Genomic DNA, 107,959 nt, shown 5'->3' with positions numbered 1-107,959 from the left:
CGCCCTCTTCTTAGAGTTTAAAAACTCTGTGGGATTTGACACTGGTTTAGGGAGATTTGCATGTGTAATTCTGAATCCAATTAATTATAAGGCTAGGACCAAACCTTTTAATGTTTATGGGATGCTTGCATCCATCTAAGCATTTTCAGTGCTTTGATTTTTATAAGCTACATTAACAGATTAAACATACTAAAATTCTACTTAAAAATTTTGGGGACTTTGGGTTGTTTTTTGGTATTGAGATTTTTTTGTGTGTGTGAATACTAAAATTTAAGCTGCGTTTGGTGAATTACCAGAATGGATGAGAGACCTGTATATTGAGTCCCTTGCTTTTGGGGTTTGACAAGGATAGGCAATTTCAGGTAGGGCGAGGGAAGGGGAAGTTTGGCTGAGATAGCTTTTCAATATATTTGGTTTATGTCTATAAAAACATGGAAAGTATGACCTTGGGAGCCTGGTAGGAGGAACATAGCATTTGAATTATTAATACTGTTTATATTAATGTCCCAGAGCCATTGATTAATATGTTGTTAGGGTAGCGATGAGGATAAATGATACTTGACTAAAAAGTCCAGCTACTCTTTATTGCTAAAAATGAAAAGATAGGGACATTTGCCTCCCTATGTGGAGGCAGCTGAGGCATTGGTAGGTTCAGGTGCAGTCACTATGAACAACAACAGTATACAGCTGGCAAAGATGCACTGCGGTGTGTGTGTGTGTGTGTGTGTGTGTGTGTGTATATATACTGATAATAAGGGGCTTTATATCTTGTATTTCGAAAGCTTCAAATTTTGTTTAGAAGGAAGACCTTGCGCCAGGTATGGTGGTGCATATCTATAATCCAGCACGTAGGAGGAAAGGACAGAAAACTTGTGAGTTCAAAACCGAACTTCATTAAAAACAAATAAGATGCCTTCGTGGATCTTACTTTGGGGTAACTATTGCCTACAAGATTAGACCTTCATTCACACCTGACCACTGCCCCTTGGAGATCCACACATTAGATTTCTCCACCTGAATGTTGGCTAGGCAGCTCACCACGTTCAGAACAGAAACCCTGACACCTCTCAAACCCGAGGTCTCCCTGGCTTTTAGGCCTGTATCTAAATATATCCTTGACTCCTCTTTACCCACCCTTCACTGCCGTTCAGCTACCAAGCCCTACCTTGTCCTACTGTAGCCCCAGAATCTGCTGCTTTCCACGCCTGGTCTGAGTCACCATGTAATAACCTGCTCCCCGTCTCGTGTCCAGCCACTTTGCAGTTTGTCTTCACACAGAATACTGAAACACGTGATTCAAAGCAGACCACTGCCTCCAGGTGTGGCTCAGTAGTGCATCACTTACCTAGCAGTGTGGATGATCCTGGGTTCAATCCTCAGCAAAGCCAAAAACTAAACAAAAACCTTATGTTTTATAAGTATAAAAACTATGGGAATGATAATTAAAAACTTCCAATGTCAAAGACAGGTATGGATAATTCTTTTGTAAATATAATACCAACACCCCCAAACAGATTTTTCTCAACCTTGTAAAAAGAATTTTTGTGACTAATTCAAAAACATGTGAATTTATTATTACAATTATGGTGCCAATAACCCACATTAGACTGAAAAGCTTCTCAAAATGTTAAATACTTATTTTCTAAAATGAACAGATTGTGACTAGCATGAAAATAAATAAGCACAAATATGTAATCACTTACATTTTGAAAATATCTACATGTTTTAGAGACTGCAGAGAAAATAGTTTTCTATAAAACTTTCTGAAGTGTAATATAACATCAAATTTTATTAAATACAACTTGTGCTGAAAAAAAAAGTCCAGCTACATGATAAGTTGACCTTCATGCCTTGATGGTCATGCTGAGTCACAGCATCCCAAAAATTAAAAAATACCAACTGCCCAAGGCCACAGTTATGTTAGGCATGGGCTGATTAGACCCGTGCCATCGAGATGTCTTATTTAAGGGGAACGTATGGACGATAAAACATTAATATGGCTCTGAGGTAAGAATCAGATGCCTGGTAAAGTTTCACATTAGTCACCCCCAAGTTAAAATGGGCCCGGAGCGAGAAGAGGGGCATAGGTGGGCGGGTTGTTGGTTTCACGGAGGATGGTAGATTAATAGACAAAATGGAGAGGGGGATAGTCGTATGGACAAGAAGAGTTTATGACAGAATGGTGTATGTAAGATAACGCAGATATGTCTTTAGAGCATTAATATAACAGTTGAGTGTAATATTCATGGTATGATAAATTTAATGTTGATGAAGAATTTAACGTCCTATATAATTAATAGTTAGTACATGCTTAAATGCTTGGAGAATATAATTTAACAGGACAGACAGAGTTATGTAGAGAGAACCTGTCTAAAAAAAATCTATTAAAAATTAGCTGCTTGGAGTTGGAGAGATGGCTCAGAGGCTAAGAGCACTGGCTGTTCTTCCAAAGGTTTGGAGTGCATTTCCCAGCAACCACATGGTGGCTCACAACCATCAGTAATGAGATCTGGAGCCCTCTTCTGGCCTGCAGGCAGGACACTGTATACATAATAAATAAACCTTTTTTTTTTTTTTAAAGGAAGCTTTCACTATTAAAAAAAAAATTACTTGCTTGGTTGAGTGTGGTGATGCCTGCAACTTAAGAGACTACCATGGGAAGATCACATTTGAGGTTAGCCTGGGCTAAAGACTCTGTTTCAAAATTCAGTTTTAGAGGCTGGAGAGATGGCTCAGGGGTTAAGAGCACTGGCTACTCTTGCAGTGGGCTGGAGTCCTGTCTCAGTGCCTACACCAAGCAGCTCAGAGCTTCCTGTAACTTCAGCTTCACAGGCACCCATACACATATGACCTTCTCTCTCTTCTCTCTCTCTCTCTCTCACACACACACACACATGCACACACATACATATAAACTTTTAAAAAGTTTAACTTCGTTTTTAAAAATTACCTAGATGGACATTGTGCTGCCTGATTTTAAGTTAACCTGACACAATTTATTGTCATCCAAGAGGAGGGGACCTCAGTTGAGAAAATGCCTCCGTCAGATTGAGCATTTTCCTAATTAGTGATTGATGTGAGCTGGTCTGGTGGTACCATGCTAGGTTCTATAACAAAGCAGGTTGAACAAGACCATGAGGAGCAAGTAATCAGCACTCCTCCATGGTCTTCGTGTCAGTTCCTGCATCCAGGTTCCTGTTTGAGTTCTTGCATTGGATTGTGAGTCGGGATATGTAAGCTGAACAAACCTTTCCTCCCCAGTGGTTCTGGTGGTAGTGTTTCATTACAGCGATAGAAACCCTATGGTGGCTGTGCTCAGCCTTCACTGCACACGCAAATCTGGGGCCAGCCTTGACCCCAGCTTCCAGGTGATGGTGATGTCGCCCTGCTGCTCTGCAGATGCATCTTAGGTAACAGAGGCCTAGAAGGCATCTAGTATTGAGACAAAATAAACTTTTTATAAAATTGTTACTGGCCCAATTGTTACCCTTTTGCCAATGATTCCTTTAGTTCTTCAATTTCATTTTTTTTTTTCGTTTGTTTGTTTGAGACAGGTTTCTCTGTGTAGCCCTGGCTGTCTTGGAACATGTTGTGTAGACCCAGAGCTGGTCTTAAACTCACAGAGATCTGCCTGTCTTTGCCCCCTAAATGCTGCTGGGATTAAAGGCGTGTGCCACCACCGTCCAGCTTCGATTCCATATTCTTTATAGGATATTTTTCTTTTGCATTCTCAATCTTTTGCCTAAGTCAGTTAAGAAAGAATTCATATCCCCAGCAACTGCTTCTCCTGCCTTTGATCCGTTCATTTCCCCAGCACAAGTGATGTCTTCTAACAAAGCCTACACGGGTTTGCTAAAGTCCCCTCCAACTTGCTGTTTATACTGTGTTGATGTTTCAGCCTTCATTTTCCCACTGACAAAAATTGTGTAAGTTTATCATAAGCAACGATTTAATCATGCACACACTGAATGCCCAATTATTTTAAAGTATTTTATTGGGTTTCCTATAATGCATTTTGATCATAATTCAGTACTCAGAGTCTCCGTAACTCCTTGGATCACCGCGTGAAACGCTTTCCACTCCACGCTAGAATGCTGACTGGCTTGGTCTTGTCATGCAGGCGTCTCTCCTGTCCTATCTAGGCGGTTCACTCCAGCCTTCCCGGTCCTTGGCTCTTAAGTATCTTTCTGCTCCCACTTCCTTGATGGTCTCTGAGACTGGAGTGGGGATGTGATTACAGATGTGCCATTTGTGTGACTGAGCACTCCCCTGATATTCTCTGCACTCTGACCGCGTGGGGACCCACAAATGTGGGCCCATTCCACCCTGACCAAAGGTCAGTGAATTCAGGCCGATTCCTGTTCCTTCAAGGGTGCGACAGGTTTGACCCAGGGAGTGGTTGCCTACAGGATCCTTGGTCTAAGGTATGGTTGCTGCCTGTCCTGCCTAAACAACAGAATGTTTAACTCAGGATATAGTTTGCTTGGTGTTTCAGGTATTGAGGCAGATAATTGCTCTGTTTGTTCTTTGTATCGTGTTGTATCATGGGTCTTTTGCCTCACCCACCCTACCCTTTTGGATTGGGGTCTATAAGCATATGGAAAATAGATGCGGGCCAACAGTATTCACTGGGTTGCCCTCCCAGTGGTCTCCCGCTTCTCTGTTCCTCACGCCCCTACCCTGGAACGCGCAAACCCGTCGAGGCTGGACCCCGACTTAACCAGCTGTGACTTTCTGTGTTAACCACTGTCTACTGCACAAAGAAACTTCTCTGATGAGGGCTGAGAGCTACACTCATCTATGGGTAGAGATACAAATTTAGACGGTAGCTTGATGCTATGTGCACTTAGCAAAACAATAGGAGTAGGTTCTCTCTCTGGGGCCTGTGAGCTTGCCAGCCATGGGTTTACAGCTAGGTTTCTGTCTGCTTGTTTTCACAGTATGGAAGAAGATGCTGTGTAGGCTGTTAGGGGAACAGCCTGATTCAGCTGTGAACACATTTTTTTTTTTTTTTTTTATGGTGAGAACAACTGAAATACTCAGAACAAAAGAAGGAAAGAACAACTTTAGAACCTGAACAAGGGCTTACACTCCTAGGATGAGAAATTCAATAATTTGGATGAAAAACTCAACCAAGACATAGATGTTCAGAGGAAACAGAAATCTAGAAATGACAAACTCTAGTCATTTAAAAACTCAATGGAAAGTGATGTGCACCTCTGGCCTCTGCCTCTCAAGCTCTGGAATTGAAGGTGTGCACCATACACCAGACATATTATATTTTTAAAAAAACAAACTCAAAGCTGGCTGGCAGAGTAAACATATATTTGTAAGCCCAATACTCAAGTGAGGTAAAAGGATCTCATTTGAGACCTGCCTGGGCTACATAACAAGATCATCTCACTGCATCCCAAAATAAGAGAAAGAAAAACACCTCAGAGTGGATTAAAGACTCAAATCTATAACCAGAAACTGTGTGGACCAGTGGTTTCCAACCTTCCTAATGCTGCAACTCTTTAATACAGATCCTCATGTTGTGGTGACCCCAACTGTAAAATTATTCCATTGCTACTTCATAACTATAATTTGCTACTATATAAATAAATATCTGATATACAGGATATCTAATCCCCAAAGAGGTTATGATCCATTGGTTGAGAAACACTGCTGAGAGGCTAGAGAGAGAGATGGCTCAGCAGTTGAGAGCACTGGCTGCTCTACCAAGGGATCGGGTTCAATTCCCAGCACCCACATGGCAGCTCATAACTGTAACTCCAGTTCCTGGGAATCTGGCATCATCACACAGATATACATGCAGGCAAAACCCCAATGTACATAAAAAATAAATCAATCTTAAAAAAAATAAGAAAAAAAGAGAAACACTGCTGTATTAGTATTGAAAGAAAACAGGGTCCCTTGTGACTCAGCTGGGCAAGGATGAAAAAAAAATCTCAGAATCAAGATGAAGAAAACACTTATGGCCAATAGAAATACTTTTATTTATAAAATAGCTACTTAAATATAAACATCTCTAAATATAAACACTTCATAAGAGGCCCCGACCAGTGGAGCGGAAGCTGTGGCTGGGGTGTCCACAGACACATCCTGATTCACCAGGATTTTAAGGCCAAATGTGTAGCTGGAGGAGCAGCGGCTGCAAGGCTGGTCCAAGGAGGGCTCAGCTGGAGTCTGAGAGCCCGCTGAGACGAGCCTCAGGCCATTTCTTCACAGGAGGTTTAGGAGGTTTAGTGAACACCTTCCAGCCTTGGGCGTGAGGTCTCATTAGGCACTTTAGCATCTGTTTGGCTTTGAATATTGTGTCTGAAGTATGGCAGTTGAAGAGAAAGAAAAACCTCTGTTTCCAAGTCTGAGACAAGCTGCTTCTGTGGCCACTGATTCTACCTACTTCAAATAAGCCACGACTGTTGTAAGCATGTGTGGACACCACTAGATGGCAGCAGAGTGCTCGGGCGGAAGACAAAGGCATCCAGGCTTCTTCCAGGCTAAACCGGTTGGAGATCATTACAGAGGGAATACTTTCCAGGGCCAGCTGGAGTGCTGACCTCAGGGTAGTCTAGGAAAGTCTGTCAGTTTTTGCGTACAGGGAGAAAGGTTAGGTGACAGCACACACAGACTATATAAGGTCGATGAGTATCAGGGGGAGGCAGATGACTGTCTGACAAGGCAAGAGAACCCTCCAGATACAAGGTCAAAAGGAAAGGAGGACTGTAAACGCCTAACCGAGCAGTGGGAAAGAATAGGTTAGCATTTCATGAACTAGGAATCGGGAGCACGTCAGAGAGAGAAGGGGTGTCAGGTACTGGGGGTGTCTCAGTCACTTTGATGCACCAGGTTTAATATGATCTTGACAAAACCTTTACCATGCACAGAGGCATGATGGCGGGGGTTCTCCCAGCATGCTCCTCTTCCTCTCAGTTGACTGCTCAGTCAACCACAGATGCTGCAGCAACCGATGCACAAGCTTCCTGCATCCAATACTGCTATTGGAAACTTCTCATTTCCCAAAGCCAATGCCAGCACTTGGCTGCTGCTTGTGGTCAGGGAATCTGACAAGCATTGGGGTCCACCTCAAATTCTAGCGGGCATCACGGTGCACAACCCAATCAAGAGCAAAGCTTAGCTTGCACTCCAGGTATGGATAGGCAGTGTGGTGGGGCCTGCGCTCAGGAGCCGGTGCCTGGGGCCCACCAGATGCTTTCAGCAGACTGAAAGTGGCAGCAAGGGAGGGCGGGGCAACCTGGGCTCAGGTATACTCAGTTTTCCGGATATAATTGGAAGGGACATATCCCTTCTTCCCGTTAACTTCAGCCAACCACCACTCCGTATTGCCTGTGACATCTTTAAACTCAAGGATCTTGAGTCTCTGATTGGCCGACACACTCAGTTCATTTGGGTTTCGTGCCTTGAAGGTGTAGACGGCAAAATAGACCTATGTGAAGGAAAGAGAGGGGGTTAGGAACCTGCCTGCAGCAACGCTGTGAGGGCCTGGAAGTGGAATGTACTGCGTACTGTGTCTACTGGTCACCCATGGGCCTGGAAGTGGAATTCCTTTCTTCTCTCTCTCTCTCTCTCTCTCTCTCTCTCTCTCTCTCTCTCTAATTTCTTTGTTTTTTCAAGACAGGGTTTCTCTGTGTCCCTTGGCTGTCCTGCTCTGTAGATCAGGTTGGCCTTGAACTCAGAGATCTGCCTGCTTCTGCCTCCCGAGCTGGTATTAAAGATGTGTGCCTCCACTGCTGGGCTGAAGGTGAATTTCTAATCTGATTTACAGTTTAAATAGCTGCATATGATTGGAGTAATCCATAATGGACAGGGCGGAGGCAAGGGGCATGCCACCAACTATAGGCCAGACTAGGCTACCTGGTGAGATTCCGTCTCACAACCAAAAACCTCCCAAAAAATGCAGACCGTTTTACTGTTTCAGAACAGCCTTAAAGAACAGCAGGAACCTTGGTCAATATGGAAGATGGTGAGCTGCGAGGGGACCGTCTACCCCAATCCTATATTCCACTAGAAAGTCTCCATGAGGCTAAGAGCTCAGAGCACAGGCTTAGCCTGCCCCAAACCCTGGGTGGGCTCCATTCCCAGAACAGGAAAGAAAAAAACCCAAGCCAAACGAAAGTAATAACTCATGATTAATCTCAAAGCAAGAAAGGTCAATCTGTAGACTGTTGGGGAAGATTATTGTAAGGTGTGTGCTTTGTTTATGCTGCATTTGTTTAACTCTGAAGCTGTGATTCTTTGTCTGTCTAAAACCCTGATGGTCTAATAAAGAGCTGGCAGGGCAAGGGTAGGCGAGGCTGGCAGGCAGAGAGTGTGAACAGAAGGAGAAACGAGGAAAAGAGAAGGAGAGGATGACATCAGGGGCCAGCCAGCGAGAAGAGTAAGACACACAGAAGAAAAGGAAAAAGCCCAGAGGCAAAAGGTAGTCGAGATAATTTAAGAAAAGCTAGCTAGAAATAAGCCAAGCTAAGGCTGGGTGTTCATAAATAAGAAAAAGTCTCTGTGTATGATTTATGTGGGAGCTGAGTGATAATCCCCCCAAAAGTCAAAAGAGTCAAATATCTAACAACAGTAGGTGATGTCAAGAGGACAGAGAGCACAGCGTGGGGGAGGGGAGAACTCAGTGATGGGAGAAGCCCTGAGGCCCCAGGGGCCATAGTTTCAGGACAGCCCAGGCTCAGGAGTTTGATGAGGCTAGACCTGAGTTCCCTGTCAATAAGTCAGAAGATGCTGTCCACTCGGGTCCAGAACTGGGAAACCTGCCCTAGGCTGTCAGCAGAAAGAATCGTCAGGCAGAAGCGAGCAGGTATCACACTCATCTGGGAACATGAAAGCCGAACTGGAGGCAAGAACTGGCTTTTGGAATCTAGACTCCAGCCGTGGCAACACAACACAGACCACATCTAAGACTAACCAGGAAACCCACTGCTGTGTGAGCCTTGGTAACACAGGCAGGTGCAGCCTCGACTCTGTGGGGGACCAAAATGTGTGAGAGAAAGGGGGCGCCTGGCTCACAGGCGGGGGCAGGCCATACAAAAACAGGAAAAGCAGAAACAGCTCTGACTTTCATTTCTAAATTCTGGGAATAAAGATAGAGCTGGGGGACAAAAGCCTGAGTGGGTTAAATAGCAGCCCCCATGCACTGGATGAATGCATAGGTTTGAAGAGTAAAAACAGATTTTATCTTGGCATCCAGTGTCAAAGCAGAAGGGCCCCGGGATGGCCTGGAAGTGTCTGTGGAAGTGGGTGCTCTGTGGAGAGGGGGCTGCTCCCTAGGGCAGTGGGGTTCTGTGACATGTAGGACAGGATAGGGTTACAGCCCCTGCCTGGCCCTCTCCTGTACTCGCTCCACATCTGCCCCTTCTGGGGAGAGACACAGGGGCCGGGTGTGCGTACCTGGTTGCCTTCGGTCTCACTGCTTCCGAGCCCTCTGCTCCTGTCTTCTGGAGTCGGATAGGTTCTTGCGCTCCTGTCTTCTGGAGTTGGGTGGGCTCTTGTGTTCCTATCTTCTAGAGTTGGATAGGCTCTTGCGGTCCTGTCTTCTGGAGTCTGATAGGCTCTTGTGCTCCTGTCTTCTGGAGTCTGATAGGCTCTTGCACTTCCTTTTACCAAGTCATTACCTTGTTCATTTCGCCCTGGTACAGAATAACCAACCACCTCTGGATGCCTGGAACTTCGCTGGCAGCCCCTCAGGGTTGAAACAGGTTGGCTTATGTCTCTGGCACCATCTGCAGAGTCCCCTGACCTAAGCTGGCAGGCAGAGTCTGGGTCTGATAAGCACCTGGAAGGCCCAGTTTCTGCATTCAAGGACAGACTGAGAGTTCCTTGGTCACATTCCTTCAGTGAAGAGGTGTCCTGGGGCTGCTTCGGGGAAAGCCCTGAGGTGAAGGACACAGTCATGTTGGGGTTGAAGGTCAAGGCACTGTTGCTGTTCTGCCGCTGGACCCTGGGCGAGGAGCTGCTCTGCTCCGACTCTGTGGACGAGTGGCTGCCCACGGAGGCGTCTGAATGGCTGCGCCGAGGATTGTAGGGCTTCAGGAAGGAGCTGTACACAAAACCTTTGGTGACTGCAGAAGGAAAGAACAGCAGTTAAAGCTGGAGCAAGTGTGTGTGTGTGTGTGTATGCGTGTGTGCGTGCACATGTGTGTATAATTTTAAAGCTAAGTCAATGGGGTTGGAGTGATGGCTGGGCAGTTAAGAATACCAGTTGCTGGGGCTGGAGAGATGGCTCAGTGGTTAAGAGCATTGCCTGCTTATCCAAAGGTCCTGAGTTCAATTCCTGGCAACCACATGGTGGCTCACAACCATCTATAATGAGGTCTGGTGCCCTCTTCTAGCCTGCAGACATACACACAGACAGAATATTGTATACATAATAAATAAATATTTTTTTAAAAAAAGAATACCAGTTGCTCTTCCAGGGGACCTGGGTTCGATTCCCAGCATCTACAAGGCACTGACAACTATTTATAAAGTACAATTCCAAGAGGTTCAATACTACCTTCAGGCACAAATGTGGTGCATAGACATACATGCAGCCAAATCACCATACTCATAAAAAAAAGTTAGATCAAGGAAGGCAAAAACCAAATGCTTAGTGATGTAGTGGCTTGCAACAGCCAAAGCCAGAAAATGTCCCATACTTGTGGCTGCCTTCCAGGTCATTATTATAGCCGCACAACATGAAAATGACAAGGATGTTTGTGGGCAATTAATAGGCTGGTGAAAAACACAAAACAAAAGAAATCATGTTTGTTTAAAAATAACTAATGAGGGGCTGAAGAGATGGCTCAGAGGTTAAGAGCATTGCCTGCTCTTCCAAAGGTCCTGAGTTCAATTCCCAGCAACCACATGGTGGCTCACAACCATCTGTAATAAGGTCTGATGCCCTCTTCTGGCCTGCAAGCATACATGTAGACAGAATATTGTATACATAATAAATAAATAAAATAACTAATGAAACACCAAAATTTAACGGCTCTTACTTGTGACCTCAGCACTCAGGAGACTGAAACAGAAAGATTACTCCAAGTTCAAGGATAACCTTGCTACAAGGTGAAACCTTGTTGCAAAATAATAGGCCAAAAAAGGAAACAAAAGTATCAACTTTTGGCACTAGGCACAAAAGACAATGTGACAGGATGCCCAGACCACACAAGAGAAGACTCAGGTAAGCTTAAATTCAAATACACCATGTCAAAAACAGATCTCAAGGTTGTCCTTGTGCTGAGTCCCTTAGGAAGGTCATCTGTGCCCACCCTCTCCATATACCAGAGCCATCTTAGGGTCATAGAAAGCCGTGGACTTCCATGAGTACTATAACACAGTGTCCAGTGTGTGCACTTCAACAAAATGTCTATGATGATGATAGAAGGCTCTCGGCCACACATTTCAAACACAAAGATGTTTCTCATAAGAAAGAACTTCGAGGAGCACAGACCCTGGGCATGCAACTCCATGCCCAAAGAATGTCTCCCTTACGGTTTTCTTTTTTTATTAAATGCTGGTATTTTAATCTTATCACAATTTTTCTTTGTTTCTGTCCCTGGACTCTGCTCAGGAAGGAATCCCAGGTTTCCAGAGCTGAGGGACAATCCTGGCTGGGTCCCCCACGTGGCAGGATGTCTTTGGATGTAGTATGAGGTATGTCTTCTGGCTTTTCCCATAGATTCTGGAGTCTGAACTCTAAACCACTGACCTGGAGAGCTCTTCATCAACTTCAAGATGCTTTTAAAGAAACCCCTAAAGAGCTAAAATTGGCCTATACCCCAACCCCAAACTCTACTTAGAATACTTAGGCCAGGAGCTTTGGAACTCATAAAATTTTTGGTTTGAGGAATGTCAAATATTTATCTATTTCCCCGCCCTCCACAGCAGACAGACAGGGTTCCTGCTGGAAAGTAGTGATGACTGCAAGCCCTGCCCTGCGGCTCCGTGCAGGTCTGACAAGCAGGTTCTGAAGGAGCCCCGTTGGTCTAAACATGGGGGTTGTGGATTTGGGAATTGTGGGAAAAGGGATTATACTAAAGTCTATAATCTTCCTCCAAAAAAAGAAAGCTGTGAAGTGTTTGATTTCAAGTCCCTCTCTAAACAGCCACGAAGTAACACTGTTACAGGGACAGCTAACAGAACCACAGGTTTTTAATTCATACACAGTTTATAGACTCAGAGGGCAGCTGCCTTGGTGACTTAGAAAAAAAAAACATAGCAACAGTTTCAGGATAAATAAATAACAGAATCTTCTCAGAAAGTTGTCAAAACAAATGCAATCCGAAGCATGTGGCTTCACTATCAACCTGGGTGCCCCACACTCTCTAGAAACCAGGACAATTCTATGATCACTCCCCCTTAACCAAAGGCTCGCATGTCTGTTTCCTCATTTCTATCACATTTGCCCAGAGCCTGGAGTCCTCACCTCCATTGTCGATGAGCCAGCGGTTCTGACTGCCCATGGGGTCTTTCTTTTTGATCACACCCACCAGGTCGCCTTCCAAAAGGGAGACATCCAAGTCCTGAGCAGCATTGAAGTTCCGTTCCACCTGGAAGAGCTTTTCAGGGGGGTACCTTGCCAGCAGGGCGGCCCGCAGCTCTTCTGACTGCAGCATGTAGCTCGGCTGAGGAACAAGACCAGTAAGAACCACGCTACCGCACTAGCACAGAACCAGTAAGAACCCCGCTGTCCCCCTAGCATAGGACCATAAGAACCTGATTGTCCCCCTAGCACAGGATGGTAAAAACCCTGCCACCACCTTAGCCTCATATTTAATCTCAGTCTACCATCTCAGGAGCGAGGCACAACCCTCAGCCACTTAACTACCTACAAAAGACACTTTTATAAACAAGTCAGGATGCATTAGGTAAAAATTGTGGTCCTTTAGGCAAATTTTGATGTCTTTGAAGGCATGAAGCAAGCTAACACCCTTATTTTATGCAAAAATAGAAAATAAACAAAAATTTGATTAAAATGCTAAAGGATCCAATATTGGGGCTAGGGAGGGTGCAGCCCAACTGCAGAGCACATTCTGAGTACGTGTAAGGCTTTGGTACAATGGTTACTATCAAAATAAAATGAAATTTAAAATCCAAACCTCCAGTGTATCACTAGGTCTTCTATCACATTGCTAGATAAACCTAAATAATCAGTATTAAATTAAAGTAATCAATTCTCATAGAACCCTAGCACCCATGTTGGAGGGCTCATAACCATCTGTAACTGCAGCTCCAGAGAATCCCACACCCTCTTCTGGACTCTATAGGCACCTATATACATATACATATATACATAATTTAAAATAAAAATCTTAAAAAAAAGCTAAAGGTAATAATAAATCTAATTCTCCCCTGTAAAGTTACTGCCTGTGGGAGTCTATGGAACAAATGTCTACGGAAGGAAGATCATTGGTTGGTCCTTCTGGCTAGGCACCCACATGATCTGGAATATCTTACCCCCAGATTTAAAATAGGAAAGAACTATGTTAAAAACAAAAAAACCACAATGCCACTCCAGATGAAAAAGTCATTAATAGTTTGGTTGTGCTAACTTTCCTAATACATGGTCAAAAATAGGCCTGAATAAATCTCTAACTCATTTCCCTTAATGAACTCATCCATGTAGCAATGCTTTACTAAGATCTAAGAAAAAATTATTCCAGAAGGCAGCTTGAAATTCACATCAGGATTCCAGGTGGTCCCAATCGGGTACCAGAACCACATCAGTGATGCTCGGGAAACAGAGCCTGGGATGGAACAGGCCCAGTAGCCTCTTATTCTCCATTTATTATGAAGAGTCAAAACTCACACTAAGCTGTTCATATGCAGAAGCACAAGGTCTTCGATATTAATATCTATCTGCACAGTGCTTATGCGCTGGGCAACTCCACACGCTAACTTAGTTAAGTCTGGTGATCGCCCTGTGATGCAGGGCTGGTGATTATCAACTACCATCTGGGTTAGAGATGATGAAGCTAAGTGACATGCTCATGAGCCCGGTGTGTCCATCAGTACTGGGCACCACACTGGGTGTCTACTCACCATGCCAAGAAGGGACTTCCGGGACGACTGGCGGTCTGTGGTTTTCCTCTCAAAGGGCTTCCTGGGAGCAGGGAGGGGCTCGGGGAAGAAGGTGAAGACCTGAAGCTGCTGTAGGGCCCGGCTGTGCTCCTCGTGGAAGATGGCAATCAAGTTGCCTTCTCGGTCAGTGGCTCTCAGTGACTGTAGACCATCGGGAATCAAGACAAGAAAGGAGAGAACACAGATGAAAGGTCCCTGGGCCTGACAAAGTCCTCAGAGCCAACTACACACATTACAGTCAGCTGTAGTTGACTGAATTAGGCACCAAAATGGCAGTCGATGCAAGAGACAAGAGCTCTGTCACTGCCTGCAAACTAACCCTTCTAGAAATGGCTCAAGATGGAAAGAGATGTTTGAACAACCTCAGGCTTCAAGACACCAAGAATGAACCAACAGTCCCTGATGGCAAGACCAAATGACCCTACCAAGAATTCTAGAAAGCACCAATTGTGTTTCAGAGATAACGCGGCCCTAGCAGAGGGAAGGACGTACCGACAGCAGAGGGAAGGACGTACCGACAGCGGAGGGAAGGACGTACCGACAGCGGAGGGAAGGACGTACCGACAGCGGAGGGAAGGACGTACCGACAGCGGAGGGAAGGACGTACCGACAGCGGAGGGAAGGACGTACCGACAGCGGAGGGAAGGACTTACCGACAGCGGAGGGAAGGACGTACCGACAGCGGAGGGAAGGACGTACCGACAGCGGAGGGAAGGACGTACCGACAGCGGAGGGAAGGACGTACCGACAGCGGAGGGAAGGACGTACCGATAGCAGAGGCTGCAGCTGCTCCAGCGCCTGCTGCACGAAGTCGCAGTGGGCTTCAGCGTAGCCGTGGATGCAGTTGGTAAAGAGGCTCTGGGCGTACTGCTGGAATTTGGGCAGCTCGTCCAGCAGCTGGGCGTTCAGGGCTTCGTAGTTGTTGCGGGCTGACTGCAGCTCCTCCAGAGTCTTCTTGTCCTTGAGCTTCTCTGCGCGCTCAGTGCAGTTGTAGAAGTCCAGAAGCTTGTCGAAGCGCTTCTGCACCAGCTTGTGGGGCCCTGTGAACATGCTCAGCAGCTGGTTTAAGGGGTTGATGACAAGCCGCTCAGTCCTCTCCTTCTGTGGGGACAAGAAAGGCAGGTCGCTAGTCAGGACCTCATTTTTGTCTCCAAAGCACTTTAAGGTTGATTTGGTCATGCCTTATCCCTCTCTTTGCTCTAAAGTGACCCCTGTGTAGACCCATAGCCACGCCCTACCGTGCTTCACCCAGTAATTCGTGCAATACGCCTTTGCCTTCACCCCCTCTAGCGTCTTTGCTCATGAATACTAAAGTACACTTCAGTATGACGTGTGACTAGTCAGTCTGTGTGGTCACCTATGCCACACACTTGTCTACACAGCTTGATTTTAGCTGCAGATAATCCTTAAGTCTGGGATGTGTCCTCTTGCTCAGTTTCCAATCATTACTGTGTGGCAATGTCCAATTTTACTTTTCAGAGGATTTTCCTCTTATTCCTCTAGAAAGACAGACATTGAGAGTAGCTGTTAAACACATAAAAATATACGTAAGCACTCGTAGTGCATTATCCGCATGTGTGCAGGAACACGTGTGTGCAGACACCAGAGGGCACCCTTGCTATCCTGCTTCAGGGGCCATTTATCTTCCTTTTGAGAAAGGACCTCTTGCCATCTGAAATACACCAAGTAAGCGTGGACGGTTGGATAGTGAGTCACCTGTCTGTCCCTGTAATCAGTACTGAGATCACAAAAGTGTGCCGGGCGGTGCACACCTTTAATGTTGGCACTTGGGAGGCAGAGACAGGCGGATCTCTGAGTTTGAGGCCAACCTGGTGTACAAGAGCTAATTCCAGAACAGGCTCCAAAGCTACAGAGAAACCCTGTCTCGAAAAACCAAAACCAACCAACCAAACAAAAACCAAAACAAGAGATTGGGTCCTCATGCTCTCTGGAGCTGAGCCGTCCTAGCCCTAGTGGCACAACTATTAGAAGAATTTCCTGAGGGAGGCCCTGGAAGTTTCCCAGTGTGCCCGCCCACCCGCTTTAGCCTTTCTCCTGGCAGAAGGCTCTAACAAAGCCATACAATCTACTGGCAACGGCCCCCACTTCTCTTTGGAAGTTCTTAAGCAATCTGCCCCTGTAGCACTTTCTCTATGGAGTCATTTACTGATGATATTTTAACTGGAAAAGGAATATTGAGGAATAAACTTTTTTGAGATCGGCATACTCAGCGAATCCGCCAGACTACATTTCCTAGCTTTCCTCCCTAGTTTGTCCTCTGAAATAAAGAACGTAAGTTATGGGAAAACCCCAGAAAACTCCCAGGCCCTGCTGTCCCCACGCTGGTCACGTTCTATCCCAAACTCTGCCGCGACACACTAAAGCTTGGGACTCAGGCCTCTGGAAGGGGCTTTGGTGTGAGCTGCCTTCGGAGAGGGCTCTGGAAACGGCTGGACAGGCACTCACAAAGCGTGTGAAGAGCTGGTCACTGATGCAGCGGTGCGCCTTCTCGAACTGCTCCAGGTCATGGTGTCCCCTCTCCATACACAGATCCCAGATGCTCATGGCTGCCACCACCTTCACACACGCAGATTCCTAGAGCCCATGAGGAAGACAGAGTGAAATAGACCTGAGCAGTAGCTTGTCGTGACAATTCTACCTGCAAAGTCCCCTCTCTTGCAATGTTTTCACGTTGAAATACACATGCCTTTATAAAGGATGGATGGGGAGCAGAGAAGAGAACTATGGTACAGAAAAACTGGTGGATTTATCAGCTTAGCATCTTTCTGTACCTCAGTCAGAGAAAGGTCTTGTTGTTGTTGTTGTTGTTTGGTTAAAGTTAAAAAATAAAAACAAAAGAGCAGGGCAGTGATGACGCACACTCTTGATCCTAGGACTTGGGAGGCAGATGGATCTCTGAGCTCAAGGCCAGCCTAGTGTACAGTGAGAGTTTCAGGTAACCAAGGCTACACAGAGAAACCCTGTCTTGAACAAAACAAAATCAAACAAAAAGAATAATAATAATAAAAAAAACCTGTGTGTGTATGCGCATGTGGACACCTGTGGAGTTCAGAAGAGGACATCACACCCCCAGCAGAGGAGTCACAGACTGTGAGCTGCCCATCTGAGGTGGGTGCTGCCTGTCTGAGGTGGGTGCTGGGAAGCAAACCTAAGTTCTTCAGAATGGACCTGAAAGAGTTTTTCTCTTTTAGACATGGGAGGCTTCGTGAATGTGTGTGTCATCCTTGAGCAGGAGTCACGCTAACCTTTCCTGTAATGTCCCGATTTAAGTTTATGTGCTGACAAACCAATCACCCAAGAGTTTAATTCACCATAAACAAATGAGCTCAGAACTGGATGATTCCTGGAGGATTAATGAGCACTTGCCTCCCTGCTCAAGTCTCGGCTCACACTGCCCCTTTCTGAGGACAGCTACTTCAGCCTCCGTCTTGACAACCTGTTCTGCTTCCCCCACTGACTCTGGCTCCCCTGATGGCTTCCACCCTCCCCTGAACACTTCCTAGACAGAAAAGTATCTTCTGTCAGATGGTATGACTCCCTAAGCCTTGGTATCTCCTTGTCCACACCACTGAGATGTGAGAAGGGAGAGATGTTGTGTTTCGGGCTCAAGTGAAGAAGTGAGAGGCTCCTGACCCATCACGACTGTCTGAGTCCTGAGCTAAGTTGTCTGCTTGGCACATGATTGATGGTTTAAGTTTAGGGAACACCTACTGTATTGATATTAATGCAGATGAAATCCAAATACAGAAAACCTCCATGAGTGTATTTCAAAAGTTAACAAAACCCCTTAGTAAAAACCGCCTGTGTCTCACACCTTAACAGTTCATAACATTTTTAGGGATTTCACTCCTAAAATCATACACATATGGGGAGTCTCATATTTAAAAAAAAAAGCCTATACTTTGTCAGCAGGATAAACTGAGGAGTCTCCTCAATTCTTCTTAGTGGAGGAATAATGTCAAAGGTGATTGCTTTCTTACTTAAAGAAATAACTGGTCGTGGGGTGCAGTGGTGTAAATCTGTGGACTGCATGAGAGTTTTACCTCAAGGAAGGAAGGAACAAAACTATCGTAAAGTTCTATGGGCGAAGAACCCAGCGAGCCCCTTGCCCGTGCTGCTGTTGTCCCTCTGGTCCGTGTAACTGCTGTTGGAAGGACCTGTCAGCAGTGACGGAGCGGCCCATGCGCTGTCTCCTAACCTGCACTGCTGGTCAGAGCCAGACCAGACCAGCAGTCGGATGGTGTGAGTGTCACATAGGATCTACCTTAATACCTATGTCATTTTTTAAAATTTATTTTTATTTTATGTGCATTGGTATTTTGCCTGCATGTGTGAGCGTGTCAGATCTTGTAGTTACAGAGACTTGTGAGCTGCCATTGGGTGCTAGGAATTGAACCTGGGTCCTCTGGAAGAGCAGTCAGTGCTCTTAACCACTGAGCCACCTCTCCGGATCCACCTTTGTCATTTTTTACTGAAAAAAAAAAAATCGAGAGTCTTGTGGTGTAGCCCATCTGACATCAAGCCCACAGCAATCCCCCTGTCTCAGCCTCCTCAGTGCTGGGAAAACACCACCACACTCACCTTACCCTTTTTTAATTTTTTTTTCAAAGCAAAAAAATCCCTTTGAAAGAAACAATACTCACTTATGACAAGGAAGTAGCAGGCACCCTACAGTGCCTACACATGGCATCCTAATAAATCAAGAGAATTCAGAGAGAACAGCAAAGACGGGGCCCACCTGGCCAGCTGGTGCCATTTAGCTCCTCCTATTCCCCTAGGCTGCTTCTGGTTCTGACAGCTAGACTTTAAAATTCAAAAGTTATGATGGATGATCATCGTGGCTCACACCTAAATCCCAATACCCAAAAGATAAAAGAAGGTCAAGGCCAGGGTTGGAGAGATGATCCCGTGGCTCAGAGCACTCTTCCAGAGGACTGAGTACAGTTCCTAGCACCTGTGTGGGGCAGCTCATGGCTGCTTGGAACACCAACTCCAGAGGATCTGGCATCCTTAGCAGACACCTACATGTATGTGTGCACACATCTCCACACAATTGACAAGACTTAAGGAATATTTAAGGTCGTCTTACAATACATAGACCCAGCAAGTCTGAAACCAGCCTGGGCTACATAAAACACTGTCTCAAACTCAGAAGCGCACCTCCATAGCTCTCCCGCCTTCATTCCTCCCACCTTTAATCACCTATCCCAGCTCCAAACTAGAGTAAGCATTCCCTAGGGACCTACCAGCCAAGCCTGCCCCAGAAGCAAGTAGGCCAGAGAAGTAGGTAGGTGAGCTCCAGATCTCCTCCAAATCCAATCCCCCTCCCCACCCTGTTCTGAAGCAGACCACCTGCTGTGGTCAACACCCCCTCCCTTCCCAGGGGATTAAGTAGATTCAGGTGAACACTCTACTTTTCCTTCCCTCTTGCGGATCTCCACGGATCTCCACTACCCCCTCCTCCTAGTCCATCTCCACTCCTAAGTATCAGCTCTCAACACCTAGGAACACACTGTAGCCAGAACCCCGGGGGCCACACCTACTAGTAGGATCCTAGAAACATTTCCTACCAGACAACACACAATCTCCTAAGAACCAGAGAGGGCAACAGGAACCAAGAAACAAAACACCCACCAACAAAGACAAGATGAGATAATAGCACCTAGAATTATGATCATCCCAAATCCAGGTGCCTAGATGCCAGTGTAAAAACAGCCAGGAAAATATATGCGCACTGGAGCCCAGCAGCCTTACTGCAGGAGGCCCCAACACATGGAACATAGCTGGAGCACAAGACACAGATCTTAAAATAGTTTTTTATGAATACCACAGAGATTCCTAAAGAGGAAATGAATAAAGCCCTTAAGGAAATCTATGGAAGACAGGCATGGTGGCGGATGCCTTTAATCCCAGCACTCGGGAGGCAGAGGCAGTCGGATCTCTTGAGTTTGAGGCCAGCCTGGTTTAAAAAGCAAGTTCTGGGACAGCCAAGGGCTGTTACCCAGAGAAACCCTGTCTCAGAAAAAAAGGAAAGAAGGAAAAACAAATCTCTGAAAACACAAGCAAACAGTGCAAGGACATAAAGAAAACAGTCAATCTCTAAACATGGAAATAGAATCAAGTAAGAAAACCCAAACTGAGGAAAATCTGCAAATGAAGGATTTAGGAACACGAGCAGGAACCTTGGAGGCAATTCTCACCAGCAAAGTACACGAGATGGAAGGGAGGCTCTCAGGCACTGAAGACAAGATAGAAGAAATGGATACCTCAGTCCAAAAAAATGTTAAATCTAAGACTTCGTGCACAAAACATCCAGGAAATCAGGGACATTATGAAAAGATCAATCTAAGAATAACAGGAATAGGGGAAGGAGAAGAAACCTGGGTCAAAGACACAGAGAATATTTTCAATTGACTCATAAAAGAAAATTTCACTAATCTAAAGAAGGAGGTGCCTATCAAGGTACAAGAAGCTTACAGAACACCAAATAGACTGACTGGACTAGAAAAGAACAAACCCTCAGCACATAGTAATCAAAACACTAGTATACAGAGCAAAGATAGAACATTAAAGCTTCAAGAGAAAAAGATCAAGTAATCTATAAAGGCAGACCTATTAGAATAACACCAGGGGGCTGGAGAGATGGCTCAGAGGTTAAGAGCACTGGCCCATCTTCCAGAGATCCTGAGTTCAATTCCCAGTAATCACACAGTGGCTCACAACCATCTATAACAAGATCTGGTGCCCTCTTCGGGCAGAACACTATATACATAAAAAATAAATAAATCTCTTTTTAAAAATTTAGAATAACACCAGATCTCTCCTTACCGCCCACCTCTTGGTTTTTCGAGACAGGATTTCTCTGTGTAGCTGTCCTTGAACTCAGAGATCCACCTGCCTCTGCCTCCTGAGTGCTGGGATTAAAGGCTTGGGCTGCACCACCAAGGAACACCTGACTTCTCAATGGAGATTCTAAAAGCCAGAAGGGGCTGGACAAAGGTACAAATTCTAAGAAACCACAGATCCAAGGTCACACTTCTACATGCAGTAAAACTTTCAGTCACAATAGATGGAGAAAGAAAGACATTCCAAAATAAAACCAAATATAAGCAGTAAATATCTACAAATAGAATCCTACAGAAAGTGCTAGAAGGAAAACGTCAACCTGAAGAGCTTAACCTCACCCAAGAAAAATCAGGGAATAAATAATACCAGGCCAGCAAATCAAAATGGGGGGAAAACCACACCATAAGAACAAAATAACAGAAGTCAACAGACACTGCTCATCGATAACTCAACATCCATGGTCTCAACTCCCCAACAAAAAGTAACAAATTAATAGAATGGATTCGAAAAGAGGATCTACCCTTCCACTGCAGCCAAGAAATACACCTCAACATCGAGATAGACATCACCTCAGGATAAAGGAATGGAAAAAGATTCCAAGCAAATGGACCTAAGAAGCAAGCTGGTGTAGCCATTTTAATATCTGACAAACTAGACCTCAAACCAAAACTAATCAGAAGAAATAGGGAAGGATACTAGATACTCAAAGGAAAAATCCATCAAGAGGACATTGAAATTCTTAACAGCTATGCCCTAAACACAAGGATACCCACATTAAGAAAAGAAACATAACCACAGCTTAAACCACGTATTGATCCTCACACACTGATAGTGGGAGCTTCAATACTCCACCAATGGACAGGTCATCCAGACAAAAACAGAAATATTGGAACCAATTGATGTCATAAACCAAATGGACTTAACAGATATTTACAGAACATTTCAACCAAACAAAAATATACCTTCTTCTCAGCAGCTCATGGAACTTTCTCAAACTGACCCATAATCAGGCATAGAGCAAATCTCAACACTACAAGAAAATTGAAAAAGAAAAGAAAACCCTGCATCCTATCTGATCATCAATTAAAGCTGGATTTCAACAACTACAGAAACAACAGAAAGCTTATGGACTCTTTGAAACTGAACAACTCATTACTGAGTGAAAAATGAAAACATACCCAAACTTGTGGGACACAATGAAAGAGGAGCTAAGAGGCAGATTCACAGCACTGTCTACATAAAGAAACTGGAGAATTCTCATGTTAGTAACTTAATAGCACATTGGAAAGATACAGAAAAAAAAGAATAAGAAATCATGCCCCAAAAGAGTAGACAGCAAGAAACCACCAAACTCAAGGCTGAAATCAATAAAATAGAAACAAACAAACGAAAAAAAAGTACAAAGAATAAACAAAACCAACAAAGAGCTGGTTCTTTGAAAAAGAAATCAGTAAGATTGACGAACCTATATCCAAACTAACTAAAAGGCAGAAAAATCCAAATTAACAAAAGTAGAAATAAAAAGGGAGACATAACAGACACCAAGGAAACCCAAAGAATCATAAGAATAGATTTTAAAAGCCTGTACAGTACCAAACTGGAAAATCTAAAAGAAATGTGTAATTTTCTTGATACATACTACTTACCAAAGTAAGTATCAAGGTCAGATAAACAATTTAAACAGATCTATAAGCCCCAGTGAAATAGAAGCAGCCATTAAAAGTTTCTCAACTTCTGTTGTGTAGGTAGAATTCCACCACATAGAACTGGATAAATAGTACAGATATGGTGCTCAACTATGATGTTTTGTATTTTTGTTTACACCATGAGAAATTACTCATACCCTTTTGAACATCATCAGAGGCTGTAGAAAGTCACTTTGACTGTGTCTCCATGACCTCAGCACAAGCAGCAGGAAGAAGGCCAGTTACATGGCATCTTGACTTTCTTATGATGCCTTCTGAACATCAGATTACACGGAGGAGGTAAAACTACTCAATCGTGAAGTGTGGTCCAGTGCAAGTCTCCATACATAGTTCCACCTTGTGAACGCTGAGACCTTTTTGTGCTATTGTGTATGTTACTCTCAGTGCTCTTACCAATGTGTTTTGTAAATATTTAATATGTCTTTCTATTCAGCTTAATTCCAACAATTTTGTACTTTAATAAATGTTTTAAACATTTTTTTAAAAGTTTCTCAACCAAACAACAACAACAACAACACAAACAAACAAACAAACAAAAAGGAAAATAAAAAAACAAAAACGCCCAGGGTCAGATGGATTTAGTGCAGAATTCTACTAGATTTTTAAAGAAGAGACAATGCCAAGATTTCTCAAATTATTCCACAAAATAGAAACAGAAGGAACACAGTCCAGTTCATTTTATGAGGCGATCAGCAGATGGAAAGATCTCCATGCTCATGGACCAGCAGGATTAATATAGTAAAAATGGCCATCCTGGGGCTGGAGAGACAGCTCAGCAGTTAAGAGCACTGGCTGCTCTTCAGAGGACGCAGGCTTAATTCCTAGCATCCACATGGCAGCTCACCATTGCCTGAAACTCCAGGCTCCAGGAGATCAGACACCTTCACACAGACATGCATACAGATAAAATAGCAATGAACGTAAAAGAAAAAAAAATCATTTAAAAAATAGCCATCTTACCATTCTACAGATTCAATGCAATCCCCATCAAAATTCCAACACAATTCTTCACAGATCTTAAAGTGACAATTATCAGATAAAACTGTCATGAATAATCAAAGAACTACTGGAGGTGTCACCATTCCAGATATCAAGTACTACAGAGCTATAGCAATAAACACAGCACAGTATTAGCACAAAAACAGACACACTGATCAATGGAATCCAAGTGAAGAGCCAGACATAAACTCACACACCCAGGGACACCTGATTTTTGATAAAACCAGAAACACACACTGGATAAAAGATAGCACTTTCAACAAATGGTGCTGGCTAATTAGACGTCAGCATGAAGAAGAATGCAAATAGATCCATGTCTATCTATCACCTTGCACAAAACTCAAGTCCAAGTGGATCAAAAATTTCAACGTATGACTAAACACAGTGAACCTGATAGAAGAGAAAGTGGGGAACAGCCTTGGCAGAGGAAAAGACTTTCTGAACTGAACACCATTAGCACAGACACTAAGATCAACAATTAATAAATGGGACCTCATGAAACTGAGAAGCTTCTGTACAGCAAAGGACACAATCATTTACAAAGTGGTTGAGTACCGGATAGGGAAAATTTTTCACCAGCTCCACATTTGGTAGAGAGCTTATATCCAAAACATATAAAGAATGCAAAAAAAACTGGACATCAAGAAAACAAATGATCCAATTTAAAAATGGGCTGCAGATCTAAACAGAATTCTCAAAAGAGGAACTCAAATGGCCAAGAGACATGTAAAGAAATGTTCGACATTCTTAGTTATCAGGGGAATGCAATTCAAAGCTACTTTGAGATTCCACCTTACACTAGTCAGAATGCTAAGATCAATAACACAAGTGACAGCTCACACTGGTGAAGATGTGAAGCAAGGGGATCATTCCTCCATTGGAGTGCAAACTCACACAGCCACTATGGAAATCAGTGTGGCTCCACTACTCTTGGGTGTATACCCAAAGGATGCTTCATTTTACAATAGAGACATATGCACAACCATGTTCATTGCCTCTCCAGTCATAAGTCAGAAACTGGAAATAACCTAGATGTCCACCAATGGATGAATGGATTAAAAAAAACTTGGTACATTTACCCAATGGAATATTACTCTTCTGTTAACAAATGAAATCATGGCATTCACAGGTAAATAAATGGAACTAGAAAAAAAAGCATCCTGAGTGAGGTAACCCAGACCCAGAAAGACAAATGTTGTAGGCATTTGCTAATATGTGGATGTTAGGTGTTAAGATAGATTAGTAAACTACAACAGTAGAACCACAGAGGTTAGGTGTAGAGTGAGGGACTGGGGGTAGGGACAGAACTTCCCAGTAAGGGGAAATAGAATAGACAGCTATAGATAGACTGTGATGGCATGGGGAGGGGGCAAAGGGATGGACTGGAACAGGAAGATCAAACAAGGAGAAAGGGACAGCTAAAATTAAGGGCCATTTGAGGCCATTTCACATAGAAATCTAATATAGTAGAAGCTTCCTATATATGTACATATAATGAAGGCAACCTGAATAACGGCCAAATAATGGAGCCCCTGACTAGATATCCCTCACTACCAAATGAAGCTTGAGTAGTGGGTATGGGTTACAGCTAACCAAGTTCTTGGCCAAAGGGGTTGGCCAACGACTCAGGCTGTTGCAAAGGCTCCCCACAAACTGATGGTAAGACCTTACAGACGAAGACAACATCTACACAAATCACTGGCCATGGAAGAGTGGTCATTTCAGTACAGATCGCTTTCACTAACCAGGGCTCTGTGAACAGGCCAGAGGAGGAGAGCGACCCTGACTGGGGCCATGCTGACACTTACCCGGATATGCTGGAGGTAGAGGGACAGGTCTCGGATAAAAGATTTAATCAATCTCTCCTGCATCCGGAAGTTCTTTTCTGTCTCTTCAAATACTTCATCTTTTAGCTGTCCAAAAGAAGTGCTTTTAGAAAACCTGGACTTTCTTTCAATAGACCTTATTGAAAAAATATCTTAGAAACATCTTTCACCAAAACATAAATATACTTGCTGTTTCCTTTCATAAGGAACTGAGTTTGGACCTGCCTCTAAGACTCTGGATTCTGATCACATGTGGACCTCCATACTTACAAACTGAGTTCCCTGCTGTGTCCTGGCCGGGCTGCTGTCCTCTCATTCCTGGGACCACGTCTGTCTACCAGGCCCTTCTCTGTGTGTTCTCCACTCTGGCAGCCCCTCCCCTGCCCCCTCTCAGGTGAAGGCTCAGGTGAAACTTCCACAGATCTCCTGTGTACGACGGTGTTCAGAAACAAAGCGCGAGACGCAGAGAGTAAGTCTCTGCTCCCGTGTCCTCTCCACTCCCGTCACCATCGGGATGTGGTGCACAGGATGAAGTCTGGAGACTGCAACTGCCAAGCTGTGGTTCAAATTGCTCAATCTCCTCCTTTCACGTTTCCCTCTTCATAACGTAAGGTATTCATCTAGATGATCTTTTAAATCCCTTCTAGCACAGTGGATCAGGTTCTCTAAATAGATTATAGACGTCTCAGAGGTCGGAAGACCACAACAGCTATTATATGTGGGCCAGCTGGCCTCCTCATTTGCCTCTGTGCACATTATAGGCAGCTTGGTATGTGAAGGGCCCTATCTCCATTAATAGGCAAAATCAAGGAGACACTAAGAAGGTTCGGTGCCAAGCCATGCCAGCAGCTGTTCCCAGGCCCTGCAGTGCTGTCAGGCATGCTGCACGCACGGAGCTCACCTGAGGAGCGAACCCCGTGAGATGCTTCAGGTGGCTGCTGACCCGGTTGGACTTCTTGATGATGGAGTGGATGTTCAGCTTGGAGATCTTCTCCATGAGGCTGTCCTCATCACCCTTGCGGTACTTAAGCACTAGGATGCAAGCCAAGGCCACTGGTCAAAAGAAGGTCCCATCCCCCGCCCGCCTTCCCCGTCCACCTGAACTCAGTGAGACTTTATCAGCCCAGAAACGCAGAGGTTTTTCTAAAAATGAGCATAAAATGAAATTAACCCAAACAGAAACGAGTGCTTGTCTTCGATAACTTCTAACTGAACAGACAAAATATTGGTCCAAAGAACCAGTCTAGACAGAGGTGTGACTCTCCATGCAGAGAGAGACTGGCAGCCAGGGAAGGGGCCTGAGATAGGAGGAAAGGCAGCAGAGGTATAAGGCCAGGATGCTTGTGAGTTTAAGACTCAGGGCTGTCACTAATCAGGGCTCAGTTTTATAAAAGCCATTTTACCTCTTCGAGCTTAATATTTTTGAGCCACCTAAGATTAATAATATATGATAGCCATGTATACAAATGAGTTATTTATATACAATGATATCACACAGGAAAGCTACTGTGTCGAACAGAAAAGTCTGGAGAGTACAGTTGACGGGAATGGTGGAAGAGGAGCAGAAAGGACACCCTGTACCAGGAGACTGAACCTAAAGGAAGGGCTCCAGTAGCAGAGGCTCCCAAAGCCACAGCAGACAAGGACGGTTTTCATGAAGATTGCTCTGACGCAAGCACAGCACACAGAGAGCAGGCAGAAGGCAGAGAGTTCAACACGACCGACCTCTGAACCCTGACTCGGGGCAATCACCATGCTGCGCCTGTGGAGTATTAGGTGTGAGCTATGACAGAATAAAAGAGTTCTGCTCACTCCACGGGGGAATGGGTAGGCATACAGCTAGCTGGCAGCACAGGGCTGGGCGGAGAGATGAGGGCCCATGTCAGAAAGCAAGCCACTGGGCACAGGCGGCAATAAAAGGGTCTGCGAATTTAGTAGGGATCAGTAAAACTCTAATTAGATGAATCAAAAAATAACCTAAGCAGGTATTGACAAGGCCTGCTTTCAAGGATGTGATGGGACTGTGTGACAAAGAACCCTTCATCACCACTGGCTAGTCCAGTGCTTCTCAACCTTCCTGATGCTGCAACCCTTTAATACAGTTCCTCATGTTGTGGTGACCCCAACCATAAAATTATGTCACTGCTACTTCATAACTGCTAATGTTATGAATCATAATGGAAATACCTGATATGGGGGGGGGGTCACGACCCACAGGTTGAGAATCACTGGTCTAGCCCCACTAAATCCCATCACTTACTTCTTAATCATCCTTCCTTGTTCCCGACTGTCCACACTGGTGGCTCATCATCATCCCATTGTCCTCAGGCCACTGCTGCCCCGAATTCCAGCACTGTGTGTCCCTCCCGGCCCCCTCACACCTGGACCCTGCCTTGCCGAGCCCTTGGGAAGTAATTCTTTAGAGAAAAGCCTTGTCGGAGGGAGGGCCTGGCAGCCAGGCAACCTTCTTTACCGAGCCACGCCTTTCTCACCTAGATCCTTCCGACGCTTGTACTCATTAATGTTAACGTTGATTTCCTTGACGGCAAGCACTGCGCTGGTTAAAGGGACCTTATCCGGGTGGGACTCTGGGGTGGAATTCAGCAGCTCCATTAGCAGCAGTGGGTAACGCATTATTCTCTGTACGGGCTTGATGAGGAAGGAGCCCAGGTTGATATAATTGGTGCAGCCCCTGTAAAAGCAAGCGGAAAAGGACTCCAGTCAACTGTCAGTGCTAAGGTGTTTTTGGATATCATCTGCTATCCCTAAAGACAGTTTGGCCTCTGACTCTGCGTTCTGTTCTCATTTATTCAGTAAATACTGTCCTGTACCACAGAGGGATAGCACTATTATAGGTGCTGAACAGCAAAGATAGCCTTGCTGTCGGGGAAGAAAAGTAAGCAAATTAATAAATAAAGTGGTATTGGTGGGAAGTGCTGTGAAAATGTCTGGCACGCATGTCTAGATTTCTGTCTATAAGGAAATGAAAGCAGCCTTCTGAGGACCTGATGAATCCACTGAATAAACAGTGTGTGCACGAAGCACCAATGGAGGGACTTACCATTCGTTGTACAGGCTCCTATAGGGCGGAAGCAGGAGGGGAAAAAGAGAGAGCATTAGAGACGGATGGCATTGACCTTCTCACTATTCCCACAAGTCTACTCAGCAGACAAAAGCCACACAGGTGGAAGGAAACCATGGATGCCAAGGGTGGGTATCCCAGCTTAGACAGCGAGTCATCTCCCTGGCTGTTTTGAGACTACAAACACCGACTCAGTTTGAGACACATACAGTTCCTCCCTCCCTTCAGACAGGCCCCACTGCGTGGCCTGGGCTGGCCTGAAAGTCACTGTGTAGACTAAGTTGGACTTGAACTCACTCCAATCGTGACTCAGTCTCCTAGTGCTAAAACTAGAGGCTTGCTAGCCAAGCCATACAATCGGGAAGTCACTTAAGATTCCCATGACACAAGAGAAAGGAGCCAGATACGGCACAGGACACGTGATAATATGTCACTTATGTGTTAAGTAAGGTTGGCAGTAGATATCATGACCATGGGTCATCTAAAAGACAGGTGTGAGAGCAGCGGCAAAGGCAGGACTGTAGAATCTCCTACTTAAGATCTGCCAAGGAGTCCTGAAGATGCTTCTGGATCTTCTCATCCTTCTCGTAGACTTCCAGCAGTGAAATGGCTTCATCGTGGTTCTGGCAGTACACTCTGTACGTTCCCTCAAGTTCATCCCGGTGACCAAGGAACACGGGCCCTTTGAAGCATACACAAACATACACCAATGTCAGGACTGCTCTTAGTAGTCCAAAGCATATTGACAAACATGATGGTCATTCAAGTTCACCTGCTATGAGAAACAATAAGATAATCCATCAAGTTGATAAATACTCCTGTAATCACTTAAATTAGAAATCATTTAAGCCACGATTGAGAGAACTATGTCACCCATGTATTTATTTTTCAGAACATGTATTTACACATCTGCCTTGATACAGCTTCCAGGCCTCTTCATGAAGACAGATAATGGCGTCTGCAAACACTCTCCAATGGTCACATGACCAGGTCATATGACCCTCTTGCTCTATACTCTTCAGGAACATCTGCGCAAGGATGAAAAGAATCCCTCCACAGCAGTGTTTTTCAACTTTGTGCACAACATAAAAACATAAGGGTACAAATGCAATTGACTCTACTACTTTAAATATCTGTGATTAAATAAAACCTCAATCTATAATATATGTGTTTTTCTTACCCTTTGGTTTTAAAATTTATTTATTGATTGATTGATTGATTGCTTTTTTGAGACAGGGTTTCTCTGTGTAGCCCCGGCTGTTCTGGAACTACCTCTGTAAACCAGGCTGGCCTCGAACTCACAGAGATTCATCTGCCTCTGCCTCTCAAGTACTGGGATTAAAAGATATGTGTCACCACTGGCCAGCTTAATTTTTTTTTTTAATTCGTAAGTGTTTAGCTGCATGTATGTATATGCACCATGTGTGTGCCTGGTGCCCATGGATGCCAGAAGAGGGACTCAGATCCCCTGAAACTGGAGTTATAGACAGTTGTGAGTCATCATGTGGATGCTGGGAATCAAACCCAGGTCCTCTGTGCACAGAAGGAAGTGCTCGCTACCCAAGCCATCACTCCAGCCCCTCACGTGTGCTTCGTACAGATAACAGGATGAGCAACGAGCTTGGCCATCTCCACACGTGCACTCTATGGCAAAGGTAAGCAACTAAAACCAGCATTTCTGTCTGCTGAGTGGGACTGAAACTCAAGGCAAATGAAGCAGTCTAAGGAGAAATGAACAGACGCGCCAGTTAGTGACACATTAACAGGGTGCTGTCTCCCTACAGTCACACTGCCAGTGAATGTCACAGTTCAGTGCCATCGAAAGTAAACAAAGACACAAGGTTTCTTTTCTATCCAAATTCATAGGCTCTATGCAATCTATCCACAGACCAGGGGTTTGCAGCCAGTGAGGCAGAGCACTGACCCTGAAGTCGAGTTCCACGCAATGATATTTTATTTTATTTATGTGTGTGGGCATATTCTGGTGTTCACAGAGGACAGAAGAGGGCATCAGATCCCCTGGAGCTGGAGTCCATGCAGCTGTAAATCACCTGGCAGCAGCCCGAGGAGCTGAACAGGAGTGATCCGAACTCTGATGCCATCTCTCCTGCCCACGGGTTTTTTTTTGGAGCAGCCGCCTCAACTCTCTGAATTATTAAACAAATTCTTCCTCATTCCTTCATTCCTTCCCTGTGTTAATGGCTTCACGACGCTTTAATTTACCTCTCTTAGCTTCAAAGACCCTTCGCTCATCAGATGCTCAATCTCTTTCCACTTACTTCCTACCGAAGTCACTGGCTTCAGGTTGACCTGAATGCTGGCCTTGAGGTTGCCTATCACTGGGGCTCCTGTCCAGTCTCTCTTTCATGCTCCTACTCCCTCCCACGTCACTGCTGCCTTCCACTACCCCTCTGCCTTAAGACTGAACCTCCTGCCTGCTTCTGAGCCTTTCTGTCTCCAAGGCCATTCTACTTTCCCATAAATGCCTTCAGCACATCAAGTCTATCACCTAACGTCTGATTTACAGTAAGAATGAAAGGAAGGACTGAAAATAAACACAGACAATACCGTGTGAAGGTGGGGCTGTGGCTATAGTAATTCCTCACATACTCTAAGAGACAGTGTTAGACTAATTATAGCTCAGAGGTCCACTCAAACACTGTGTGGGGCCAACACCTGTCGCTTCAGAGTGTGATATCCTGACCTGGAAAGTTCTAGGAGACAAAACAACCTTAACTCTGAAGCAATTCTCACAAACCTTAGAACAAAGCTCCCCCTTGCAAGAACTCCTTAAATGCCCCAGTTCATGAAAAGACACCTCACTGTTTCCACCTGATGCAGTCAGGGAGGGGAGAAGACTCCATACTCTGAGAAGCTACTTGTATGGGGACCCTCTTGATCACATGGTCACCTGAGCCCTGATTGTGTCTGCCCATGTCACCCCATGCTCCCACTATCTGTCTCAAGCCCCAAACACCAGCTGGGACCTAAAACATCTTTTTTAATGAAATATTCCTTTATACCTGGCAAAGATGCATCACTGTGATTGGCTTACTAAAGAGCTGAATGGCCAATAGCTGCACAAGAAGAGCTTAGTCAGGACTTTTGGGGACAGAGAGGACTTGGGAGGGAAGAGAGCAGGGTCACCAGTGTGACACAGAAAAAGCAAGACACGCAGAAGGAGAGGTAAAAGCTACAAGCCACTATATCTATTAATCTATAGATTAATAGGAATAGATTAATTTAAGTTATAAGAGCTAGTTAGAAACAAGCCTAAGGTAAGGCCAAGCTTTCGTAATTAATAAGAAGTCTCCGTGTTGTTATTTGAGAGCTGACTGGCAGGCAGAGAAAGACTCTTTACAATCTTTGGCATAAATGGGAGCAGAGGGGGAAGTCACTCTGATGAAGTGAGGACCACCCGAGGGCCCAAACATACCACATAATGAAACGAAGTGGAAGAAAAATGTAATCCTCCTAAGATGTCAGCTAAATGTCTCATCTTTTGCCTAATTCAAATAAATCACCTGCAGGTACTTCAAATTCATGTCAAGATCTTACAGACAGCAGCCTTCACGCCTGATTACTGAATCCAGGCTGGGCACCATACTCTCACATGAGTGCCTTCTCGTCCCCTAACAGCAAGGTCCCGGGCTTGCTAACTGCTCGACAACAGGAGTAGTGCTAGCTAAGCTAGTGTTCTGCACGACAGAGCTTAGCCATGTGAGCCTGAAAGACAAAGACCCGAGTTTGGACTATGAGCCACGTGACCATGGGCAAACTTCTTCCCGCTGTCTGTTTCCCATGTGTAAAACAAGGTCAGACCACCTAGGCTCACAGGGGAAACCTCTGAGATCCAGCCCGGCTGCATGTGCACTGGTTTCACCTGAGGAAGGCAGGCCCTGCCTCTGCTTTGATGTCAGCCTTAGGACGTCAGGGAACTGCAGAAGGAGGATCCCACTCTCTCTAGTCGTCAGTCTAGGCACAGGCATGGCAACCGCCACCAGACAACGACAAAGAGAAACCAAACCAGGAGGTTTCTGGAAAAGGTCTGCAAACTTCAAATGACACTCTTACTTGTTTGAAACGGGGTCTCGCTGTGTAGGTCTGGCAGGCCTGGAACTCACTAAGCAGACCAGGCTGGCCCAAAACCTGCTTCAATTCTCCTGTCTCTGCTTCCAAGCACTGGACTGCAGGGATGCCCCCCTGCCCAGCTAAAATGACACTCTTAAGATGGCACAGGGGCATGTTGTTAGATGGTGTTGAGCTTAACTGGACAGCTGCAACTGTGAAGGGCTTCTTTAGGTTTCTACCAAAACAGCGATATTATAGCATAGCCCCTCTCACGACATCCCAACAGAGTATGGCATAAGGGATGGAGGGGCCCTTCTGAGGTCCTCCTGTCCCAGGTTTTCTCCCACCCTTGGCTCCCTCTGATGACTCTGGACTAATCCATTATGAGGAAAGTCCGCAGAGAGGCTTCCGTGACAAGGCATGGAGCCTGAGACCCAGAAGACACCTGGCCAGGCCAACAGTCCAGCTCCAACCCCTAAGCCACAGCTGTCCTAGCCCCTGAGAGCCCTACTCACAGCACCTAGAGACGCATGTTTACTGACTAAAGCATGTTTACTGATTGCTAAGTGTTCACTTACCTGGGGCAAGAGGTAATGGATAAGTCCCCTTGGTTATACAAATCAGGTGAATGTTTTCTGAATTTTTTCTTTTTCTTTTTTTCTTTTTTCTTTTTTTGTTTCAAGACGGGGTTTCTCTGTGTAACTTTGGAGCCTGTCCTGGCACTCAGTCCGTAGACCAGGCTGGCCTCGAACTCACAGAGATCTGCCTGTTGCCTGTCTCTGCCTCCCAAGTGCTGGAATTAAAGGTGTGCGCCACCACAGCCTGGCTTGAATATTTTTCACAATTATCCACAAAAAGATTTAAAAATTTGAGACAGGGCTTCCTGTAGCCCAGGCTGGCCTCCAAGCTGTTATGTAGCTGAGGATGACCTTGAACTTCTGATCTTCCTGTGACTACCACCTGGGCTTACAGGTGTGAACGACATCCTAGCAGCAAATACACTATAGTCACCACTGGGACACTTAACTCAGAACTGAAATAAAAGCTTCTAAAAACAAATAAATAAATATAAAGTAGCTGTTACCAGAGCATATTCTGATACTTTCCATTTGTTTTATTGAAAAATAAATACTGAATGTGCTCCACTAAGTTGACCTCATGACCCTCCAGCCTGAAAACCATCCTATCTATGACACCCAAAACTACTGCTAATACAATAACCACATCAAAGCAGACTAAAGTAAGAGAGAAAGCAGGGCCTCCACAAACCCTGCACCATGTAAAATGTCATTCCCTAGTGTGTCACCTGGACAAAGGACCCCCTCTCCCCACACCCATGACAGAAACGGCTGCACAAGCTCATACCTACAGCATCGCTGATTTCCAAGGCCGCCAACAATTGCTTTGAGACTTTAATCACTGTCTCCATATTTCCAAAAAGTCCCTCGAAATCAATGTTGGGTACCTGAGCAAGAGAAAGAAAGCGTCAAGATGCAGGAGATGAAAGGAATGAAACCTCATTCACACCAGGCTTGTTACTCCGTGGTCCTCTGGTCCTCCTCTTCACCCACTCCCGCTGGGTTGTCTCTGCTGTCATCCTTTGTCCCTAGGGTGTAGTCCATTCCCCCCCCCGGGGGGTCACATGTTAAAGGCAGGAGGTGGATCTTTCAGCAGGAAAGGACTACCTGGAGGAAGTCAGGTCATTGAGGAGAGAGCTGAGGCCCCGCCCCTTCTCACTCTGCTTCCTGGGGGCCAGAAGGGAGCAATTTGGTTCTATTGCATAATTTCTGCATAATGACTTGCTGCTTCGCCACAGGCTCAGAAGCGACAGTGCCAAGCAACCACAAGCTAAACCCTGAAACTGTGTGCCCCAGTAAGTCTGTCCTTTAGGCTGAATCTTTATTCCTTCGCCACTGAGCCACTCAGTCTGCAACCTTGGCACTGCAGTAGATGACACAGCCTCGCTCCAATCCCAGCATTTCAGGCCTAAGGGTCACGCCGTCACGTGGCCTCCCATCTCCCACCTGTGCCTGCTGCAGGGGCACCATGACCCGCTCAATGCACATCTCCAGATCCCGGATGTAGTCTTTTTCTGTCTGTACGAGTTCAGCCACCACCTTGGCTCTCTTCTCCAGCATCCTCTGCTCCGGCTTTTCAGGGGACACAGACCCGGAGGGGGCCGCCAGGGATGAAGACTGAGAAGAGAGGAGCGTCATGTCTGGAAGGGAAAGGAGGACCCATTAGTAGCTTTATAAAAAGAGGACCCTCCAGCACTGGGAACCAGGAAGCAGCATTCCTGGAGAGTCAGCTCTCTCAGGACTGGGGACCACCAGGAGGAGATCGGATCAAACATTCAGTGTAAACACGGATGGGGCGCTCAGCAAGCCATCTCTGCAGGGACTCCTCCCAAAGCAGGATCCTTTGCTTTCTTCCCCAAAGAAGCTCAGTCACTCTCAGAGGACAATTCACTATCTCCTGGCTCTTAATGAAGTTGAAAGGACTGCCAGCCTTATTCAGAACTAATTTTATTTAATCAAATATAAAACCCGTTCATAACGTCTGTAGCAAAAATACCAAGCCGGGAAATGAGGACATCAAATACTGCCCACTAAGAATATTAATTTGGGGGTGGGTGGTGAGATGGCTCAGCTGGTAAACTCACTCGCTGCCACCTGGAGGACCTGAGTTCATTCCCTGGGACCCACATAGTACAAGGGAGAGACCTGACTCCCTCAGGTTGTCCTCAGACCTCTACATGCTTGCTGCTATGGTACATGTATGCACACACAAAGCAGATTAATAGGTGTGATAAAATGTTTTAAACATTATGAAAAATTAGAGGCAAAAAGCTAATAAAAAAGAATATTATGAGGAACACATAGCAATGCCAACTGGACAGAGACTGGAATCCCCTCCCTGAGGAGAGAGGAACTGACTGGGGGTTTCCATCAGCATACTGTTAGGTGTGGAAACGATCCCTAGCCAATTTGTCATCAAGACTCACGGTGGTGGTTATTTCACACTCGTCCTAAAAACAGGTATAAAATGCTATAGGCATTAAGTTCCTTAATCAAATTTCATTTTTAAAAATCCTGCCAGGTGTGTTGACACTGCAGAGACAATGGCTGCGGATCTCTGGGAGTTTAAAGCCTGCCTGTCTAGTCTGCAAGTTCCAGTCCACACAGGGCTATCCACAGGGAGATCTTTTCTGATGTAGAGAAATAATCCTCGTCGTTACCCCTTCAATCCCTGTTATTTGGACGCATGGGATGAGGCTCGTGAAAAAATGAGGAAGCATTTGTTCATTTAAACAAATTGAAATAAAATAAACAACTGGAGAAAGGTAACGGTGAGGTAATCTCCTGCCACATTTCCTTTAAAGTCCAGGACTTACTTAAAACCTACAAATTCGCTAAGTAAATACAGTATAAAGTCGGAGCAGAATTCAAAGCAACAAAATTAGTATTCACACTACAGTTTTTTCAGCAGATTGGATTCTTCAAAACTCTCTTCTGCTGCCCCTAATCCTAAAGCCTTAGGAATGTCAGTGTTTACAGACGGGGGCAGGAGGCGTCTTGCTTGCAAAGCAGGGAGGTCCTGAACGAGGGGGAGGGGGCCAGGCGATGCTAACAAAGGAAGGGAGCCAGGGAAGGGCAGCCCGCCCAACCAGGCACTTCAGTATCAAAATTAGTCAGCACACCAACACACTATAATCCATTGAATCAAGCAAGAACTGAAAGCCCACAGCCCTGATGCATATGAGGGGGAAGAGGAGAAAGCTCTCCCTTGACAAATGTCAAATTTTAAGAACCAGAAAGATGACAGAGACAGACAGACAGACAGACAGAAAGAAAGAGACCAGAAAGAAGTCAAGAAAGAAAGAAAGCATTTTTTTTCAGATGAGGGTAGTACAGGCCTCTAACCCCAGCTTCTACATAGAGAATTCCAATCCAGCAGGGCTACAGAGTGAGACCCTGTTTCAAAAACAAACAAACAAACAAACAAAAAACAAAACAAAAAAAAGCAAACCAGTAGATAATGCTGGCCATGACAGTGAGGTTGAGATGATCAGGGCATTTGCACCGTTTTAAATTAACTATTAAATATTACATGTTAATTACAAAAATGAAAATTAAAGAAATGACTACACAGTGGAGAAAGCACAACCTGGCCTTCAAAGTCAAGGTCACCAGGAAGGAGCAAACAAATGTCACATGCTTCTAAATATGCCTGGAAACACCATACACCCTTTTTTGTAGTATTCTAGTCACAAATGTTGGTTTTGAAATGAGTCTTGGGGAAACAACAAACAAAATTGAAGCTTTATAGTCTTCAAAATGTCATTGTCATGGAAAAAAGTTGGAGAACAGTTCTCAAACATAACTGACTGGGCCATTCTGTGCTGGCTCCAAACACACTGTCAGGGCATCTGCCGGGGCTGGAGAGCAGCTTCAGATTACAGACATGACCCCGCCAATGTAAAATTCCCTGCAGTTTAGTCACATAAGAAACACCCATACTCACTAGGCTGGTAGTTCACCTGTGCCAGGCCCCGAGTTTTCTCCCATGCACAACAAAGCACACAGAAGCCAACTAGGGGGAATACACATACAGACCACTGAGAGGGAGAGAAAAGCAGGGGGAAGGAGGGAAGGAAAGAAAGACAGACAGACATGGTATCTTGGCAATTTCCTATAAATTGAACGTTATCCAAAATACAGTTTTAAACAACAGTTTCTTGAACTTTCTTTTAGGCACAACGAGTGGCAACATTTCAAGCATGATAGTGCTAACGTATCATACGGAAATCAGTTATACCATATAGAAACCTTTTTAATGGAATTATTTGTTTTAAGTTCCCCCTACAGCCACACTTGGTGGTACTTGTCTAGAATGCCACTTTGGAGACAGAAGGATCCTGAGTTTAAGGCCATCCATAGCTAAATTAGACTAAGTCACATGAGACCCTATTTTTTTTTTTTTAAAAAAAAAGCAACAACAAAAGCCAGTGATTTCAACTTGATTGGTTTTTGGTTTTTGTTTTGTTTTACTTTTTGAGACAAAGTTTCTTTGTGTAGCCCTGGCTGTCCTGGAACTAGCTCTATAGACCAGAGATCAGCCTGCCTCTGCCTCCCAATGCTGGGATTAGGGACATGCACCACTACCACCACCACCACCTGACTTCAAAGTGATTGGTCTTATTCTCAAATATTTTAGCTCTTGCTTGTGGCAAACTGACAAGAGAAACTCATTAATACAGGACTATAAAGCTCCAAAAAAAAAAAAAGGAAACATTTACTAATTCCAACCACATGCGAGCAAATTTACAAATTGTACCCCGAACTCACTTACTCTGCCAAAGCTATAAAGTATGCCACAGCTCTTATTCCTACTTAACAGATTAAACCTGAAGATTTAGGAGGCTGACCAGCTTGTCAAAGGTTCTATGGCAAACAGCAGCTCTGGAGGAACAGCCTCAAAAGATTAAGTTCAAATCCTGAGCATTGAGTCTGGTGCTGCTGGACTCTCGAGTGGAGAAGGCCAGGCTGCTTCTTGTCTTTCAAACGTTTCCGGGAGATGGCCTTCTAGGAATCAAAGATCTATTCGTGGCAATGCCTGGACAGACAAAGCCCCAGGCAAGCTCTTACTCAACCAGATTGCCAAGAGATTAGGATTTTATTTATATTAAAAGTGAGAAAAATGTATCCTGACTTTTTTTTTTCAAGCTTCAATAATGGTTATGACACATTTTTCTTCAAATTTCCAGGATACATTTTATTTTGTTTTGTTTGGTAGACAGACTCTTGGCTAATCCAAACAAAACAAGAACAAAAAACCCCAAACCTGTTACTTAATAAGATAAAAGAAAGGCCCTCTGTGGGGTACTGTTTGCAAGTCTGCAGTTTCATGGGTACCACTCCTGAGAATCTCATTCAGCAAATCTAAAGGGAACCCAGGAATCTCCATTTTAACAACTTTTCGGGTGTTTCTGAACGTTCCATTGACTGCTCTCTAGACAAAAATGTCTGGTCTGAAATCAGTCCAAATGTACTGATTCCTTTAACCCACATATCTGCAAAAATAATAAAAAGGTTTGATATATCGTTTTGTGGGGTTGGAAGTGTTACCTGGTGGGTAGAGCTCAGGCCTAGGGCGCTGGGGGTTCAGAAGTTGATTCTCAATACCACAAAACAAACAAAAATTCTAGTACTTGGAAAACTGCAGTGAGCTGCAGCGGTGACAGGCTTTGGAGCTTACCCTGGGAGCCAGCCCTACAAAAGTTCACCTCTGGGCAAATTCCTCATCTGTAAAATGAGAAGAACACCTGTTTTGCTGAGTCCTTGGGGGAATTAAACACGATAACTCAACAAAAGGTAGTCTTTTTCCCACGGTGGGTGAAACACTGCCCTCAGCAGCAGACAAGAGTGGGGTCCATAAGTTGGAAAAAACGCGCTGTGCATTGGTTCAAAAAACCCTACTTTCCTAAAAGAACAAATCTGGAGACGAGCAGTCGCACCTAGGAAACCGAGGCATCAGCTTACCAACAAGTAACCAGTGCGGACCAGAGGCCCTTTCTTCTTCCAGGTGTGAAGGACCTGGGACTTACTGCACGAATTTAGCGATTTAAAGCAAAACAAAACAAAGTATTTGTAGGGTTCGGAACCGTTGTCGCTTCGCTTTCTGTCGCCCTCCGGCCCCCACTACCAAACCAAGGTCAGTTCTCGGCAGGTCAGCGAGTTACCCAGATCATTTCCACCAGTGGGTGGACCCATAGCTTCGTTGGATGCAAAGCCAGGCCCGGTTTCCTCGGAAGAGGTCGGCTGCGTGCCGGAGGGAAGCCCAGCGCCTCCGCCCCAGTCCCACGCCATGGTCTTTGCGCCGGCGGTTCCCACCATACCTGCAGCCCTGAGGACCCGCGCGCCGGTGTGCAAGAATCAGCCCAGGAACCGACCCTTCCCAGCGCCCAGAAAGCGCCTCGGCCCTCCCTCGGCCCGCCAAGTAGGGTCGGCCCATCCCCCGGCTTCACGAATTTCCCTCTGAATCACCCAAAGCATGCAGGCACCGCCGGGGCTGGTGGTAAAGGATGGAGCCGGACTCCTTCCCTGCTGGACCAAGCACCAGCGCCTGCGTGCAACCCTTTCCTTGCCGGTTGCTTTTGCTCTTAGTCCTAAACCCCTTGAAATCCCACCTTTGGACACTATTAGCTCTTGTCTTTTTAGCCACGTGCTAAACTTTGTCTGGGGAGGCTGTCCCTTTCCTGGAGTGAAGTGGGCAACATTGTCTGCCAGGGCAATGCCCTCTTTTTGCTCTGGTCTTCCCAAGGAGACCAAGCCCTACTGTAGGTTCTACCCTCAGAAGACAGAGATCTCTCTCACATGTGCAGGTTGGGGTAGTCAGCATCCAGAACTAGGAATGATTGGCACCTGGATTCCCTACACAGATTGCAAGCATTTACACTTCAAAGGAATCTAGGGAGAAGGAAACTTCAATGCGTCATTCTGTAACAAATGAAGAGAAAGAAATAGGGGGATAAACGAAAGGAAAACTTGCAAACATTCATTTCTAAATACACACTATGTATAAAACGTGGGCGTACAGAGAACATTCTGGAAGGGGAACACACTAATTTCATCATTGAGTTAGTCTTAGGGAAGCTAAGATTAATAGAGATTGGAATCCAATCAGTACTTTGAAATTCTGTTGAGTGTTGAGAATGGAGCCCAGGGCCTTGCACACTGGCTAAGCACTCCACCACCGAGTTACACTCTGTACAGGTAAAACTGTAAGCAGTCTGAGAGACCCTAGCTTTGGTGTGGTCCTTCCCACAGCTGAAAACACTCCACTTCTGTTGCTTCCCTGCACCATCAGAAGGTGGGCACACCTTTGAGTTTTTTAATTTATTTAAACAAATATTTATAGGGCACTTAGGCTATGCGGCAAACACTGCTTCAGGCGTCTGCCTCTTTCTAATACCCCCCCCCCATCACCCCAGTTCACTAATGGCAGCGGTAGAGAAACAGCTTACAGGAGATGTGGGTGAGCTGGCTGTCTTGGTTCTACTCCTAATGCTTTTACTGCCAATTGGGACCTAGATGCCACTTTTGGATTTTGGTAGCCATCTGGCGGCTAAAGATGAAGGAGGACAGTTTGAAAGGACAGTTCTATACATCTTTGCAGCCCCGGGTCAGCCATCATAACTGCACAGTGATGCACTTGGTACAAAGGCTGTATTCAAACAACTATTAAACCTACTAAGTAGAAAGCAAATTATAAAGGTATCAGATAAAACCTGGCTCTGACCACACACCATGAGTGCTCAGTGGCATTCCAGAGGGCAGGGCTGAAAGACCAACAAAGACATGGACAGTAGGTAAAACTTCTGAATTTTCTACAGCTCTTACTTATAAAAGACTTTTTGTGTATTTATAGAAATATGTGTAATTGAGCCCAGGACGTCAAACTCTACCTCTGAACTAACCAATCTAATAAAAAGATCTTCTAACTCAAAGGCTCACTTTTAGAAATTTATTCTGTAAATAATTGGGCAAGTGCATAGACATGTGTAGGCAGAGACTTAAACAGGTAGAGAGCACTTGCTGCTCTTGCACAGCTGTGACCCAGGCTCCTTTCCCAGCGCTCACAGGGTACCTGACAACCTTCTGTACCTCCAGTTCCAGAGGGCTCTGATGCCCTCTTCTGGTCTCTGTGGGCACTGCATGCATGTGATGCAGAGACATTCTTTTTTTTTTTTTTAACTAAAAAATAAAGTTTAAAAATAAACTTAGAAATCATCTAAACAGAAACAACCAAATGTTCCTTCAAAGCAGGTTTTGTAAATAAATAATGACATGTCCATAAAAAATAACTATTATAGCCATTAAGATTTATGTAAGGGACTGGAGAGATGGCTCAGAGGTTAAGGGCACTGACTGCTCTTCCAGAGATCTTGAGTTCAACTCCTAGCAACAACATGGTGGCTCACAACCATCTAAACAGGATCTGATGACCTCTTCTGGCAGGCAGGTATATATGTAGAGCACTCATATACATAAAATATAAATAAAAATTTTAAAAAAGATTTATGTGAACCTGTAAATCCCAACACTCTGTAGGCAGAGGGTGGAGAATCAGAAGTTCATGGTCATCCTCAGCTACACAGTAAATTTGAAGCTAGCCTTGGATACATGAGGCTTTATTTCAAAAGAAAAGAGGGTGGGGATATAGGGTGTAGGTACCTATGTACTAACCTGCAATGATATTAATGTGTGCTGTTGCTGAAAACAATCAATATACAAAGAGTTTATGAAAGAACTGTGGCTTTGTTTAAAAGGGAAAGTTTTTGTTTTTTGTTGTTGTTATCGATTCTTATTTATCTGTGTCTCTGTTGGTCTGCAGGTACACGAAGTGCATGCAAGCATACAGAGACCAGAAAAGGGTGTCAGAACCTTGAAAACAGGGTTACACATGGCTGTAAACCACACAGTGTGGAAATCAGGAACAAGACAAGGTTGTCCACTCTCTCCATACCTATTCACTATAGTTCTTGAGGTCCTAGCTAGAGCAATAAGACACAAAAGGAGATCAAGGAGATACAAATTGAAAAAGAAGTCAAACTCTCACTGTTTGCTGATAACATGATAGTTTACATAAGCGATCCCAAAAATTCAAACAAGGAACTTCTGCAACTCATAAACACTTTCAGTAATGTAGGAGGATACAAAATTAACTCAAAAAAAAAATCAGTAGCCCTCCTGTACACGGATGATAAAAAGGCTGGGGAAGAAATCAGAGAATCAACACCCTTCACAATAGCCACAAATAGCATAAAATATCTCGGAGTAACTCTAACCAAACACGTGGAAGACTTGTATGACAAGAACTTTAAATCTTTGAAGAAAGAAATTAAAGAAGACACCAGAAAGTGGAAAGATCTCCCATGCTCTTGGGTAGGTAGAATTAACATAGTAAAAATGGCAATCTTACCAAAAGCAATCTACAGATTCAACTCAATGCCCATCAAAATTCCAGCAAAATTCTTCAAAGACCTCAAAAGAATGGCATTCATCTTCATATGGAAAAGCAAAATACCCAGAATAGCCAAAACAATCCTGTACAATAAAAGAACTTCTGAAGGCATCACAATCCCTGACTTCGAACTCTACTACAAAGCTACAGTACTGAAAACAGCCTGGTATTGGCATAAAAACAGACAGGAGGACCAATGGAACCAAATAGAAGATCCAGATATCAATCCACACATTTTCGAACACTTGATTTTTGACAAAGAAGCAAAAAATATCAAATGATAAAAAGAAAGCATATTTAACAAGTGGTGCTGGCATAACTGTATATCAACATGTAGAAGAACGAAAATAGAACCATATCTATCACCATGCACAAAATTCAAGACCAAATGGATCAAAGACCTCAACATAAAGCCAGTCACACTGAACCTTATAGAAGAGAAAGTGGGAAATACACTTGAATGCATTGGCACTGGAGACCACATCCTAAATATAACCCCAGCAGCACAGACACTGAGAGAAACAATAAATGGGACCTCCTGAAACTGAAAAGCTTCTGTAAAGCAAAGGACATCGTCAACAAGACAAAACGACAGCCTACAGAATGGGAAAAGATCTTCACCAACCCCGCATCAGACAGAGGGCTGATCTCTAAAATATACAAAGAACTCAAGAAATTAGTCACCAAAAGAACACATAATCCAATTTAAAAAATGGAGAACAGACCTAAACAGAGAACTCTCAACAGAGGACTCTAAAATGGCTGAAAGACACTTAAGAAAATGTTCAACATCCTTAGTCATCAGGGAAATGCAAATCAAAACAACTCTGAGATTCCATCTTACACCTGTAAGAATGGCCAAGATCAGAAACACTGATGGCAACTTATGCTGGAGAGGTTGTGGGGGAAAGGGAACACTTCTGTATTGCTGGTGGGAATGCAAGCTGATACAAACCCTTTGGATGTCAGTGTGGTGATTTCTCAGAAAATTAGTAAACAACCTTCCTCAAGACCCAGTAATACCACTTTTAGGTATATATCCAAAGGATGATCAATCGTGCCACAAGGACATGTGCTCAACTATGTTCATAGCAGCTTTGTTTGTCATAGCCAGAACCTGGAAACAACTTAAATGCCGCTCAACCAAAGAATGGATAAGGAAAATGTGGTACATTTATTTACACAATGGAGTACTACACAGCAGAAAAAAATAATGACATCTTGAAATTTGCAGGAAAATGGATGGAGCTAGAAAACATTATTTTGAGTGAGGTAACCCAGACACAGAAAGACAATTATCACAAGTGCTCACTCATAGATGGTTTTTAAACATAAAGCAAAAAAATCAGCCTACAAACCACAATCCCAGAGAACTTAGACAACAATGAGGACACTAAGAGAGATTTTCATAGATTTAATCTACATGGGAAGTAGAAAGTAGAAAAAGACAAGATCTCCTGAGTAAATTGGGAGCATGGGGACCTGGGGGAGGGCTAAAGGGGGAGCAGAAAGGCAGGGAGGGAAGCAGAGAAAGATGTAGAGTTCAATAAAAATCAATTTAAAAAAAGATAATACAGATTAGTTCCAGCCTCCAAAAAAAAAAAAAAAAGAAAAGAAAACCCTACACAATGTGGCTGCTGGGAACCAAATCGGAGTTGTTTGTGCTCTTAACCATTGAGCCATCAACCAGTTCCTAGGAAAAGGAACCTTAAATGTACATATTTGGAAAATGTTGAAGGTGTAGAAGTTGCTGACTTTTTGATGTATGTGTAATATTAATATCTTACACACACAAGCATACAGTAAAGTGGGAAAAGGGTATTTGCTGTCCCACAAGAGTATTCATCTTTTAATGACTTTGTAAGTCTATCTCAAACTCTTCCCTTAAGAGCCTGAGGTCTCTTTCCTGACCTAATAATCTCTTCAAACTGATGACAAAGCAGGCAATAAAACACTGCTGAAATGACACCTTGTAAGAGTGAAAGACAGCAGGGAAGCCATGGCAGCCACCAAGGTGGCTTCCTTAACTTCTGTCTAGACGCAGTTATAGATGTAGTGAGTCTGCTTAAGCCCCCAGAAGAAGCGGTCGGTCAGTCTCCGAATCCGCTCAGCCTCGCCCCCGCCGGGAGGAATCATAAATCCTGGTTTTCCCTATTCCCATGCCACTGCCCCCCCCACTCCGCCCACCCACCCAGCCCCCATTCTTTCCCTCTAGCACCCACTTCACTTCTGTTTGGAGGCAGTGTGTCCTTTCTTATTGAAACTCTCAAGCTGGGCTCATTGCTTTCTTCAGGGACTATGGGAAACATTTTAGATTGCTGAACTTCAGTGCTGAATCCATTTCATCTCAGGACCCTAAATCCCAACAGCCTCAGGATAAACTTTCCCCATGACCTTTACTCAGGAATTGCCTGCTTTGGCCTTTATCTGGGAGGAATTCCTGCTGGGCCAGATTCTTAGAACTAGTTAGAAGCCACTCCCCTCTCCCCACTTTGTTCTCCAGGCCCCTTCTCCAGGTTCCAAACCAGAATCCAACACCCAATCCTTAAGTCTGCAATTCATTACACCAAAGAATGCAAGGGGCCACTGAGACCCCATTTCTGAATCTGCACCAGATAAACACAAATCCTGGCAAAGGGCTTCACTGGCGGCTTCAGACCGAGTTGCTGCTTTTTAGTCTTGAGGTAGAAGTGAAATAATAAGGCAAAGATAGACAATTAATTTGCAATATATTATTACTGCTTAATAAGAGGATTTTGAAGGGGTGGAGAGATGGCTCCATCAAGAGGAAGGGCACACATTGCTCTTCAGAGAACTCAAATTCAGTTCTCAGTACTCATTTCTGGTGGGTCACAGCTCCTTAAGACCCTAGTTCCAAGGGATCAGGCACACTCTTTTGACCGAATATGCTCAGAAGCACAAACCCACACACATATGCATATAAAAGTCCAGCAGTGATGGTACACTCCTTTAATCCCAGCACTTGGCAGGCAGATCTCAGTGGTTCAAGGTCAGCTTGGTCTACAGAGTGAGTTCCAGGAGACAGCTAGGGCTACATAGAGAAACTTTGTTTTGAAACACACACACACACACACACACACACACACACACACACACAGAGAGAGAGAGAGAGAGAGAGAGAGAGAGAGAGAGAGAGGGGTAATTTTTTAAAAGAGAATTTTGTGTCAGTCAATAAAATTTTTCTTTCCTTAATTTTGCTTTTGTTTGTTCTTTGTTTTGTTTGACCAAATCTCATGTAGCCTAGGCTGGTCTTGAATTTACTAAAGTGCTGAGACTGGCTTTGAACCCCTTATCCCCTTGCTGTCACCTCCCAAGTGCTGGGATTACAGGCCTGTGGTGCTATGCCCAGCTAAACAAAACCTCTCATGAAAAGTCTTGCTAGGCGCCCACACTGGCCTGGAACTCGTGGCATTCTTCCTGCTCCAGGCTCAGAAGACTGAGATTACCGGCATGCGCCACTGTCTTCAAGCTTCGCTGGGGTCATGCCTGGTTACTGGCTATTTTCTGTACTACTTGGTGAGCCCATACTTCCTTCAGTTTATACTAAGTGACTTACTTTCTATTCTTCCCACTTGCTCTCATAAGTACATAGCTTGTGAAATAGTCTATCCCATGGTAGGGCTATCCAGGTGAGGGAGCTGAGAGCCGCTAGCATGTCACGTCTGCAAGCAGGAAACAGAGAAGATGGATGTATTTTATACTATAGCATGGTCTTGAGACGATGGGAGCAAGGGATGGAAAGTTATGGCTCAGAAGTGATGTGTGTAAGCCAGCTCAGGGCTCAGAGAGTAAACGCATCTGTGACACAAGCCTGAAACCTGAGTTTGGTCCCCAGGTGCCATAAAGAGATGGCAAGAGAGAACCAAAAAGCTGTTCTCTGACCTCCACATGTCACCCCAACAATAAATTAAAAATTTATAAAGATTATTAACCTTTAGGAAGGAGTGATATATTTGAGTGTTGAGTTGACAAGGGGTGGGGCTGTGATGGTTATTAGGGTTAATCATTAGTTTGACGGCATATACTGTGTTGGGAGACTAGGCCTCTGGGCATCTTAATTATAGTCATTTCTGTGGGGAGACCCATCTTAACTGTGGGCGGACCATTCCCTGAGCTGGGAATTCTACAGTAGGGCATGGAGAAAGTGAGCTGAGCGCTAGAACGCATGCATCGCCCTCCTCTTCTGAACAAGGACACAATGCAATGCCATGCGACCGTCTACTTCTAATGCTCCAGATGCCTTGATTTCCCTGTGCCGACAGCTCTGTACCTTGAACTGTGACCTAAAATAACTTCCCTTCCTGAATTGGTTTTCTCAGCTTATTTTATTCCAGGAACAGGAAAAGAAGCTCAACACTCCCTGTAACAAACACCATGCCGCAGCTGTTCTGTGCCCTCTCTGCCTACTGCCAAAGATGGGTCTCTCCAGCCACATCCTTTCTGGCCCCTCTGTTGTGTGCACGGTTTCTGCCCCTCTGTTTGAAGCCCACTCTGACTTCCCAGTGCTTCCCTCTCTTCTAAGTTTGCTTGTGCAGAAAGGATCCAGGTCTTCTGGCTTCCACTCTGGTAGCGTATCAAAAGTGCTGGTCTGGGCAGTAAGACCACAATCCCCTCCTGGTCTAGGCGTGTCTGACTGCCTTGGACGTTTGTCAGTTTTTCTGTGTGCTCTCCTCACTCAAAAACTAAGTAGTTTGAATTTAAGCACTTTTCAAACTTTTCAAAAATGTTGTCCACATTTTATTCAGTATGTGTATATATACATTTATTAAATGTCCTTATATATGTATGTATGTATATTCACAAATGCGTAAAATATCATAAAACATGATTTTTGATGATACTAGATTTTTCTTTTTTCTTTATTTTGTTTTTTCAAGACAGGGTTTCTCTGACTATACTGGAACTCACTCTGTAGACCAGGCTGGCCTCAAACTCAGAAATTCACCTGCCTCTGCCTCCTGAGTATTGGGATTAAAGTCATGTACCACCATTGCCTGGCTGATACACTTTAAAAATTTACCATTAAATTAACTTTTATTTTAACCAGATGTAGTAGTTCACAGCTGTAACCACACATTCGGGGTTGAGGGGAGGAGGCTAAGGCAGGAAGTGTGCTTGGAGTTTAATGTGAGTCTGGACCATACATTGAATTCTAGGGCCAACCCAGCTTGAGAGTCTGAGAGAGTCAGTCTCAAAACAACAATAAAGAAAGATTGAAAGCAGGGCTGGAAAGTTGGCTTAGTGGTTAAGGGCTCTTGTTTCTGCAGAGAAGCCAGGCTTGACTCCTGGCACCCACGTGGAGGCTTATCACTTCCTCACACACCAGACATGAATTTGGTGCACAGGTGCACATGAAGGCAAAGAACACTCATACACACAAAATAATAAAAGCAAATCTAAAAAAAGTTTAAGCCGAGTGTAATGGTGTAAACCTTTAATCTCTCAGGAGGCAGAGACAGGTGGATCTCTGTGAGCTTGAGGCCAGCCTGGTCTACAGAGTGAGTTCCAGGACAATTAGAACTGTTATACAAAGAAACCCAAAACCAAAGCAAAGAAAAAGAACTGCTCATCTCCAGATCCTAAAACCCACTTTGTTTCGGCACAAGCAACAGGGAATTCCTGCCATAACCACTTACATTCTTAGCAAGTGTAGAACCTTAACGACAACTGGTGGCTTCTGTCATGCTCATCTGGTGGCTTCTATCATGCTCAACTTCCTACTGATAACTAATTAACAACTGCAGACATGGTATTAAAATGATAATTATATGTAGGCATTACAAAACAATCAAAAGCAGCAGAAACTGAAGAGGACATGACTCAAAACAAGACAATGCAATTAGGCCACATCTGTATTTACCCATTTTCCCCAAGGCAATTTCTAGCCTCTTGGCAGTAAGGAAATAAAGTAGAAGAAGAGAGTCAACAAGTAGACAGCAAGTAGTCAGCCTGGACTGAGAAGGCAGAGTTCAAGTTGCAGGCCAGGAAAGGGTTAGGTATAAGGGAGGAAGTCCTGCAGGGGAGCCACCGAGAAGAGCACATCTTTGGAGAAATCCTCTCAGGTCCTTCAACAGACTACACATTTCAGATGCCAATGAAGCCACAAGCAAACAGCAAGTGGAGGTGAAGAAGCTTGAGACAGTCAGCAACTGAGGGGGCTGGAAAACACCTAAATCAGAGCCCACTGAGGAGGCTCGCTCACTCACTCGGCACCTCCAGGTCACAGAAACCTGACACTTCAGGAGGGAAGGGCCTCCAGGTCTGTGGACCACACCCTAGGGCCAAGGTCCAAAACTATTAACAGACTTATCCCAACCGCCCCAAGACAGAGTACTTGGGAAGGATCTGGTGAGGTCAGTGAAAGGAGGGAGGAAAGAAAGCTGGGGAAAGGCTTGGCTTCTGGCTTGGGGAGAGGCTGTCTGCAGCCACAGGTTACTGTTTCTTGGATGGATGGGTGGATGGATGGATGGATGGATGGATGAATGAATGTAACAGGGGAAAGGGAGAAAAAGAAGGGATGTTTCCCCATTAAAGTTGAAGTATTAACAAATGTCCAAAAGGAACAGTAACTATAAATCTGTGCTGCAGAGAACCTTGGAGTTGACAGTTTGGTGGGTCAATTTGTAAAGAAATTTCAGGTAGAGAAAACACACACACACACACACACAAATGGTAGGTACAAGCACTTACTTATATATTTATTCCAAACACATGAGTAATATCTTTTTAAAAACTTTTTTAAATGCGTGTGTGTGCTTTTCTTGCGTGTATATGTGTGGACCCTGTGCGTGCCTGGTGTCCACAAAAGCCAGAAGTGGGTGTCGGATCTCTGGAGATAGAGTTACAGAAGGCTGTGAGCCACCATATGAGTGCTGGGAACTAAACCTGAGCCCTCTGCAGGGACAACAAAGAGCCCTAACTAAGCACTGAGCCAGCCCCATGGCTAAAACCTTGACTTAGTCAATAGGGAATCTAAAGCTCAGAGAGGTTAAATAATTTGCCTAAAATGACACAGTTGGTAGATACTGGAGCTGAGATTTGAACCCAAGGCACACCCACTCGAACACTTGCTTTCTTCCACAGTGCTTGCTGTTGCTAGGTAACTCGCAGTAAAGGTCATGACTGGTACACAGAGACAGCTACCAGTACAGCAGGAAGCTTAAAGATTTCTGGTGGGAATGAGATTTTACGACTGTCAGAGGGGGCATAAGGAGCATAAGAACGAATGCCCACAGCTCCCTGAGGACCCCATGGTCTAGAGCAAATACAGAGAGTTGTGAAAACGCAAATGATAAGGTGGACCGGAGCTGGTTTCAGAGAGATCACAGGGCACATTACAACACACCAAACAGAATAAATACCTTGATGACAGTTAGGAGGCTTCCAACAATAAGGAACCACAGGTAGGAAGCAAAGTTCACCCAGGAAGAGATGTGGGGGAGGGAAGAGGAGCCATATCCAAACCCACACAAAGATCACAGTCAGACTTCTCTGAGCCCAAAGGAATTGTAGTGTCACCCGATCCCAATCATTTCAGAGAGAAAAATGAATCCCCAGGAAGACAAAAGGAAAGATTAGTTGCTAAATTCCTCAGTCTCCCAGCCGAAGCCAGGGTTGATCTCGTTTTCATCTCCGTGAGTGCAGGTACATGGAGCCAGCTTTGTCCAAACAGTGGCTTGGAAATTTTGAGTTATGGGATAAAACGTTGACATGTTACAATGGGGGTTTATCTCTTTGGTCTTTGATGGCTACAAACCTAAGCAGGCATCCATTCTGTGGAAGCCCTAAAGGAAGAAGATCCCTCCTGGAGAGAGGGTGTGCGGGGTGGGGGTGTTGTCTTCCAGATCATTTGTTCTCTCCAGTTCCAACCCTTATCCTCTAGTCATAACCTAGACCCACATCCCCCATGACTGGCCAGAACAACACAGGCTGTTTCACCTGGGGAGAACACAAAATATAAACAAGATCTTCAGAACACTGACGACACAAACCAGAAAGAGTCCCTGTGAGCAGACTCCTGACTTACCCACTCTGAGGGAAGACCACTGAGGGAAGGCTGTGTGTGTGTGTGTGTGTGTGTGTGTGTGTGTGTATGTGTGTATGTGTGTATGTGTATGAAAGAGAGAGAAGGAGAAAGGGAGAGAGGGAAGAGAGGAGGGTGGGGGAGACAGAAATGGTTTACACCTAACAGAACAGGTGCAAAGTGCTGCAAACAGTCCTGGACTCCACAGGAGCTCTAGGGCTCACTGCACCGGTTAGAGAAAAAGAGCAGCCTACAAGGAGACTAACTCTTCCATTAAAGTCTAAGGAAGTTTGGGAACTGAGAGAAGTATGTCACAGTAACACTTGTGCTGTCCCCACAAGTGTAAGTGTAAAGATGGAAAGAGGATTGCAGCTGGGAGTAACTCACAACCAAGAGTGAAGGACAGCTTCCGTGAGAGGCCACAGCACATCACTTGTGACACTATTCGTACCTTTGCTCAGCAAAATACCCCGCAAAGAACATGTCTCCAAACCAAGCGTCTCACGCAAAGACACTAGATAAGAATTTAGAGGGCCAGGGTTCCAAACACACACAGCACATCTCATGATGATGCTGCCATCCATGTCGCCTGTTCTTAGGCCGCATTTTAACTGCTAGAGGTCTGGCTGCATTCCTACCTTGGGAGTTCTTCCGTCTCTGCACGAACTCTGAGCGTCTCAGGGTGCTGGGAGCCGTGCGGCGCAAGTGGCTGTTCCTTCTCCAGATGTCTGAACCAGCCAACCTTCCCGCCTCCTCTAAGTGCCAGGTGCTTTCTAATGCAGGGCCCCCAGGAACCCCAAAGTGGGGTTCTCCTTGCTCTCCCCCAGGCTGCTGCTGCACACCGTCAGAGATGGCTCCTTGGCCGCCCGATGCCCTCATTCCCAGTCTGTCACTGTCATGATATGGCAAATCCTGACCTGGGTGCAGAGAATCCACTTGTCTATAATCATGAGGCTCAGGGTTTGGAGGGAAGGTATCAGAGCTTTTATTTTCTGTATCAAAATTAGCTAGATCCCTGGGATTAGTCTTTGCCCTGGGGTAGGTTGCGCTGCTTTGGCAAACCTTCCCGTTGTCTTCACAGTATCTAACAAATTCTTCACCTTCCCTGATCCCATTCCAGTCTGGAGGCTCCACAGACTCCCCGTTAGTATAAGGCCCAGGAACATGACGTGAAGTGCGGTGATCTCCACAGTCTGAGCTAACCCAGTACCAGTTGTGAGGTTGATGTAAGTTCCTCAGAGAGTCACCCAAGTCCCTGTAGCCGTTCCTATGCTTGGCTTTTTGTGTGTCCTCAGGATTATAAGCCAGATCCTTACACTCTACACAGCCATTCACCGTCCGGCATTCTTCAGCTTCCAGGATCCCAGGCAGGCTTCCCAGAAGTAAACGCTCCTCTGTCCCAGGCCTGACATGTACACGGTCTATGTCTTCTCTATTCTTGTAACCAGCATAGTTCTCTGGGAAGAGACCACCCCTTCCTCTTCCATTTGTTTCTGCAGAGTCGAGATAGTTTGGTTCACTCTGCTCAAAATCCCAGTATCCACAATCTCTTTTTCTGTAGGGCCGGTTCCGCCCCCTGGCCCGGCACGTAGAGTCCAAGTCATTTTCTGCTCGGAGCCCGCCTGGCTCAGCAAGGCTCCTTTTCCGGACGCTCCTGCAGTCCTCATACTCCCAGCTGGAGCCCCAAGGCCCTCTCGGCTCCGCTCCTCTTTCCTTCCCAATCTCAGGAGCTTCACTCATGTTCAATATGATCACGGGTTTTACTTCTCTGTGCCATGGGGTTGGGCTGTCCGGCGACAGGTGTGGTGTAGCCTAAGGCTGTATCTGTCCTCCTTAAAATGTCTCCCAGAGCTCTGGAGTCTTCCTGTTGCTGTGGCCGGAGTGCGGGAAGATGTGGAGTCATTTCAACTTTAGGATCCAATCAGTGAGCTACTCTATCTTCTCCTCAGAGGCCAGGAGATAATTAGTAACTAGAATCCCTGTGATTGGTGTTGGCAGCCTTGGTGGTGTTTCCCTGAGCTGGTCAGACTGGCTGGGCTGCTTTGTGCAGTGAAGGTACAGGCATTCTGATGCCCTCAAGGTCTTAAGGAAAAAGGAGGCTATGTGGAGGAGCAAGAGCACCCTTTCCAAGGCCAGGCCAGGGTCTCCGGTCAGCCTGCAGCCTCCCTTTCAGGACGCCAGGAGGCTGTGGGGATGAAGGCAAATACTAGCATGGGAGCAGCCAGTTTTCTAAGCCGGAACCTCTGAAGCTCTTCTCCCTGCCCTGAGTGCTTTGCTCCCGTGAGACCAGTGACCAGGCAGAGCACATTCACCCCCACCCCAGCCTCTCACCGCCTCCCTGCCCCCCGCCGCCACTCAAGCTCCAGCTGCCTGCACACCAGCCACCCCACTGAAGGAAGACTAGGTATTCCCGTACTCTCTGTGGGGCAACCATGGTGTGAAACGTCATGTCCCCTTTTCTTAGATACTCTTCTCAAAAAACACCAAAACCATCCATTTTCTAAAATTATTTCTGTCCAGTTCCTACACTATATTTAAGAACTAGAGAATGCGGCTAGAAATCATAAAGGCTGATGGGAAAGTACCTGTGGGAATTCATCAAGCTTCACATAGAGAGGTAGACAGACAGACAGACAGGCAGACAGATCCACCGATCGATCTTGTACATGAGCATTGAGGAAGAGGAGATAAACAAAGGGATGCTCACACGGGACACCGCAAAAGCCATGTACTGTGAAGTAAAAGGCGCGTGGCAAGGGCTACATAACACAGCTGGCAATGGCGCCAGAGTCAAGCGCTGGGAGAGGATTCACATGAACTTCAATCGGCTCATTCTTCCAGCCGCCTGCTCAGCCGCTAGATGCCCAGGAATAATCACTTTAACTTTTCTCTGAGCCCAGAGTAATATGCCCTGTCCATAATTCAGTGTTTATCCTACAGTTTACAATCTGTATATTGTCTCCAGACCTCAACTGGCCTGGCTATAAGGTGGGCCAGTGGCTTTGGTGGCTTCTCTGAGTCTTTCGGCCCTAACAATCCTTGGTTCTATTTTTCCCTCACAACTTCTTAGATGGGTTCTTGGAAACAAAGTTTCTTTCTTTGATGGTTTGTGGTTTACTCTTAAGCATCTATCATTGAGCTGTATGTCTAACGTTCTCTTTACCTTTGCTTCAGTTGTTTCTGTTTGAGACAGGCCTCTGCGGGACCCTGGCTGGCCTTGAACTCACAGAGAAGCCTAACTCCACCTCCTGGGATTAAAGGTGTGCACCATCACCCCTGCCTCCTCTCGGTAGCTTTTTTTCTTTTGAGAAAGGGTCCCTAAGTGGCTCAGACTGCTCCTGAACTCACTCTGTAGTCCAGGCAGACTTTGATTTGTGAGCCACCTTCCTCACCCTCTTGAGTAAGCTGGGTTTTCAGGCCTGAGCCACCATGCTTGGATTTTGTCCACTTTGGGGAACCTCTTTAACTTGTCAAAATTTCTGATAAGCCCTGAGATTCAGTCCATGTATTCTGTTCTCATGAATCCTTCAGTCAGCAGCACCCACAGTGACAGTCCCAACCATTCTGGTGTGTGTATGTGTGTACACACGTGCACACGCGCGCACACACACACACACACACACACAGTGTTTGCTGAGCTATGATTGGTGCTAAAAGTCAAGAAAATGTCCTGCTTAATCTTCATTATCCTTCAAAGCAAGAAGGCAACTATTCTTTTTACTACAGATAAAGAAATAATCCAGTTGAGTGTGGTGAGGAATGCATTTAATTCCAGCACTTGGCAGGAAGACTGGGCGTCCAAGGTCATCTTGGCTAAATACCAAGTTCAAAGCCCGTATGGGCTCCCAGAGACTCTGAATATTAGAACAACATCTAGGATCACATAGACTGCTACCTGAACCCTGCTCTGCTTGACTTCACGGCACCAGACAACCTGGACTATTAGAGCCATCTCCTGACACGGACATTCTCCCACATTACCACACTACCACGGTGTAATTCAGAAATAAATGTCCGCAGAGGTAGACATGCACCCACCCCTACACTACCGTCCCCTCATTGCCATTCTTAACTTGCTGACCTCCCCGCATCAGGCATCTCTCTCTCTAGTACACCAACATCCAGAGCCCCTCAGGGGCACCTAAGACTGTTTGTGCTGACTGAATAGTAATTTATAAAGACTGTGATTTGCTCACCAAACAAACAGGCAATGATGTTTGGAAGATAGATTTATGAAAAACTATAGCAAAATCCATAGAGAACTTGACAGACAATGAAGCTGTTATTTATTTCTCTCTGTTTTTGAGACGGGATCTCACGATGCAGATCAGGTTAGTCTGCATCCTAACCTGTAGAAACCAGTAGCGATCCCCCTGCCTCTGCCTCCTGAGTCCTGGGATTAAACTGTGTGCTGTTACTCCTGGCTATTTTCTTTCTTTCTTTTTTCTTAAAGATTTACTTTATTTTTAAAATTCTGTTCATTCATATTAGTGTGTGTGTGTGTGTGTGTGTGTGTGTGTATGCACACATGTGTGTACGTGAGTACCAGTACCCATGGTTTTGAGCCTCCATGTAGATGCTAAGTACAGAACCTGTATCCTCTGCCAGAGCAATCCATGTTCTTGCCAGCTAAGACATCTCTTTAGCCCTGGCTGCTATCTTCTTATGTGTGAAATGAGGAAGTTAACGGTCTCTTCTGATTTCAAATCTAAAATCTGATGATCTTGCTTATTTCTAATCCAACTGAAAGCAAAGCTTAATTTTCTGTGTTCAGGAAGGCAAATGCCTTTAATCCCAGCACTTAGAAGTTTGTGACAGCCTAGTCTACACAGCAAATTCCAGAGCAGCCAGGACTGCATAGTGAGATGAGACTCAGTCTCAAAAACAAAACAGAACAAGACTAACCATCCTGGTTGAGCACTGTGCTTACAAAGCTGTGACAATCCCAGCAAAAGGTACAGGCCTTGGGGGGGATCTGAAACCAGACACCAGCTAGGTTTAAAAAATGGGGAGGGGCAGTGAGCTAGTTCAGCAGGTAAAGAAAGGCATTGCCATCAAACCTGTCACCTGAGTTCAACCCCACACGCTCACTCCTGAAAGTTGTCCTCTGACCTCCACCCTCATGTCAGGGCACACATACATAAATGTAATTTTAAAATCTCAGGAAACGGGGAGGAGGAGGCGGGGGTGCTAGCGCAGACAGTACAGGTGCTTATGACCAAGTCTGACAGCCTGGCTTCCATTTCCCTAACCCACGGGTGGAAAGTGAAAACACCCAACTGCTGCAAGTTGTCCTTGCCCTCTGACCTCTACAAACACACACACACACACACACACACACACACACACACACACACCGGGAAAGGGGAGGGAGGGAGGGAGGAAGGGAGGGAAACTGTTTTGAAAAACAAAGTTCTCTAGCAACTGCCTGTCTTTGATAACGCAGACATGATAAGAAAAGCTCACCTGGTAAGTCAGCCACAGAAGAGATAAAAAGAAACTAAATTACAGGTAAGAAGACACTACTCATAAATGATCAGAGGAAGACACTGTGGAGCTAAGAGCCTATTGCAGAGTACGTGGAGTGAGCTGCTGCCTGTGGTTTGTGCTGGGGTTTAATCAGGGCTTCCCGCTTCCCGCTCTACCACCAAGTGACCTACCCTCCCAGCCCTGTTCGTCACTTTCTATTTCTGAGACAGGGTCTTGCTAAATTACATAGCTGGACTTGAACTCACTCTGTAACAGTTTAGGCAAGCTAGGAGCTCGTGATGCCTGCTTCAGCCTCACCAGCAACCGGGATTACATGTGTCACTGAGCCCAGCAATTCCACTTTTTTCTGTTTGTTCGTTTAAATTCATGCTACTCTTAACACCTTAAAGATACAGTTTACAGAAGGCTGTAAAGAACCAGGGCTTTTCCTGTTCTACTGCGACCTCAGAAGCTTCCAGACTGACGGGGAGAACAGCATACCGGTTTTTTCAAGCAAACCTTACCTGCTCTTCTGCTTCTTGTCCATTTTATGAGACAAGGTCTCAATATGTATTCTTGGCTAGCCTGGAAGTCTATCTAGACTAGGTTAGCCCAGAACTCACAGTTACAGGCATGAATTGGATAACTTTCCCCGTTTGAAGTTCTTTCTTTCCTCGGCTTCTTCCCCATTCCCTCTCCTATGCTGGCTCACACCCTGGGTGTCCCACATTGGAGATCTCTGATGCTAAGTTCTGGATCGGATTCTTCTCTAAGTCCAGTTAGTTAGCACACAGTTAGGATTTAAGAAAGATGGAAGTAAGGAGTGCAGAGACAACCAGGACCTGCCAAACGAGCATAAGGACCTGAGTTCCACCCCTCAGAACACACATAAAAGCTGGGTGCTACAGTGTACGACTCTAGAACCAGTACTGGGGAGACAGGTGATCACTAGAGTTTCTTCATCTGCCAGCCTAGTATAGTTAGCAAGCTCCAGACCAGGGAGATGCTGTCCCAGAAAACAAGGCAGGGCGCTCCAGAGCACAGCACCTAAGGTTGACCTTTGCCCTCTATAATGTGCTCCTGCACGCACAGACATCACTCAGCACAAACGGGCACACACACAAGATGGGCATGGTCAGGAATGTGGTTCTTCCTCTTGTTTAACACAGCTGCCCCTAGGCTAAGGCTGGGAAGAAAACTTGAAAGGCAGATCCCACTATATGGTTAACTTCAGCCCCGGAGTGCCTGGAGATCTGATTTGGAAATGAAGGAGCAGAAAGGTATTTAGGGTCAAATGGAAGTCCCCAAGGGAGGAGTCTCAGGACTCAGGACTGCTGACCAGGAGCACAGACACAGAAAGTCTGGGAGCACTAGGACACAAGAAGACTGGATATATTTGTTCACTTTGTGTGTGTGTGTGTGTGTGTGTGTGTGTGTGTGTGTGTGTGTGACACATGCATGCAGGTGCCTATGGAGGCCAGGAGAGAGGTCAGACCCCCTGAAACTGGAGCTACAGGCATCTGTGAGCTGCCCAGTTCAGTGTTAGAAAATGAGTACATCTTCAATTATTGCTTTTTCTCACCAAATCTCAGAAATTTGGTGGTCCCTCTTTATGTCCAAACACACTGTCATCACTGTGGACACAATAAAACAGTACATAAAGACTGTGTAAGGGCATGAATCTAGATTTGAACTCCAGCCCTACAACTTACTCACTGTGAGACTCTGGGCAAATCTTGGTTTTCTCATCGGTCAGTCATGGGCAGTTTTAGAGGGCTAGGTGATTGTATGAAAGTGTCTTGCACACTGTTTTCAAAGTGCTAAAAGCACTGTTATGATTATTATTACCATTCACTCTTAGTTTCTATGGAAACAGACAGCTAAACCACTACTGGGATCGCTCTTCTTTATAACCTATACATTCTCTGCATTCATATTCATTCACAGACAACGCCCCTGCTGTGGGATAATCCTTCTATACACTGTGAGTATGTATCACTCTCATTGGTTAACAAAGAAGCTGGTCTATAGCTGAACAGGAAAAGGTTAGGTGGGAGAGTCAAATTGAGGGTGATGGAAGAAAGAAGGGTGGAGTCTGAGGAGTCGAGCAGAAGCAGGGAGAAGCAAGACGGACTGCTGTGCTGAGAAAAGTCACATAACAAAGTCACATGACAAAGCAGAGATAAAAAATATAGGTTGATTTAAATTTAAGAGTTAACTAGTAACAAGCCTGAGCTACTGGCCAAGTATTTATAATTAATATTGAGTCTCCATGTTGGTTATTTTGTAACTGGTGAGTGGGAAAGATAAGTCTATCTATATAGTCGCCCCCAAAGACTGGCTTTAAAGGGCATACCTGTGCTGCTGTGACCCAGCAGCAGGCTTTGGACTTGCAATCCTCCTGCCTCAGTCTCCTGTGTAGCTGGGATTACAAGTCTATGCCAGGAGACCCAGCAAGTTCTCTGTCTGCTCATACCGCCCAGTCAAGTCTCCAGCCTTAACTGGACCTTAAACTCTGGGTTTTACCTCACATCATCTAATCAATACTTTTACCTGGGTCTCTCATAAATTCAGCCAAAACTGAGCCCCTGATCTCAGTCTCTTCCTGTCATAGTCTCTGCCAACTTGAAACAAACCTAGATGCGTATAGGAAGAAGGAATCTCAGTTGAGGTGTTGCCTCCATTGGATTGGCCTGTGGACATGTCTCTGGAGGCATTTTCTCCACTGTTAGCTGATTTAAGAGGACCCAGCCCACGGGGAGCAATGCCATGCCTGGGCAGGTGAGCCTGGCATGTGTGGTGGGTGAGACAGCCAAGGGAAGTGAGCCAGTAAGCAGTGCTCCTCACAGTCTCTGCTTCAGTTCCTGCCTTGGCTTCCCTTGAAATGGGAATGACTATGACCTCTAAGCTAAAACAGATCCTTTGGGGGCTGGAGAGATGGCTCAGCGGTTAAGAGCATTGCCTGCTCTTCCAAAGGTCCTGAGTTCAATTCCCAGAACCACATGGTGGCTCACAACCATCTGTAATGAGGTCTGGTGCTCTCTTCTGGCCTTCAGGCATACATGCAGAAAGCATATTGTATACATAATAAATAAATATTTTAAAAAAATAAAAATAAAATAGATCCTTTGACCCCGCATGTTGCTTTGGGTCATGGTGTTTGCTACAGCAACAGAAGAGAAACAGGACAACACTCCTCCCTCACCATCCAGCTCAGCCTGAAGCCTTTACCATCTCAACCAATGGCAATTCAGGAGCTCCTGATCAGACTCAGGAGCCAGCCATCCTCTTCTCATTCTTCTGCCTCATGCCCAGTCCACCAGTGCATACCAGTGGCTCAGATTCAAAATATCCCAGGACTACGCTTCTCTCGTCACCCCGGTCCAGCTTGCTGGCATTTCTCCTTTGGATCACAGCAGTGACCTAATAAGTGGTCTCTGTCTAGCGTCTCTCACTCTAAGTTAAGTCAAACCATACTACCCTCTGTTCAAAACACAGTGACTTCCCTGACTCTGGATGATGAACTGCCAAACCCAGCCCTGCTTGAGCCAGAATAGCCTTCATCTCTCATCTCCAAAACCAGTCTTGCTGGCTCCCTGCCTGCACACAGCTATCACCTTCCAGGATGCTCTCTGCTTTCTTTTCTCCCTGGTTCCCTTTCCTTCTGAAAAGCTATATATTTACTTACTTATACAATAAGTAAGCTATGTATTTACTTACTTATATAACACTAAGGGCAGAGGCCATTACTGTCACTTCAGACACCACCTTGAATATCACAGGAACTCACTGGATGAATAAAGGTTCTCCTGTATTTTAGGGCCTGTGACATTTAGTAATTGTAAAGCAACCAGCGGGAGCTAAGGCATGACTGGGGTCTCATGCTAGCTCAAGCTTGCTTGCTATGTCCGGTAAAACCTCCAGAAACTCTGAAGTATTTCACTGGCTCTATTGCCTGACCCTGAGCATGCGGAAATACACCTTTGCAAAGCAACCCTCCAGACTGCAGAGCTCCACGACTCACAGATCAATCGTAACTAAGTAAACAATTCTAAGCAACGTCAAACCATTAGCCTGAAAAGGGAAAACTAGTTACTGTTTGGAATTAACAGGCTATTCAAGAGTTCAGACTATGGTTGCTATTTTGTAGTAGGATAGAATCCAGCTGAATTAACTGAGATGATTTGTACTGAGCCAACACCCTGAAGCAGATGTCACATGGGTTAAGAAGACTTGCTTTTTTCCTGTGTGCTGACAAAGTAGAAAAAGGAAAAGATTATTATTGCCAGACATTCACTCCTTGTGTGTGTGTGTGTGGGGGGGGTGATACTAGGATTGAATGAAGGGCTTCACACAGCCTACGCACACATTCTTCCACTGAATTAAACCCCAACTCTACACAAATTTTCATTATCTTTAAGAAACGAATCACAAATTGGCTTGACTTTCTTTCTTTCATTCTTTTTGAGGCATGGTCTTACTGTGTAGTCCTGGCTGTCCTGGAACTCACACTATAGACCAGGCTGGCCTCAAACTCAGAGATCTATCTGTCTCTGCATCCCAAGTGCTGGAAGTCTCTCAGTGTCTTACTATGTCACCCTGGCTGGCCTGGAATCCACAGAGTTCCCACTGCCTCCCAAATTATGAGAATACATGTGTGCCACCACACTGGCCCAGGTTTGGCTATTTTATCCTGTTCTACTAATTGGAGAAAGAATTCTTATACCAGAGACATTTCAAGGAGTTTTCAGAAAAAGAAATTTTTTTCAGAGAAAGAAAATTTGTATTTAATATTTTGATTATCTGTCTAGAATATCGTACATTGCTTTAGTGTAATTATTATTGTCCCTGATCAGTAGTCTCCCACTGGTTAATCTGTTGGTTTTCTTCAGTGAATCTTAGATCCCACCCAATGTTTTGTTTAAAATATTACTTTCCTTAAAAACATATTGTGATCTCATGGGTAAGTCATTATTAAAAATTACTCTGAGAACTGGGTGTGGAAGCACACATGCCTGCTATCCTAGAGTGTAGGAAAGCTAAGGCAGAAAAATCAAAAGTTCAAGGTCAGGGGCTAGGGAGCTGGTCAACTGGGTAAGAGGGCAGACTGCATAAACATAAGGACCTGAGTTCGAGTCTCCAACACCCACATTAAATAAACAAATGAACTTGGAACCATCACATGGGCCTGTAATACCAGTATAGCATGTTTGTGTGTATATGTGCCTGGGAGTTGGGGGTGGGTGGCGGGTAGACAGAGGCAGAAAGATTGCCAGGGCTTGCTGGCCAGCTGGCCTAGCCAATCAATAGTGAGCTCCAGGGCAGTGAGAAACCTTGTCTCAAGGGAACAGAACAGAAAGTGGTAGAGTTCCCAATATCCTCCTTAATCTTTTTTTTTTAATTTTGTGATTTATTTATCTTTTATTTTATGTGTATTGGTGTGAAGGTGTCAGGTCCCCTGGAACTGGATTTTCAGACAGTTGTGAGCTGCCATGTGGGGATGCTGGGAATTGAACCCGGGTCCTCTGGAAGTGCAGTCAGTGCTCTTAACCGCTGAGCCATTTCTCCAGCTCCCATCCTCCTTAATCTTCACATGCATGTGTCTGGACACCACATGTGCCTACACCACACACACACACACACACACACACACACACACACACACACACACCACAGCCTAGATGATACAGTGAGACCCTGTCTCAAAAACTGAGTGCCTTTTGTTGACCCCTTCCCTGACGCTATGTTAGAGACTAGAATGACAAGCCAGAAGCCAGGCTTGCAATGCAGGGAAGTTGACTCACTGCAGTGAGGGCAAACGTGGGTTGCTGGCACTGGCCCACACTGAGAGTGACTCTCTAGGTGTGATTCCAGGCTGCAGGACAGAAAGCATGATTAACTAGAGTGGTGTCGGTAGACTCACTAGCGTTTCGATCATGCTCATGGGAGCGATACCACGCGTGTGCCTTTCTTACTGATCATGTGGGCCCACGCCCAGCTCCTACTCAAGACCAGCATTTGATGAATGAGGATTGCGTGCACGTGGAGATTCCATGTCAGATTCAAGCATGTGAGCCTCACCTAGAGATGAAAAGGGCTGTGACATACCAGAGCCTCCCCCAGGGCAGCACTCAGTAGCTCTGCCTGGGCTTCTAAATGTAACAAGTTCTACCTGCATGTATCTGTGCCCAGGGAGTCAACACACTCAAAGGCACAGTGCTTCCAATATGATCCTTGACTTGTTGATCTCAACCCATTCGACTGGAAAATTCATGAGGCAAACATCACTTCTAGAATGTTCATCATTTTATACCCTGCTCTCAGCACAATGTTAAAAATAAAAGGGTTTTCTAAATGACATTGGCTTGACCTGAGTCCATACCAAATGACATGGCCTTTTTCTGACATGCAACAATCCAAAACTACTTTCTGGTGATCTACCTTAACGCCATATGATAATCTGAAATGAAAGCTCCCAGTTCTCAGTCAGAGCCAAACACTGGTTACCTCCGCTATGTAGTTTCTATAATGAAGTCTAAGTTATTTGGGTCCTTTCACAGAAAAAAAAGCTAAAAAATTATAAGAAATACATATCAAAAACATCTTTAAAACTATTAAAATTCTGAGATAATAATATAAAATTATAGATCATCAGAGAGCAACTTGAGCAGGAGAAGCACTTAGCAGTGAGAATATATTCTGCTCTTGGAGAAGCCCTGAGTTTTGGTTCCCAGCACCCACTTCAGGGGGCTCACAAGTGCCAGAATTCCTGGCTTCAGGGGGTCTCAGACACATACACATAGTTAATAAAAATAAAGTCTAAAAAAAGGAAAATTAGAATCATAAAAACATTATGTGATGGTATTTGCCAATCTCTCCCAGCCTTGAGCTTTGCCAGTGACCTTCTGAAGATAAGGAGTCAGAAATAGACACACAATAAATAAACAAATGAAATAAGAAGCCCAAGAGAAATCAGATGAGACATCTAGAAAGTGAGAGAAAAGACTAGAATTCTCCTGTGAGAATAAAGTATAACAATTCAGAGATGTGAGCTTGAAGGAGCCCACCAAGCTCAAGGTAAAACAAGAGCGGGACATACACCTCCACCAAGGGAGCGACCCTGCGGACACCTGCAACCCCGGATGAGCGGTCACGGAAGGAGGTGGGCAGGACCCAGGCTTTGCTGAGAGCTGCTGTTATTAGTGTGGCTTTGCTCGTGGCCCTGTGTGCTCATTATAGTAACCGGCAGCTCACACCCGCCTGTCACTCCAACTCCAGGGGATCCGAAGCCTCCTCTGACCTCCAAGAACACCCACAGCCATGCATACACTCACTCTCTCCCTCTCATACACACAAGTACACACAAATAGAAGTAAAAATACATCTTAAAAAGAATAGTTCCCTAAAAGTCTTAGCATCTTTGAACCATACATCAACTACCAGTGACGTCGCTATATGAAAAGAGAAGCTATTTTTTTTTCAAGACGGGTTTCTCTAACAGTCCTGTCTGTTCTAGAACTCTCTTTGTGAACCAGGCTGGCCTCCAATTCACAGAGATTCACGTGCCTCTGCCTTCTGAGTGCTGAGACTGAAGACGTGCCCCTACGCCTGACGAAAAGGAAAGCTTAGTAACGATAGGAAGGGTTCCTGAGACAGGACTACAGGCCTGACAGCAAAATGACTCGGGAGGCAGAAGCTGGCGGATCTCCGAGTTCAAGGCCAGCCTGGTCTACAGACAGGACAGCCAGGGCTACACAGAGAAACCCAGCCTAAAAATCAACAAAAGAAAGGAAGAAAGGGAGGAAGGGAGGGAGGGAGTGAGGGAGGGAGGAAGAGAGAGAAAGAGAGAGAGAGAGAGAGAAGAAAATAACAAAAGGAAACAAAAGCGGAAGCTCTAGAAATGCTCTCATGACACCATGGTTGAGGGTCTTAGGAGGCGGCAGTCACAGTGGAGAGGCTGCTGTGGTCTGCATGGGGCTGGGCATTTCGCTGTGTTACCTGTCTGGCAAGCAGGTGGGCATCTCTACATTGGCAGTCCCCAGGACCCACGAGTCTAGGCTCAAAACATGAGAAGCAAGTCACAAGGTGGCTGGAATTCCAAATGTTCGGGTGACTCTGTGAGAGGAGCACCTACTGAAAGATGACTAAGCGTCCATCCCATGGCAGCTCATGGGCAATGCTCTGGTTCAGCACAGGTGATCCGGGGCCCAGTTACACTGAACTTGACCCTTCCTACTGCCCATCTTGGCTCTGGGCTTACCTTCCTTGGCATATTTTAGATAGAAGTTGCCTTACTTTCTCAGGACCATCTACTTTCTGCCTTTTTGAAAATGACTTAATTGCAGGCCTTCCAATAATACTTCTCTTAATGGATCTTTAAAAGATTTTATTTATTTGTGTGTGTGGGTATTTTGCCCGCATGCATGTATGCGTACCGCCATGCATGCCTAACAGCCTTGAAGACCAGAAGATCCCCTGGAATTAGAGTTACAAACTGTTCTGAGCCACACTGTGGGTGCTGGCACTGAACCCAGGTCCTCTGCAAGAGCAGAAAGTGCTGGTAAACACTGAATCATCTCTCCAGCCTTTAGTGGAATTTTAAAATTCTACTTCCTGCATTCCGTCTTAGAGGTCTAAGATCAAAAGGGAGGTAGATCTGTGATCTCCACGCTATACCACCATTCTTCTGCTTTTTTCTTTTTTTCCCAAGACAGGGCCTTGTTATGTAGCCAAGGTTAGCTTTGAACTTGTGGCAGTTCTCCTGTGTCAGTCTCCTGAGTGCTCAGATTATAGGCTCAGATTATAGGCACACAACACCAAGCTAGCTCCGCTTTATATATTATTTCTTCTGTGAGTCTGACGAATAAGAACTCTCCAAGAGAGAGCTGGGGAGATGTCTCAAAGAGTTTGCTGCATGAGCATAGGACGCGAGTTCATTCCCCAGCACGTATGCATAGACCCAGGTGTGGTAACACATGGCTACAACCGCAGCACTGGGGAAGTAGAGACAGGTGGGGCTCACTGGCCAGCGTAGCCTAATTGGCAAACTCTAGGCCAGTGGCTCCCAGCCTGTAGGTTGCAACCTCTTTGGAGTTGCATATCAGATATTTACATTACAATTCCTAACAGTAGCAAAATTACAATTATGAAGTAACAACAAAATACATGTTATGGCTGGGATCACCACAACACAAGGAGTTGTATTAAAGGGTCATAGCATTAGGAAGGTTGAGAACCACTACTCTAGGCCAATGAAAGACCCTATCTCAAACAACAAGGGGACAGCAGTTGAGGAACAGTACCTAAGGTTGACTTCTGACCTATACACACATACAAACATACGTATGCATACCTACACATAGACCTGTGCCTGCCCCATGCGCACACACATCTTCAGACACTAGCCACAGAAAATGCGTTTTTGAATGTACAAGGTGGGAAGTGAAAAGCTCTACTAGTGAAATCACCAGCTTAAAACCTCAGCCCTCGGCAAGTTACTTAACGGCTCGGTCTTAGTTCTTCCCTCTGTAAAGTGGCCATCTGAACAATCCCTACGTGTACTTCCATGAGGGCTGCGAAGACTGTAAACACATGGCAAATGCCGACAAGTAAGAAAGACGGGATATCACTGCTGACATACAGCCCCTGGTCACAAAGATACAAGTTTTAATTTCCTCAGGAGACTTGGCCTGAAGACATCAGTTTAAAAAGTCTCATTTAGGGACTTCCTATCTGCAACGCAGTGTGAATGCCACAGTGGCAGAGAGAGGTACTGTGTCAAAAATGCACACAGCTTCTCTAAGTGAGCAGTAAGTGAAGTCAGGGGACACAGTGGTCACAGATGCAGAATGAGAAACTGGGTGACAAGACCATAAATCGCTGTGTGGACCAGGATGTTTTTCACATAACGAGGCCCTCCTTGAGCCTCAGTTCAGGAACCAGGGTCACGGTTTCCTGTCACTTACCTCTCAGCTGCTGGAGCTCCAGGTTCAGACTCTGAATGGTGTTCTCATAGAACTTGAGATTCTCCAAAGTCTCTGCCCTCAGCGATTCATCCTGCTTGTCCTCCAACATCAAAGTCAGCTCTTCCTGAGCCCTGGTGTACATGTCCAAGTCGTGTTCCACGTCCTGAATCCTCGCCAACACAGAGGGGCACGGAGAAGTCTGGGCTGGGCCCTGCTCCACGTGCTCAGGACCCTCCTTCTCTGGGGCCTCCCAACTGGCACAGAAGGTGGGCTTGGGGTCGGCTGTATTCATCCTCTGCTGCGCAGGAGGAGGCAGGGGAGCTGGGCGGGAGGGCCGCACAGCCAAGGGGGGTGCTGGTTTGGAGCTTTGGTCAACCAGCAAGTGTGAAGAGGTGGGTGTTGGGGTACAGGGCCTGGGTGGGGGTGGCCTCAGGGCCTTTTTCTTCTCTGGGAGATCCTGTGATGGTGCCGACTTTGAGGAACCTCTGACAATGTCCTTCTCAGAGTTAAAGTCCATAATTGAAAAGCGGCGTACAATTTTATCTGACTCTGTGCTGGGCCCGGACAGGCTCTTCTCAAACTCTATCAGCTGCTGGGTCAACTTGGAATCCAGGTCAACACTGTCCCCCTGTGATGCTGTGGTTACTTCTGTGGAGGGTCCCTTGTCTGGCGGCCCAGGCCTCCTCTCTGGTCTCTCTGGTGCAGAATAGAGGCTGAAGGCATTTTCTGCAGATGTTTGATGCTTCTGAGCACAGCTGGCTAGAGCCGGAGGGCATAAGTAGCTAGGTTTGGCTATCCTAGAGGCCACGAGGGAGGAGGCCCTGTGAAGTGGGGGTGCTGGCTTCTGGAGGGACCTACCCTGGGCATACGTTCTTTTGGGAGGCAGGCTGGAGTAGTTCCTAGTCCTGGCTTCAGGAGGGCCAAACTCAGAGAACGGGTCTGAGCTCTGGCGGCTCTCTCCTGCTGTGGAAGAAAGCTGGCTTTTCTGCATTTGGGGATGACAAGGTCCCCAAGGCTGGGAATAAATGCCATTGACTGTCTCTGAGGGGTCAGGTGTGGAAGGGGCTTTAATCAGAGGTCTATCAAGATCCACACCTGGGGAGCTTCCTGAGGCATCTTCACCCTGGCCAGAGTTCTCACTTACAACACCCTCAGGGACCCCATGATCTAGGCGAGCAGGAGTTTGTTCAGACAGACCCCAGTCAGGCCTGTCTGTTCCAGTCTCCTGTGGTTCGAGTTGTGCCTCCTCCACCACTGAGGTCTCCAACCCATCCACAGGGTTGTCAGAGTTCTTAGGGAGGCTGTCTTCCGAGGGCAGAACCACGGTTTCCTCTGTCCTGGTGCCGGGACATAACTTCACAAAGCGGTGGGGGAAGATACCTGTCCTGCCCTTCAAACGTCCTTCCAGCCAGCCATCCTCCAAGGTCCCCAGAATCTGGATTTTATCCCCTACCTCAAAATCCAACTCATTCGGCTCCAGGGCTTGGAATCTGTAGAGGGCAAGTCCATAGGTCCCTGACGGGTGGTCATCCTCGTCGGCCCCGCTCTCTATTTCTTTGGTGGAGATGTCTACATCACCATTAGCAAGGCAGCTGTCTCCACCTCCAGAATTTACCGACTCATCCACAGTCCTCAGGGGTCCCAAAAGCTCTACAAAACCTTCTGGGAAAATGCCTCTCCGCCCCTCCAGCTCTCCCTCAAACCAGCCTGGCTCAGGAACTCCGATAATGGTAATCAGATCTCCTTCCCTGAAGTCCAGTTCCTCGTCCAACTGGGCAGACAGCCCCATGAGGGCCCGCGCTTGTCCCATGGAGTATTCTGGAACCTGAAGCGATGCACTCTGTGAGTGCCACTGTCGGCTCTGAGAGGAGAGGCAGAGCTCACGAACACAGGACGATGGGAAGAAGCCCCGGGCACCCCAACAGCTTCGGCCCTGCAGCCATCCTGCAGTGGGAGCGCCATCGAGAACCACCAGGTCTCCTGAGAAAGAAGCAGAAGTTAGAGCCTTGGCCAGAACCCGGGGAATAGCACTATGGCCAACAGACAGGACTGTGCTGTGCAGCCCGGGCTTTCGCTACAGTTCTCATGCCTCAGCCTGAGAGCTGGGCTTGCATGTACGCTCGTGAAGGTGCTCTCCTCCTACCACGTGAGGCCTGAAGACGGAGTCAGGAGGTTGGGATTGGCAGCAAGTACCTTCACCTGCTCAGCCACCTCGCTGGCCCTATAGATCTTAAAAAGAATTCCAGGGAAATGCTATTTTGTTGCTGCAAATAACCAGTACTTCGGGTTATTGTCACAAAATATAAACCAAAAAGTCACATTGGTCTTAGTGTTTAGATTCATTACAGTTTAAAAACACATTCCATAGTTCCATAATCAACTGCTTTATAACAAACGCTTCATTATGTAATTATGGATATTCATTTTGTGGATTACTAATTTTAATCTTGCTTTTAGCTCCTCCCACCCAGGTCTGTGCAGGGGTCCCAATCTCCTGAACGGAGCCGCTTGAGGGATACAGAACAGGGGCAAACAGTAAGAAAGAGACAGCAGCGCATGGTTTACTGGCAAATGCATTGGAGAAGGGCTATCTTTTATGTTCTTGACTTGATTCCTTTTATTTTGTATGTATTGGTGTTTGCCTGCAGGTATGTCTATGCACCAGTTGCACGCAGTGCCTGAGAAGAACAGAAGAGGAAGTCAGATCCCTTGGAACTAGAATTCTAGGTGGTGGTGGGTCACTGGGTAGGTGCTGGGAACAGAACCCGGGTCCTCTGCAAGAGCAGTCAGCACTCAACTTCTCGGCCTGGTTCCTGACTTTTCAAAAGATTGTGTGCCCTATCTTCTCAAGTGCATGCAAGTGATGTAGGGATGGGTGCACATCTCTTCTGTATCTTTAGATCACTGATATTGATATTGCCTTGTGCAGATGAACACTCAGTGTCCATTTGTTAATAATGATTGTTCTTTAGCTTCAGCTCCCAAATTCATTCTCTCCTGTATCTAAAATTGGCTCCCACTGATAACTTCCTTGTTCCCTCTAATTTCCTTTTCCAAGACATTTCTTCCATTTATTATTTCTCTTTGCTAATACCCTAGTAAAATTTAATTCCCACTGTCTTTCCTTTTGAATTTTACCCCGAACATTTTTCTTCCAGCCCATCAAATGATTATAAATGTGCCAATTTTACTGCATCCTCTTGCTAAAACTTCAGTCACGAGGCACAATGGCCTACTGCTCACCAAGTTCTTCCCTAGTAACCCTTCTCTGTTTTCTGAGATAGGGTCTCACTCGGGAACACAGGCTGGCCTGGACCTTGTCCCAGTTCTCCTCCCTCAGACTCCCATGTACTGGGAACAACCCCTTTCTTATTGTCTGCCTTCAATACAACGTGCTTGTTCTGCATACACTCAGAAGTGTTTCTTTAACAACAGGCCATTCTGTTTTCTCTCCATTCAAGCTTGTGCTCAATTTTATCCAGTCCCAACCTCTCTGTTCTATGATACCAGACCCTGGCAAATCTCACACAAGGGAATTTTCTTTTTCTTCTTTCTTTCTTTCTTTCTTTCTTTCTTTCTTTCTTTCTTTCTTTCTTTCTTTTCTTTCTTTTTTACTTTGTTTGCTTTTGAGACAGGGTCTCACGATGTATCTCAGACTGGCTTCAAACTTGCAACCCTCCAGCCTCAGCCTTCTAAGTGCTTGCATTAAGATGTACCACCACATCCTGCCAAACTCCAAATCTTTACTATTCCTTGTTGGGAGTATTATTTTAAGGTGTGTGCTTTCGTTTATGTTGTATTTGTTTAACTCTGTGAAGCTGTAATTCTTTGCCTGTCTAAAACACCTGATGGTCTAATAAAGAGCTGAACAGCCAATAGGGAGGCAGGAGCTAGGATAGGCGGGACTGGCAGGCAGAGAGGACAAATGAAAGGAAAACTTCAGAGAGGAGGAGGACCTCAGGGGCCCCAGCCAGCCATGGAGTAAGAGTGAAAGAAAGATATGCAGAAGTAAGAAAAGGGAAAAGCCCAGAGGCAAAAGGTAGATGGGGATAATTTAAGTTAGAAAAGCTGGCTAGAAACAAGCCGAGCTAAGGCTGGGCATTCATAAGTAAGAATATGTCTCTCCGTGTATTTATTTGGGAGCTGAGTGGCAGGCCCCTCAAAGAGTAAAAGAGTAAAAACACAATAATTGCTACTCTCTCTGCATCTGAAACCTTAGCAGGCTTCCTTGGAAAAATCTTAGGAGCTCACAACAGCTCCTCAGAACCAAAGAACTCTCTTCTCTCTTCAGTCCCGGCATTTGTATGCTGGCACAGTGCACGGCACATAACATAACATTTTAGACTTAGTGGCAGACGCCCCATATTTCCTGACTTGACTTTACTGCACTTAGACACCTAAAACTGCTCCCATATTCCTGCAGTCCTTAACTTTTGAACCCACATGCACTGGACAAAGCTTTGGGTTCTGAGAATGACAAGTGCCCCTCCCCCAGTGGCTCAAGGCCGGCCGGCCATCCAGGCCACAGAGGGAAGTCACTGGAGACATGACTGCTCAGACACAATGGGCCTCTTGGTGAATAGGAAAATCAAAGCATGCCATAAGTCCCACTCTGCTCGCTCTGAAATGCCTCGTTCACTTCAGGCTGCAGAATGACAGTGCTCTGGGTCTGGCCAGCGCTCACGAACTTGGACAATAGGGCTTGTTTTCCTGTCTATTCCAACGGCGGTTTTGATGAGCTTTGTTTCCGGGCAGTAGCTCTGCTGCTTATTCATCGATCATGAAGGAGGGTTCTCAGGACAAAACAAGACGGTGTGCCCTCGCCCACCAACACACACAATTTCCATGGCACTTTAATTCAACACCCCCTCCCTTACGTTTTTTGATTTTTTTTCATTTGTTTTTCCCCATACTTGGTGACTACCTTTATTTTATAGGCCTAACTGTCCCTGGGGTGGGTCTGTTGTTGTGGTGGTTTCTCTGGTTTTTGTTATCAAAAAAAATCTCTTGTTTTAAATAGTCAAGCAAGCCATTTCCCTGGCGTCCTGAGTTATTCTTTAGGGTTGGAGGCTACCCAGCGGTTCTAGGCTTCAGAAACACCAACATAAAGAATTCCTGGAATGGTGGGGCCAGGTTTGGGAACAGGAAAGAAGAAACTGCGGTGACCCTCGGGGTCAAATGTGACTACTCCCAGACATACTGCCTGTTTCTCTGGATGGAATTTTTGTTTGAACAGGAAGTGGATTGGAAGTGAGATTACAGGAAGGAATGCAGGCCTTGTTAGACTCTGATACAAGCGCGGTCTGGCTCTGCAGGGTTCGCTCTCCCCTTGACTCCACTCCTGGCACTAGCGGCCCCGGGGGACTATGCTTTGTGCAGATCATGTATTTTCTTTTGGTTCCTTATCCTAACACTTCATCCCATGGCATTAAAATCTAAAGTACTTGTGCGTCAACTGATAAAGATCAATCAGCAACTTATTTATAAAGTATCATTTATGCTATTAGCCTTTTGAGAGGAGGTTGCCTAGAAATGCTAGGTGTAGACAGCCATAAGCACTGTGTGTTATACGAGGAAATGATGGGTGATATCCCATAATATACAGTCCTTTCTTGCTCTCAATCTCCTGATCTTTTGTCTTTCTCTTGACATGTTCTTTTCCTTTTCTTCCTTCCTTCCTTTCGTTCCCATTTTCTTCACTTTTTGTTTCTCTCTCTCTCTCTCTCTCTCTCTCTCTCTCTCTCTCTCTCTCTCTTTGATAGTTGGTGACTCTAGTCACTAATTATGACTCTTCTAGAAGACAGTTTTGTTTCTGAATCCAAAACACGAAGAACAGTCCAAACCAATTGGGTAGCTTCAGGAAAGGGAGGAAGGGTGACACCTGCTGGAAGAATTACTGATGACTTGCTGGCAGACATCTGCACACACCAGCTTCGCAGAACGATGGCACAGCAGGGCCTCGGGAGCCCCAGGGTGCTCCCTATAACCTCCTTGGTCCTAACAGCTACCCTGAGGTGGATACTATCATCTTCAGCCTTTACAGAAGGCTAGCCCAACATCACAGCTACTATATGCAAAGATGGATTTAAATCTAGGACCATCAGAATTCCTATCTTCTAAGCCATATTACCTGCTTTTATACTACTCAAAACACAAACACAAATTACTGATACACACACACAATTTTTCTCTTTGGCGATTTTATGTATTTTTATTTTGTGTATATAGGTGTATTTCATGGATGTCTGTGTACCATGTGTGAGCAGTCCTAAAGAGGCCAGAAGAGGGTGTCAATTCCTCTAGAACTGAAGATACAGACAGTTGTGAGCCTCCACATGGGTGCTGAGAATTGAACCTGGGTCCTCTGGAAAAGCAGAGTGCACTTGACCACCGAGCCATCTCTCCAGCTGCTCTTTTTAATCATATCGATACTTCTTAAGTGTAATTAGATAACAACTGAAAAGTCAGTATGATAAAAACACAGCAGGGCTCTCGTGTATCCTAGGCTGGCAGTATGGAGGAAGACCATTAAATTTCAGTTTGTTCTGTCTCTACCTCCTGAGTGCTGAGAGGCACTGGCATACACCATCACGTGGGTAAGACTGGACCCAGGGTTTTGTGCATTCTAGCTAAGCACTCTACCAACTGAACCACACGCAGCACCCCAATACTCCTGAAAGTCTCCAGGCCTCCCGGTTTATTCATCACTGAAGTTTTGTGAGCACTCAAGAGAAGCCAGTCCACTGCTGTGCTGGCTACCCTATGTCAACTTGTCACAAGCTAGAGTTACCTGCAAGGAGGAAACCCCAAGGGAGAAAATGCCTCCATAAGATCCCACTGTAAGCCTGGCAGTGGTGGCACATGCCTTTAATCCCAGCATCCAGGAGGAGAGGAAGGCAGATCTCTGAGTTCAAGGCCAGCCTGGTCTACAAAGTGAGTTCCAGTACAGCCAAGGATACACAGAGAAACCCTGTCTTGGAAAAAAAAAAAAAGCCACCAAAACAAACAAAGAAACAAACGAAAACATTTAATCTGGTTGAAGTGCATTTTCCTAATTAGTGATTGATGGAATTTGGTTTCCTGTATCCACAAGGCAGCACACAACATCTGTAACACCAGTTCCAGGGGAATCTTATGCCCTCTTCAGGCTTCTGCAGGCACCAGGCATAAGCATGGTGTACAAACATATACACAGTTAAAATCTCCCACACATAAGATATTTTTATTTTTTAATTAAGATCTACAGGTTCAGGACTGGAGAAACAGCTTAGCGGTTAAGAGGGCTTGCTGTTCACGCAGAAGACCAGAGTTCAGTTCCCAGTATCCACAAAGAGTGACTCACAACCTCTTTAGCTTCTGTGTCCAGGAACCGATGTCCTCTTCTGACGTTCACAGGCATCTGGACAGCTGTGCACAGATGTGTACACACACACAGATGTATGCACAGCCATGCACAGATGGTCACCACACACACACATGCTTACACACGTGCACAGACACATACACATAAGGGAAAACAAGCAAAGTTCAGCCCGGCCTGGCTTACTCACTCGTGTTTCAGGTGACTCATGGCTAAAAGGTCAGTGCCTGGGTCTTCCAGAGAACCTCTCAGGGGCCCTGCTTTCCTCAGACAGATTTTAATTTAGAGCCAGCCCAGAACATCATATGAATCTTCTCAGTGCTGGTTTCAGCAGAAAATTGTATGCTTTTTAAAATTTTTTTGAATCCTAAGACTTGACCATAAACGTATGTTGAAGTAAAACTAATTCTAGCAGTTATTCCTTCAAGTTCTTCATATTATTAAATACACACTGTTTTTTCCACACAATTCACCCTTCTCCCTGTTGTTTTCAGCTTGATCCAGGATGAGGAAAGAAAAGGCCTGTGCTAAAGCTGGAGATGTGACTCGGTGGTAGATTGCTTCTGTGCCGACTGCTCAGCCTCCAACACTGGCACAAACAAGCGTCCATGCTGCTCACATCCTGTGTGTGGCTGGCAGAGACACCGACAGGCTCTTGTCCTTCTCCCCTCCTACCTGGGGAGTCCTACCCTGGACTCCAGACCACCTTGGGACAGCTGTGAGTGAGGACAAAGATCCTGCTATAAGCTCCCTGTCTAGTTTGTACTGTCTTCCCAACCCTGAATAGCAAGAAGTCTACAAACCAGAGGAAAAGGCAAAGACTAACAGGCAAGAAACTCACAAGACAGGTCTTAAGGATAAACACCAAAAAAAAAAAAATCCAATATTCTTTTCCTCTCACTGACTAGGGGCTACAGAAGTTTGCTAGGTCTCGGTTCCCCACCGTGTGTGTGTGTGTGTGTGTGTGTGTGTGTGTGTGTGTGTGTGTGTAAGAATTAAGCCTGTGTCTTCAGCATTGTAACTAAAAGAACAGTTACAATACAAACAACACAACTTGTGTTCTATTGTAGTATGTTGACTGGGACATCACAAAACTGTGTGGGTCACAAGCCTCAGGCTGCAGCACTATTGGTCCGTCTCTGTGCTTATGCAGAAGGGTGTGGGCTTAACTAGGTGGACCTGTGGAAATGATTTCCTACCCATCTTTGGAAGTCCGTGCCTGTTAGAGTACAATGGTGAGAAATATTTGAAGCATCCTGGGGATGGGCTAACGCCATCTGTTTAAACTGGTTCTCACGAGAACTTTTACACTGCCCGATGGAGGCACAGAAAGGGGGCGGTCCTGCATTTGTCTCAGTGGTCACATCAAAATTACTGCTTCCCTATTGCACATTAGTAAGTAGCAATGTTGTCAGGAAAATCATACAAGGTAGACTTTCTGGAAAAGAGATTAGCACTGTCTAAAGTGTCCACAGCACTGGGGAGACAGAGGCAGGTGGATATCTGTGAGTTTGAGGCCAGCCTGACCTATATATGAAGTTCCAAGCCAGTCAGGTATATATAGTAAGAACCTGTCTCAAAAAAATTAAAAATAATCTAAATTAATAAAAGAATACCTGAGAAAATCCCATGAAAATGATCAAGCCCTACTAACACAAGGCCTTGCTCTCGGCCACACTCCATCAGTGCTGCAGACTGCAGAGAGGACTCTCCGGTGAAAGCATCTCTAAAGACCTTATGTCAAGATTCCGCAGGTCTCTGATGTGCTCTTACCTCGATGGAGAGAAAGACTGTTCAGCTCTCGAGATGTGAATTCGCAGGTGCAAACAAACAGACTCTCTCCCTCCTTCAGACTGGGGATCGTCACAATCTCCACAAAACTGCTGGGAAACTGTCCTGAAAGACAGACGCACGTGTTAAGCACTGAGTGCTCTTTTAATATTAAATTTTCTCTCTGTGTTTGTGTACAAGGACAACTTCTTTCTGAGTTCATTTACAAATTCTGAATTAAAATTGACCCAATGCTAATAATTAGAGAATTTACTATAGAAGTGCATAGCATAGAACAAGATGTATACAGAGGGCAGAGAATACAATTTAAGAGCATTTATTGGGCCAGTGAGAGGGTTCAGCAGGTAAAGACACAAGCTGCCGTGCTTGACAACCTGAGTTAGACTCCCAGGTCCCCATGGTACAAGGAGAGAAATGAATCCTGCAAGCTGTCCTGTGCTCTCCACATATACACTTGTGTGTGTGTGTGTGTGTGTGTGTGTGTGTGTGTGTGTGCATACATACACACAATACCTAAGTAAGCATTAACCACTGGCACTCTAGCAGGTTCACTGAAGAGGGAAATGTGAGTTGGGTGGTCTTGGTCTTCAGAGATCTGAAAATCTACTTAGACAAAAAGGATAATAGAATCCTGAAGCCCAAGTCACATCACTACACACTAGCCATAGAGGTTCAGAGGAGGCTGGGAGGAACACAGGTGTTTTGTTGTTGTTGTTTTGGGTTTTTTTTTTTTTTTTTTTGCTTTTCTGTTTTTGTTTGTTTGGTTGGTTTTTTGAGATAAGGTTTCTCTGTAGCTTTGGAGCCTGTCCTGGAACTCACTCTTAGATCAGGCTGGCCTCGAACTCACAGAGATCTGCCTGTCTCTGCCTCCCGAGTGCTGGGAATAAAGGCATGTGCCACCACTGCCTAGCTTAAACACAAGATTTTTATGAAGCAGACAAGTTCAGTCTGAGACGGGTAGAGTTTTATAGGTGGTGTAGGAAGACAGGGCCTGCCAGCTGGAGGAGAACAAGAGATGTTTCCCGAATCTGCCCACACATCTCCAGACCTATACCGCCTTGGTATAAGCCATCAACACCTGCCTCCTGGGTGACAATAAATCTCCTGTAACTCACTCTGTAGAGCAGGCTGACTCCAAACTCACAGAGATCCGCCTGCCTCTGCCTCCCAAGTGCTGGGATTAAAGGCGTGCGGCACCAGGGTCCAGCCAATCATTCTTCTTCTTCTTTTTTAATTATTGCTTTAGTGTGTGTGTGTGTGTGTGTGTGTGTGTGTGTGTGTTGTCTGCATGTTTGTCTGTACACCATGTGCAGGCCAGAAGAGGGCATTGGCTCCTATGAAACTAGAGTTAGATTATTGTGAGTTGCTAGGTAGATGCTGGGAATCGAACCCAGATCCTCTGGAAGGGCAGACAGTCTTTTTAACCACCCAGCCATCTCTCCAGGCCTCCATCCCATCATTCTTAAAATAACAGCATCAGCATTTCTAAGACACTGCTCTGATGATGTCAAAAGCACCAGTTTCTGGCCGCCTCAACTTCTTACCTCGCACACCTTTGTCCTCTGTATCCCACAGCCACTTGGTGCCCTACCCATGCTTCCTCAGTGCTCTCGTGTTCACGCATGTCAGGGCCACTGAGCAAGCAATCCTCTCTGCGAACACCCCTCACTAGTTTTATCTGACCAGAAGCATCACTTCTACTAGACTATAATCTGTGAATTCCCCAAAGTTGGTAAGTGTTCAGAGCATCTACTCAGAACTACAGCACACTCCAGATGCATACAAGCACGTGTAAATTAAGGACTAAAGTGATGTGTGATGAAAGGTCTGCCATTCCCCATTAATAGTAGTTAATGGAAGAAACCATGGCAACGTGAATCTCAGAAATAGAAGGATAGCCAGAAGCACAAACGTGGGAGACAGGAGCATCCGAGACAGAGGGTGGCTTTAATTAATTGTTCCCAATGCAGATCTAGGAAGGACTGAGTAATAAACCAGGCTCTCCTGAAAAGAACGGAAGATGGAGTAGGAGCTGATAAAGAGGAATGAGGTGGAGCGCACTTCCATCCCGCTCACCCAAGGCAGGCTGCTGCCAAGAGCGATGGTAAAGAGCAAGCGTTGCGAAGAGAGGTATAATGTACGTTCTGAGGAGGGGAATAAGAGCACTGGATCTGAAAGACAGAGCATTGGGAAGGGAAAGAGAAAGGCAGGCAGAAAACTAGGCTGGGGCAGAAGTGTCCACTCACCCAGCCTCCACAAGGAATCAATACGGAGAGATGGGGCAATGGCAGAAACTCTCCTCACAGGCCAGAGCGATGGATGGATGAGCACAGAAGGAAGACATGGCAGAAGGAGCGAGGGGCCAGTGTGGAAGGAGTATCTCTTACCTGTAACATCTTCCTTCTTTCCCAGAAGCCAAAACTCATCCACCACGGCCAACACCTCAATGACATCTCCCACGAAGAGCGGCAGTTCCTCTGAGACGCTAGGGCAGAAGTCAAAGATGGCTCGGACCACAGAGCCAGCCTCCATGCTTCACAACCTGGAAAGTCCAAAGCATGAGAAAACACAGATATTTTAGACACACCAGAAACCTGTTTCTTAAAAACCTAAAACTCAAACTATGAAGATAATATAGAAGCAATAGAAAAAATAAAAAATCTAAAGTTGTTTATTTAAAAATAATGATTTCCTCGTGTATTTTAATTAGTGTCTTCTCAGTGTGAGTCTAGAATTGGAAACAAACAACAAGACACTAACAACTGACTCAGATCATAGAGATAAAAGATTCACGATGGGGAAGGGAGGCTTTAAAGTGCCGCGAGAGGGAGGAGAGGCTACTGACGTTTTACCACGATTAAAGTTCTAGACAATGCAGTACTTTCAAAATACAGCATTTAAAACCCAGAGACTTTACATCACACACAGCATGCCATCTGTTTCCCTCCACAATCTAAGACCAGGATAACGGCACTCTACAAGTTAGATAATCATTTGTCCAAGGACACAGTACAGCAGGGACAGGACTCAAACACCAAGATTTAAAACCCACAGAAAAACAGAGGAAGTCCATGAAAAGAATGAGAAAGGGCCAGAGATGGTATCTCTAGGGGACATTTAGTACCAGCAGATCAACCATTTGATTCTGGTTTGGAGACGCCTGTGCTCCAACCTGCATTGTTGCGGAACTACACTGCAATGCATGATGGGTCCATTGCCCTGGTGCAGGGGGCTGGAGAGCTAAGAATGTGTCTACACACTAGAAAGTATGTGTGTGTTCACTCGGAAATGCTCAGCCATGATTGGACCAACATTCTCCAAATGCCTTCCCAGGGGCTGCACAGGGGGCGGCTCCGGCTCTCCAGGCTCCTCAAAGACTCATTCGGTGTTGCTGAAGGCGGAGATTTTTTTTTTCATCTCAAATATGACTAGCCTCGTCGAAAAGCACCAAGACAGGCCAGTAAGATGGCTCATCTGATAAAGGTGATTGTCTCCAAGCCTGGCAAACAGAGTTTGATTCCCAGGACCTATGACAGGAGAGAGAAGCAGGGGCTGGAGGGATGGCTCAGCAGCTAAGAGTACTCACTGCTCTTCTAGGAGACACAGGTTTGGTTGTCAGCATCCATGTCAGGTGACTCACAACTGCTTATAATTCTAGCTCATGGGAATCCAAACAAAATCCTCTTCTGGCCTCTGAGGGCACCCACATATACATGGTTCACACACACACATACAAAAGTAAATTAAGTATATATAAATATTTTTAAAAAAACAAATGCCTAATGGAAAGGAAACAATAAAATAGATTTAACTGCGGTTTATGATTTTCACTAGTGTGAAAAAAATGAAGGAAGCATCTAATAAATAGTTCAGCATATTGATTTTTTTAACCATGCTTGATAATTAAACATTACACATTTGGTCAAAGTAGTTTATTCTTGTATCACTGGGACTTTTTCAGTAATGAGATGACTGGGGCTACAGTAAAAGAGAAGTGGCCCCTGCACTCCTCGCCCTTTCTACCACGGGATTTCTGCTTTCGCTTTCCCTTCCATGGTGCTTTGCATAGAACCCGGGGCCTCACGCATCCCACACAAGTGTTCTACTACTGAGCATCTATTAAAACCCTCTAATTAGCTGTGCCTAAATTCCAGCACTCAGGAGGCAGAGAGACAAGCATGTCTCTGTGAGCTGGATATCAGACTGCTCTATATAATGAGCTCTAGGTAAGCCAGGGCTACATAGTGAGAACCTGTTTTAAAAGCAAAACAAACGGGGGAAAAAAAAAAAAACCAAACGAACCAAACCTAGTATTTATATAAATATACTTTGAAGATACATAGTGTGCACATAAAATACCAGGCTTCTGCCGTGACAGAGGGTGGCATTCAAACCCCAGCTTTACTACTCATTAGCTTATTGCCTGCACAGTCACTTACACTCTCGGGTCTTCCGTTTCCATGACCTGAGAGACAAAGATATTAATACGTTCACAGTGATCGTCATGAGGATGACTATGGTGACAAAGATCAGTGACCAACATCTACACAGTGCTTCCTCATGCTACACACTGTACCGTGTACCACATCAATGAGTCCTCACAATGACGTGTGTCATCGGTTCCCATTGGGCAGATGAGGACACAGGCTCGAAGAAGTGATAAATTCTAAGGTCACTCAGGAAGTCAGAGAAAGAATGGGAATCCAAACGCCTGTCACCAAAGCCTCGCTGTACGAATGTGCCGAGGACATGACAGGCACAGTAGCTTCTCAATAAACATCAGTGTCTATTATAAGTCACTTCCATAATTAACGACAAGTTCAAATCTGTGCCACCGACCACCAGAGAATGTACTGTCTTCAAGCAGACGAACACTTCAATATGTCCTATTTCAACATGGTTAATGTAATTTTGACCATGTTTAAGAACACGCACATGGGGTGGAGTGTGATGGTACATGCCCATGAACCCCAGAACTCAGAAGGCTGAGACAGGAGAACTTTGAGGCCTAGACCAGCCTGGACTATACAGCCACATTTTGTGTCTTTCTGACATCTCCCAAAGAAGATACCAAATGAACATGGCTTACTCAGACTTCCAGAAGCAAGTTCATTCCTGCAGCCATACAGTCCTGTGCTGACTTAACCATGGCCGCTGTCCTTGACGGTTACACGCCCCCAGGCCTTCCTCCTGTGGTGCCAGCCTGCTCTGCTTTCAGCCCATCTCCTTCATCAGCCTCATTTTTTAAATAGATTTATCTATTTTTATCTTATGCATATGGGTGTTTTGCCTATATGTATGTCCTATATGTGTGTCTGGCGCCAACTAGAAGAGGGTGTCAGATCCCCTGGAACTGGGGTTACAGATGGTTGTGAGCTGCCATGCGGGTGCTAGGAACTGAACCTGGGTCCTCCAGAAGAGCAGCCAGTGCTCTGAACCAGCGAATTATCTTTTCAGCCATCTCCCCCTCCAATCAGTTCTTCCACTCTTTTTTAATTTTAATTTTTTTTTTTTGAGACAGAGTCTTACTGTGCAGCCCATGCTGGAACTTGCAATGTAGACAAGGCTAGCCTTGAACGTATAGAGATCCACCTGCTTCTGCCTCCCAAATGTTGGGACTAAAGGTGCCACCATATCCAATTCAATCTATATTCTAGTTCGCTGTTTACAACCCATAGCATCAACATTGCTAAAAGTTCCCAGAAAATAAAAGTAAGCCAACTCTAGATGGCAGGCTGACTCCTGCAGAGGTAAAGGATGCACACTGGCACCGGAGGCTCCCTACATTGCTCACATGCTCTGAGACCCCTTTGTCATTTCTGGCTGTCTTCCAGGCATCTGAAGTTACCAGATGTCAGACTTCCTCACAAGGGTAGTGTCTAAGAATTTTTTCAAAACAGAAAACCAAGCATAATATTTGACAAATCTCTCAACCATCTACGTTATTAAAATAAGTCCTCAGGGTTGGATCAAGATGGACATAATTTTCCGATACATTTTCTCAAAGTTCTCAGTGTCTGACTGACTGTGCCGCTCACTCACTGAACTGTTAGGACGCAGCCTCAGACCCAGGGATTCCTTGCACTTTAGTCCTGCAAGCTGATGGAGTTGGGTGTTCTTCCTGGCACCTTGTCACGCTGCCGGAAAATGACTCACTCCCAGAGAACCTGGTTCAATAAAGTCTTTTACTAACCGACCTCCCACTCTGCTGGAATGAGTGGGATGAGTAATCCCAAGAAATACACACCCTAGAAGGGTACAAGTCACAGCCTCCATGATTCACGTATGCAACCAGAAGGTGGGGTCGACGTCCCTCACTTTACACAGGTGATGAACTCGTCTGGAGTTGCCCCGTCCTGTGCACACCCGGAGAAGCACCTATTGTCATCCACGCTGGGGCCATTTTAGAAACCCAAGGGTATGTTTCAAAACTTAATCATTAGTGGCTTCTGTAAGCTATTCCAACTCCAGATGGAAGCTCTCAGAAGAAACTACAAGACAGATGGGCTGCGGGAAAGCTGGGGAAATAACTGTCCAACACAGCATGGTGTCAGGGACATCCAAAAGATGCCGAACGCCACCCCTTCCTACTGGTGAACACCTGTTCCCTCCTCTGAAGAGGAAAGATGATTCTCCAAACCCTTTAGGAAGGTGAAGTCTGTGAAGGAAGAGCTTGAGTCTTTGCCTGCGGATCTGCAGCGATGCCAGCATGGGAAAGCTGAAGCGACTGACGGAACCTGGTGGAAATATCTGAAATACTCATATCTGAGCCCACGGTTCTGCTCACCTGAAGGTAAACCAACCATCAGGGGCATAAATAGCTTCAGTCTCCAATTTGTCTGAGTTTGACTGGGGAGCGGTGTGAGCCCTCTAGGTCGAGCATGGGTAACCTGGACTTCTTGACTCTGAACAGCCTAAAGGACACTAAGAACAGCTACCATCTAAGTGCCCAAAACGCCACATGTGCCAGACTGATCCAGGAGCCCACACCAATCACTGCACTGTGGGCAGCAAGGCTCAAATCCTGGCACCACACCTTAGCAGTTCACCCAAATTCGAGCCAGAAGCAGAGTTCAAGCCTGGGGCTGCTAGGCCCATGTTCTTCTTACTGAAAACATTGCTTTGCTTAGATCACAGCAGTCTTTCCTCCAAACCCACTGGAACATCACTTTCCTCTTTGGTTTCTTCAACATTCTGTTGGGAAAATTGTCAAGCGTGGAGATAGACAGAATTTTATGCTCACTACCATAGTTGTAGCATGACATCTGATCCCAGGGACTTTATCACAGATTCTAGCCCCTTATCCATACATCAGCTGATAATTTTATGGATTGCAAAAGAAAAATATCAAAGAAATGCCCACCAAACTTGGGCATACATGTCTTAACCAGAGTTCATTGCTGTTATTTTTAATTTTTAAAAGTTTTATTATCTCTTTTTTAGATACATCAAGCTCTTACTTGTTACCTTAGGCTGGTCTTGAACTCACGGTAATCCGTTTGCCTTGGTCTTCCCAGTTACAGGCATATTCCACCATACCCAGCTCTATATTTGTTTATCAACTGGTTTGTTTTCTTAAATTAAGGACTTTTTCCTCTCCGCCAAAATATCAGTGATTAATTTTTTCCTAAATATCATTTTTACATTAGTTATTTAGAATTTAAAGTCTCTCCATTTTCTATAATTTATTAAAACAGTCAACAAATATTTATCCAGCCAAACAGAGTCAATCAAATTCAATTCCCAGGCAAGACAAAAATTTGGCTCCAGCAGGCGAACCAGCCATGGGACCGTCTTTAAACACATTTCTTCCAACAGTGCTCCTCTGACGGTGGCGGGGCTGGCAGCAGCGACTCCTCCCTGTTGAAGTAAGCGATCTAACCCAAACCAGAGCAGCTTCCCTGCTGAGAATAGTAAACTCTCCATAACCTAAGCACTAGCTTCAGAAGGAAATAACCTTATTCATTTAGGGGGAGGGTATGTCTTAAGTCTGCAGTGATTGTGTATGTCCGTGTGTCTGTCCATCGGTCCATTTGTATGTGTGTCCATGTGTGTCTGTGTCTATCGTGTGTGTGTGTGTCCATCCGTGTGTGTCTCCCCATGTGTGTGTCCATGTGTGTCTGTGTGCCCAGGTGTATATGTTCATCCGTGTGTGTGTGTCAGAGTGTGTGTGTGCATGTGTGCAAATGCATATGTACATGTGCATGTGTATGTGTGCTGGAGACAAGGTTGAGGTCAGGTATTCTATTTTTTAGTGTTTTTTCACATATTATTTATTATGTATGTATGCATGTATGTGTGGTACATGTGGTACATGTGTATGCATGACACAGAGCACACAGGAGGTCAGAGGACAACTTGCAGGAATCAGTTCTCTCCTTTTATCTGTGGGTTCTGGGGATTAAACTCAGGTCATCAGGATGCACACCCTCGCCCACTGAACCATCTTTCTGACTTCTCCTCCGACAATGTTTCTCACTGAACCTGGAGCTCACTGACTTGGCGAGACCAGTCGACCAGCAAGCCTGCCCCATCCTCTCCCCAAGTGCTGGGGTTACAGGTGCATGCCAGCACCCTGGCAGCGCCCTGGTTTTCTATGTGGTTGTTGAGGATCTGAACTCGGGTCCTCCTGCTTGTACGACAAACACTTTACTGACTGAGCTCTGCCTCCTATGGCTATTTTAACATTTACTATGGGTCAGTGTCTTCTAATTCAGTTTTGCTCAAATGTCATTCCAAGAACATCCAAACCGTGTGGGAAATGGGCTAGTCCTGGAACCCAAAAAGCTTAGTTTAGCCCCTTCCATGGCTGACCCTCCCCAAACATGTTCTAAGGATGCTAATCTTGGTGATTCAAAATACAGCACAGCACAAGCATCATGAATTCAAGGACAGCTCTGGACCATAGTACCTGCTCAAAGGCTATGGATCACAGTCCCTGCTGGAAGGGGAACAGATACAGGCACATTAATGACCATGGCACTCAGGCAAGAAGTTATAGTCTTTAAACTTTTCTGGGGGCTGGGGAAATGACTCAACATTGAGACCACCTGCTGCTCTTACATCAGACCAAAGTTAGATTCCCAGCTCCCCTGTCAGGAGGAATCCGTAATTCCAGATCCAGCATGCTCTCCTGACCTCTACAGACACTTATGAGAATGTATGAATGCATGTGAATATGTAAACATACATACATACATACATACACACAAGTAAATTTGGACCAAGTGTGGTGGCACACGCCTTTAAACCAAGCACTCAGGCGGGGGCAGGCAGATCTCTGAGTTCGAGGTCAGACTGATCTACATAATGAGTTCTAGTACAGCCAGGGCTACATAGAAAAGACCTGTCTCAGAAATAAACAAACAAACAAACAAAACAGGACCCTTGCTTGCTCTCATTTAATTTTTTTAGACTTTGTTCCACCTTGCTCAAGGTACTTAATAGTCCTATCCAAACTGAATAGTCCAACTGAGGACAGGGGTGTGGCTCAGTAACAGAGTGTGGGGCCTTGGTTGGATTCTCGTGCCTAGACTCGTTCCCATGTTTACATGCCATTTTTTTTATTCATAGCAGGTTACATGTCTCCACATATTTAAATATTTCCCATCCCTATTTCCTCCCATGGTGCCCATGTCTTATACTTAAGGCCGCCTCCATCTTCCATATTTCCACTCCACAGACTTAGTTTGTAATCATCTTGAAGACTGCACATGCAAAGCATCTTCAAGCCTTTATTTTCGATGTGTGGATGTTTTGCTTGCATGTATGTCTATGCACCACATGTATTCCTGGTGGCTGCAGAGTGCAGATGATAGTGAATTCCCCTGGAATGGAGTTACAAATGGTTGTGAGCTGCCATGTGGGTGCTGGGAAGTGAACCCAGGTCCTCTGGAAGAGCAGTCAGTGCTTTTACCCACCGAGCCATCTCTCCAGCCCTGGACATACGAAACTTAAAGCTATAAAAATAATGAAAATATTCACAAATAAGATTTTATAACATGTCATGCAATCCAAGTGTCCATCAGAAGATGAAAAAACAAAATACAATTATTCAACCTTCTTAAAAAGGAAAAAATAGTAGCATATACCATAGCATGAATGAAACTTGAAGACATTATACTAAGTGAAATAAGCCAGACACAGGGACAAACACACTCAGGAGTCCACTTAGATGAAGTTCTCAGATCAGTCAGAGCACAGAGACAGGAAGAACGGCAGTGTCCAGGGCCGGGAGAGGAAGGGAATGGCCAGGGAGCCAGTGTTAAGTGGGCATAGCCGTTCAGTTTGGGAGAACGAGCAAGTTTCAGAGGTGGATGTGAGAGAACTAATGATACAAAACTGTACACTTCCTGGGTTCAAAATGGTAACGCTTACGTTATATTCATTTACCACAATAAAAAAAAATCAACATGGCTAACATATTATAAAACATGACTGAATGTAGAAGAAAGCCAGGGAGACATTATTTTTAATAAGCAACATATAAACACTATATCCACAATCCTGAATAAACTGTTAAAAACCTGAGATCATGAGTTGTAAACTTTTACCCCAGTAGATACTGATATCAATCAGCTTAATGAGTAATTTCCAGCATGGCCTCTGGGTAAAGGTCTAAACCTGGTACACACTGTGGACACAGAACATCCATCCTCCCAGTTCTGGCCTTGTGCCTACTCTGTGCCCCAAAACAACCTCAAGCTCCAAATCCAGGCGCTTGCCTCTAGATTCTTGCTGGCTTCAACCACTGGGTTAGCAGGGATCTAAAGGCAGAGGCAGAAGCTGGTTCCCTCCCTGCTGGGTTGAGGTGGTGATGTTGCCCCATCAAAGGTTACAGCCATGAGGCCTTCTCCTGCCCAGTCAAGTGACGATGCCATCCCTCTGCTCTGGAGCAGGGTGGCTCCCCTATTAGCCTCGGTTTAAAGTATAATCCTTTGTTATTTTCCCCAAACCTGTCTATTCTAAGTTGAACTCCTCAGATTCTCAGATGGAGTAAGCCATTATGGAGCAATCCTTTTGTACACTAGAACTATGTGTGACCTATGTGTGACTCTCACTGGCTGAGGACTAGGAAGGATTTTCGGGGCAGAGAGAACACTGCAAGGAAGAAGGGTGGAGTCCTGGGAATCTCGAGGAGATGCAGATGAAGGAGAAGATAAACATGCTATTGGTGAGATAAGGTACCGAGCACATGGTAGAATAGGGATAAAATATGGCTTAATTTAAGATGTAAAAAGCTAGTTAGTAACAAGCCTAAGCTATTGGTGGAGTATTTATAATTAAGTCTCTGTGTAGTTATTTGGGAGTGGCTGGCAGGACAAAGTTGACCAGTGGTCCTGATGAAAAACTTGGCCCACAGTAAGTTCTCTGCTTCTACTGAGCCCCAGATGACACAGACCCAAAAGATGCCTAGAGTTTTATGCATTGAAAAAAAAAAAGTAAACCGAGAGTAGAGGAAATTCTACCAATAAATGTAAGTGAGAGAGGTCAAGGATATCAATTTAGAAAGTTTAAAAACCGTATTAGGGAGCTGGAGATATGGCTCAGCAGTTAAGAGCATTTGCTGTTCTTGCAGAATGACCCAAAGAAGGTTTGGTTCCCAGCACCCACACGGTGGTTCACAGCTGCCTATAACTCTAGTTCCAGGAGATCCAATGCCCTCTTCTGGCTTCCAGAGGTAGCACACAGGCACATGGTACATATACACACAAGCCAGCAACACACTAAACACACAAAATTTAACAAAATCATCAATGACAAAAAACTTAAAAAAAAATACTAGTGCCTGGGCCCACCCTTATTCTCCCTCAGAACTTAGCAAGTCTATCCTCTCAGAAAGCGCGGTGACACTACCTACATCCAGAACACATCCAGAACAAGGATGTCTCCCTGACTGAAAGGCAGTGGAGTCTGCTGTTTCTCCTGTCTTTCTGGGTATGCTTTATGAAGATCTTGAGATTTCCCTAGTTTTATAACTGAATTCTCCAGAAAATATGACCTCCAGGGAATGTCAGGGCCTGCAGAGAGAAGTGATCACCGTCACAAGCAACAGCGCGCACCTTTCTGACAACACAGACGAGTGTGCTTTCCTCCATGTGGAAGGACAGGAGGTGTCAGAACATGAAGTCTGGAGCAGCTTCAGGAAGGAAGGAAATGAGAGAGGCCAGGACACAGCATTTCCTCCACGGCTCTGTGCCGCTGGCAGTTGACTTTGGACTGGAGGTCAGCAGTTGCTGCCAGGCGATTCTTCAACGAAAGGACCAGAGGATGAACAGGAAGTAAATGCTACAAACTGTGGGGACCCCTCCAAATGCAAGAGGGAGTGCCATAGGGCTTTTCCTCAGCACCTCCTCCTCCCCCATCTCTAGTGAACTCTGGTTCTAGGACCTGTGGACCCTTGAAACAAAGGAATCACACTCTGGCTTGGAGAGGAGGATTTCAGAAACTAAGGTAGAAAAATAAGGGCCTCTGCAGCAACAGCCTACCTTAACCTTTCACCTGCAACGGTCGTCACATCTCAAACTTGTCCCCACAAGAAAGGCAGCATTTTCAGCCTGGGGTCAATCACGGAAGAGCCCTTCAGTCCTCAGAGTTGTAGCAAACGCCATGCAAGAAGACACTAAAACTGTCCCGGCAGGAGCTGGAACTAAGGCTAACCTCCACCCAGTGAGCTAACGTTCCCTCTCTTTCTCAGTTTAATCTCTTTTTTAAAAAGAAAATGCCCATACACCTTTACATCGGTTTTCTCTTTTTGAATAAAACTGTGTTAACAGAGGCAGGCCCCACAACTGATGTTTTGAGATCTACAACATTTTAAGGCATTTATAGGGGAATTTGTCTTTTCAAAACACTTAACCTAGTAGCTCCTTAAAGTATGCTCTCAGACTGACATTTCTTAAATCATGTGTGAATCTCATTTATGAGTGAAAATCTAAAACCCGCTGACTCGTCACCAGATAAAGGGACATGTCTGAGCTGGGCAGCTTCACATCTTAAGATCAGGAGCCCCACCTCAGTGCAGATGTCACAGAATTTATACGATAGCGGTTGCACAAGTCGAGATTGGGTGAAAGTTTAAAGTGAAACTCGAGGGTGCGGCGGCAGATAGCAGCACAGTGGGCAAGTGGAAACAGGCAGCCCAGAGGCGCTGTCAGGAGAGGCCAGAGAGTATCTGCCCACACGGCCCCAAGCAAGGAGTCACCTGCTAGAGATCTGGGACGCAGGCATTGTGTTTCTTTTCTTATCTATTGGTTCGAGTAGGAGCTTGCCTTTCAGCCTCAGAAGATTTATAAAGACAGGAATTCCTTTATCCTCCAGCCCATTTTAGCCTGCAAAGTATTCTTGATGTTTTGGAAGAAATAATCAAGAAAGGGATTAAGAAAACTGAAGATTCGGAGAGAAAGAATGTGGAGGAAACTGGTTGGCTGGATTTAAAAATATCATCAACTATTCCCAGGGTAGGGAATCTGGGTCATTTTAAAGAGTGTCAATATCCAAGCACCATGGAAAACAGGCTTGTAGCTTTACACACAACAAAAATGACCATGGCCTCTTAGAGAAGGTAGAGTCACCACACTAGACAGAGCTCATTTTCAAGGTGGACAAGAGAATGCACCAAGGTGCAACATGCCCAGCAAGTGACTTAGATGGTTGAAAAGGACGTCCTAACAGATGGTCAGGCCTTCCCTTCCCCCAAATACAAAGGACCACACCTCATGGGGAAAGTGTATGGAAAAGTGAACGAGCAGAGCTTGGAATTTCAGTCTCAGCGCTCACTCACTCTTTACAATTTTGATTTAAGCTTTGGTTATTAGTAATAACTGAATAAAACACACCAGGAGCTAGCAATTTTCAATCTGATTTGGTAAGGGGTGCCACTCCCCATAAGCGTAAGGAAGGAGAAATGGTTGTAATTATTTTAAGCTAAGCTGAAGTTTGGTAGGAAAGGGAGTAATATAATCCTCTGATAGAGCCCCGCAAGGTCAGACAGCACGCAGGATGGCAGCTAATGGACAACACTGCATGTGAAGTCTGGCATGCGCACAATAACAGGGCCTGGAGGGTGAGCAGCAAAGTCAGCCCCAGACTGCAAAACAGCAAAGATGGGGCAGGCATGGTGGCATGTGCTTTGTGTTCAAAAACAGCCTGGTATACATAGTGAATTCCAGAGCAGCTAAGGCTACACAGTAAGACTCTGCCTTAACCCACCCATTCCCCACCAAGAAGAAAAAAGAAAAGAGAAAAAAAGAAAAAAGGAAAAAGGAAAAGGAAGACAAATCTAACCCTTCTAGGAGATGGGGCGATTCAAAGTGGAAGCGATTCAGGTTCACCTCACAATTATGGAAATTTGAAAGTGAGCCACAATATGTAAGAAGTCAATGAATCTGGGAATTCATTTTTTTTGTAAGTTTTTTAAACCTTTATTTTTATTTCACATGTTTGAGTGTCTAGCTTGCTTATGTCTGTGCATCACATGCATGCAGTGCCCACAGAGACCAGAAGAGGGCGTCAGATCCCTTGAGACTGGAATTACAAACTGTTGTGAGCCACCAGGCTGGTGCTGGGAGTCTAACCCAGAGCATCTGGGAGGAATGGGCAGTGCTCTTAACTGCTGAGCCATCTTTCCAGCTACCACATTATTTTAATAGCAGTTGGGATAAGATCAAGCTAGGAAGAAATAGGGAAAGATTTAAATCACAGATTGCCAAGACAGAGAGCAAAACCTGGGCTTTAATTATGGTACAGATACTGATGGTAATGTCTGGCAGTTGACATAGGCTGAAAAGCTAATTGACTTACAGATAGCAAAAACATGTAATCACTGGGCAACAAATTACCTATGTCCTAGAGCAGTGTTTCTCAACCTTCCTAATGCTGAGCCCTTTAGTACAGCTCCTCATGATGTGGTGACCCCAATCATAAAGTTATTTTTGTTGCTACTTCCTGAGTTTTGCTACTGTTATGAATCATAATGTAAGTGTCTATATGTTCTGATGGTCTTAGGTGACCCCCGTGGAAGGGTCATTGGACCCCCAGGTTGAGAACCACTGACCTAGAGACTCCAGAGCTCTGCTTTGGGCCAGCACTATGATTCTTGCTCAGACACGGGGGTCAGAGGTCATTGTTCTGTCTAGTTCTCCACACCATTTTGCTTAGCTTTTACAACAATAAGTAAGGCTGGATAGACGGCTCAGAGGTTAACAGCACCGGCTGTTCTTGCACAGGACCAGGGTTCAGTTCCCAGCACCCACATGGCAGCTCACAACAGTTCTTAACTCAGTTCCAGGGATCCATCACCCTCTTCTGACCTCCAAAGGCACAGGCATGCAGGCAATGCGCACACCTGTATGAAGGCAATACTCTCATACACACAAAGGCAACAAATAAATCTTTCAAGAAAACTTGAAAATATAAAAAAAATTAATAAATAAGGAAATCTATCCCTATGTCATCCAGGAACTTAGACCGACTTTAAATGAACTGGGAATTTCCACTCCAGAGGAACTGGGCCTTGACAAAGTGTAAACTCCCCTCTATGGGCTTCCCAAGGACTCACTGCTATTGCTACTTGATTAAAACAGTCGCCTGGAAATTTTATTTGAACAAATTTTCCTTTGAGTATCAAACCATGTAATAGTAACTTGGACTTTAATAAAGGGAAATGAGTTTGAACTGAAAAAAAAATTAATAAATGGTTGAAGCTTAGCAATGCTTTTCTGTGCCCACTGAGATGAGTACTTGCCCTCCCTTATCCTGGTAGTGCTACTGGTAGTGACATTTTCAAATGCCAAACTTTTGAATTCTTGGGTTGGATGCTAGTTCTTTTTAAACTGAAAGTTTTGAGTTGCAACTATTTAGTTAGAGATTTCTATACTATGCTCCCAACTATAACTATATATAACTATAAGATATCGATAACTCAATTCTCCCCCTTTCTCCCACACTACCGGTATGTACACACGAGACCAGCACTACCACTGAGCTACCTCCCCAGTCTATAAGCCTCTTCTCTTGTAAAAGACCTTGTCAGACTTAACAAGTGAGCGCCTGCCTAGCCTCAGAAAGTGAACCAGGGACTCTCTCTCCCTTCCTCCCCCTCTGCAGGCCCTTTCTCCTCTGGCTCTGGCTCCTCCCCTCTCGCTCTGGCTCCTCCCCTCTGGCTCTGGCTCCTCCCCTCTCGCTCTGGCCCCTGGCACACACTATTCTACTTTCTGCACAGATCTGTCCCTTCTGGACGTTTCAAATTCTACTGAACTCATACAATATGAAGTCTTGGTGTCATTCTCTCAGCTCAGTGTTTCCAAGGCCATCCTGCCATTTTCAAGTAGAAACTCTCAGTTTAAGGCATGTGGAACCATTATGCACAGACTACAAAGCCAGGTCAGCTGGATGTGTATCCCGGCTCCATCCCTCGCTAGACTTTCAGGATTTAAAACAGACCGCTCAACTTTTCTGCATCCTGACTTCTCCACATGTATGACAGTTCACTAGAACGGGGCTTACAGTTGTAGTGACACTTAAATGAATTCATATATGTGAAGAATTCAGACAGCGCCTGTACAGATAGGATTATTTGCACTGAAGAGAGCCAATTCTGGGATGATATTTTCAACATCTTTTCTTTTTAAATACAGGGTCTTACTATGTAGCACTTGCTCCATAGACCAGGCTGGCCTCAAACTCACAAAGATTCACCTGCCTCTGCATTCTTAGTGCTGGGATTAAAGACATGCACCACCATACCTGGCCCTCAAACTCTTTTTCATAGCACTGAGGTGTTACAATGTTTTAAAATGAAAGATTCTGGGGCTGAAGAGGCAGCTCAGTGAGTAAGAGCTCTGGCTTGTCATCAAAGGACCTGGGTGCCAGCATCCGTGCCAGCACCCATCAGCAGGCAGTCGTAACCATCTTAACTGGAGTCCCGGGGATTCAGCATCCTCGTCTGGCCTTCTTGGGTACTGAATTCATATAACACAAAAATAAAATAAGACAAATCTTTAAAATAAAATTAGAGATCCTGAGGAAAAGGAATGGGGGAATGTGCTAATAAGTGTTTTAGGTTCCTTTGGGGAATGAAAATGTTCTGGAATTAGAGACAACAGGACTGGGAACACACTGAAAGTCACCAACTCATATACTTACTGGGATGTTTTAAGATAGATGATTATTTGAATTTTAAAGAGTTAATGTCTCTTCTACTTCAGAAATCTCAATACTTTACTCAAAATGGCAAAGGCTTACACGAATGCTCTACCTTGAAAAATGGCAGACATGTTAACAGCTTAATCAGTCCCATCCCTGAAGCTTTACCCGAATTCGTATCTTAATAAGCATTGTATTCTTGCAACTTCTACCTGCTCTAGAATGGTAACAGGGTAGCACAGTGTTACCTGCATGTTTGCCAGGTGGGAAACATCAAAGAACAATTTGTTGGGCCAGTGAGATATCTCAGCAGGTAAAGGCACTCAACTGGTGACCCGAATTCAATCCCTGGAGCCCACGTGGTGGGAGAGAACTGAGTCCTGCAAGTTTTCTTCTGACCTCCACACATGTGCTATAGCAACACACACACACACATACACGCATACATGTAAATAAGTATTCTTAAAAGAACAGTTTGTGTGTGTGTGCTGCTGAATACTGATCCCAGAGCCTAATGCACACACTCCACGCAGAAAATAATGAGCAAACTTAAAATGGGAAATCATTATTTACTATTAGATTGAATTAATAAATATATAAATAACAGGATCTGACCCTTAAGTGAGACATCATTAGTTTCAATTTTCTCCTCCTTTTTCGTTTGTGTGTGTGTGTGTGTGTGTGTTTTACACAAGTCTTTTGTATCCCAGGCTGGCCTTGAACTCACTATGTAGCTAAAGATGGCCTGCCTCCACCTCCTAAGCACTGAGATTATTGGCATGTACCTGCCAACATCTGCCATGATTGGCCACGGCACCTGGTACATGGGATGTGATACAAACCCCGCTGCACGTGTGCTAGGCAAACTCACAACTAAGTGAGCCACACCCCCAGCCCTAGCTTCAGTCTCTGACTCTAACTAGTTTCAACTGTCTAGCTCTGTGACCTCGGGAAAATCAATAGGCAACTCCTTGGAATGTTAGTTTCTTCATCTATAAATTAAGATAATAGTCGTCCACTTCACAGTGTACAACAAGGATTAAATCTGAAATGTCACTAAACATCCGGAACACCTCCTAACAAAAGGCAGGCACTCAGAAAATGCTGGCTGTGGTGACACTGGTCATGGGTCAGGGGGAAGAGTAGGGGCTAGAGGTGCTTGCAGTGATGGTGCCAATCATGGGGGAAGGGGAGGGACGGGGAGGAGGACCATCATCACCCAGACTAAATGCAGCATAAATAATACAGCCAAAGCAGCATTTCTGGGCGGAGCTAACTTCTCTAAACTACAATTGCGTACTTGAGAAGAGGGAGAAATGTGACTCTGTGGTTACTGATCATGGGGAAAGAGCAGAGGACACCCCTTTCTACCAGGCAGTATGCAAGCTGTGTGTTCTTAACAGCCACAGGGTTTGGCAGTCACAAAGGAGATCCCTATGTATGGGTCCAAAAAAGCCTTTGCCAAATACCTTCTGGGGATAAAAGGAGGATATGAAATTAATTTGTTTACTTACATAAAAAATGCCCTGTACTTCTAGGAAAGAACATTGGCTCTGCTGTTAAATCATCAGACATAGCCATCTGCCTCCACCTGTCTTTTCTGAGGATCCGGCACGCTGCCTCCCAATCTCATCTCCCTTTCCCTTGCTCCTCACTCTGTGGCTAGAAAACCGCAAACCCGCACACTTCTCTCCGCCTGGGGCTCTTCCACCCGCCATCTGCAGTAAAACTCCTCCGCTGGGCAGACACACCTTGTTAAGACCCAGTCCCCACCACAGGTTTGGCTTCATCTCCTGCCATCCTCCTTCTAACCATGCACCCCAGTGTCAGGCAAACCAAATGCCATGCCAGCACTCTGCAAGGCCCCACATACCTGTGCACCTGCTCGGCCCTCTGCCCAAGTGAAAACAACACAGGCAGATAGCAACTGTCCTCATTGCATAGCAAGAATGCAACGCAAGGTCAGGTGGAGTGGCGCCTGGCTTTAATCCCAGCACTCAGGGAAGCAGAGGCAGGCGGATGTCTGTGAGTTCAAAATCACCTTGGTCTACAGAGTGAGTTCCAGGGCAGCCAAAACAGCCAAAGCTACGGAGAAACCCTGTCTCAAAAAAACCTTGTAATTCAGCATTATAGTCACACCACCAGCTTGCAACCCTAGGTGGCTTTCACCTCTGTCACCATCTTTTGTATGCACTGTCGCTCCTTGGTTAGGCATAGATAATGAGTATTTTGAGAAAAGGTTTTACAGTGTACTTCATGCTAGCCAGAAACGCACTGTGTAGCCCACGCTGGCCTCAAACTTGTGGCAATCCTCCTGCCTCAGTCTCCCAAGTCTTATGATTACAATCATGTGCCTACATGCCAACCTGAAGCCCTTCTTACTTTTCTCTCATCATTGCAAAGGGAGACAACAGTGAGGCCTCAGGGCTGCAGATCGCCCTGATTAACATCCGCCTTGCAAAAAGCTAATTATAATTTTAAGCATTTCAAGTCATAATAAGAGATAACTGACCCAGTTTGAATTTCCTCTATGGAATATAAGAATAAACTTTGAGCATATTGGCCAAATTCACTTGGAAGCTTTTCAGTGACTTACTGTTAACTAATGCTTTAATAAAAGCAAACCTATTACTAATATGACCAATCTCCTTAGGGCTCTATGCAGTTCACCGAATGTCCTTCTCTGTGTCTTTGTTTATTAACTATTTAACTTTAAGACTAAATGTGACACTATGTAAAATACTGACACTGTGTAACTGAAGGTTCCTCTCCCACCCACCAGTTCATGAATAACCGTGCTGAGGCTTAATATTAATTAAAACCTGTTCAGTCTATCAGCTCAGGCTTATCATTAACAAGCTCTTACCATTTAAGTGAACCCATTTCTATTAATCCGTATATGCCCAGGTGCCCCATAGCTTACGAGTAATGCTTTGGCATCTTACTCCTTCAGCAGCTGCTGACATCTCCCAGACTCTGCCCCCTTTTCCCTATATCTTTGCTTGGATTTCCCACCTGACCCTATTCTGCTTGGCTATTGGCCAAATCGGCTTCTTTATTAACCAATGGTAATAAAACATATTCACAGCATACAGAGGGGCCATCAACACTGATATATTTTCTTCTTAGAACCTTTGAATCAATGACAGATCAAACTTCAACAGCATTCATGTGTGTTACTTGACCACTGGTTTGCTAACCTACAGAACCATCAGGTGATGGACAGGCAAATGCAACAAACCTCCCAAAGTAAAGGAAGAAAGGAGAGGAACCTGGACGTCTTCATGTCCACAGTGATCCAGACACTAGAATCACTGACTCCAGACACCGGCAGCAAGAACCTGGGGTACTGAAATCTGTGGGTTCAGAATCTTCTGTATTAGCATCATGACATCCAGTCCTGAGAGCTGCTGAGTCTCTAGGACCACAACAGGCGCCTGTAGAGTGTGATTCCAAAGCAAACGCACTCTCCCCTCACTACCCCTCCAGGGGTCCTCAGTGCTTTCCCAGAACAGATCAACACTGTTAGATGACATCCCAACAAGGTCCTGCCATAGAGCTCTGGAAATCCTTAAAGCAATACACAGTCCCTAAAGAAGAAAGCTAGAGGCACCCCCCCCCTCCACACCCAGCCCTAGGGAACACAGAAACTGCCTTGCCAGATAGTTACAAAATCCTTTCAAGGCACAATGTGTTTATATGGAAATGGCTGGCTACAGATAATGTCACTCTCTGACACCTGGAACACTCTAGAAGACTCCTCAGAAATGACCTCAGGGCGAGACCAAATTATATGGGCTAGTGAATTCTATTTATAGTGACTGAGCAATTTGGAACCTTTTGCAATGGCCATCAGATGAAAGGGTAAGTTGTAAGCTAACTCACTATAGAAACTAGAGTGAAATTGAGCCAACCAAGCTATTTTAAAAATCCATATTGTAGGAAACATTAGGAAAAATGGCCAGTTTCTTCAACAAACAGATTATAAGCAAAATATTTTTAATTTAAATTTAGAACAAATTAAAGACTGCTTAAGAAATGGATGAATTACAAACTCTGTCATTTCCTTGGATCTATCTTTTTAAATAAATTATTTAAGAAAATAATGGGGCTAGGGAAATGGCTCAGTTAAGCTATACAAGACTGATGACCCCCAGAAGCCACGCTGGACTCAGTGGTACACACATCTGCATCCCAGTGTGTCCCAACAGCGAGGCAGAAGGCAGAGACAGGACCATCTCCAGAACACGGCAGCACAGCGAGGGCCTGGTTTGTGCAGTAGCAAGAGGACTCTGTCTTGAGCAAGATGGAAGGGCGAGGGCCAGCACCTGAAGGTTGTCGGACCTCCACAAGTGCACTGTGGTACATGTGAACCCACAAGAGACACACATAAGCAAATAAATACATATATTAAATTAATTAATTTAAAAAATGATGGTGTATTTCTGTAATCCTGGCACTTGGGACACCGAGACAGGACCACCATAAGCTTGAGGTTAGCCCTCGTTGGCCTTGGTGCACTACAGCAAACAGCAGGGTCTCTGTGGATAAACTAATCCAAACCCTAATGGCAGAGATCTGTTTCAGTCAGCAACAGAACTTTACAGAAGGTTCCTTATCAATATACATTGAGCGTCTCTACCTTAAACAGGGCTAAAGCATCACCTTCCACATAATCATTCTGAAGATTAAATGAGCTAGGTATTTATGGAACTGGCTAACAAGCTCACTGCTGGCATATTATATTATATTAACTATCATATCATGTCATCATATCATATTGGAGATAAGGTCTACCCCATAAACCAGGCTGGCCTTGAACTTGCAATCCTCCTTACAAGTAAGTGTGCACCACCATCATCGGTTCTAGCTTCCCTTCATTTGAATTTGGAGAGCTAATGAAACTCTGTAAATTGGACAGACGACATACCAATAACTAGAGTAAGACACTCACTGCCACATTTACTGCTACAAGAGAGACAGAGACCTGTCGACTGGGAGAAAGTGAAGAGACAGAAAGACACGCGTGTATAGGAGACATGCGTGTACAGGAGACACGCGTGTACAGGAGCAGCTCTGGATCAGGCCAGGGCAGCAGCGCTTGGGACCTGACTGAGTAGCTGGAGTGCTGAGCAGTAGGCAGGGGCCATGGCCTCGGGACAGCATTACCACGACCTTGCAGCAGTTGACTGCTAACATCCCACACCATGCTGTGAATGTGACTTCTGGCACAACAGCCCAGAGTGAGATCCAGAATAATACTTATTGTCAGAAACAACAGAAAAGGCGAAAAAAAGTGTCTACTTTACTAGGCATGGGAGGAGAGAACAAACTAGAAAGAGGAGGTCATGGGGTGTGAGGCTGGGGAGTGAAGCACAGCTCGGCACATCCATTGCAACTTTTTCTGCTGACGGCGCAGGCTCATTTACACTAAAAGAATCAAGGCATGAGAACAATGCCCAGTGTGCACATGGCCAGGACCCGTGGCTGAATGTCAGCACCAACCATTCTCTCCCGGTCCCTCTCCCATCACAAATCCTTACTCTGCTTTCAGGAAAAGGCAGCATGCTCTTCCTACCCACAGCAGAGGCTGGCACAATGGCAGTGTCTCTCTGGGTGGATGGTGTGCCTGGCTCTATTCACATTGTCAGGGAGCAATGAAATCCTACTACCCACCCTCACCTTAGAAGGAGGCGAAGAAGAGTCGTTTCCCATTCTGTGGGTTTCCTGTCTCTGGGTCACAAGACAGACTCACTTGTAGGGGCGCAGTGACAGAGGTGCCTGGGAAAACTTGACAGAAAAGAATCTTGTCTTTGTAGGGCTCTCTCTCTCTCTTGAGGGATTACAGAAAGAGACAAGGATTAATGCAAACTGAAAATAAACACTCCAGCAAATCAGGAGAAAGGGATGATCATGAGGAGGAAGCGCACTTGTGTGGAATTGAACTTGCTGATGATAGGAATGTTAACTTAGGAGTTTGTTCACTTCCTGCTCGTTACATGTCTGTATAGGACAGCCCACAAGACAGAGATTAGGGAAACAAAATGACTATGTGGAGGTTTATTTTGGAGTCGAAAAAAAACAAAAAGCAAAGTGTGTGCTACTGTATACCTAAAGACCCAGCACTTGGAGGCTGAGGCAGGAGGATCCATGCAAGTTCCAGGCCAGCCTGGTCTACATAACAAGTCTAGCAGGCCAAAGACCGGGACTGCACACTGAGACCCTGACTTTAAATGAAAATATGTGAAGAAAGAGGAACCAGGGACTGAACTGATGCTAAAGGGTAAAAATCATCAAAGTGGTACCTCCTGCTCCCAGATTCAGGACCCTCTCTGTCGGGCTCTAGACCATGGATGCTCCATGTTCAATTACAGTGCTGAGCTTGGTGTACAGTGCATGGTGGCTCTCTTGGGCTCAGCCAGGCGACCCAGGGGCTTCTCTCCCCATACCTAAAGCTAATAATAGCCTGCTACCCTCCTTGATAGCAGGAAGGAAGGGGAAGGGGATCAATATGAGATCAAGGTGAGCTCAGCTTATCTCTGAAAAAGGAAGAAGGCACTGAAGCCCTGGTTTAAGCACATCCCCTCCTCCACAACCAGATGGTAGTGAAATAAAGCTTTTAAGAGGTTGGCACCAAACCCAGGATTATAAGTTTGCTTTTCTATATTTTACAAACTTTCTGTGTTTAATACATACAGTTTTTTATAATGGGGGGGGGAGTACTGATCTGAAGTGGGAGAAAAGGAACAATGGTAACTAACGGCCCAGCAATCCACCCACGAGCATAACTGTCACTGGAGAGCCATCTGCGTCTCTACCTGCTAAATAACTGCAGTTTCTCTTGAAATATCCTTAAGATTTACACCTGGAGTAGAAACTGACCCAGAGTAAGGGAACTGGTTTTATTGACGATCACACTGAGTACAACTGCAATGCTCACTGTGACCCCTCCTCCTTCACACAGCTTTTTCAGTTTTGACTCTCCACATCAGAAGGAAACGTGTGAGCTCACTGGGAAACAAGTTTGCATTAGACTCTTGAGATTTGACCACACATTAATGGATGTAGAGTGCAGAAATATCGAAGCCTCTTATTTATGTTCTGTTAGTAACAACTTAACCATAGCGCGTCAGATTCGGGTTTGCAGCTGGAGTGGAGCCATCTTATTTCCTGGAGGAAAAATCTGGCAAAGTTGTCCATAAGGTTTAATATCTATCCAGCCATTCTTGCTAGAAAAGCTCAATAAATTACAAGCAGGAGGAAACACCTGCTCCTGATAAAGGGTACACATATGAACGGAAGCCTTTATCCCAGCACTCAGAGGCAGAAACAGGTGGATCTCTGTGGGTTTGAGGCCAGCCTGGTCCATATAGAGTTCCAGAGCAGCCAAGACAACATAGCAAGACCCCGTCTAAAACAAAACCAAACCTATCAAATATTAAACAAATGAAAAACTGCCATACAAAATGGGAAAAAAATTAGGCTCACTCTTTTCAGCTTCTCAAGGACGCATCTGGTGAAACATTCTGACACGGTCCTGGAAGCCCTGGCCAACGCTATAAGAAAAGAGAAAGAAATAAAGCACAAGGATGGGGAAGAAGCTACACAACCACCACTGTTTCAGGGATATGATTAACTACTGGGTGGGGGGAACTAGAAGACAAAACGAATGACACCCTGAAGCGAGGCTGTCACACACAAGGTCTGTTTAGAACAATCAGGACACAAGATCTACAGACTCGAATCCCATGGCAACACCTGCCTCTGCTCTTGAGAACTGGAGTGGATTATTTTATTACTATCAGTGTTACTAGTTTTGAAATGTCGTTGGTAGACTTGGTCAAGCCCTCACTGCGCTGTGCTGATGGGTTCCCTGCAGAGGCTTCATGGTACCTCGAGAGCTTTCGAAGGCACAGCATTCTTTGGTCAGATTGCACCAAGCCTGACTAGGACTATAGTCACGTTAATATACAGTTTGTACCAATTTAAAGACATTTCAACTCCAGCCTTTTAAATAAATTTAAACTCTTTTATTTATTTATTCATTTATTTATCTATTTATTATGTATACAATAGTCTGTCTGTGTGTATGCCTGAAGGCCAGAAGAGGGAACCAGACCTCATTACAGAAGGTTGTGAGCCACCATCTGGTTGCTGGGAATTGAACTCAGGATCTTTGGAAGAGCAGGCAATGCTCTTAACCGCTGAGCCATCTCTCCAGCCCTCAACTCCAGTTTTGATGAAATCCTTTAACCTTCTTTTCACAAAAGATTGACAATGCATAGTGTATGGGACACTATTGAAATTTTCAAGAAAATACAGAGTTGTCTACAGTAGCATCATCCTAAATCTGACTGGGGAAGCTAAGCAGGGTTGAGTTTGGTTAGTTCTTAGATGGGTGCTGCTGGTTTAAAAAAGAAAGAAGGAAAATACAGAACTGAGAAATACCAATTTCCTAATTTGTATATTTTGTAGCCCCACAAAGTAGGCCAAGGTCAAGTTATAAAAAAAAAAAAGGTATTGCTCCTAATAAAAAATGTTCGCAAGTTTTCCTACAGAAATGCACTCATGTTTCAGAACAGCAGAGCCAGAATTTAGTAGCTGGCACAGAAAATGAATGAAAAAGCCATGTTAGGCATCTTAAACTACAGATTGCCATCTAGAAAATAAGAAATATGAGTCACTATAGGATCAGAACATAAAGTCTCAAGAATGCCCTTTTGGTTTCATGAAGGAGTTTAAAAAGGGGCTGAGGACAGCTCGGTGGGAGAGCACTTGCCTAGCATGCGCGAGGCCTTGAGTTTGACCCAAGGTACTGATGTGCCTAGAGGTGAAAAATCGATGGAGACTGGGCCCAAAAGGATCAGGGAAACGTGACATGCACAGAGGGCGTCATGAAGCAATGGCTGGACGTTAACATTTGGTTGTTCCAGAAAAGAAGCATACAGGAGCTCCTGGTAATATTGTTAGAACTCTTCTGTTAGTTTTAAATTAATTCCAAGCTCTAAAAAAAATGCTAAAAAATAAGAAGAGTAAGTGGAAAGACATCTTACATGCTTTCAGGTAGAACACATTACCATTACAAAGATATCGAGCCTATTCAAAATAATCTACAAATTTAATATAATCCCAATAAAAAATCTCTCAAAATATAATTTCTGAGTAACTTAATGAATGTGCTCCAAATTTATAAGGAAAAGTAAACTTTGGTCCAGGAACAGTTACATAAACCTTAAAATGAATGAGTCGCTGTGTTGGCCATCAGAAGATGACCATGACATCATTATAGTAAAAAGTGGAGCAACAAAACCCGGAGCAAGAACTACAGACCAGTGGGACAGGCATGGAGCTATAGGACAGTAGCCATGGAGACCACAGAGAAGGGGAAGGGTGCCGTGGCTCAATAAAAAAATAAGCTTGGAATTTTTTTCTCCCCCCCCGTCTCCCCCTCCCTCCTTCTGTCTCTCTCCTTCCTCCCTCTCTCCCTCCCTCCCTCTCCCCACTCCTTTCCCCTGTCCTACCCTTGTGAGATGTTATTAAAAACCTGGCTCATCAAATGGAGGAAAACAGAATAGAGCTGGATGCAACACTGATAAAATGTCTGTAAGAATTAAAGTCATAGATGTGACCCAGAGATCGCATTTTAAAATTTTTAATTTCAATTTAATTTTTAATTCTCTCTCTCTCTCTCTCTCTCTCTCTCTCTGTGTGTGTGTGTGTGTGTGTGTGTGTGTGTGTGTGAGGGCACTTCCTGCGTTAGTCAGAAAAGGCATCAGATTCTCTTTGGTGCTTAGGAGTTGCCTGATGTGGGTCCTAGGACCTGAGCTTGGGTCCTCTAGAAGAACAAGTGCTCTTAACCACTGAGCCATCTCTCTAGCCCCAGGAAGGAATTTTTAAAACAAAATTTGGGATGCATAAACCTAGGTTAAATAATTTATTTGATAATATAAAATTAAGGATTTATTTTGACCAAAGAAAAACAAAGAACAGAACAGAGCAGATGAGAAGAGAGCATCAAAGTACAGCCGCACCAAGGAGCATTTCCATTAAGTCACTCTGCACCAGTGGCACCACAGATATCAACAGATGACACAGAAAGAGCTTGCAGGTACATGAAGCTGTATGTCTAAGAGATGCTTGAAATGACCAGTAAGACAATAATAGGCTACATATAATGGGCCAGGCAGTAATTTCATTAATACAATTTCTGTGTGGTTATTTCAGGTGTAAGCTAGCCGGGTGGGACAAAACAAAAGGACCCACTCTCCCTACAAAAATCTGCCAGTTCCCATGTGAAGATTTGCCACTTGGATTGGTTTAATAAAAACCTAGACATGAAGTATAGGCGGGACAGCCAGACACAGAGGAGGCTGGGAAGAAGGAGGGCAGAGTGAGAAGAGTCATCAGGAGATACAGAGGGAGCAAGTCACGCTGGAGGACAGCCACGAATCACACAGCAAAGCATAGATAAGAAATAAGGGTTAATTTAAAATGTAAGAGTTAGCTAGTAACAAGCCTGAGCTATTGGCCAAGCAATTATAATTAATATTAAGTCTCCACATCAGTTATTTGGGAACTGGAGGATGGAAAAGAAACATCCAAATACAACAGCTATTGTAGAAATGAGTCTGGGATCATTTACTCAATCTCAGTCCATGCAAGCTCATATGCAAGAGTGTCCTTCTAAGCTCACATCCCACAGAAAGGTTACATGGCTTTCTAAGCACACACAGGAGGTGTTCACTGCTGTAACTACTGCAGTGTTGGGGAGTAGGTCAACCTGAGTGCTCACCTGTTACACAGAGAACAGGCAACTGAGCACATGAAGCAGGAGCACACACACCAATAGCACTCGGGGGGAAAGAAGACCCACAGCTCTAAAGTTCAAACACATAAATCAAATACCTCCACCTTGTAAGACCCTACTCAAGCAAAACACGCAGTGAAAATGAAGTGAGCACCTGGAAGGAGGGGGCAGTTCGGTTGCTGGAGCAATGGCTCAGTGGTTTAGAGCACTGGCTGCTCTTCAGGACCTGGGTTTAATTCCTAGCACCCATATGGTAGGTCACCACCATCTTTAACTCCAGTTCCATGGGATCTAGAACCAGGCATGCATGCAGTACACATGTACACATACAAGCAGAACACTCACTTATATAGAATAAATAAATCTTAACAAATGTTTAAAGACACATGGGGCAGAGGAGTGGGATAACAGAACTGAAAACAAAAGAAATCTTTTAGATTGTGATTAAAACAGCTAAAACAGGGCAGAGCATGGTGGCGCACGCCTTTAAACCCAGCACTACAGAGAAGAGGCAAGCAGATCTCTGTAGGCTCAAGGCTATCTACAGATGGAATGCCAGGACAGCCTGGGCTACACAGAAAGACCCTGCCTCAAAAACAACAGCAACTAAACTCAAATGGACGAAATTTAGGTCTGTTTCCTTCTTGAAAGTTCCAGATTTCCCTGACAAAGATGCTCTGGCTGCCAGATCTGCGGGTGAGTGGCAGTTTTGATCCCGGTTCAGGCAGGAAGGGAACTTAGAGATCGGAAAATTTGAAAGTGAGAAGATTCAAAGGAATTTTTTTTTTTGAGACAGGATTTAACCACATAGCCCTGGCCAGCTCCAGGTGGGTTGGTGTCAAGCTTTCAGGTCATCTGAAGTTTTTATGTTAAGAATCTCATCATCCTCCTTGCTCTTCTTGCCTCCCTGAAGAAGTACTTCACATGACCCAAAATCTTAAAATTCTTGAGCAAGAGGAAACCCAGTTATTCTGTAGATGAGGAAATGAAAGCCCAGAGAAGAATTCTGATTTAGGGCCACACAACCTTCTCTCTCTCTCTCTCAACATCTACTCTCAACCTTTTTCAAATGACAGAGAAAAACCCTGTAAAGGTTTCCCCCTTTCTCAGGGTGGAAGCCAGATCTTTTATAATGGCCTATACTGAGGTGCCCTTTCCCACTCCCACCACCTCTTAATCTTTCCCACGCCCTCCCTGCCTGGCTTCTGTGACCTTGTCAGCCCTCCCACCTACCCAGCATGCTCCTGCTCCAGTGTCTGGCTGGGACTTGCTCCACCTCTGCCTCCGACTCTCTCAGTCAAGTCAGAGATCAGGCAACCTCTCAGGAGAGGCCCCCATTGCTCTGTATAAAAAGTGAAAGCCCCCAGCTCCCCCTCCCCGTGTTTTCTATCTACACATCTTGGAATTTCCCATTATTCTGAGGATCGCTAAGCTTGCTTCCGCCCACTGTCTCTCAGAGGCTGTATCTCACCAGGCCTTTACCCACTTTCCTCAGCCTTCTCCCTGACTACTATGGTAACGCCCGCCTCATAGAAGCGCTCCAAAAATACTTGCTAATGAATGAATAAATGAATGAACAAACCACTCAGGGTCAGAGCACAACCCTCGGACTCACACTCTGCACAATACCTTAACATACTCTCAGTTCGTAGTAGTCACCTATCTTCAGACTGCAGAAAAGACTTGCAAACTCAAAGATGAAATAACTCATTTTAGCTACTCTGCCTACTTTCTTCCCTGTGGCTGCTTTTTATTTTACTTTTTTTTTTTAAGACAAGGTTTCACTATGTAATGTAGCCTTGGCTGGCCTGAAGCTCACTACGTAGATGGTGGCTGTGAACTCACAGAGATCCACCTGAGGATTAAAGTCGGGAGCCACCACACACCGCACCAGGCAGCATGGCTTTCTGTTAAACACCAAGGATTAACTGCCTAAACAAAAGTTAGCGCCCGGTATATATAATAGTTCTTTCATGGCAGAGGGTGTGTGTGTCGGGGGGTCTGGCAATGGCTAGGACTGTCCATTTCCCTGCTCTCCAGGCCAGAGGCTACCTCATAATGAACCCCCGACAGCAAGACTGAGTTAGCCAGTCTTGAAATTATTTTATCCAGATGCTTTCACGGCTGCATATAATAGGAAACCATTCCATATTCATTGGTGTAGAGCTTTTGAGAAATATTCTAAATTAATTTTAAGAACACTTTAACAAGAAAATATGCTTGAGAATTTCATAGATGAACCTGTAATGGTGACAAGTTATAAGTGACATTAACTGACTTGTTTTCTGCCCCAAAAGACAGAATAATAAGCCTGGAAACATAAGCCAAGCCTTTTATCTGCCAATAGGTAGCAAGCCTCTTCTTGTACTCTGTGAATCATTCTTTAAAATCCACCCCCAAATTTAAGACTAAACAATCTGTAGCTTAAAATATTACTTTGCGTTTATTTCAGCCCAGTACAGATCAAAGTGACCCAGAGGGCTGGGAACAGCAATGAATTTGAAGCACGGAATGCACCATGCAGAAAGGGTTTCCTTCTAAGGCAGAAGAAGGGGTTCTTTTCTGAGACATCCCTTAGGATAATCTGCACACGTGGCGATTAAATATCCAAATGTAGTCTGCTCAGCCCCTTGCCAGGAGCGGAGCTGTCTACATTAATGATGAACAACTCGCATTAGCTTTCAGATCTTAAATGGTATCTCAGGACCCAGGATTTCCCGTCCTGTAGGAGAGAGAAAGTCGTGCAAGCTCAACGGGCACTCTGGGGGAGCCCTGCCCTGCCATGTGTGTGGAGGAAGAACGTGAAGAGGGGTCTCTGCAAGCAAAGCGGGAGAACAGGGTCAGAAAAGAACGGGTGAGTGGGGAGGAAAGGTCGGGAGGCCTGCTTGGGGGATTAAAAGACCAATAACTCATACATATTTGAACAGCATCTATAAAGGCTCCTTTCAGATGTCAGCCGAAAACATTCACGATGTGACTACAGCACAGAAGTTATCCGTTTGAGTCAGAATGTTCTCGACGGATTGGAAAAATCACCTGTGACAACATGTACCCCGCTCCCACGCCAGACTTAGCGGTTCTGCACTACACACCAAGCTCTCAGTTCTAGACACTAACACAGAAGCATGAGCAATGTGAGGGGGCACATGTTTCACTTATTTTAGTCCAATACTCATTATGTAAGTGGGAGAGTTGGAAGTAATAACGAAATTGAAGGTCTCTATATAATAGTATAGAATTAATCCCCCACAATAGAATAATAGAATTAATCCCCCCCCCACTCCCAGCTGTACTTGTTGTCACCAGGAGCGGGTCTATTTCAAGTTAATGCTCAAATCAAAGACTTTAGCAGTGGAAGAGGGCCTGAGAGATTATGTCATTCGGTACTTTAAAAGACTGGAGTCCTGATGGACACAGTAACTTGCACGTTACAGCCTGGCTCTGCTTTTGCTTCGAGTTTGTATCAATGCAGTACTAACTGAGAAATTAGGTCGGTGTGTCACAAAATTCGACTGTGGGTTAATCAGCTCTACCTGCATTGTGGCGCTTGACTAAGTAAAGTGGAGTCTGAACTATGCTTCCGACCCGTGCATCGGTGTCGTACTAGCTTGTCACATACCACACCATTACTAATCAGGAAGTTTCACGAGGCGCTCTGGTGACTGTAAAGGATTACTGTAAGACAGACCTAAAGGCAGCTTACAGAATAACGACAGCGCAGAAACATTCACTCTACATACGACGATGCTTTTCAGGTTGGTTTTTACATTCAACCCTGCGCCCCCAACACTCTTCGAGGTTCTTTAATACACATCAGACACCGGCCTGTTTGGTCATCCCAATATCCCTTTATTCGAGTGACAGACAGCACCACCCTCCTCTGACACACGGATGCCTGGCAGTAGTGCAGGCGTCCTGGGTACCTAAAAACTCCACTAAACCAAAGCTGCATCTCCAGCTAAATAGTACTTTAGGCTTGCTTGAGAAACCATCCCTGCCTGCTTGTCACGCAATCCCGGCCTCGCATGCCCACCGGCAACAGCAGCGACAAGGGACAGAACTGGGGCTGAGTTCTTCAGCTCCAGCCAAGAGGCAGCGGCGGCTCAGTGACAGCGTCTCGGCTGGACACCTCGGCCCCGCGCCCGCGCCCGGAACGGCCTCTAGAGCTGCGGGAGCCCCCGGCACCCTGCGGCCGTGCGTGAGGACAGCGAGGGCCCGTGGCGTCCCAGCCTCACGTCTCCGAGGGCAGCGCAACCCGGAGCAGCACAGCAAGCCCCGCAGGCGACCGTCCCCGCCACCCGGCCAGCACCCGGCCCAGCACCGACCTGCTCTCTACGCCCGGCGTTCCATCCGCGCACGGCCACTGGTGGCCCGGGCGGGCCGCGGTCACCTCCCCTCGGTGGCGGCGGCGGGCGGGCCGATCCGGGTGACTCCGCGCCGCCCCGCCTCCCTTCGTGCTGCTTCCGCCCCGCGGCCCCCAGCTCCGCTTCCCGCGCTCGCGCCCCCTGGCGGCAGCCCAGCCCGCAACCCCGCCACGTCAGGGCCCGCGCTCCCAGGGTCTCTCCGGGAAACTGAGGCAGGGGCCGTGAGTTGCTCGGACTAATATCAATTCCCAACCCCTACCCCGCCCACCCGCGCCACCTCTAACCTAGAAAACTCAAATTCTCCGCTGCGCGATGAGCTTTTGCCGAGGTGAAGGCTGGCCTCGAA

The 107,959-nt window shown here is 45.3% G+C and overlaps 1 protein-coding gene and 1 non-coding gene across 6 annotated transcripts; both read right to left on the bottom strand.

Moving 5' to 3' along the window:
- Positions 1-5,975: 5,975 nt before the first annotated feature.
- Dnmbp (dynamin binding protein) lies at positions 5,976-107,680 on the bottom strand. 5 transcript variants are annotated; one of them, XM_087907874.1, is made up of 18 exons: positions 107,575-107,680; positions 77,685-77,839; positions 75,280-75,402; positions 66,147-68,126; positions 34,667-34,860; positions 34,008-34,107; positions 29,106-29,253; positions 28,551-28,568; positions 27,982-28,181; positions 26,391-26,521; positions 25,472-25,576; positions 16,558-16,686; positions 14,860-15,192; positions 14,053-14,232; positions 12,437-12,635; positions 9,611-10,088; positions 9,418-9,577; positions 5,976-7,450 (listed from the first exon to the last, which is right to left on the bottom strand). In XM_087907874.1, the coding sequence occupies exons 2-18, from the start codon at positions 77,827-77,829 to the stop codon at positions 7,265-7,267; spliced, it is 4,809 nt and encodes a 1,602-aa protein (XP_087764000.1). In that variant the 5' UTR covers positions 77,830-77,839; positions 107,575-107,680; the 3' UTR covers positions 5,976-7,264. The 5 variants fall into 5 exon arrangements, with proteins under 5 accessions (XP_087764000.1, XP_087763999.1, XP_087763998.1 ...); XM_087907873.1 differs by adding an exon at positions 99,931-99,998 and having other exon boundaries at positions 9,418-10,088; positions 107,575-107,633; XM_087907872.1 differs by having other exon boundaries at positions 9,418-10,088.
- On the bottom strand, positions 17,300-17,406 carry LOC148121305 (U6 spliceosomal RNA). The gene has a single exon (XR_015738486.1). It is a non-coding gene; the product is annotated as a U6 spliceosomal RNA (small nuclear RNA).
- Positions 107,681-107,959: the final 279 nt, after the last annotated feature.

The sequence above is a fragment of the Myodes glareolus genome, chromosome 7 (assembly GCF_982192425.1).
Source record: "Myodes glareolus chromosome 7, mMyoGla1.1, whole genome shotgun sequence".
In the NCBI taxonomy this organism is placed as follows: Eukaryota; Metazoa; Chordata; class Mammalia; order Rodentia; family Cricetidae; genus Myodes; species Myodes glareolus.
This window is presented reverse-complemented; position numbering and strand designations above follow the sequence as displayed.

Coding starts and splice junctions, on each gene's coding strand:
- Dnmbp (XM_087907872.1), bottom strand. CDS start 77,829: ATGGAGGCTGGCTCTGTGGTCCGAGCCATCTTTGACTTCTGCCCTAGC. Junction 12,636..14,052: donor GGAAGTCCCTTCTTGGCATG/GTGAGTAGACAC, acceptor CTTGTTCCTCAG/CCGAGCTACATGCTGCAGTC. Junction 10,089..12,436: donor CTGGCTCATCGACAATGGAG/GTGAGGACTCCA, acceptor TTCCTTCTGCAG/TCACCAAAGGTTTTGTGTAC.